This window comes from Clarias gariepinus, chromosome 26 (genome assembly GCF_024256425.1).
Source record: "Clarias gariepinus isolate MV-2021 ecotype Netherlands chromosome 26, CGAR_prim_01v2, whole genome shotgun sequence".
Taxonomy (NCBI): domain Eukaryota; kingdom Metazoa; phylum Chordata; class Actinopteri; order Siluriformes; family Clariidae; genus Clarias; species Clarias gariepinus.
Genome location: NC_071125.1, coordinates 8,255,357 through 8,399,535, shown reverse-complemented (window position 1 = coordinate 8,399,535; position 144,179 = coordinate 8,255,357). Strand labels below are relative to the sequence as shown.

At 37.4% G+C, this 144,179-nt stretch overlaps 2 protein-coding genes across 2 annotated transcripts in view; both read right to left on the bottom strand.

The window, feature by feature from the left end:
- LOC128514453 (G patch domain-containing protein 8-like) overlaps positions 1-695 on the bottom strand; it is a 4,240-nt gene extending 3,545 nt beyond the window's left edge. The window contains exon 1 of the mRNA XM_053488311.1: positions 1-695. This exon is cut by the window's left edge and continues 3,545 nt beyond it. Within this exon, the coding sequence (XP_053344286.1) occupies positions 1-646 (646 nt within the window). The 5' untranslated portion in view covers positions 647-695.
- A 34,407-nt stretch (positions 696-35,102) lies between these two features.
- Positions 35,103-139,620, bottom strand: LOC128514456 (zinc finger protein 804A-like). Its single transcript, XM_053488313.1, has 2 exons — positions 139,418-139,620; positions 35,103-35,338 (listed from the first exon to the last, which is right to left on the bottom strand). The coding sequence occupies exons 1-2, from the start codon at positions 139,529-139,531 to the stop codon at positions 35,129-35,131; spliced, it is 324 nt and encodes a 107-aa protein (XP_053344288.1). The 5' UTR covers positions 139,532-139,620; the 3' UTR covers positions 35,103-35,128.
- Positions 139,621-144,179: the final 4,559 nt, after the last annotated feature.

Genomic DNA, 144,179 nt, shown 5'->3' with positions numbered 1-144,179 from the left:
AGCATTCATAAGACCTTTCATCATTAGCTGCCCTATCTGTTGAACTAGCTGGCTGTATCTCAAATTCTGGAGCACATTTTTCAGGACAACTTTCTCTCTCTGCCTCTATGGTGCAGTACATCACTTGCATCTCCAAACTACCTTCCTGAGTGGTCGGGTCTGTCTCCTTCTGAGAGGAAGTGTTTAGTGGCATTGGATCCAGGTGGACATGATGATCATCTTGTGTGGGTGAGGGAGATTGGGACAAGAGGGCCTGCAGCGCCAACTTCTGCTGCTGTCTCTGGACTTCCTGGTGATCGCTAGTTTCATCCAATGCATCAGTGAACACTGATGCACAAGAGTCCAGCTTTAGGTGAGCCCGTTTGGAGAAACAAAATGAGATTCCTGCCTTGGCATGCCGGTGACCTCTGGGCGTCTGAGCTAGCAGTGAGGAACACTTAACCCGAACAGAGCACTGATTTTTACGCACTGACAAAGGTGGATGGATTTTGGTTGTTACATTTGGGGAGGGAGAGCTTGGATTCTGATCTTGGCATAGGATGTTTTTGGGTGTTGGTTCGTTCCCATCAAGCCTTAGTTTTTCTTCCTTTTGATCTTGGGGTGAAACTGTTAACTTTGTCTTTTTTTCCTTGTCACTGTTAAACATAGAACACACAGATAGCAATTACAGACCCATCCGTATTCGTTTTGCATGTATATATACTTGTTTCCCCTCATACAGCCTCAGAGTAATGCTTGCATTGCTGATAAAAGAGGACAGAGGAAAGTCCCCTATCATTTTATACTACATTTTATAATACTATTATATTTTCCTGCAATTGATACTGCATCTCTATTAAAGTACACTGATATAAGTTTATGGATTCTTGTTTTTAAAAACAGAATCCCTATATACAATAATAATAATATACTGCATATTATTTTTTGGGGGAAATATAATATATTTGTGGTATATCAGTGGTTCTCAAACTTGGTCCCGGAGACCTTGCTAGTACTTTCTCAACTCCCAGCATGACTGATTTAACTGATCAGCTAATTAACAGTCTTTCCAAATTGAAATGGGAATGACAGAGCAGGAAAGAAAAAAAAAAAAACTAAAATGTTCAGGACGACTTTCTCACACACACAAAAACAGAATTACTGCTCTCTGTCTGCTCACTGATTTTTTTTTGTGCAACTTTAAAAAGGAACCTCTCTAATGAAACTTGCTTTTTCCTCCTTTTGAGAATTTTGTGGAAATGTGACACTGCATTGTTGTTAAACAAATTATCCCGCTCTCCTGCACAGCTACAGCCTTTTTAACCTTTAAAAAAAGGCATGCACACACATATGGTCATAATATGCACACACATATGTGGTCACAATACATGGGTGCATGGGAGATGATTATCCACAATCCAGCAATGCAAGAGAGAGAGGGACAGAGAGAGACATTGCTCTGCTTATGTGATTTTTTTTCTGCTTGTCTTGTTAGACCAAGTTACTTGCAATCCAAGGTTTTACTGTATATGAAGTGAACTGAAGTATTATGAGATTTGTTCTTTAAAGGCTTTGAGAAGCACACTATATGGCAAATGTGGTGCGGTCTCACCCATACCTTTGCTGCTTAAGCTGGGCAATTTGATGGAGGCGTTTCAGTGCTTTCTCTTGTTTCTTTTCATCCTTCCAGCTCTTAGATGAGACATTGCGTGCAAATTCTCTTTGCTTAAGCTCCTTCAGTCTCTGCCAAGACAGATACAAAAGGAACAAATTATATAGCAACAGTAAGGTAAAAGATGATTACAAAAAGAGGAAAATAAAAAAAAAAATCATAAAAACTAATACATATTTAAAAAATTACATACATAGATGAATGTCTGTCTGCTTATTGATTTCGTCTTTTGAGAATAAAGCGGGGAAAAAAGATGTCAACAAAGCCCACACCCAATCAAAAAACAATAGAAATGTCAGCAGCACCTGGCAGACATTTAATCAGCAGTGGAAAGAATGCATGACTTTATACAGCAGAGAAATAAAGAATTTGACTGATTGATTAGACTAGAAACAAAAAATAGCTAGGAAATAAAAGAATAACTAGGACTCCTTTCTTATCAGGGCCACATATTTGCTTTTTCTTGTCAATTCACATCTCTTTCATTTTTCCTTCCAATATATCGAACTCCATACTAATGGGCTTTTTTGGCATTTTAAGTAAATACATCTAAAGACTTGCTTTTGATGCACACTCATAATCAGGGTACTAATATATAAAAAATAACTTTTTCAGAATATATTAAGAAAACATAATGAAGTGAAACACACAATCTGTATTGCATTTTTGTCCTCTTTTTGCCAGTTTTAATCCACTAGCCAGCTCTTTTCTAAAGCATAACAGGGAAAGGTAACACATGGTTCCTCCAAAACAACCATCATATCTTTTGGACTGCTAATGCTGTGTCACATGCTGAGCACATCTGGAGGAAAACCTGATATTATTCATATACATGAGCTCAAAAACAATCATGATTGGCTAATGTAGTTGTGATTGACAGAACTAAATCACCCAAAGAGGACAGTTTGCTCTCTTGGACTGGCTGTGAGAAAAAAATACATAAATAAATTAAAAATCACACTGCCCAAATAAAGTGAATAAAATAAAATAAAATAATAATTGTTAATTTGTGTTATAGACAAGCAAATTCTTAATATGGCTTTTACAGAACAGCAGTGACACAGGTTCAGTTTGGATGAACTTATTCAGGCCTGAGCAAATAGATACATGAAAACAAACTGTGTTTATTTAACTTGATCATGTGGAATATATGTATGTATTTATGATGATTAAATGTGATTTGATTAAACAAAACGTTTGTACATTTCTGCTTACTGTATCATAAAGGAAACATACTGTAAAATCATAAGCTATGCAGAGCAATACAGACTCAAGGTGCTTAGACCATTAAAACTCATGAATGCAACTCACTCTAAATATAATAGTTAGTAGGCCATACCTACATACAGTATAATTGATTGCTAAATGCTAAAAGTTTGCATTGTAGGGTATACAAGTCAAACTGGGACTTTTGATTGTGCAGAATAACAGAACACAGTTCTGAGAGTAGAAACTACCTTTATTCTTTATATCACCCCCTTCTACACTAATGCACTTATTTCAGTGTTTTACTATAGCGCTTTGATACATCAAGGTACTGTAGAACGCTTTCTCAATATGCTACAACCACAAGCACACTGCCTGTTTCACGTCTGAAATGTTAGCCTTGCAGGATATCCTTTAATGGCCCAAACATATGGAAATCGCTTAGAGCGAGGTCAAGTCTGTACAGAGAATGTGGCGATAACTCCCAGCTGAGTTACTGTAATTTGCAAGTAGTGCGGTGGACATTATGAGGTCATGCACTGTCCTGCAAAAACAGAATGCCTTAGGTGATCAAGCCAGTGGGTTCTGTCACACCTTGAGCAGGATCGTCATTCACAGATGTACGACCTTCTTTAAAAATATTTGCGCCTTTCAAATGTTTTACTGCAGCTAAGAGTATCATCCGTGTGCTATATTTAAAGTGTTCTGTAAACTGCATTTCACTGGTTCTGTACATGTACTTTGCACAATGAAGATGAATCTAATTTAAGATTCATATGTTTTCATTCACAAGAAATTTCATCACTAATCCCAGTTTGACTTGAACATTAAGCTGTTAATAGATATTGGATATCATCTGTCTCATCCAGCCTGCACCATTCTGTTTTTTTATTATCATTATTATTGTAAACATGTAACAACATTGGTTTATTACAACCTATTCCTTTTTATCATGAAAAATTTAAACAAGAAAAGAATTCCTTCTTTCTTCTCTTTTTGATCCAAAGTCAAATTAATTACACTTTTTTTTCAATGATGCTTGATATAACTTTCCTTTTTGATTTCGATGAGCAAACAAAAACTATATATGTAATTATCTCAGAACACTGTCATATTCATTATTTAGGATTTCGCCCTTGGAAGACAATTTGAAATGTCATTGAAACAGCTGCCTCATGAATAAATGACAGATTTACAGAATGGTTTGAACTGTTCAGCAGAAAATGTAATGTCTCTAAAACTCAAAGGCACTAATTTACCATGCCCTTTATTGTTCTTTTTTTTCTCTAGCAACACAAAAGAAACTGATAACAGGATGGAAACAGGAAAGCAGGAAGTTTTTAATTAAAAAGAAAACAGTTAAACACCACTACATCGGTGAAACTGAACCTGAAAAAAAATCGAAATGGTGTTTATCATGGTAATAATGTCGTGCAATAAACTTACTGTAATCTGTACTTACACCTGTAAAGAATATCTGTTAATTTCATACTTAGTGTGGCTGGAAACACTAGGGATCATATATATGATTTTATGTAGACAATAGGAAATCATGATTATACTGTATATGAGTCACGGCATCCGCCTGTAATGGGCGAGAAGGTCAATCTATTGTCGCTCCTCAGTAGATAGGTAGCCTTCCCTTCTGAAGGGACACAAAGTGGCAGGGCTGCTAGAATCTGGCAGGGCTGAGGCACAATGCGTCTAATGGATTGCCAATTCTAATTCATTGTGTTAAAAAGCTGAAGCAGAGTTGGAAAAACCCGGAAGAGTGACACTCGAGTGGGATGATGTAACACTCCCCAGGGACTTTAGAGAAAATGAAACTGAAAGCAGTCATTTGATCGCCACATGAAGGACAGCCACAAAAACGATGCACAAGCTCCCACGGCATTTGCACTCCCACACAAAGTCAGCCTTAGGCATCCTGCCGCCAAAGAGAAAACCACTGCGTATCCATGTTAAGGCCCCCGTTCCCAGCTGGGAAAGCTGTTCAGCCATCCGACATTGAGAGGGACTCCCACCTGAGGCCACACCCAGTAAAGGGCAAGGAAAGGCAGACTGGCCAGGTCAGCAGGAAGAAGAGTGCCAATGGTGCATGCAGGGGCTGCTGCCCACCCATTCTGCCCACTGCCATCGCTCCCCAACCTGTGCCCGCATGCCAGCTGGGCACTGCCACCAGATCTGCACGTGCACACACCACTTTCACTACTTTCCCCCTTTTTTTATTCCCCCTTCCATAACACTAGAAGCGCTGCGACAGTGTCACCTACTTTTAACGCGATTCACCAGTCAATTGAACGCCTATTGTTTTGAATGGGAGCTCCTCCTTTGTCCATTTAGGGGCTTCGTACTATAACAAAAACGAAAGCTCTACCTAACATTATAACGTTTTGAGAAAATTCATTAGGTTGTTTATTAGCTCTCTTCCGTGAAACTATCGCCAAAACAATGTAATGACCCCTACTGAGGATATAAAGCTTTATTATTGCGTTTTATAAACCTGGAGAATGTTTCACTGTTTATGTGCACATAATAATCATGTAAGAAAAGTGAGGGAAATGTGGAAGTGACGTGGGGCTACGCAAGGAGAACTAAACCAAAGATTTACCAAACACTGCTGATAAACAGCTGAACAACTTCACTTTTTCATTTACCTCTGAGAAAAAAAGCTGTATTTTGTTTGTCTGTTTATATTTAGAATTTTTATAACAGTACAAGAAGATAACAGTTTGGTCTGCGCAGTTAGTGCCCTTGTAGAGAATAAATAAATATTGGATAAAAGATTTCCTTGATGAAATATGAATCAGCAAGGAAGAGCAACAAGTAGCCAACGATTAACACCTCCCAACCCCTTCTCAAAAGAGTGCCATAGTCCATTGTTAGTTTTAATGATTTGACTGAAACTAATTATTACTAAGTACCCTACCATCAGCAGGAAAAATTCTATGCATGGAACAGAAAATGTGTATGCAGATTGCAAATATATAAATGTGCATGCTATTTTTAATAATGTATGTTGCAATCAATTTTGCCAACAAAGGTTTTACAATAAAATCGTTATAACTTGACCTTGAAAAAAATAAAAATGTCCTTTCTGATAAATCAACAACTGCATATGTAGTTTATTTACAGTAATTTGTAAGAAAAAAATAATATACCTTGTACAATGTAAACACGATAAAAATTACAAAATAAAGAAAAAAACAGTGTCTGCTTTATAAAGAGCTTATTATACTGTGCGTCTTTGGTTTCGGCTGTGGTGATGACAGCAGTGGATGGGCCAAAAATCCACTTTTCATACGAATTACATCATTTAATTTTTTCCTATTAGGTTATATACAGTAAAAGCAGATATTTCGCTTTCTATAAGTATTTATTTTTTCATGTCTGTGAGGTGAGTATACACAAAGTTTCGGTTCATTTTACATAGCCTGTCACGGCGTGCACCTGGGCGTGCCCAAATCAATATCGCTCCTCGCTTACTCCGAAGCTCACTAGTTAGGTGGCCTCTCCCTCAGATATGCGAATGACCGCGGAATTAGGCATGGCTGGTGAGCCATCCTTTCTAGTGACCCCAGGCTTCCACCCAGCGCTATAAAATATTCAATTCAATTTCAATTCAATTTTATTATTATAGCCCTTTTAACAATGGTCATTGTCTCAAAGCAGCTTCACAAAAATTAAAGAAATTTTTTAAAAAAGAAAAATTTTGGAAGTGTGTATGTGTGACAAAATGTGTCTAGATAATAATGAGATGAAATATAAATGAAATGTCTCTGATGAGCAAGCCAAGGGTGACGGCGACAGTGGCAAGTAAAAAAACTCCCTGAGATGGCAATAGGAAGAAATCTTGAGAGGAACCAGACTCAATCAGGGAACCCATCCTCATTTGAGTGATAACAGATAGTAATTATATTATAGTATATTATAGTTTGTTTGGCAACCTGAGAGAAGGGGGGCTGAAGGGGGGGCTTGCTCGCCTTTACAGCCCCCCTCTTTCAGGTTGCCAAACAAACACACAAACTCTTTGCCTTACACAGACACAAACACACACGCACACTCAAACACTCTGCAAGCACTAAGACCCAGCAGGGGAGACGATAGGTCTCGGCTTTACAGCTCCCCTTCTCTCAGGTTGCCAAACAAACACACAAACTCTTCTCTGTCGCGACTGTTTTCAATGGTGAGGAGCTGTTTAATTTTTTATTTTTTTTTGGTGTTGTTTTACTTTACAGTAGTGATCCCGTTAGTATGCGCTCACGCGAGAGTAACTAGCAATGTTCCTTGCTAATTTTTAAACGGTTTTAAAAACGGTCTCTCCTTTAATGTGTGTGTGTGTGTATATGTGTGTGTATTCACCCAGCAGGAGAGACGATTACCTACAATTCCGCTGCAAGAGAGAGAAAAACCGTTGGCTTACTTGTGATGACGTGACGCTAGGTGTCAAAACAAGAAGCGCATGCGTGAACTATGATACTTGGTGCTCGTAAACTAAGACAATGCTCGTTTTTCAAGTCAATATATATATATATTGACTTGAAAAACGTGCATTGTCTTAGTTTACGAGCACCAAGTATCATATATATATACTTAATGGTGCGATTTTGAAAATGTAAGCATGCTGGGTGATTAAGCTCACAGATCTAGTAGGAAAAGTCATGAAAGGAGGGTCCTAAAATTTGATCGAGTGTTTGATCGAGGGCTATGATCTGCGGATTCTGTATTATAGACTAGGTGACTAGTTCCTGAGAAGGGGGCCCCTTAAACAAGGCATCGGCCTTCAGGTTCTTAGGGCTGTACGACAATGTATAATCGAACCTGGTGAAAAAGAGGGACCACTTGGCTTCTGTGGTTCGAAGCACTTAGACGACTGGATATACGCCAGGTTCTTATTATCTGTTATCTGTTGAAGAGAACCTTGTGTTAGGCACCCTCCAACCAATGTCTCCACTTCTGCAAAGTAAATTTCATGGCCCCTTTGCGGCCCCTGATGCCATAGTTTTGCTCCACCTGTGTCTGATGGTGTGAGAAGTAAGTGCAGGGATTTTCAGTGGGGCAAAAAGTATTTAGTCAGCCACCAATTGTGCAAGTTCTCCCTCTTAAAAAGATGAGAGAGGCCTGTAATTTTCATCATAGGTATACCTCATTTATGATAGACAAATGAAAAATAAAAATCCAAAACAAATCACATTGTAGGATTTTATTTTAGTTATAACTTTTAGTCTATGTTGTTTGTGTGGTTAAATGCTGATGAACAACAGCAAAGGTCATGTGCACTTTAATTAACAACCATTTAGAGGTTACAAATGACATTCCTAGTTTCAATGTTTATTATGATAAAAAATGCAATTAATATTCAAAATAATAAATACCAGCGTCATAGTGCATTGTACATGCCAAATCTTAAAATTCACTAATATGGGTGACCTCCTGGCTCAACTGAAATGATTAAATCTGGAACTAGATGTGTGGTTCTAAATGGAGTGAATCTACCATATTTCAACTGAGCCGAGATCAATCACCTGCCTTACTTCTATTCCAACCTCATAAGCTCCTGAAAACAATTTTGGCTCAGCTTTTGTCATGTACCACTTTAAAGAAGGAAAGCAAAGAAAAGGAAAAAAGTGCTTTTTCACTAATCCCCATCATTGTGCCCTAGAAATAAAAATGGGGAAATTATTCTCTGACTTCCATTCATCTGGTGACTTCTGGCACATTTTTGTATGTGCCAGAATATACTGTATCCCCGGAAAACAAATCCCAAAAACTGATTTCCATTACTAAGAAAATTATGCCTAAGAAGCAGAACATAAAATATATATAAAATAAAAGTTATTATTATTATTATTATTATTGAATGTATACAGTACAAGACAGGAAGCAGAGCTGAAGGTGGCAGAGCTGAAAATGCTGCGATTTGCTTTGGGAGTGACATGAATGGACAGGATTAGGAATGAGTAATAAGTATATTAAAGGGACAGTGCAGGTAAGACTGTTTGAGGACAAAGATAGAAAGGTCAGATTGAAATGGTTTGGACATGTGCAGAGTAGGAATGAGGAGGTGGAGAAGAGGAAGTGGTGGCCCAAGAGGAAGCTTCTCGATGTGGTGAGAGAGGACATGCAGGAGGTTGGAGTGACAAAGAAAGACAAAGTTAGATTGGGAGAGAAATTGTCCACTCTGGTGACCCCAAACGGGAGCAGGCAAAAGAATAATAATAAGAAGAAGAGGACAATATATTAGAGAAAAGTGCACAACACATAGAAAATACTAAGCTTAGATCGAGTCTTGGTTATAGACAAATGACAAGAATTATGTCCTAAAATGCTTTACAAGTTGAATTGGATAATGTGATGGTAATTATTCCATTCATTTATATTAACCCATTTAATAACAAAAGGTCCAGTCACTGCATTTCTAGATATAGTTCTACCTTATTTCATGTATTTATTTAAATTAATAAAACTCTAACAAATGTAATAATGAATGTAAGTCTAATGCTAAGCCCATGTTATTAGTATTCAGCACAGATGATAAGATTCTACCCAAAGCCACACACTAGGGCAGGTCAGTGTGAAATGTCATCTGACAACAGAAATTAACCATGACCTCTGCTTTTCAGGAGGCATTAGAAGGTTTTTATTAAAAGCATTAGCTCCTGGATGAGAACAGGCAACATTCTAATCAACTATAATGGCTCTGTATATGTGGTGTCACCCACATACCCACATCACAAAATAAAAATATATAAATCTAGGTTCTTAGTCAAGGTCCAAGCATTAGATGTCATCTTCAGTGCCTTATCGCTGTCAGGTTAATTGTGTTGAATGGACATGACAGGTTTATTTTTAAAATGTATTTTTAAAAGGTATTGGAAAATAATATTTCAAGTATACCCTTGAATGGAGTTCTAATGAAGCTTTAAGCTGTTTTCATTGCTGTTAAACCACTTTCATCAATATGTCCCTAAAGATAGAATTGCCATCAGTGATAACACAACATATGAATTCATCCATAATATTTTGTGTTTATACCATTCTGCCTTTTATAACCAATTTAGACGTTTCTATTTGCCAAGATCATAAGTGAAAGTAGGTTGGTACAGTACTCTGTATACTGAAAATGGGAAAGCAACTGCCTGTCGAAACCCACATTCAATACCAGCCATGGACGCACTTTCAGCAAGAAAACCAATCTGATAACATTATATCATCTTAAACAATACTATTTCCTTAGTAACTGCTTGTTGAAAAATCTCCCAAGTAAACATTGCAGAATAAGTTGGCATGGTTTATGACATTCTGTTTTATTTCAACAACACAGAAAGCAGCTCAGACAAGCTGTGTGTGAGGTGACGATTATTTAAACAGTATGCAAATGCGCATGTGCATCCACACAATGCCTGTAAAAGTTTTTTTTTTTTTTGTCAATTTACACATTAGCCTGTTAAATTTTTAAAAATTGTTTGTTATGCACAATGTCAAGTTTTTCTGTTTTTTTTTTTTTTTTTTTTGCTTAAAGCAGGTATTCAAATATAAAAATTTTTTTCAAGATGCAAGTCAGGAAAGTACTGTAATGAAGGTTGTGGTAGTCAGTGTTGAGTGTAACGCGTTACAAAGTAATGCGTTAGAGTACTGGGACTACTTTAAGTAACAGGTAAATTAACGCGTCAGGTCCGTCATTTAAGTAGTCAGTTATTTAGTTATTTTTTCAAAAATGTAATTCGCGAGCCAGACAGTTGTGATTTCCAATCCGTTAGTGTGTGTGTGTGTGTGTAAAAGTCATCCTACAAGCCCATTACCCATAACCCGCCCTCCTCTGTCTTCTTCTTCTTTGTCTTTCGGCTGTTCCCTTTCAGGGGTCGCCACAGCGAATCATCTGCCTCCATCTAACCCTATCCTCTGCAGCCTCTTCTCTCACACCAACTAACTTCATGTCCTCTCTCACTGCATCCATAAATCTCCTCTTTGGTCTTCCTCTAGACCTCCTGTCTGGCAGTTCAAACCTCAGCATCCTTCTACCGATATATTCACCATCTCTCCTCTGAACATGCCCAAACCACCTCAATCTGGCCTCTCTGACTTTATCTCCAAAACATCTAACGTGGGTTGTCCCTCTGATGAACTCATTCTTAATCCTATCCATCCTTGTCACTCCCAAAGAGAACCTCAACATCTTCAGCTCTGCTACCTCCAACTCTGCCTCCTGTCTTTTCTTCAGCGCCACTGTCTCTAAACCGTAGAGCATCGCTGGTCTCACCACTGTCCTGTACCCCTATCTCATCTATGTGGCCACCGCGCGAAGCCGCATACTGTAGGTGAGAAAGGGGTATTAGTAGTTATCAGATTATGAACTTTGCTGAGTGATAATGGTAGAATAATTAGAGAGGTCCTGACTAAAACAACATGCAGAAGAAATCACAAATGAGTTTCCGTTTTCTGCAATAAAAAATTACTTTAACTAGTTACTTTTATCAGAAAGTAACACTGTAATGTAATTGATTACTTTTTAAAGACAGTCATTTGTAATGCAATTAGTTACTTTAAAAAGTAACATCCAACACTGGTGGTAGTAGTATCAGCAATTATGTAAAACTACTTTCACCCATGCACAACACTGATACAACTTAGAAGCTTAATTTAAACCAGCTTAAACAGGCCAGAGCAGGCATTTAATAAGGATGACTGAACACTGTAAATCCTTGCATGTTATTACATTTTTGCCACTCTCTTGCAAAAATCTGCTGCCCAGGCACAGTATATCTTTAGTTTTACCATGAACCTTTCTGGCAAGCTTTCTAAATAAGACAAAACAAAACCAAACAATCAAATACCTAAACAATAACAATACTGCCCTTTCTAATTGTATGTGTATTTATATCTGTATAGAACCCCTTTTTGTTCATTTTGAATAATTTATATATATTTTTTTCGGTTAGGTTTTTAGTGTTTTTTTTATTGTGTGTGTGTGCGTGTGCGCATAATTACACACGCTCTAGTTCTTCTGTTGTATCATACTGGTCTGTGACAACCCGCTTTAAATCTAAGCCACAAAAGCTCAGGTGCAAAAATTCCCCCAGCTGACCTCCAAGACCAAACCTCACTCAATCAACAGATGGGACTTCTAATGCAGTATTCCTGGACCCTGCTCTATATTTGAAGTTATGCCCTATATATCATATAGTGCACTATTTTGGGCAGCAATTTGTAGTCAGTGCACAAAACACGTTCCATAAATTTCTGTTCTGCGAAATATCAAATGTGACAAACCACCAAAATAGGCCAAATAATAGAGTTTATGCTGGTACTAATACAAAACAATGGATAGTGTACTTATTTTTTTCACCACCTAGCTTGTTTGCGCCGACAATCCATTTTAACCCCTTAACAGGGCAGGTTCCTATTAAAATCAATTCAAAAAAAGATTAATTTAAAAAATCATTAAAATAAAATTAATAGTATGAATCTTATTTGAAAAGAAAAGGAAAGGAAAGGAAAAAAGAAAAGCACTGGTGATTCTTTGAGTTTTTCCTGCAATGGACAAAGGAAATTGAATAGTGGGATCTAGTGTGTGAACAGAGAGAGAGAGAGAGATTTAATGTGTGTTTGTGTGTGTAAGGTGTCTTAACATGGTTCTTCCCTTAGGTATGGCTTATCCTTTGAGAGTCTCACAATGAGTCATCTCTTTCTCTCTTTTGCTGTCTGCCTTTCTCTTTCTTTTTTTTAACGCCACACTCTTTTGTCCTTTTGCCAGGCTGTGGCAGGTGCAGATAAATGGAGAGGCTCAGCTGGGCTACTGATGCTCTGGAGAACTTGCAGCGTTTGACAAGTCCAGAAGACAATAAGAAGCTCTTCAGAATTAAAGCTTGGATAGGTACTGTAGTAACCTTTTTCACTCTCTCTCTCTATCTCTCTCTCACACACACATTCCTAAAATGTGAACAATGGGGATCATCAAAGTTTTTTTCAGCCACAAGACACAAAAGAGAACCCATCCTTACGTGGATGGCACCATAGAGTTTAATTATATTTAAAAAAAAATAAAAAAAATAAAAAACTTGAGCAGTGCAATAAACTGCAATAAACTGAAGCAGTGTTGTAAAGATGGATGATTTTATGTCTGGTGTTGCTTCCACATGATTGTCTGATTGTATAATTTCATGACTGAGCAGGCAAACAGGTGTTCCAAATAAACAAATAGCAGCCCTGATTACACTAATGCTTTGTGATAAAATATCTGAATTGATCTATTGTAGCCCCATATGTGTACAATGTTAAATATTCCTATCAGCTGAAGGACAATAGGATATGAGTCACACAGAAGTCAAGAAACACAAGTACTGTAAAAGAAACAGTGTTACAGTATTTCTCAAAATAACAAATAATGGTTAGAGTTAGTATTGTGATTTTTTCAAGTGCTAAATAATAAGTTTATACATTAACATTTTTCCTAACCAGTTTTTAATGTTTAAACAAACAATTTTATTAAAATCATTAAGAATCTGTTAACCAAAACAAAGTACATAACAGAGCTAAAGATCAATTAATAAGCTCAATAACAATGAACTATTACACATGGTGGGTGAAAAGTAACTAGGCATTACAAAAATATCCCATATTTCTAATACATATTTATTGAAACAAATTGTACATGTATTTTATTACTGGAGTTCTGGACTTTTAAGATGCCATTCATGAGGTCTGCATCGTCCACTCCACCATGTACAGTAGGCCTGATTGGTGGATTGCTGCAGAGATGGTTGCCCTTCTGAAAGGTTTTCCTCTCTCCACAGAGGAGCTCTGACAGAGTGAATATCGGGTTCTTGGTCACCTCCCAGACTAAGGCCCTTCTCCCCCGATCGTTCAGTTTAGATGGCCGGCCATCCCTAGCAAGAGTCCTTGTGGTTTCAAACTACTTTCACTTACAGATGATGGAGGCCACTGTGCTCATTGGGACCTTCTAAGCAGCAGAACCTTCCCCAGATTTGTGCCTCGAGACAATCCTGTCTGGAAGGTCTACAGACAATTCCTTTGACTTTATGCTTGGTTTGTGCTTTACATGAACTGTCAACTGTGAAACCTTATATAGACAGGTGTGTGCCTTTCCAAATCATGTCCAATCAACTGAATTTACCACTGGTGGACTCCAATTAAGCTGCAGAAACATCTCAAGGATGATCAGGGGAAACAGGATGCGTCTGAGCTCAATTTGGAGCTTCATGGCAAAGGCTGTGAATACTTAAGTACATGTGCTTTCTAAATTTTTTTTTTTTTTTTGCAAAAATCTCAAGTAAACTTTTTTCATGTTGTCATTATGGGGTGTTGTGTGTAGACTTGTGAGGAAAAAAAATTATTTAATCCATTTAAGAATAAGGCTGGGACATAACAAAATGTGGAAAAAGTGATGTGCTGTTAATACTTTTCGGATGCACTGTAAATGTAGTGTCGTGTTCAAAAGTTAGTACGCCCTCTTTTAATTTAAATGTTTTTTTGTGTAAAAACATGATAAAAATGATCTAATCATAATGTTTTTTTAGTATTAAGTGAATATAACCTAAGACCATCAATAACAATTTATTTATTAAAAATGAAGTCCCCCCCCAAAAAAAATAAATAAAAGAAAAACATGCGCAATATTATATAATTTTGGCAGCTTGTTGGTCTGGAGCATTAAAGTGTCAAGAAGGAAAGACATACTGTACAGTAAGCAATGGTCTTAGAGAAGCAATTGTTGCTGCACATCAATCTGGAAAGGGCTATAAAACCATTTTCAAACAATTTGGAGTTCATCAATCTACAGTACAGTGGGAAAGATTAGTCACAAGTGGAAAGCATTGAACCAGTTGCCAGTCTTTCCAGGAGTAGATGTTACAGGACATTCATCGCAAGGTCAGACCGTGAAATGCTTAAAAAAAAAAATGAGCTAGTTCTTAGACGAAACAGGATATCACTGAGCATGTTAAAAGTCTATGTCAGCGTAATGCGAAGAAGACTGAACGAATATGGATTATTTGGAATTGATGCCAGGAGAAAGCTACATCTGAAAAGAACATGGAAGTATTACTGAGTATTATAAAATGGCATCTAAACAAACCTTAAGGCCTTTGACAACAATGTCCAATGGACAGTTGGGACCAAAGTGGAGTTTGGCCTTAATGCCTAGCACAATGGTGAAAAATGTTTTTTTGTTTTTGTTTTTTGTAGCCACAGAACCTGGTCACCTTGCAGTCTTTGAATATTCTACTGTAGATTCAAATATGAGGCCATCTGTCTGACAGCTAATGCTTGATTGAAATTGGCACACCAGTAAATCTACAGTATATCAGATTGGCTTATAAAATAAAAGAATTAAGGTTTTGGATTGGCCTAGTCTAGGCCTCAATCCAATTGAAATGCTGTGGTGGAACCTTAAGAGATGTGCATAAGTTATTGCTGCTAATAGTGAATCATTGGGGTACTTAGTATTGGCCATACAGTATATTATTTTTGTTAAATAAATATTACCTTGATGAAAAAGTTATATGTTGTTGTTGTTGTTCATCTGAGGTTGTATTTGCCTAATATTGAGACCCACTATGATCACATAATTTTTATTATGTTTATACAGATTTAAAAGAGGAGTACTAACTTTGGAGCATAACTGTATGTCAAAGAAGAACAGCATTATTTGATAATGGTCACTTGGCACTGGGACAAATATCTTTGACAGACTTCTGTTAGAAACTTAGTTGAATTAATTTTTACATCAATAAATTGATATATATTATAAATTATTTAGATAAGAGAATTTGAACCCAAGGGACACTCAACTGCAAAAGCAGACATGGGAAAATAATTGAAAATGGCACCAACATCACAATTTCAAGCAAAATTAAGCAGAGTCTCCACATGTTTGTGATATAACATACCTACCCATAAGAGGAAAAATATCAGATTTTTTAAAAAAAGAAAACTTAAAGTATGCTTATCGTCAACAGACATAGAATGTACACCAAAATACAGAATGAATCATACATCAGCAGAGAATGACTCTTAGATATTATTGAGGACATTTAAATCTCTAAAGAAAGTTTAAAGAAAAGCTAAACTTGTGAAAGTGTAGATCCTTTGTCATGGTTGACAGCAGTAGTGAAGGCAAAAAACCTCCATTAACAGCTAAACACTAACACTGACAATGCTCTTCAACCATCACAGCCAAAATAACAGACCTCTGCAACTGCTTCAGGCTATTTAACTATAAAGAAAATAAATGTGTAATTTCTCTTAGTTGTGATTGTAAGGATTAAAATTGGAAAAGGAGCACTTGATGTATAAGAGGACTAATTGTGTAAAAGATTGTTAATGCCAGTATTTGTATAGAAACAAACCAAACATTTTAAATTTTGGAATTTTTCTTGGAATACAAAAATAAAGAAAGAAAGAAAGAAAGAGAGAAAGAGAGAAAGAAATATAAACACACTGTGCTGACTGCAGCTTTTCTTGACTATTCCTACCGGATCACTTTGACAAATAGTGCTTACTGGCTGCAGTGACATCCCTGTTCTGCTGTACTTAATGACAACACAAGCTGAGTGTCAGCAGGTTCCTTCATCCACCACCACCTCCAGAAAAAACACCATTATGCATCCCAAAGACACTTCTGTCACAGCACTTGTATTCTTGTCCAATCAGGCTTGGAACAAAACTCATCATAGAATAAAATTCTCAGAGGTAGAAGGCTGCAATAAGCCTAAGGCATGTACTTGAAGAACCAAAATTAAAATCTCTAACTTACTCCCTTGACACTATTAACAGTACCTCCAAGGACGTGAGCACATGCCCCACAGTCTAAACCTGTTGATTTGTTGTATTGGGATTAATTACAATCCTGTATGCCTCATAATAGAAATGACAATTGGTAGAATACACATAGATGAAAGAAATATGTTCTTTATTCAGAGATATTATTATTACAGAAAGTGAATCTTATTAATTATTCAATCAGGGACATTAAATACATGACGTGCAGAAAACTGTTCCTTTTTTAGATAAGGATTTCTAAACTCTCTAAACTTAATTTTGTAACTTAATCTACCTCAGATCTATATGCAGTTCTATAAATCTATAAATAAATGTTGATATTTTTGTTGATTTGTGGTTCTATTTGGTAATTTGTGCATTTATTTAACATTATCCCCAAGTTATTCTGATGTCCAAAAGAGAAAAAAAAATCTTAGCAAACATAGACTCATCCACTAGATTATACTAAATGTATCTAATTAAATAGTCCAACTAACTACGTAGTTATTTGGAATTTGCATGTGCAAAAGATTTACCCCAAAAAGGCTATTGTAAATTTAAATAGTCTCACTCATATTATTAGTAATCCAAACATAGGGCTTTTTTTATTATATATATATATATTGTTTAGACCAAATTATATATTAAGTTGATTAGTCAAGCTTGGTCAATAGACAATAGTCTTGCTACACAAGATGGGTAAAAGGGGGGATTGCATGTTTAAACCTACAGTGGTGTGAAAAACTATTTGCCCCCTTCCTGATTTCTTATTCTTTTGCATGTTTGTCACACTTAAATGTTTCTGCTCATCAAAAAACGTTAACTATTAGTCAAAGATAACATAATTGAACACAAAATGCAGTTTTTAAATGAAGATTATGTTATTAAGGGAGAAAAAAAACTCCAAATCTACATGGCCCTGTGTGAAAAAGTAATTGCCCCCCCTTGTTAAAAAATAACTTAACTGTGGTTTATCACAGTTAAAAGTTTAATTTCTGTAGTCACCCCCAGGCCTGATTACTGCCACACCTGTTTCAATCAAAAAATCACTTAAATAGGAGCTACCTGACACAGAGAAGTAGACCAAAAGCACCTCAAAAGCTAGACATTATGCCAAGATCCAAAGAAATTCAGAAAAAAATGAGAACAAAAGTAATTGGGATCTATCAGGCTGGTAAAGGTTATAAAGCCATTTCCAAAGCCTTGGGACTCCAGCGAACCACAGTGAGAGCCATCATCCACAAATGGCAAAAACATGGAACAGTGGTGAACCTTCCCAGGAGTGGCCAGCCGACCAAAATTACCCCAAGAGCGCAGAGACAACTCATCCGAGAGGCCACAAAAGACCCCAGGACAACATCTAAAGAACTGCAGGCCTCACTTGCCTCAATTAAGATCAGTGTTCACGACTCCACCATAAGAAAGAGACTGGGCAAAAACGGCCTGCATGGCAGATTTCCAAGGCGCAAACCACTTAAGCAAAAAGAACATCAAGGCTCGTCTCAATTTTGCTAAAAAACATCTCAATGATTGCCAAGACTTTTGGGAAAATACCGACGAGACAAAAGTTGAACTTTTTGGAAGGTGCGTGTCCCGTTACATCTGGCGTAAAAGTAACACAGCATTTCAGAAAAAGAACACCATACCAACAGTAAAATATGGGGGTGGTAGTGTGATGGTCTGGGGTTGTTTTGCTGCTTCAGGACCTGGAAGGCTTGCTGTGATAGATGGAACCATGAATTCTACTGTCTACCAAAAAATCCTGAAGGAGAATGTCCGGCCATCTGTTCGTCAACTCAAGCTGAAGCGATCTTGGGTGCTGCAGCAGGACAATGACCCAAAACACACCAGCAAATCCACCTCTGAATGGCTGAAGAAAAACAAAATGAAGACTTTGGAGTGGCCTAGTCAAAGTCCTGACCTGAATCCTATTGAGATGTTGTGGCATGACCTTAAAAAGGCGGTTCATGCTAGAAAACTCTCAAATAAAGCTGAATTACAACAATTCTGCAAAGATGAGTGGGCCAAAATTCCTCCAGAGCGCTGTAAAAGACTCGTTGCAAGTTATCGCAAACACTTGATTGCAGTTATTGCTGCTAAGGGTGGCCCAATCAGTTATTAGGTTCAGGGGGCAATTACTTTTTCACACAGGGCCATGTAAGTTTGGATTTTTTTTCTCCCTAAATAATAAAAACCATCATTTAAAAACTGCATTTTGTGTTTACTTGTGTTATCTTTGACTAATAGTTAAATGTGTTTGATGATCAGAAACATTTAAGTGTGACAAACATGCAAAAGAATAAGAAATCAGGAAGGGGGCAAATAGTTTTTCACACCACTGTATACTGTATACTGTATATAAGCTAAAATCTAGAGCCTTTTTATGTTTATTAGTTGGATTAAAGTATATTTCAAGTATAGAAAAGAAGATAAACTTAAGTATACTTGCAGTATAAAACTGCTTAACTAGTTGATTCCTAAATGAATTCTTCAAAGTATATTTTTATTAACGAAAATTTGGACTAGACATATACAACTTGTATCATTCAACAACAGTATACTTTACAGTATAAACATAAATGTGACCTAGGTCTAATATACTCAAAGTTTACTACTTTTATGCCTAAATATTGGTCCAATCCCACAGAAAAGTAAATGCCACACAAATCGCTAAAAAATGTAAATGCTGGCCACAATAGGATGGCAATAAAACACCCAGTACACCACAGATTAGCCAAAGAGCTCAAGACTGCAAACAGGCATCCAAACTCCCAAAATCCCAATCCGATTTAGCACCCATGGAATGTGCCAAACAGACAAGGCCTATCCACGGATGCCAGATCCTGCAACCCAGAACACCCAGGGTCAAGTACCAGACACCACAGCATCCTCCTGAGGTCCTGTGAAGTCATTCTCCCAGGGCCCATTGCCACCCCAGTGACACAATGGAAACCAACACAATACTAGGCATAATGTTTTGTGTCATGATGTTATGGCTGATGGGACTGCACTTGAATTTTATTTAGTTTAATTTTACTTTACTTTATTTAGGAATACTTTTATAAAATTAACTTTAAGTATACTTTTTATGGTAAATGCATTCACCATTTTTGAGTAATGATCATGGATATTAGGCATACATTTCTGATTCCTGAAAGCGCGTTTTAGATTTAAGCCTAGGGCAACAGCTTTAAAACTGCAGCACACCAGCAAAATCCAGTAATTTAAAGCTCACAGTGGGAAAACCCACAGGCCAAAGTTTCATACTTCAATTTTGGCAACAAAAATAAGTGTTCTTTTTAACACACACATAGACGTTCTAATAGAAAAAAATATTTAATTCTTTGATATTGCAGCAGAGATTCAACGATTGAGGCAAATTAAACAAGTAAAACAAAATATAGTAATATATTGTTATATCAAACAATAATATATCAAATGTATAATTGTTGCATGTTAATGCTTTTGATAATTATTTAAAACAGCTTTGGGAAAATATAAATGATTTTTAAAGAAGTCTCCAGTGTCAGCACTTTGTGGCAGTCTTACAAGTTTTTTAAGTCTTTTGGACAGAGGACCTTGTAGTTTTCTCTGGGGTCAATTATATGTAAATGTAATCTTTATCATTGCTATTTAGATGACATGCAAATTTATTTCCTGATTTAGTCGGACCAAAACAAATAGAGGAGTGTCCTGGTTGGAGTGTCTAGATGATGTAAAAACATGGCTGGCTTCCAATTTTTTTACTTAAATGAGGATAAGAACAAAGGAGTGCTTTTGGCTGTCCTGCTTTTACTAGTGTTGCCAATGTTGATTTTAGATGTTTCACTTCTTTTATAAAAAAAAACATCTGTAAGGAATTTAAGTGTAATAATTTACAGCAAAAGTATACATTTAATAAGGAATAGTTTCTACTTAGACTTCTTTCCAGGTTAAAGAATTCCTGTCAATTGCTGACTTTGAAACGTGCATCACGGCCTCCCTCTATCAGTCCTTAAGATTGTACTGTAGATGGTTCCAAAACCTGCTGCTCACCTCCTGACTAACATTTGCAAATGAGAGAACGTTACTCTAATTCCACCTACCTACACTGGCTTCCAATACATTTTTTTTCATTTATTTTAAGGTTTTAAGTAAACAATCTGGCACCACAATACTGTATGTTGTTGATTTACAGAAAAACAGAGATGATTAAAACTTTGCCATGGCTGCTCCAAGATTCTAAAATAGTTTACAACTTTTAGTCTTTTAAAAAGATGCATTCTAATTTGTAAACTTTCTCTCACTGCTACTCTTTGAGGTTTAATTAACAGTTCTTAATGTATCTGGGGTTTTTTTCTGTAATATTATGAACGTTCATGTACTTTTATTTCTAAAAATCAAGTTCAAAAGTTAGTACCCTCTTTAAATTCTATGTGTTTTTTGTGCAAAAATTTAATTTAAAAAATGCATCTGACTGCAGCAAATATTAGTATTAGGCAAATACAACCCTAGTTGAACAACAACGTTTTAAACTTTGCCATTTTTTATTTAAAAAAAAAAAAAAAAAAAAAACAGTTGGGGCCTTACTGCTTCCACAGGATTTAACAGATAATTTGGAGCTACTGTAAATGGTGCTAATTATCAGGCCTTGATTAATTGATCATTAGCATGTGCATGTTAAATATTAAAGTCCATAACAGCACAATTACAAAAAGACTGAACAAGTACAGTTTGTTTGGAAGGTTGACAGGAGAAAGCCTTTTCTGTCTAAAACGAAAAAAAAAAAGAGGTTCACAAAACAGCATTTGAACATAGCACAATGCTTCTGGAACAATGCTTCCTATGGACAGATAAGACCAAAGTGGAGTTGTTAGGCCTTAATGCCTTAATTTTTGGTGTTAACCAAACAGCATTTTTTGCGTAAAGACCTCATACCGACTGTCAAGCACAGTAGTGGGAGGGTGCAATTACTGCAACCTGCCCAGGTCCTATTGCTGAGTTGATCATGAACTCCCCTGTATGCCAGAGTATTTTAAAGGCAAATGTGAAACCATTTGTCTGACAGTTAAATCTTGGGCAAAACTGGGTCATGCAACAGGACAATCATGCAAAGCACACCAGTATATCTACATCAGAATAAGGCAAATGCTCAAAAACCTCAATGACCTGAAGTAATGTTGTAAAAAAGAATGTATGAAAAAATCCTCCACCACGATGTAAGAGACTGATAAAGTCATGAAGGTTATGTTGTTATTGCTGCTCGAGGTGGATCTACAAGTTACTTAATCATAGGAGGTAATTTCTTTTACCTTTTTTTTTTACCCACTATACAGTAATCATATGATTTTTATGTTTTTACAAAAAAAAAAAAAAACAACAAACAACAAACACATGAACTTCTAAGGGAGTACCAACGTTTAAACATGACTGTATTCCAGAGGTGTCAAGTAACAAAGTACAAATACTTCGTTACCTTACTTTTTGGGTATCTATACTTTACTGGAGTAATTATTTTTCAGCCGACTTTACTTCTTCTTCACGCAATTATCTGTACTTTCTACTCCTTACATTTTAAAAATAAATTTTTATGTACATTTACATTCCAATGAAGGTTACCGATGACATGCCTCTGAAGTTTGACTTTTTGCACCATTAAAATACTTATAGGCAACTAGTTATCATATCTTCTTCTCCATAAAACATGTTAATGCTCAGTAGTACACATATGTGGTTCTTTAATGTATTTGCATTGTACTAAAATGCATTCTTTTTCAATTGCCACATACAGTACCCCAAATCACTATGGCCGTTAAAAAATAGAACAAAAAAACAACAACACATTTTTTTTATGAGGTTCTAGTGCAGTATATAGGCCCGTGGCACAGTCTAAGCTTTTATCCTTAATGCTTTTCTCCCCCTTACGTTACTTTTACTTTTATACTTTAAGTAATTTTAAAACCAGTACTTTTACACTTTTACTTGAGTAAAAAGCTTGAGTTGATACTTCAATTTCTAAAGAAGTCTTTTTAAACCCTAGTATCTATACTTTTACTCAAGTAATGAATGTGAATACTTTTGACACCACTGCTGTATTCTATTTCATGTGGTTTGATTTTATTTTTTTTGTACTTTCATGTACATGTATTTCATTTCAGGCACTTGTTTTAGTACTTTTTAAAAGTACTGTTGTACTGTTGTTTTAAATCTTTTTTTATTGCTGTACTTTGTTAAGGCATCATTTCAAAAAGTTAAAACTTTTTTTTTTTTATTTTGATACTAAGCATGTTCGATGGCACAGAGGGTAAAATTTTAATCCCATCTCATTTATAGTTCTTAAAAGACAATGCATTGTCTTTCGAAAGTTGTTTTTCAAAACTGCAGCTTGGATTTACTGAATTTTATTCTTTTTTAAAGCATTTGTGGTTACAGCTTGAGAATTATTTTAATACTGTAGGTTTATTTTGTATAAAAACTACATCTAGTATACGGCAACGAATGAAAAGAAAATTGTAGACACAGCTACCTATCTGTAACTAAGTTTTAAGTGGTATTTTCAAATATGCAATAATTAACTTTCGATCAATGTTCTATAGTGTACTGCAGCGGAGTAAGTCTTATCATTTCTTACATTTATCACACTTATGCTTTAAAGAGTCAAAAGTATATTTTTGACCAAGTATCATATTTTACATTTTATACAAATTTAATATTTTTTTTATCGTGTAAAGCTGCATTGCGACAATTCTCACAACCATTGTTAAAAGCACTATACAAATAAAATTGTTTGTATTGAAATTAAATTTAATTGAATTGAGAATCATGCGGAAGTCTGAGGTGTACCTCCCACAAAATGCATACAAGTCCAATATTACAGACTACAGCATAAAGGAAACATATCAACATATGAAGCTTATTTGGTTTTATACATTACTTCACAACAGGAGCCTCCATTTTGGGATTTACACCCAAGATTACCAAGTTCCATTTAAAACTAAATGTGATTCTCAAAAGCTTTTAGCTAAATGGGTGGTTTAAAATCCATTTCATTCAATTCCCAACCCAGATTTCTTGTCCTTCTTCTGCCTAATGCTGATTGTACATTAAGGCTGCCAGTGTCACTTTTCTTCTTTCTTGAAGCAAAACGCCAACACAAGGATTATCTTAAACCTAATTTGCTGCTGTAATATGTACAGCCATATGAAATACTTCCATTTTCCACCACTGCCTCATGCTAAAGGAGCAAGACTCAAATGCCTATAGAGCACTCGCTTTGGAAAATGACAGCCTGTCAGGTTAAGTGTTTCACTTCTTTTGGCTCCTTGTGGGAGGCCTCGTTGTGCTTTAATGAATTTGAGAGGATAAAGACATGAGAATATTTGAAGCGTGTGTGTGTGTGTGTGTATGAGGAAGAGAGAGAGAGAGAGAGTGTGTTTGTTGAGGAGATTTAAAGATTGCAGCAAGGTGCACTGAGCAGCTTTTCTCCAAGGCTTTGATCCAAGAGGACAGCTAGCACCAGAGAAGCATCAATCGTGTTCAGTGATGTTGACAGGCTGAATAATTTAGGATTGAGGCCCTCTGCGGTATGCACTGTGTCACCCAGGGATGTTTGTTAACCTCTTTGCTATCTCCTGTTCTGCAGATTCAGGATCTGCAAGCTTTAGGCTAGAAGATAGATGGAGTGTGATAGATGGATCGAGGGAGGGAGGGAGGGAGGGGAGGGTGTTGGTGGTTACAACAAATCTGTGTCAACCCACATACATAGTGTGCATAATAAATAGTATCTTAGTGTATCTTTGATATATGTGCATGTTTACGTTGTGGCTCAGTTTCATAAGCACTGGTTCTACAGTGGTGGGTTTACATTTGTCAACTGTAACTGACAACACAATCAAATGTCAGACTGGATTCACAATTAGCTTTTATCATGTTGAGAATGTTACATGCCACTAAGGCAAACATTTAGTAGTAGTCACTACCAGTAACTTTTAAGATGGAATATGTTAATTTCTAGACACATGCCTTCCACCCAATTAATTATAAACCTGCCTGAAATATTTATTTCTTATAATTTTCCTTTAAATTCCATGTAAACTTCTACTCCACAAAAAAATCACAAACTCTATTTCCAAAATAACGTTTCTTAGCCTATCAAAGAACTACAGACGCAGTCACAGGATCCATCGAATGATGTGCTACTTCCTTTAAGTTCCACAGACTTCTAATCACAACCACCTGTTCCCAATTAGCACACTCCCCATAAATAACCCAGATGTTAATTAAATCTTTTCAAAATCTCTCTTCTAACATTTCACTAATAATGTTACTGAGCCTTTTGTTTGTGTACAGGCTTTTCCTGTATTAACCCTGTCTGATTGTTTATTGAGTTCTGCTTAACATGGTTAAATCTGCCTGCTGATTAACTGATACTTTATCTGTCTTCCAACCATTTCTTTCTGGTTTGTCTTTTTGGGGGTGAAGCTGGGATGACAAAAGAAAATGGAAATACCATGTAAAAGTGCAGTGATATTATTTTGTATGTTTATGAAGCTAAAAAATGAGGCTAGGGCTGATTTCTTTCTAGCTCAAACTGTAGATTCATGCAATATATCGGTCACAGTCATGTCAATAATTTGCAAAAATTGCATAATACCTAGAGCAGAGAAAAAAAATTATTATATACTACCACTCAAGTTTGGGATTACTTTCTAACTCCATGGTCATTCTTGATTTTAATTTCTTTCTACATTGTTAAGCAATTCTGAAGGTGCAAAAGTATGCAATAATCTAGTTTGAACAGTAAAGCCTTCATAATGGCTCTAATTTCTAGGCTGGTAACTTTAAATGAACTTCTCTTCTGCAGCAGAAGTAAGTTCTTGGTAGGTCTTGCCTTTATGAGAGGGTCAAGGCTGACCTCTGTGCCTTAAAAATAACAAGTGACCATTATTATCTTATTCTCTACATGTTATTTCCAGTATTGGGGGATGTTACTTTTTAAAGTAACTAATTACATTACCAAAGTACTGTCTTTAAAATGTAATCAGTTACATTACTTTTACATTAATAGTTACATTCTGATAAAAGTAACTAGTTTGAGTATTTTTCCATTGCAGAAAATTAAAACTCCTTTGTGTTTGCTCATGCATGTTGTTTTAGTCAAGACCTTTTATAATTATTCTACCATCATCACTAAGCGAAATTTGGCCCATAATCTGTTTACTACTAACACCCCTATCTCACTTATTGTGTTATTATTATGTTTCTATCTTTCCCTGCGTCGGTCCTCGCATAGTCAAACCGCATAGGTGAGATAGGGGTATAACTTCTTTCACAAACACACACACACACACACACACACTAACAGATTGAGAATGACTGCTGTCTGGCTCATGGATTTCATGAATGGTCTCAATAACGGATTACACTTTCGAAAAAAGAACCAAATAACTGAGTTCTTAAATGGCGGACCTAATGCGTTAGATTACTCGTTACATCAAAAAAGTAATCTAAGTACCCTAACACATTATTTTGTAACACGTTACACCCAACACTGGTTATTTCGTAGTTTTTAAATCTCCAGTATTGTTGTGAAATGTAGCAACTAAAAAAACAAAGAAATTTGCAAGTGATTTGAAACTTTTGAGCGGTAGTGTGTTTTGTATAGTGTTTATGTATTGTGGGTATTTATGAGCAAGCTGATCCAATGCATCTCTAACTAGACCCATTATGATTTTATACCACTCTCACCAACCAAATGTTTTGGAATTTTAAAAGCAAGTTCAGCGAGTCACATTTTAAATTTGGAACTGTTCATATATCCAAGACAGTTTTAACAACAGAGGCCTTAATGTTACAGATGTTCCATAGCATTTTATATAGGGCTATATATATATATATATATATATATATATATATATATATATATATATATAAAAACCCACATTATCACATTTTTAACTACTGTTTCTAGATACAACAACAAGTGAAGAGCCTTAAAAAGGTTTGTGCTGTGTTGATATATATATTTCATAAAATTTTTACTTTTTGCTCCAATTCTATTTCTATAAATAAGAAAACCTGCATACATGATTATTAATTTTATTTTCCGATTAAATTATTGCAGAACAATCCATAAAATGATGTTGATGTAGGTCAAGAGCTTTAGACACTATATACATATACTATATCACATATGATGTCTATACTATGTCACAAATATGACAGCAAGTGTTTGAAATAGATTTTCTGAGCCTATTAAACAACAAGCAAATAGCATTAATAAAAATATGTTCATACCATTGACTTTAAACCAATTTGCTTAATTTATCAGAGTATTTTAAATTGTAGATGCATCTAAAATTCGCAATGGTTCTGTGTACAAAGGTCAGGCTAAATAACTAAAATGACTATATAGCAGAAACCCTTTCTTATAATACTTTCCATTTTTTTTATCCTGGTGGTCCCTACATCACATCATTTGATCCACAAGATCTGGCACAGGTGTTATACGCCATATTCCCTTACTGCCAAATTCTCTCATTTTCGAATTGTGTTTATGCCTGGTCTGCAAGTGTGTGCACTGTATGAGATATAGGGTTAAGGATCTGAGCCCAAGGACCCAACATTGACGACCTGACAGTGGCGAGGCGCTACCAGCTGATCAGCAATGTAGAACCTCAATCGCCTAAGCCACCACAACCCCTTTTATACTAATCTACTTATAGACATTAGGCCATTTTAAAGTGGATATTTTTGTTGCACAGTGAAGCTTTTGGCTTGCACACATACATGTAGAAAACCACATTCCCTGAAATTCAGATACAAGTTCTCAACGTGTTTCACTTAGTCACCTTGCCAAAGGTCTATAGTTTTAATAGATACTTCCTTTGTTTGTTTCCAGTTTGCCATATATTTGCTTTTATCATTTTTACTTCTGTAGTGAGAGCATACAGTATATTTTAAATCCAGTAAATAAGGCTTATTTAAGGTACTTCAAATTCTACTTCCCTATTCCTCTAACAACACTGGGGAACACTGTTTTGTAGAACTTTATTTAGAAACCTTATGGAGTACAAACTAAAGAACTACAACAGTTTTAACATTTTTATCTAAGTGTACCATAAATCAACCAAAGCCAGATATCCTGACTATGACTTGGCTATAAATAGACTGTTCAATACAGTTAAAGTTGAAATACCCTGAAATCAACACAGTACGGGCTGCAGGAAGGGTTGCACAAAATCAATATCTTGAAATCTCAGCCTAAAGATTTGAACCACGTTGAGCCTGTAGTAAACTAAGCGGTCCAAAAATTGAGGAGCTTGATATAAAGGTCTAAAATAACCCAACACCCCTGTTATACATTATACAAGGAGGTGCTGGAGAAATTTATTGTCTTCAGTGATGCCTTCAACAAATGGACAGTTAGACAGCAAAATGAGAATTTCATTTTTTTAGTTTTGAGAAAAGTAACTTTTTTAGTTTAATGGTTTTCAAATAAAGCAAGACAGTGCAAACTGATAAAGACTTTCGTTTTTCTTTTTGTTTGTTTTTGGGTAAATCAGTTTTCCCGGTAATGTGTGTGTTTGAGTGAAATTTAAATAAGAGAGGGGAAACGTTTGTAAGATGAGAAGGGGGAGACAGGATGGGCTGATTCCTCCTCTTGTCTTAGTTTAGATTTACACACAAACACACACACACCCACACACACGCATACACACACACACTGCGCCTGCGTGCATAAACGGAAACACTTATTTATATTTAACTTTTTTAAAGGCAAAGTGCAGGTTAATTTGTTTTATTTTTACTTTATATTTTGTATTAATCATTTTTATGTATTTATTTTTTGGGAATAAAAAGGGAGGGAATAATTTGAGTTTCAATTATATCTTATGAGAAAAATTGCTTTGATTTACTAGTGTTTTGGAATACAAGCCCGCTTCCGAAACTAATTATGCTTGTAATCCAAGGTTCCACTGTACTGTATATGCCTACTACATACTATGAAGTATAAAAGTGCTAAGTGTTTAACGAGTGTAACTTCTGGTAATATATATGTTGGCACTGATGGGAACCAAGACCAATTCTATGATAGAACACAACCTGAGGTAACTGACTACAGTACATGTGCATATTTTATCTTAATATATCCAGAAAAAACATGCTCCTGCTGAGTAGAAAGCACACCTTTTAATTAATGTTGTTATACCACAACAAAATCTTAAATTTTTATTTACCAAAAAAATTTTTAGAGGCTTGGTAGATTCTGTTAAAAGTGGGTTAGGAGCTACAGAAATTAATGAGCCTTGACTCATTACCCAGTATTCAGATTTTTCTACTTTAAAGAAAAAACCTGCATATTAATGTCTGGTCTATATCAGTGCAAGTGTGGAGTTTTTAGTTTTTCATTAATATGACATTATCCATCACATGAAAATAATAAGTAAGAAAATAAATGCTCTTTTGTTTACCACAATGTTTGAGTTTGTTTAGAGATTTAAGATATTAAACTGCATTGTTACTACAGTAGAATATTTAAACTAAAATGCATTTACCCGCATACAAAAATATGTACAATGTGCATATTATATGCTGTACAAATTTTGTTATATATGTTTATCATGTCTGCATAATTATATACAAAATCATTCAGTATTTCCATATATAACTTTAATAAATAATAAATAACATTACAGGAAAATATATGCATGGCTGTAAAGAAAACAAATAGTACAAGACAGACCAGTTTTCAGATGGAAACAAAAAAAACTAATATATGCTCCTGGCATTTGCATAAAAATAGAAAGGAGCGAGTGTGACAAGTGGCACGAGTAAAAGCTGCTTTTGAAAACAGCAATCCATATATTCTTCTGTAATGTTATGATTATGATATGTATGATTGTATTGTGCCGTGAGCCTAAATGTCCTATTGCTCCTGTAGTCACTAGGTAGGCCCGTGCGTCAAACCCATTACACTGGTGGAGAATGCAGGCACGGAGCACCCGGCACGGACCCTGGGAGTCCCTAACGAGGCTAAGAACTTACTACATATCGAAAGGGCCAGCAGCAACCATAAGCTAAGAGGGAGGCAGACTCCTTCTTCTGCTGATGTGTAAGGAGGCAGGGCTGTGGGAATGGGCACTGGCTGGTGGTTAATCCACACTAATGGATTGTGCAGGGAGTGTAGCTCGGATATGTCTGGCTGTCTGTCCAATGGTCTGGACCTGGAAAGCGATGGAGAACAAATGAGCAGTGTCACGCGGTGGCTGCTAAAAGCACAAGGATTGGCATGCATGGCAGCCGCTAAAAACGCAAGGAGTGGCGTCTGGGACTTCAAAAGCACTAATGGAATGGGGCCTTTAATTGTCGTACTGAGGACAGCCATAAACACTGCTGGCACGCCCTCCGGCACTGGAACTATTAAACAGAGCTAGGGCAGTGCCCACAGACCTGCACGTGCATCATTTTCTCCCTTTTTCCTAAAGATAGATCTATCTATCTATCTATCTATCTATCTATCTATCTATCTATCTCTACCTAAATTACTTTGAACTGTGTGTTTTTTGCTACAGATCTGGGCTACAGATTTTCCTGACTTTTGGCAAGTTAATCCCTACTCTTCCATTTCTAAAATATAGAAAGGATTAATAATTACACAAAAGAAAAAGCAACTAAAGACCACCCCATTTTGCCCCAAGATCATGAGTGAAATTCACCACTGATGTCGTGTGGCACACAGTCAGCATTTCAATTCTCACCTCTAAAGTGTTCAAAGGGTTTGAGGTCAGGGCTGGGGCAACTTGAGTTCTTTTACGTCATCAATTACAGTACAGTCATGTTCAAAAGTTAGTATGCCCTCTTTTAATTCTAAGTGTTTCTGTGAACACTTGGATCATGGGTCTCTAAGTGGCTCAGATAATAGGACAAACACAACAGAAGAAGAACAACTTTTTTACAATGCCACTATTTATTTAACAAAAATGACAAAAATAATACTTACCGCATTACTGGTTCTAGAGTATTTAAGCAGACCTCTATAAAAGCAGAGGTTTTGGCAGTTTGCTTGTCTGGAGTGTTCAGGTATAACATAAAGCCAATGTCAAGACATAAGTAATGGTCTTAGAGAAGCAATTGTTTTTGTGCATCAAGTCTGGATGTCAGGTTATAAAACTATTTCCAAACAATTTGAAGTTCAGTGTTCTTAAGTGTGAAAAATTATTCACAAATAGTAAGCATTTAGGACAGTTGCCAATTTTTTCAGAAGTAGATTTCACAGCACATCAACCCCAAAATCAGACCGTGGAATGCTTAGAAACACAGGCGGACTGGGACCAAAATGTGGCCCTGGATTAAGTAACCTACGAGCAGCCCACCACATCCCACATAATAATACATTAGCTCATTAATGTAAAAATTTTAACACCACTTACAAGCATAAAAATATAATGCAATACAGATGTTATTTAAACATATTTATTTGAAGTATCACTAGACATATATTGGGTCATATTTGTAAAATAAAGACAATAACATTTAGACAAATGATATAAAACTATAAAGACAATATTTTAGCTAGGCAGAGTGTATCATATTGATGCAGTGTAAGATATACCACTCAGCATTATAAGCTGCACCATTCAGCTGTATGACTGCTGAATCAGGATTAAAACTATAAATCCTCATATGAACTATTATTATTACTATTAGGCTATCATGTGACATTAAACTTGCTTGATTATGTCCACAGGCTGCAGGGCATTTTCTGGGAGCAGGTCAGCAGAGTTTTATGAGGAAGAGGAGGATGAGACGATTTCTTGTCTGAGAGTGTGTGTATGAGGATGAGAGTGTATATTTGAAAGAGTTTGTGCATGACAGACAGAGTTTGTATATATGATGGATGAAAGGATTCCTGTAAAGGAGACAAAACAGATCAGTAATTATGTACTATTTCTTTTAAATCATTTGTTAGTATTAAGAAATCAAATACGCAAGATAACAGAAGTAGGGTTAAGCAGAGCTTGCATCTGAAAATGACTACCTTTTTTTCCTGTTAATTAGGTGAGCAATTTCCGTAGTTGCTCACTTCTCTCAGCAATGCCATCTATGATCTGAACACTATCCAAGGCCATTAAAGCATCTTTTTCTGAAGCCATGAGCATAAAAGCTCACTGTATAAAAAACACCTTCTGTTGGTACCATCAGAACTCTACTTGAATTTTGTTAAGGGTGGAACTTGAAAAATATTTCTAGATCTTCTGATTTTGGTACTTGAAGAAATCAAAGATGGTGGTGGCTTCCTAGCTTTGGCTCAGTTTATCTTCCTGATGCTGAATAAAATAAATAATAATAATAATAATAATAATTCTGTTTGCAATTTTATTTTACATAGGTGCAGTTAAAAAATAGATAATCAATAGGTTGGAACATGGATAAAGTTCAAAAAAGAAAATAATATTCATAAAATATTAAAATGGACATGGTGGTCCAATCTGCAATGGTCATAGCTACAAAGGTTAATAGAAAATTTTAATTTCTCTCCACTTTAACACACAAATTATCAAATTAATGTATCAATAAAATTGTCATTATTAAATAAAAGTAATTGTAACAATGTAATTCATTAAGGTTTATTATTAAAATTTTATACTTACTGCATTCTTGAGTTAGAAGCTAATTTCTTTGCATTATTTTGAATTAATAAATAAAAATTAGAATGAGTAACTACTTTACTAACTGGTACAGCTTACCTGTTTAGATTGATTGCCATCCTTTTCCCTGGGCTCAGGTAGAGAAGGGGAGAGGTGTTGGGCATCATTAGCAGGCCTCAGTTCATCATAACTGACCCTGCTGCTGGATCCAGCCTTGCTATCCTTGACCGTAATGCTAGAGCCTTTAGAGCCTGCGGTACTGCAACTTCCCTTCATGCCAATGGCATCATAATTTGTTAATTTGAAGCATTTCACAGACTCTACCTCTAAACCTTTTATATTCTTTTACCATAACTTTTCAGCTCAGCCTTTTCTTTTTTTTCCCTCTTTTCATTCATGGAAATTATTATTAATTATTTGCTTAGTGAAATTTGCTGTATCGAGAAATCTCGAATTCATATGCGTAGAAAAGAGATGCAATATTATAGTTTCCATCTTCTCTTTTTTTTGCGTACTGATGGACATACACACATACAAAAGATGAACCAAGAGCTAAATATACTATATATTAGATTGCTATAGATTAGACTTAAAATAGAAATGTAGGTGTTAACAGGATAGCTTAAATTACAGCTCAGTGCAGTTGATCCTCATTTGTGTGGAAAATGAGCAATGTGCAAAGTACCATGAATTGTGTGACATGTGGCAATGTACAAATGAGCAACTTGTTAAGGCCATCCTGAATTGATTTGTTATCAGGAATGTAGGTGAAGTGTTTACTGTGTGAGTGAACATATAAGATTGTTTAACTTCTTTGTAGTGTATATACACAGTGAGGTCAATAAGTTTTTGATCACCCTGTGATTTTGCAAGTTATCCTACTTAGATATCATGGAGGGGTCAACAAAAGAAAAATCTGGAAATCACACTGTATGGTTTTTTCAACAATTTATTTGTGAATTACTGTGTCAAATAAGTATTTGATCACTTGCTTTTCCGCCAGATTTCTGACCCTCAAAGACCTGTTATTTTGCTTTTAAATAGTCCAGCTACACTCTGCTCATGATTCTAAATTAGTAGCACCTGTTTGAGGCCGTTAGCTGTCATAAAGACACCACAATCAGCCAAAGTCTAAATAGATACATGCAGTATCAATGATGCTAAGAATGGTGAATACTCAGCCCAGAACTACACTGGAGGAGCTGGTCAATGCCGTGAAGCGAGCTGGGACCATCGTTTCCAAGGCTACTATCAGTAATACACTAAGACATCACGGTTTAAAATCTTGCATCGCACGGAAGGTTCCCCTGCTTAAGTCAGCCCATGTCCAGGCCCGTTTAAAATTTGCCAGGGACCATCTGGATGATCCAGAGAAGTCAACGGAGAAAGTCCTGTGGTCAGATGAGACCAAAGTAGAACTTTTTGGTCTTAACTCCATTTGCTGTGTTTGGAGGAAGAAGAATGTTAAGTACTGTATTATCCCAATAAAACCATACCTACAGTAAAGCATGGGGCTGGGGTGTTTTTCTGCACAGGTGACAGGACGACTGCACTGTATTAAGGGGAGGATGAACGGGGCCATGTATTGTGACATATTGGGCAAAAACCTCCTTCCCTCAGTCAGAGCATTAAAGATGGGTCATGGCTGGGTCTTTCAACAGGACAATGACCCAAAGCACACAGCCAGGAAAACCAAGGAGTGGCTCCGTAAAAAGCATATGGACTATTTAAAAGCAAAATAACTGGTCTTTGAGGGTCAGAAATCTGGCTGATAAGCAAGTGATCAAATACTTATTTGACACAGTAATTCACAAATAAATTGTTAAAAAAAAAAACATACAATGTGATTCCCGGATTTTTCTTTTTAGATTCTGTCTTTCGCAGTGGAAATGCACCTATGCTGAAAATTGTAGACCCCTCCATGATTTCTAAGTAAGAGAACTTCACAGGGTGATCAAATACTTATTGATCTCACTGTATATTACAGTATTACAGTGGAACCTTAGTTCACAAACATAATTCGTTCCTCAGTCCTGTTCATAACCTGATTTGGTCGTACACCAATTCAGTTTTTTTTTATAGACATATATATTAAAATAATTAATTCATCACTATATATCTATCTATCTATCTATCTATCTATCTATATATATCTATCTATATATATATATATATATATATATATATATATATATATCGATAGATAGATAGATAGATAGATAGATAGATAGATATAGATATATATATATAGATATATATAGATATATACTGTATATATAAGTAACTATATTTAATTTTTACTTACTTTGGAGAAGAATCAAGATTTTAGAATGACCCCAGTCTAACTGATTTACTGTGGCCGGACCTTAAGGAAGCTGTGCATAAGTAAGTGGGCTAAAACATCAATGACCTGAAGCAATGTTGTAAAGAAGAATGGGCAACAATTCCTCCTCAACAATGTAAAAAACTGATGAATTTATACAAAAAAACTATTACTTCAATTTATTGCTGCTAAAGATAAACCTAAAAGCTATTGAATTATCAGGGATTTGGTATTGCGCACATTATTATTTTTTGGCTACATAAAAAGTTATGATGTTGTTCATTTGAGGTTGTATTTGCCTATACTAGGGCCCACTATGACTATGTTGTTTTTATTATGTTTTTACACAAAAACACACAGAATTAAAAGAAAGGGTACTTACTTTTTAATATGACTGAATGTACCTTTCCTTGTAGATAGCAGCAATGTCATAAAATAACAGGTTTGAGCCCTTTGGTTGCAATGAAAGGAAATCCTAATCCTATAGCATACTTACAACTTTTCGCTTGCAACAGTTTTTTGAAAGACTGTGTGTAATGGTCAGGCATCCACATAACTTTGGACATTAAGGATTTTCGATTTGTTAGTCATTTTTGAACTTGCCTGTTTATGTGCATGGTCATATGAGTTGATGTGGTTGTCAAATTCTTGATGCTTGTGGTACTGTTTGTCACAAAGCTCACAATAGAAGTTCGCCTTCAGATCCTCCAGAGCTTTGGCTATGGCTTTCTCCTTTTCAGCATAGTCCTGCTGAGAAAAAATAGACAGAGAGAGAAAGAGAGGTTTGAATATTTTAATAAAAAGGTTTAAACCTTTTGGTATTTTATGGCAGCTGCCATTCTGCCTTTACATGTGTGCGTAATTCTCGTATTTTTATTATGCGTTCAATGAGACCTTGTAAAATAATTCATTTCTCTATCATAATAACTGTTGATTTTTGCTAAATATTAGATTTTATCTCCCATCTATTTTACCTAGATATTACAATAGATTTTCCCTCTCATCTACAGTGATATTACAACCAGCCATCACTGCATGTCTTAAAATTGCAATAAAGTCAACACAAACTTATAACAAGTCACTGTAGTTGCTTAATAATATACGTGAAGATCAGTGAGTAAATAAAACACTGACACTTTTTAAAATGTATGCAGGACACCAGCTCATGAGGTCAGCAGGTCATATTCTGTTATTATCAGATCAACACTTACAGCTTAAACACAGAGAGCTCTATTTTCAGCACAGATGACTTCAAAACAGTTCCTATGACAACAAGGTCAAATTGAGGACTGAAAACTGGAAAGCCAAGATACAACAATTTTCAATCACATAAACAGAACTGATATACAGATGTATCAAAGCTCACTAAAAGTGAGGTTAATTGATTTTTCTTTAAGGTTAATTGAGTCTTTGGATTTACGCCTGATTCAATTTTGCCCATATAAACACAGATCATAATACATTTTATCAACAAGAAAAGAATTTTGAATTAAGCAGATATGGGAACTAACCCCACTGATATAAAACTGACACCGACACACACACACACACACACACACACACACACACTGTTTGTGTGTTACTTTATTTAACAGGTAAAATATATTGTTTTCTCTCCTTGTTTTGGTCCTATGCCCATACCTACACAGTGCCACGACATCAATGAATTGCATATGAATGGTGTACAGCTCTGCTAATCAGCTGCTGAAAAATGTTTTTACTCTGTGGTCAGCGAGTACTCATTTGATAATATAATTTTATTTCACTTTGTTGTAATTATTATAGGTTAGCATTGTCGCCTTGCACCTTCAGGGTGCGGGTTCAATTTCCGGCCAGGCTCGATTCCCGTCTCTGTGTTGATGGAGTTTGCATGTTCTCCCCGTGTTTGGTGGGTTTCCTTCACGTACTCCGGTTTCCCCCACAGTCCAAAGATATGCAGGTTAGGTTAATTGGCGTTCCCAAATTGCCCGTAGTGTGTGAATGTGTGGATGAGTGGGTGAGTGTGTGTGTGTGTGTGTGCCCTGCGATAGTACCCTGCCTCGTGCCCCAAGCCTCCTGGGATAGACTCCAGGTCTCCTGTGACCCTGAATACAGGATAAAGTGGTATAAAAGATGAGTGAGTAAGTGAGTGACTAAGCAATTATTATAACATCATTTGAAGCATTTCAAACTACATTATGAAAGCTAATTGTAGATAAGACCCAGGTGCAACCTTAAGTAGCACTTTGACCTCATCATGGCCCTACATTCACAAAATGCTCATTCATTGTGTTTTTCACCCCCCCCCCCCCCCCCCCCCCCCCCACTTATCGTCTATCCCGCTTTATCCTATATACTGAGTCATAGAGGGCTTGGAGTCTATCCCAGGCAGTGTACACCAATCCGGAAGGTGTGCCAATCCAGCGCAGGTCACACACACTCTTTCACATACTCCAGGCAATAGGATAATGCCAACTAGCCTAATATACATGTATTTGGACTGTGGGAGGGAACCAGAGTATCCGAAGAAGACCCACACAGCACTGGGAGAACATTCACTAAAATGAGCACTAAGCCACTAAGCCACTGTGCTGGCCATTCTACTTCATATTTTTGAATTTTTGAATTAAATTTTTGAAACTAACTATTGTAGCAAAGCTATTAGGGAAAACCAAAAGTGGTTAACATTGTTTCTACATCAATGATTGTATAGAAGTTGTTAGAATCTGGAAACATAGTTTATAAACGGCAAGCCATTTTATCTACTGCAGAAATTTTCCTCCTTTATCCTGGTTGGAGTTTACATCCCACCCCAGGGCAACATGAATGATACACTAGAAAACCTGGCTAACCAAATATCTGACTTGGAACAAAAGAAAAATCCACATTTACTGTTCATAACCCTCAGGGACTTCAACAGAGCAAAACTGAACCACAAACTGTGACAGCATAATAATCATCCCACCAGGGATAATAACACACTGAATCACTGCTATACAGTTCTTAAAGGCATAAATCGCTCTGTACCCCAGGCGGTTTAAGGGCCCTCTGATTACTGTTTGGTTCATTATATTCCAGCCTATAGCCAGAAACTTAAACCTTAAATGTTATGTCCTTTTGTCTTGAAAATCTGTTGGTGGGACAACCAATTTTAATATACACCATTAAATAGATTGTGCTTTTAGACAGGAAAAAATATGCCTGCATGAGAAAATTGTTGATGGAAATTGGAAGATTTATCCATACTTTTACCTTACATGCAACTTATCCTGTGTTAGGTCATGGGGTGCCAACTGATTTAAGGGTTCAAAGCACACACTCACACATGCTACATTGTAAACATGCAAATTCCAAACACACGGACCAGAACAAGATTCAAACCATCAACCTTCATGGTGCAAGGAATCAGTCCCAACCTCTAAGCCACCATGCCACCCCTAGTGCACCTCCTATTTTTAAACACTGTATTGTAATAGTTATATACATGTATAGACGTTTCCTGTGTTTGTGAATTATCTGTACAGTAAATCATGATCTTTTAACATATTTGGCCGATAAATCTCATTCTGATGAGGCTACTACTGTAACTTTCTGATGCTTTAATTTTAATGGGGTTTGCTTTGTTAACAACTAAACAATAATGATGAGCTTTTATGTAACCAAGTGCAGAAAAGATAACCTGACAACTAGTGTATTCAGAGTCATGCAACTTATAGTACAGCAAAAAATCATGCAGCATTACAATAATTTTGTGTGTTCTCTCCCAAAGAAACTAATTTTTTTGGTATTTTAAAGTATATTTAAGCAAGATAAACAATAAAAAAAAATCCTGGTTATGCCCCTCAACCATTAACCTGAGGAATGCCACACTTATACCAACTTATGTCTGCATGGACATGCACACACACACACACACACACACACACACACACACACACACACACACACACTACAGCCCTAAGGGCTTCATCACTTATCCTCTTTTCATGAAGCATGTCAGCTGCTTCCTCCTGCTATCCACTGCTCTCCTCCACTTGATCACAAATCTAAATTTAGCTTTGCAGATGTATGAGAGAGGGAAAATATGGAAGTCTATTTGTCACTTTAACACATCCCCTTGGCTCAAAACAACAGATGTTACCTCTTAGCATCTCCCCATGGTTTCTTATATAAAATATATGACCAAAAGATGCATTTCCAGAGTTATTTAATGATGTTGCATTGCTCTATCACTATGCAGCCTTCATTATGACTGATTTATAATTTAACCAGGCAGCAATGGAGAGAGCAGCAGACATTTAGACAGTTTATCTAATATTGTAGCTTGTAAACTTGCATTTGGTGTATTTTTAATTAGATGAATATATCCCTATTTATAATATTATACATTAAAAAAAAATAATTAAAGAACTATATGCTCCTACCTGTCCAATAATTGTACTTTACTGTACTTGTTATTTTAGTGATCTTATGAAACATAATTTTAATTCAAAATAAGGTGGTTTTAATAAGTGTGACACCCCAGTATACACACAAAATGTGAACAGAGATAAAGGGTGAGTGAGAGATGAGCTGATGCAATGCCGTTTTGCAATAAAGAATAAATCGATCTTTGAGTCTTTGTTCACCTGACTACTGAGTAGAGGACTGGTAACAGGCCACTATACAGTAGGTGCATATACTTGAATTATTTTGATATTATTATTATTATATATTTTTTAAGATTAAATACTGTGTAAAAATCACAATGTGTGCATTGGATGATGTGCTGTGGTGATACCTAATGGGAGCAGGCAAACAACTACAACGGTATAATAAACTGCAATGGTTATTTATTAATATATTATTACTATGGTGATGTACACTGTCTATATTATGTCATTAAAATAAATTAATTACTCATACTTTAATGTAAGGATATAAATGTACATTAGTACATTAATGTTTTAGTAATTAAGAAAATGTATCTTTAAGTGTTACCATAATGTCAACAAACCAGTTCTCATAAACATAGTAAGACAAATGGCTTCTTTTTTTTTTTTTTTTTCCCTGGAGTAGGTATAGAGATGGGGCAGCATTCCAGGGGAACTGAAAGAGAGAGCGAGAGAGAGCGAGAGAGAGAGAGAGAGAGAGAGATCCATGTTGCTTGTAAATTAAATTCCTATCATGTCTGTGTGGAAACAGGATTCAGTGCTGCTTATTGGCATTCCCCAACCAGGGGGAAATTACATTTTCCTGGCCTGTTTCATTTCTTGTTCTATTTTCTTTTACTTTTCCCCTTGTACTCCATTTTGAGTTTCCTTTTTCATTGGTGTGTTAAGTACCCTACATTATATCTAATTTGCTTTATGATGTGTAATTTGAGACAAAACACAATTGTGAGGTTTTGCATGCAGCTAGAAGCAAGCTTTCTGATCTCACTGTAACTTTAAACAGCTTTTCTGTTCCATCAAGTGCAACAGTGAAAAACATAAGCGTGATTATAGATTTCAGTCTTTCATTTTAAGCACATGTAGATAATATTACCCGGATAGCATTCTTTTACCTCAGAAATATTTCCAAGATAAGGAATATATTGTCACCAAACGATGCAGAAAAATCAGTTCATGCTTTTATCCCCTCTAGGTTGGACTATTGTAATGCCTTACTGTCTGGTTGTTCAATCTATCTTATCTTCACTGCATTTGCTCCCTGTGAAATTTTGCATCAATTTAAAAATACTACTTTTGACGTATAAAACATTAAATGGTCTCGCGCCGCAGTATCTGAGTGAACTGCAAGTGTCTTACGATCCACCACGCCTACTTTGATCAAAAGATGCAGGCTGCTTGTCAGTACCGCATATTATGAAAACTACAGCAGGGGGAAGAGCTTTTTTTTTACAAAGCCCCAAAGTTATGGAATAGTCTTCCAATTAATGGACTCCCAGTCTCAGTGTTTAAGTCTAGGCTAAAAAACTTTTTTTTTTAAACAAGCATTTTTGTAAGTATATTTGCCTTAGGTAAAGGAGCCGATCTGGGGGACTCATGGGCGTAGAGTTTTATAATGAACTGGTATTGTAGATACTGTCTTCCCCACTCTCATTGATCACTTAGGTTTGTTGACGGTGAACATCTCACTATGTTGCTTTACATCTCAGGGAGCCCTCACATCTGTGCTCTCCATTTTAGTTATGCTGTCATAGTTAGTCCCTGTTTGCACTCTGCACTAAATATACATTCACCTTATACACTGTGTGACAGTGACTATATCTAACTAATATCTCTTCTTCTCTCCTCTCTCTTTCCCTCTCCCTGTCTCTCTGTCAAGCTACAAATGTTGACCCTGAGCTGCCAGTGATCCAGGCCCCCTCTGCCCTCTGGACTTGTCTGACTCGTCCTGGTGCTCCCAACATGAATGGCCCATGTGGTCTGTCTGGGATCCGTGTGGTGACTGGGGACGGTTCCACTTTACCACGAAGACGGTTCTGTCCTCGGCTGATGCAGACAGCTGTTCTCTGAGGACTTGTGGCTGCAGTCGCTCGATAGTTCAGGACTGGGATTTCCTACAAGTCTACCTGAACCTTCAATAACAAACTGGACTAACTTAAACACATCAACTGTTATATTGAACTGCCAGCCGCCTAACACACAGTATGACTGCAGATCAATTCCTGCTATCCGTTTCACCCAAATGAGGATGGGTTCCCAGTTGAGTCTGGTTCCTCTCAAGGTTTCTTCCTATTGCCATCTAAGGGAATGTTTCCTTGCCACCGTTACCCTTGCAGATCAGGGACTATCCAATCCTTTCGATTAATGCACATTTACATTTTATACAATACAAACTTCCATAATTTCTTTTGATTGTGTAAAGCTGCTTTGCAACAATTACAATTATTATTATTATTATTTTATTATTCACTTGGCAAAGTTTTTTTTTTTTTTATGCATTTCTAAGCAGACAGCCCGGCAGTATAGGGGTTAGCACTGTCACCTTTGACTTCCAGAAAAAGGAAATGATTAAGTGGTCAGTGCTAGCAGAAATTAAGTGATCTCACATGCAATCATTCCTCAGTATGCTCATTTTACTACTTCATAGCTTTCTCTAGGCCAGACCCAGACCGAGTGACAGTTCTATCTGGACCCTGATGCTTTTCTAAAACATGAAAATAATTAATACACCATTAATCTAGAGCTATTCTTTTTTCCCTCAAGTTCGTTGCATCTATATGCATCACTCAACAAAGGCAATCAGTGCAATAGTTTAGCTTGTATACAGTTGTATTGTGTACAGTGTACCGTGAAAATGTGACACAGCATGGCTTACTCCAAGATTATAAAATATGAACCTTCAAAGATGAACAGACAGATAAATATTTTTTATTCTTCCTGCAGGAGGTTTAAAACCAGTAAGTCTCTCATGTTCTGAAACTATAGTGATAAAAAAGCAGTTGTGTGAAGCGGCACCATGAGACAAAACATTGGTCAGTCTGAGGCGAGGGCATGTAAATCAACCGAAGTAATTGATTAAAATTGTTGTTTGTGTTTCATACAAATATTAAAGATAAAGAAAGTATGCAAGGCCATCAAAGTATTAAAGTATAAAGTGTTTACCAAATTACTGTAAATTGACAAATATTGTTGAAATGCTATAGAATTTTTAAATTGCTTAAAATTAAGGCAGTTCTGAAGAATAAAATGGAGCCTAATAAAGTGGGCAGTGTTTTTTTCCTTGCATTAATTGTTTTCCTTGATCGTCACATCATTTTCGTTGCTTTTTATCTGTTTTTTAATGTGATACTCTATACTAGGGTTATTCCACATATTATCACATGCCCTTGGATGTTGATACTAAAGCTTTTTTATTGATTAAAGCATAAATAATCAATTTAAATAAATTGTTTGGTACCTCCCTAACAAGTTATTTTCTTGCATTATTAATGCGGGTCTTACTTGGATGCAACTGGATTTGCATTTCCCCTTATCTGTCCAGGCTTTCCAATGCCTCTGTGTTTGCACTATTTCACAGCAACTAGTAATTTTTCTTGGCTCATATTTTTCCTTACACAACTAGATTGACATTTATGCACTGGTAAACTGTATTTATGCCTTTTGAATAAATTAGCACAGTGCTAATTGCCGTATAAGCATGAATGCAGCCAACGTTTTAGAAAGAATAAATGCATACTTATAAATCACTTTATACACCTAGCACATAGCTGATGCAGTTTGCCTAACTTCTGATAAAGACTTTATTTCAGACAGAGTTAGAGTGAGTAAGTTCACTACAGAAAGAGAGAGAGAGAGAGTGAGTGAGAGAGAGAGAGAGAGAGAGAGGGAGAGAGAGCAATATAAGTATGGCATGGCAGTGTGTTTGGCCCATATGTGTCCTCTATGATGTTGTTTATCTTTCTCGCTGGGTTGAAGAGCCAAGCCATCTGGTCTCAGCTATGGACAAGCTGATGACTACAGCATTAACACACACCCAGATGGGGCAACACCTGTTAAACACAAACACGCACTTAGTCGTTTGAACACAGCGACACACTGAGTGAAAGTTGATATTAAGTGTTATACATAATGTATTAACCAGAGAGACACCTCACATGGTCCACACTGTAGAATAAGAGCAAACCTAATAATCTGCACTCTCAGAAAACCTGACAGACTTCTCCTGATGTCTCACCTCGCACCCTGATTTATCCTGCTGCTTAGAGTTTATGTACTTCTGACTCACTTTCTGCTCCTCTTGATGTTCCCACATCTGCACTTTCCAAGAACTGTTAGCAATGAGGCAACACCCATAATTATGTTTGCCACTGTTGGCAAATGTTGCTCCTTCTGCATCCAAATCTATACCTGGACTTCTGTGAAAAGGCTTTGTGACATTGTGCATTGTTAAAAGAGCTCTACAACTGAAATTGGATTGCACCTACAGCCGGATGTGCTCATTGTCTCAGGTTTTGAGGGCCAATCGATCACGGAAAGAAGTGCGATATCCAGGAAATGAGCCAATTATCCTCCAGCTTAAGTTGTCTCCCAGGAGTGCATAGTGGTGACCTTTACCTTTACAGATTATTCCACCACAAACAAAAACCCTGGGCCTTACTCACAAAGAATCCCAAGGCTATAATTAACTCATAAACTTGAGATTTAGTGAACTTTTTTTCTTTTGTCCTGGAGTAATTCACGAACAATTACAGCAGCTTCTAAATCTGCAAAAATTCTGACTTGAAACCATAGTCATAAATTTTGGCCAACTGGTCAATGGCAATACGCTTAATATACAGTATCTAATTTAGTTATGTCCAATTCCTTCCCGTCACTAGGGGGCTCCCACAGTGGCCCGAAGACGATCACGTGTTTCCTCCGAACCACGTGACGCTAGCCGATCGCATCTTTTCTAACTACTCACTCACGCACCCACTCCTTCCGCTTGCGTGAGCTCACAGACGCCCCTGAATGGCTGTAGAACCGTAATTAATGTGGGCACACTAAGTAACTGAACAGAGAGTTCAATCAATCAGCTCTCTCTCAACCTCCAGCTGCAAAAGGTTACAGCATCACCCGGGAATCAAACTCGCGTTCTCCGGATGATAGAGCAAGCACTTTACCACTGCGCCACTCGGAGGCCATGGAAATTAACTTTAAAAGAATGTCCTGTCTGAGGTATGTCAATCATCTGCTTAATATTGTTGTAATGCTGAGATTTAATTTTTTTTAAATTGTTACCTGTTGACGGTTAAAGAGTTTGTAGAAATAGTTAAAAGGTTAAAGCTAAAGGTAAGCTGATCAGCTTCATTGTAATCAGTAATATTATTATTTCAGATTAAAGCCCACATACATTTCCTGAATGACAGAACTCTTTGTCTAACTTATTTATACAAATAAATACAATTTTGTAAGGTTTGTTATCTTCCACCTAGTTTAAGATAAGTTGTACTTCTTTCATCAGTTTCCTGTTAAAAGTAGATTATTACATCTGACACATGACTGTTCACAACATCCCTTTTACTCAACATTTTGATTTTGTCGCTTAACACTCTCTGTTTGGATATTTTACAAGCCCTCACCTCAGACTGCTGTGGATATGTTTGCTCTAACGACCCGTGTTTTATCTTATAGTGGCGCTACACATTACTGTTTAATTAGCACCACAGTTTCGAAACATATATAACAAATTAGTTTCAAACTTAACACATTAAGAATAAACATACTTTTTTTAATGTTTAGCTTTTAAAAGTTTACATACCTTTTTTTGGACTAAGCCATGCTGTATATATATATAGAGATGAAGTTAGTCTTAAAAAATTTTCTTCTTTAAAACTTTGACATTTTGAATTAATGTATTAGTGTATTAAGTTAGCAACACCTTAATTAATCATATTTCAGCTAACTGTGCAAGCTACGACAGCTTCAGCCACACATTAGAGTGTGAAAATTAAAATAAAACTCAATCAAAGCTCCTTGATAGTGTAATAGTATGGGAAAAATTATAATAATTGATAGAATGTACAAACGAGCAACACGAGCATGCATGTATAAGCAGTCAAAAGTAAGCTGATTAAATTGGGCATGTTTATGTCAAGTAACACAGTTGCACATGGTGTGAAGTGTGGAAGTGTGTGTGTGTGTGTGTGTGTTTATTTAATGTTATTTTCTTAATGCCTTTAGGGAGAAGACCACACGCACACACACACACACACACACACACACACACACACACTTGTAGGTGACCATTCTGGCAAAATGTTTCCTCGATATAAATATTTTCTAGTGTATAAGTAATCTCTTCGTTGATCCAGCATCTGTACTTCTTAAAATTTCTATATGTATTTTTATATTTGAATCTGATTTCTTATTACCTCTCCTACTGCAGCTGATCTTTTTAATCTTTCTCTCTCTCTAACACTGTAAGTGTGTGTATGTGGGTGGATGGGTGTACGTGTAGGAAAACTACAGCTGGATTTGCTCATTGTCTCGGGTTTTGAGGGCCAATCGATCACCAAAAGAAGCACAAGACTCAGGAAATGAGCCAGTTATCCACCAGCTTAAGTTGTCTCCCAGGAATGCATTGTGTGTTTGTGTGTAGTATAATGCTAGACTGTGACCTTTACCTTCACAGAGCATGCTACAACAAAAGTTACAGCAAGCAAATACCACAAACATAGAGCTTGGGCAGCTTCTATATTAGCAAATAAGCTTTCTAGTGAATGCATGTTTCTTACAGACCCATAATGAAATGTTTTTTAAATTACTTTTAAATTATTATTAATGTGCAGTATTTTAGTATTGGATTCATGGTTGTTATAAGAGTTTTTTTTTAGGAAGCATCAACAGTGCTCATACTGTACTGTAGGTCACCAAGCTGATGCACTACATTGGGGAATACTGTATGTGTACAGTAGACTGCACAGAGTGTCATGCATTTACAACACTTTCAGCAACAGGTGACAAATAAAAGAAATAATTGTTTTGGGAGATTTTTTTTTAAAGGTGACTTAAGCGTGTAAAAAACGCCATCATCTATATCTGTTAAATGCTCTAAATACAGTAGTTGTATCTTTATTTAAACCTAGTGAAAAAAAAAAAAACACTTTAGTGTATTACAAATATATTGAAATCCTCGATAGTACATTGCAAGTATACTAACAAAAAGTTGTACCATCAGTTAATATATAAAAAGTATACTAACATCATACTTTTACCAAATTTTGGAATTAAGCTTTTAATACACCTTAAAATATTTGTATTATAGAATATTATTATATTATAATTATATTATTAGAAAATATACTTTAAGTGTAAGGTTGGTCTAATTTTCAAAGTATATTTATTTAAACTTGTTTTTCAATCTATTTTTGGTATATTTAAAAATATATATATGCTCGAAATAATCACTGTACAAATGTACAGAAAGTATACATTAAAATACAGTTTTTAATATACGGGAGTCTCAGTATATTATCAGTTCAATTTAAATGTACTTATTCATATGTATTTATATTTAGTGCACTACTCTTTCGTGCGCCCGCGCTTTTAGACTCATTTTTGCACGCTGAATCTCTCTCTCCCACCCGCGCCTCAAACTTGTTTTTGTATGCTGAAAATCGTTTTTGCTAGGTAATTTGTAATTAATTACATACTTTAAGCCATAGAATGTATTGTCTAATGTGTTGTTGCTAAATCTCATGTACTTTGCTTGTGGTTTAGTGGCTCTGTAGCTCTCGGCCTGTTTTCAGTCTCTGTGTAACAGAATCAACACACCAGGTTTAAACTAATACTGTACCTGTATACTCTAATACTAATGTCTGTCTGTGTCCACACACCAGGTTTAAACTAATACTGTACCTGTATACTCTAATACTAATGTCTGTCTGTGTCCACACACCAGGTTTAAACTAATACTGTACCTGTATACTCTAATACTAATGTCTGTCTGTGTTCAGACAACAGTTTAAATTTTTATTTGTGTGTTTGTGAACTTTTTGTTTTGTTGAACACAAATAAACTATAGGACTGTTTTTTGTAACTCTGCTGAACTCATGAATAAAATCTCCCTCATAATTACTGATGTAATGCTTTTCAAAAACATGTTATAGAGTAGAAAATGCATTTAGCATTTGTATATTATTCTAAACACGTTTAGTGTACTGGTAATACATTTGCAATACTGTGGTATAGAAGGATTTTATGCACTGGATGATACAATAAAGTATATTTGTATTAACCACCAAGTGTACTTTTTTTAGTATTGGTAATTGACCAGAAGTATAACAGTATGCTACTGCTACAATAAGAATATACTCATAGTATATTAATCATGTATTTGTAACACAGTAAAAATAGCTGTTATGTACTTATAATACATTAAATATATACGTACATATAATTAATGTTGTAATGCAGGTATGTATGTTAGTACACACACAGCCATATACTTTAAGTCTACTAAGTATACTTAAAGTTGTTCCACTTTAGCACACAAAAGTCTACTTAATACAGTACATTTAAAATTGTGCTTTCGTATAATTTAATTACAACTTAAATACACTTAGTTTTTTGTTCCAAAATAGCAAACTTCAAGTATACTAAACATTAGTCTGCTGCAAGTATACCTAAATATGCTTGGATTTAATATACTGTACTTAGCATACTTTTTTTTTCACTTAGGTTGGTGTGGCCTAAACTGGATTTCTATTCACTAGCCAGCTTCTCATTGTTATACAACAGCTACCATCAAGGGAGGGTAAAGACTAACATGTGCTTCTACGAGACACATGAAGCCAGCCAACAACAACAGGTTGTGCTGGGTGACAATACTGTAGATGTCTTGACAATCTTCCAATGTTACAATGAATGCATTGCTGTTGTTGCTGTTCTACCCAGGATCATATATCTAGGAACCTTTGTAGTCCAACTAGGAACCGTTGAGGCCAATGGTGTCCACTGTAGTTTTACAACCAGTCAACACTCACACGGGCATTCACACACTACAAGTAATTTGGGAACTCCAATTAACCTAATCTGCATGTCTTTGGAGTGTTACTTAATTTTCTCTTCTGATATTTATAGTAGACCTTCATAATTCATTTTACATAGATCTACATACAGTATGTGGGAAGAACATATCACATTCAATTGGGCTTGTAGCTAACCACATCACCTAGAACATTTCACTTAGGCAGGACTTTTACCTTATAATTCAAGAGAAAGATATTCATCTGTTAGAATACAGTTTTCAAGGAAAAAGAAATATATATAAATCATGTACGTGTTGAGCTGTAGCATTTATGAGATTAATTCCATGTACAATTTGTTGCAAAATCATACAAAACTACACAACATAATGTCTATGACTAAACGTTTGTATGATGATAATAGATCTACAGCCCTTTGCTGAACCTGAAGTGTGTGTGTGTGTGCGTGTGTGTGTGTGTGTGTGTGTGTGTGTGTGTGTGTGGGCACATACAAAATGGCTGTAAAATTTTCTAGTCACCATTAACACCTACATTTATCTGCACTGGGGTGGAATGTTATGAAAGATTCATTGCATAATCAGTGCAAAAAGTTTTTGGTATATTGTGGAATCTGCTTACACCTTAAATCATTAAAAATCTCATATGATGTGTGTCATCCATTTTTTTCAATTATTTATAAGTATCGTAAGTCTGGTATAAAAATCTGTACTGCATCTATTACATTTGGAAATGATGTTGCAGGTTGGAAAAGATTGTACAGTAGGTAAAAATAAATAAATAAAACACTTTTAAAATTCAACATTTGAAGTTCAGTTTTTCTGCTTGTATCACTATGGCACTGAATCTACACTGCCCTGTCCTGCAAAAAAAAAAAAAAAGTTGCACACTTATTTCTGTCCAGAGTCACATTAATTGATCTTGTATTGATGTAGGGAGAAGACAACTACATAAAGATTCTCACTTGGGTTAAGGTTTGTACCTGTACCTGACCAGTCTTAAAGGAATTTTTATTTATTTATTCATTCATTATTATTTTATTTTAAGCCACACAGTGGTTAAAACATAAAATAAAAACATCTAACTTAAGGCACAAACCAGTGAGAAACAGATGCAGATTATGACAGATGATCAGGCTGGTTGGTATACTGGTGATGCTGAACATTGATGGCTGCAACAGATGAGTGGGGAAACAAGGTTGCTGTTGAGGTTGTATCATGAAAACACCTTTAAGCATTTTGCAGGCTGTCGCAGTAAAACATTTGTTCCCATTTCTTTAATTTTAACTACATAAATTTAACAATCAATCAATTACATGCCAGTAAACTGGTGACAGGAGGTTAGCCCATCTGGTCCAATCCCACAGAAAAGCCAATGTAGCACAAATTGCAAATCAATGCTGACCACTATATTAAAGATATTTAAACACCCAATGAAACACAACCTGATGCATATGGGGCTTAGCAGGTTAGCAGTTCAAGGTTGTTGATCCGGTCATCGAATTCTACAAACTCGCATGACCATCCATGCAATGCAATGAGCAAAAAGTACCATCCATGAAGGAGACTAAAGGATCTGCCACTAATATTCCCACAGCACACCCACCACCCCGGTGGCACAAGAGAAAACCACACAGTATTGGGCTCAATAATATGGCTGAGTGGTGTGTAATATACAGAGGGGCCCCACAAATTGTATGCCCACTTTAACATTTGTTATTTATCCCCCTTTATAAAACTACAACTGAGTTATGGCAGAAATATATAGTATTATGTTTCCCATGAAGTACAGTAAGTAATTGCACCATCATTGTTGCTATTATTTGACTGATTTGTTCAATTGCTTTTGAGCTTATAAAAATGGATGGACTGATGGTCCCTACAATAAAATATGTTTGTTCAATCCCATGATTAAAGCCAAATGTCTGCACTTTAATAAAATCTTGCCTGCTTCAGTTAAATGATACTTTCACAGTGTACAGAAAAAATATATATTTACTTACTTACTTACTTAGTGACTAATTTATTCACTTATTTATTTGTTAATATGTAAATTTTTCTCTGAAAGGTTATTATTTATTTTATATATTAGGAGCTGAGCCAGTATTTCTCGCTTTAGTCCTTCCGTTATTGGAAAATGGCTTTTTCTGGCATCTGTTGGAAAATGATTAATTAAGTGGAAAGACTCCATAATAATCTTAACTTTTTTTTCATTTAATGAAAAGGATTATATGGGATCAGAGGAAAATTACAATTCAGAGGTAGAAGTCTTTTATTTGGCCTGACAGTAATAAGCGCCAGGGTATACTGGCTGTGTAATTGACAGGAGAAACTTTAGTTTGAAATTTGTGAAATACTCCATGGCTCTAGAAACCATTTAGATAAATATTGGGTCATTTGGTGTGTGATATACACCAGATGGTATGCATTAGGCATTATAGAAGTCAGATCTCAGGCAGAATCTGCAGACACAGAGTCAATATTCTAAGTCAAATACACTTTTATAAATAGGTCACAACACTGAGAACATTGATAAAAAAAATCCATTATGTCAATTAACCTTTATAAATAACTTAACTATTCATTGGTGTAAGGTTTTATAATATAGGTAGAAGGTTCTGATGCATCTTTGCCCATAAAACAACCACTTATTTGAGATCCCGACTCCTTATGTGGTATCACTTTCTATAGCCCGCATCCAGATAAAAACAGACAGCTTGTGTCTGCTAGAACCCATTTTGTTTTTACCTGGAAAATGCAAATGTCCAATCTTCTTCATGTCTCTCAATGACTTATATGACGACTTACAACCAGAGATCTTCAGATTCAGGCAGGTGTGCACGTGTTTTTGTCTGTCTCTCCCAGTTGTCTCAGCTGGTAAGTGTTTAGAAGTGCGGCAAACACTACAAGTAATAATTCTTCTAAACAGTTGGCATCCAATATGTCTGTCCATGTTTGCCTATCAGCATCATCATGCTCGTTATTGCACCTCCAGGGTCTGTGTTCGATTCCCGGCCAGGTTCGATTCCTGATTGTGTACATGAAGTTTGCTTGTTCTTGGTGGGTTTCCTCCGGGTACTTTGGCTTTCTCCGACAGTAGGCTAATCGGCGTTCCCAAATTGCCCGCTATGTGTGTTCCCTGTGATGGATTAGCACCCTGTCCAGGGTGTACCCTGCCTTGTGCCCTACTGTAAGTCTTATGGCATAGGCTCCAAGCCCCCTGCGACCCTGAATACAGGATAAAGTGGTATAGATGATGAGTGAGTGTTTTTTATATGTATATATGTATGTGTGTGTGTGTGTGTGTGTGTGTGTGTATATACAAATGTCCTATTTTCCTGAACTCTATCTTTTATATTTGAGATCACTGATTGTTTCTTCTGTTAAACAGCATTGTAAATATCTTACTAAAGTCCTTTGGTCTAGCCAGCCAACAAATCATGAGCCCAATCAAGGCCAGCAATGATCTATTCACACTTCTATCATCTGGCAGGTGTTACAGAGTCATTCACACCTGCACTTGTAGATCTAAAAACAGCTTCTTCCTGGTTGCTGAATTTAGAACCATAATAAGGACACAGTCCAACAACACAATGATCAGGCTAAATAATAATTTTTGCAATAAACATCTCAAATGCACATTATCTTTCAATATATGCAAAATATGCAACATATTATATACAGGTTGCTCAGTAGTAAATATTTAGCTTGAGATTGCGGGAAGCCCAGGCACTAGCCGGAAGCAGCCAAAAGACCAACAACAACATATGCAAAATGTAACTATAAATACAGTATTTGATTTGCATTTGTTTTTTTATGTCCAATATATTAATTGAACTTTTATTTATCTTTTTTATCGCTTACCATATACAGGGTCACAGGGCCTGGAGCCTATTCCAGGAGATTTTGAGCATGAGGCACAGGATACACCTGATGGATTGGTACATGGTACACACACAATACGGTCACTTTGGGAACGCCAATTAACCTAATCTGCAGGTCTTTGGACTGTATGGGAGGAAACCAACTAGCACGGGGGGAATGCATTTCCATGCCCCCATGACAGGATTCAAACCCTCGACCATGAAGGTGTTAAACATTATGCCACTGTGCCACTTATATCCAATATTTGGCACTCTATTGTGTTGTACTACACTTATTGTCAAGAATTTTTATTTGTAATGTTGTAATTTTATAACCTGAAAATGGCTTGTAATACCAACACATGCTTTCTTTAACATGAGAAGAATAAAACTTGTATGTAGAGAAAGAATGTATCTTGAATATTACACGATCATTAGACACATAATCTATACCGCTTTATCCTGTAGTCAGGGTTACAGGGGTGCTGAAGCCTACAGTATATAAGGTGCCAATCCATCGCAGGGCACACACACTACGGACAATTTGGGAACACCAGTTAGCCTAATCTGTAGGTCTTTAGACTGTGAGAGGAAACCCAACAAGCATGGGGAGAACATGCAAACTTCACACTAAGGGTGCATGGTAACAGTCCTAACCACTACACAACTGTGCTGTAAAGTTTTTATATAAGGAGAATACATAGCCTTCTATCTATAATACTATTTATAATATTTATTATAAATAGGAAACTATGAAAAGTAGCAACATGGCTTAGTAGCCTTTTCCAGAAGACTTTCCAAACATGTTGACAAAATAGAGGGGTAAATATACAGTACACAGGTTAGGACATATTGGAACTAATTGCAAACGACAAAGTATAAACAGTAATCTGGGCCATGATCAGAATGCAACTGCTATAGAGTAGAGGAAAAAAAAACCAGATTAATTTTAATGAAAAATGATCTTGCAAAGTTTTAAAGTCTTTAAAATGTAGATCAGCTCCAATGAGAATACTTTTTGGCATCATGAGGAGAGGTGAATGACTCGGCATACATGCTGTCCAGGGGACTTAAGTCAAATCTGAATTTGTTTTTCCTTTAAGAGTTCATACATAACAAAACAAGTACAAGGAAATTTTATCCTTGAAGGGAGAAAAAAACCTTAGAAAATGTAGAATTTGTACATAAATACAAGTACATAAATTTTACATGAATGCTCTACAAATAGGTTTGGAGTTATGGACAGCGTCAAGTTACGTTAAGCCTTTATTTGTCACATACAGTATACCATACTCCACAGTGAAATTCTTTCTTCGAATATCCCAGTATAACTGGGTTCAGAGCGCAGGGTCAGCCTTGATACAGTATGGCGCCCCTGGAGCAGATATGGTTGGGGGCCTTGTTTAGGAGCACAATAGTGGCAACCTGTTTGAGCTGGGGCTCAAACCACCAACATTTTGATCAGTAACTCAGAGCCTTAACACACTGTGCCACGCATATTGCATGCACCATGATATACTAAATCAGGGTCAAGAATTATGCTGTAATAAATAAATCAATAAATAAACTTTTTTTTTGTTTACAGACTGGTTATACTTAATGTCATAATGACAATGTTCTTGCTCATTCAATGCTCTTAAATTAAACATGCTATGGGTTGAGACTGACCAAGCACTCATATGGTATCCTTAAATTTCACTTTAACTCTTTATCCATTAAAAGAAAAAAGAAAAAAATAATTAAAAAAATTATCCTTGTGATAAGAAATGTCTCTGATGAAAATCAGTCTCCTCCCATGCGCTCAAATAATGCTTTAATCCAGTTATGGCTGAGGTCTGAATACAGATGTACTGTATGCCATTTTAGTATTAAACCCTCATTGCTCATGCACATCTCAACTCAGAATACAAATCATGATCAAACAAAATTATTGATCAGCTGCATTATCTATAACTATATTTTTTCCCCTAAGATTTTAATCAGGATTATGGCAAATACAGTATATCTTATTTACAGTAATTTATTTGATAAATATTTATATTTTAGAGCAGTGAACATGCTAATTTTGGAGTACTGTCACACACTTATGTGTCAGCTTACATGACTTTTGATTAAGTACTTATTGATGATTTGGTATATTCCAGATTCATACTGTTTTAAATTTTAATAATTGCATTTTTGATATATTGATTATTGAATTCTTGATTCATGATATACCCCTTCTTTCCCACCAAATTTCAATATCCCCAATCAAATGTTATAGAATGGTAAAGCTTAAATATAAATACAAATGCATAATTCACTTCTTAAACAGACGCAAAGGTAGTTTGAACTAGGCGATAATCCAGAGAAACTGTTAAAACTGCAACTTAAAAGCTCTAAAACTACTAGGCCAATTTATAGAATTAAATCAAATGTAGGTACTCTGCTAACTAACCCTAAAGATATCAAAAACAGGTTTAGAGCGTTCCATATATAATGTATAAATGAATACAATGTCAACTTTCTGGATAATCCAAAGCTCAGCAGTCAGGGAAGAACTAGACTCCAATATTAACAAGGAAAAACAATTCTCTGCCATTAAATCATTTCCTCCCGGAAAAGCCAGAAGGATTTTCCAGCAAATATTATAAAACATTTTCAGATTTATTAGATTCACCATTACTCAGAATGCTCTCTTATTCTGCAGAAGAAAATACCTTTCCCAAAACTCTGTATGAGTTTAACCTCTGTTTCTTACTGAAAAAAGGTAAAGAAAATAATGACCATGTCAGTACAGGCCAATTGCTCTTTAAAATGCTTATTTGTAATGAAAAGTTATTATAAAGGTGCTGGCAAACAGACTAAGCAAAACTCTGACATCTATAATTCACCCCGATCAGACTGGGTTTATTCCAGGAATGTCTTCTTTTTTAATGTAAAACAAGTTCTCAATACAAAATATGCAGATCATGACAAGACTAAGCAGACAGCAGTTATATCCTTGGATGCAAAGAGGGCTTTTGATCAAATAGAATGGCCTTATACAGTATGTTTTGGTCGCTGTGGCATTTTGCCGTTAATGAGTAATTCATCTCTCGGGGAAATATTACCTATAACAGTCCAGTATCTTCTATTTTAAGTAACTGTAATAAGTCAGCTTAAAAAAAAATGTTCAAACAAAGCTGCCCTCTTTCATCTGCCCTTCTTGCTGGAGTCACTTGCATTAAAAATCACTGCACATTCTGATTTCGAAGCCCTAACAGTGAGAGTAATTAAAAAACGCATTAGCTTATATGCTGACAACATATTGCTATAGATAAAGAATATAGAAATGTCTGTTCATAATATTGTGGCGTGGGTGGGGTTTGAGTAACAACCATCATGCTTTGCGGGAGGGATTGTTATGTGTTCACCGTGTTGGGGAAAGGTGTCTGGGGTAGTGGCTTCGGCCAGTGTGTGTGTGTGTGTGGGTCAGAAGTGTGTCTTGTTGATTGTTGGGTGATACGTGAATGTGCTGTTTGTGTGACTTTTGGTGCTGTGCTAAATAAAATACTCCCAGCCATTTGCATTGGGCAGCAAGGAAGCTCACTCGTCTCTCCACGCTCATTGGTAGCTGTGAAAAACGCTACAATTGGTGTCAGAAGTGGGATGGAGAGTAGCGGGTTAGAGCAGCGACCGGAGCGTAGCTGCGCGTTCCAGGTTCCGGCACTGGACCTTGGAGGGGATTCCTCCAGTGACGCAGCACCGGAGCAAGTTACAGCTCCGTGCCCCGCCCGCCAGCGAAGCGACCTGCAGCTGCGCCTGCCGGCCTACAACGGCGCCGTCGATCCGCACGCGTTCCTCGCCCAGGTAGAGCTAGCCGCCGACTTCGCGGGCTGGTCCTCGGCGGAAACAGCCGTCCGGGTGGCCCTCTCGTTGGAGGGTGACGCGCTGCGGGCGTTGGAAGACCTCCGGGCTGATGAGCGGAAGGACTGGGCGAAGCTGCGGGAGTCGCTCCGCTTCCGGTTCAGCGCAGGTGACCGTAAGGAGGCCGCGTGCGAGGAGCTGGCAACCCGCGTGCGGAGCGCCTCCGAGCCACTGGGGGCGTTCGCCATGGACATGAGGTCTCTTGCGCGCAGAGGCTACCCGGAATTCGGGTCCGTCCAGCAGGAGGAGCTAGCGCGCCGTGCGTTCCTGCGGGGAATCTGTCCGTGGCGGCTGCGCGAGCACATCCGGTTAGCGGCACCGGCTTCCTTGGCTGAGGCGCTGCGCGAGGCTGAGCGCGCCGAACCCATCATGGCAGAACGCCACGGCGAAAGAGCCGAGCGACCTCCCGTGACTCAGGGCCGCTCGGTAGGTGAACCTAGCCGAGGCCAGGGACCGCCGGATTACCGCTGCAGTGTTCTCAGGCCTGAGGACAACGTACCCCAGCAGCCGTTAAAACTAGCTTCGGGGGGCGTCGAGGGGAAGCCGCCTCCCACAGCCTTCCTTGTTTCCCCAACTACCGGGTTTAACCTCCGGTCAGGACGTGCAGGAAATCGCGCGGGGGTCTACGTTGACTGTGGCCTGGACAACGTTGCGCTGCGGGCGCTCGTGGACACTGGCTCCACAGTTTCGCTGCTGCGCTGGGGAGTACTAGGACAAGGCGATCGCGGTTGTATGCTGCCGGCCCCAGCCGTGAGCATTTGCACCGTGTCGGGGAGCTATCTAGAGGTACGGGCCTGTCGCACAGTGCGAATACAAGTAGGTGCAATCATTCTTTTTCATCCATTCTTGGTGGCCGACATTGAGGATGATTGTATCTTGGGGTTGGATATTTTGGAAAGTTGGGGTGCAGTACTTAATCTCGTTGCCGGACGTTGCGTGATAGCTTCGGGTTAGCCAGGTTGCTAGTGCCCAAAGCGCAGCCGGACATGTTAGTGGAGCACACCAGGGGGGCGGAACTTCCGGCGGGCGCGCCATGTAAACATCCGGTAGCAGACCGAACGAGAATAATGGCCGAGCTTATGCAGCGTAGTAGCGTAGGGCTCAGTCAGACACAGGCCGACACCGTAAAATCCCTGCTACACGAGTTCGCAGACATTTTCGCGGTTGATGAGCGCGAGTGCACACATACCAATTTGGTGCAGCACACGATTAATACAGGTAACGCGGCTCCTGTTCGGTTACATCCGAGACGTCTTCCCTTAGCTAAACGAGCTATCGCCGAACAAAAGCTACGTGAGATGGCCGACTCGGGCGTCATAGAGCCAGCGTCCGGACCGTGGTCTTCACCGGTTGTGTTGGTGCGCAAAAAGGACGAATCGTGGCGGTTTTGTGTCGATTACCGGCGGTTAAACGAGGTGACGCGCAAAGATTCCTATCCGTTGCCGCGTATAGATGACGCGCTGGAACACGTTGCGGGCTCGGCGTGGTTTAGCTCGTTAGATCTGCGAAGCGGGTACTGGCAAGTAGAGCTCGCCCCGGAAGCGCGACCTAAAACTGCGTTCTCGATCGGGCAAGGGCTATGGCAATTCCGGCGCATGCCGTTCGGCCAGTGTAACGCTCCAGCTACCTTCGAACGGCTGATGGAGAAGGTATTAGCCGATATTCCTCGCAACCGTTGTGTCGTTTACCTGGACGATTTACTGGTGCACGGCAGGGAGTTTGAGGTCGCTCTAGCTAACCTACGGGAAGTATTTCTAGCTATCCGGCGGGCGAATTTGCGACTCAACCCTAAAAAGTGTCAGCTGCTGCGGCGAGAGACCGGCTTCCTAGGACATGTAATTAGTGCTAGAGGGATTGCCACCGATCCAACAAAAATAGCGGCGGTACAGAATTGGCCTGAACCGCTAAATGTGTCCCAGCTACGCACCTTCCTCGGGTTAGCTTCTTACTATCGCCGGTTCGTCAAGGATTTTGCCACGATCGCCAGTCCGCTGCACGGCCTCACGAAAAAGAATCAGCCGTTCCGCTGGGACAGGGCGCATGCGCGTGCTTTCACTCGGTTACGGGAAGCTCTGGTCACGTCGCCCGTTCTCGGATACCCTGACGCGTCTCGTAGGTTTATCCTTGACACTGACGCGAGCGATGTAGGGCTGGGGGCCGTCCTGTCTCAGGTGTCCGAGGGTAAAGAGCGTGTTATTGCCTACTTCAGCCGCGCATTGTCTGGACCTGAGAAAAATTACTGCGTCACGCCGCGCGAGCTGTTAGCGGTCGTCGCGGCCCTAAAACATTTTAGGCCGTATTTATACGGGCAATCCTTCTCGCTGCGGACCGATCACGCTTCGCTGGTGTGGCTACTTAGTTTTAAAGAGCCCGAGGGGCAGTTGGCGCGCTGGTTAGAGCAGTTGCAGGTCTACGACTTTACCGTCCAGCACCGAGCTGGAAAACTGCATGGTAACGCGGACGCTTTATCCCGCCGGCCGTGTATCAAAGAGCGTTGTCGGCACTGCAAGCGGGTTAAAGAGCGCGTGCATGGTCGTGACATCGAACACTCCCCGACCCCCGTGAATCGGGAACATTCTCCCTGCGCAATCCTCCGGAGTCTCCGTCGGTAATCCACCGTCTGAGCCAGTGTGCAGCCGAGTTACCGCGTCGCCTACAGCATCGCCTGTAGTCGTTCCGCCTGTGCCACAGATGGACCGTGATCAGCTCATTGCCGAGCAGGAGAAGGATCCGGCGCTGCAACGGGTACTGGGTTGGGTTAACGCGGGCCAGAGACCGGATTATGCCGCGGTTGCTCACTTGGGACAGGAGGAAAAAGCTCTCCACTCGCAGTTTAATCGACTAGCGTTGCGGGGGGGTTTACTATACCGCCACTGGGAACGGCCGTGTGGCGCTGGCAAATCTTTTCAGCTGCTGGTGCCACGGACTCTGCGGGCACGAGTGTTGGAAATGATTCACGGGCATGCGGGTGCGGGACACTTCGGAGTCACCAAAACGCTGCAGCGGTCGCGCGCCCGCTTCTACTGGCCGGGCTGTCACACTGATAGTGAACTCTTTGTTCACAGATGCGACGTCTGCACGGCAATGAAGGGCCCTACCCAGCGCTCGCGAGCACCTTTGCAAGACTTTCGGGTGGGGGCACCCATGGAGCGTATGGGCGTGGACATTCTTGGGCCTTTTTCCATCTCCGATCGCGGGAACCGGTATGTGCTGGTAGCCATGGATTATTTCACCAAGTGGCCGGAGGCGTTTGCTGTTCCTGACCAGAGCGCTTCCACCACGGCCTGAGTGTTGGTGGATGAGGTGTTCAGCTGATTCGGCGCCCCGGAGCAGTTGCACAGCGACCAGGGGCGTAACTTCGAGGTGGAGGTATTCGCAGCGGTGTGCGAGCGCCTCGGGGTGAAAAAGACCCGCACCACGCCCCTTCATCCGCAAAGTGACGGCCTTGTGGAACGCTTTAATCGAACGCTCACCACCCAACTCGCCGTGCTTACCAGCGACCGGCAAAAGGACTGGGACGAACATTTGCCTCTCGTGCTTTGGGCTTATCGCACAGCGGTGCAGGAGTCCTCACAGCTCACGCCAGCTGCGTTAATGTTCGGTCGCGAGTTGCGCACGCCCGTGGACCTTGTGTTCGGGCCTCCTCCACAAGTGTATTTACCCGCGAAGCCGGGGATGGATTACTTTTGTTCCTTAAAAGACAAATTGTTTCGTGTCCACGAGCTGGCGCGTAGACACTTGGCGAACGCCGGGGTGAAGCAGCGCCGCTTGTATGATACTCACAGCCGGGGGCGAGACTTTGCTGCTGGGGAGCAGGTTTGGGTCTATTCCCCCGGAAGAAAAAGGGGGCTCTCGCCTAAGCTTATGTCGCACTGGGTGGGCCCCTGCACGGTCGTTGCCCAGCTCTCCGACGTAGTCTACCGGGTGCGGTTGACGGGGCGGTCGCGATTGGTGGTGCTCCACCGGGACCGGCTCGCTCCCTACCAGCCCCACGTCAGCAAAATATCGAGCTCTGTGGAGGCCGGTCCGCCTCAGGAAGAGGGCTGCGCCCCGCCTTCCCCCGCAAAAAGACTCCGGCGTTCACAACGCCAGCGCCGACCACCGTCACGCCTGCTAGACTGAGTTCGCCATGGTGACCGGGGACGGTCACAGCTCGGGTGGGGGCAGTGTGGCGTGGGTGGGGTTTGAGTAACAACCATCATGCTTTGCGGGAGGGATTGTTATGTGTTCACCGTGTTGGGGAAAGGTGTCTGGGGTAGTGGCTTCGGCCAGTGTGTGTGTGTGTGGGTCAGAAGTGTGTCTTGTTGATTGTTGGGTGATACGTGAATGTGCTGTTTGTGTGACTTTTGGTGCTGTGCTAAATAAAATACTCCCAGCCATTTGCATTGGGCAGCAAGGAAGCTCACTCGTCTCTCCATGCTCATTGGTAGCTGTGAAAAACGCTACAATATTTTGGCATTTATTATTTCAGTTGGTACAGTTGGTTGTTAGGTTATACCATTAACTGGCCAAGAAAGTTCATGCCTCTTCCATAGGCCATTTAGGATAGTCAGTGATCAAATTATTTATCTAGACTTAAAAATGCCCCAAAACCCTGAATTAATATTTCAACAAATTGTTCATTTTAAGATTAAAGCAAAAAAGCTGCTGGAATAGTCTCCCTATATCTATAATTATCCATATTAATTATCAAAATCGTTTCCCTTTTCAGATTTCTTTTCCTGTGTCAAAATCTTTCTTACATCTGCATGTTTCAACATTTTCTGGACTCATTCGATTTTACTTAGAGACCCTGAGGGTTTTATAGTTCTATAAGGCCATGTCCACACGTAGCCGCGCATTTTTACAAACGGTTTTAGTATCCTAGTCTCCTTGATTTGATGTCAGCTTTGTTACGGAGGATTTTTTGTGCAATAGTGGATTTACGTACAATAACCTAGTGACTGTGTTAAAGTTGCTTGCTGGACTTTTTACATACATGTACATACATACGCAGCTAATGAACAGAGGTGCCTAAATGTACTATGAAGCTCACTGCTGCTACATACAAAACTCCGAAGACACAGACTCCGCAGACAGCGATGGTGGTTTTGGACAGACTTCTCCAAAGCGCAACCAGTAATGACTTTTTGTCCAGGCTTCTGATTGGCCCCCTGATGATTAGGGATGCTCCTAACAGCACTTAACACGGCATTTTGTGTTTTCATGTGGACAAAGATATTTTTAAAACGTACTGTATTGTGGACAGAATTATTTTGAAAAACTAAGTAGATAAATCTGTTTTTAAAAATACGTGTGGACCTGGAAAAAGTCTTTGGGTGGGCTCGATCTTCCATTTTTTAGACAGTTTTATTGGGCACCTAATGCAAGAGCATTCCTGCAGTTGAACTCCTGAGTCCCCTTGTAATATCTGAAACTGATTCAGTTGCTAACACGGTCTTGCAGGACTTGCTGTCCTCAAAGCTTGTTAAAACTAGCACCATTGTAAACCTAAGCTTTATAACAAGAAACTTAGAATTTTTAACCAGAGCAGGAAGGTGCCAACCTACCCAAGACCTCTGTAAGAGCTAATATTGCTGTTGTATTTTTTAATCACTCTTTCCTGTCACCATGGTCAGACAAATGCTACCAGGCCTGGAGCAGGGCAGGGATTAACTACCATCCAAGATTTTTTATGAAAGTGGTAAATTTGCTTCTTTTGCTTAGGAACAAATTCCAGCTTTTTTTTTTTTTTTTTTTTAACATTTATTTATTCACAGGCCAGGCTTAATGTCATAAAATAAAAAAAAATTGAAAACACACCACTACAACATCCTTCTGTTCATTGTTTTGGTGCATTCCCATGACTCCAGATGATTAGTCTTAATTTTTGTATCTATTTTCACAATTAAATTTAAAGTCATTCACTGTCTTGACTACTTCAAATTCGAACCAAACACAATTTATTAATCAGTTTGAGATCAGTGTGACAGGTAAACATTTTTTAGAAGGTACCTTGTCACATATCTTTTGGTGAGGGTAAACACTGGCAAAATATTTGTTAACCATCCTTTCTTAGTTTTTCAATTCATATGATAAAAAAAAAAATTTACATGCTGAATTAGCATTTGTTGGCCATTTAGAATTCACGCTGCATCTACCAGCTGGCTCAGCTTGAGAGGGAGGTCATCAGGGAGACCTTTATTGACAGGTCTCGACTTAAGTGATATTTTTTCAGAATTTTGTCCTCATGACAATGTTTGGCTTCTTGTTATCATTGGTATGCTTCTAATCTCTGTTAATCATGAGATGTTTACTGGAAACTCTGTTATACATCCTGAAAGCTCTGAGAATCCTGGTATTTTGGCTAATCGTCACACATTTGTTTTGTTCCTTTGGTTTTCATGGTCCTGGTCTTGTCCTGTTTCTGATCCTATTCTTTTTTTATGTCATCTATTTGTAAATAAAAGTCATAATCTGTGCTAATGCCATGCCTCCATAAACCCTTTTGTACCATTGATGTTATTACTTTTTCTCTTGGACCTACAGGTTGTATGGTGCAACAGCATCTTGCTCATGGAATATTTTCTCTAAGTATAACAGTGTACTTGCCTCTCCTATTGAAAACAGACAGATTTTTCGAAACCAACAGTATAAATATTTTAGGTAACCTCCTTGAGCACCAAATTAAATATCTCATTAAATGTGTATTCTTTAAAACAAGTTAGAGTTGTCTAAAAAACAGTGAGATGGCTGATCATAATCTGTTCCCATCTATGTAGAACTATGAAACACGGTGATTGACACTGGGTTTCAATTATAAAAGCATGCATAGAAGTTTACAGTTTACAATTTATAGTTACAACTTGTATGTACTAGAAAATATTGCCCACATTTATTTAACTAATTAAATCCCTTAAAACTGCCATATATGATTAAATGCTGGCTATTTTTAAACAATCATTTTAACCTTGGTTACTTTTGGAAAACCTGAGATGGTGTGAAAATATCTCATTATTGTCTTTCCCACCACTGTGCTTGGAAATCTAATGTACTGCTGTCTGAGTGATATGAATGGATGTAAGACATGTCATTATTCGGCCCATAGTTGGTTAGGAAATGCCAGACTTGTCTCCAGTGCCTCATTGAAATGTGCCTGTGGCTAAAAACCATAGTGTAAAAAGGACTTGAGTGTGTACAGAAATGCTATTGCTGCTTTTTGTTGGGCTTTTCAAAAGTTGGCTGAGTTTCTGGCAGGGTTCAACAAAAATTTAACTAAGAAAGTAATACAAAATTGAATCTGGTTTGAAAATTTACACACATGCATTAACATTTAGAAACTTCCCTGTACAACTGCATACAAATTCTTTTGTACACACTGGCTTTCAAAATTACGCACTTGGTTCATTAATTTGCCGTTAGTTAAATTATTTTCTTTTGATGCCACCATACAATTTTAGGAGAATGTTTTTTTTTTTGAGCCAAGGGCAGTCACATTGTGTTCCAAACTGCATTCTATTCACTATATACTGCATAACTTGGCATTCTAAAAAAAAAAAAAGTGGTAAATATCCAGTGTACTATTTTAATCATATAGCACCCTGGCGGGTACAAACGGTATACCCTAGTGGTCATGAAATACAAGAAATGTACTGACATGTTTGGTTTGATTCGCACTCTCCTTCACCTCTCTCAAAGGAATATAGAGTTACTATGGCAACATCCCTTCAGACTTCTCCTCAGACTACTTACAAATGAAAGGAGTGGATTAAATGCTTTTGGAGTAATTTCTATTAGTAATTTTGTTTTCAGTTTAAAGAGGCTCTGTTACTTCATAGTGAATCAGCTCCTATGGTCTTATATAATAGATGGATGCTTATGTCACATAAGTAAGTAATGCTCAGACCTGTGTAAGGTGTATAATTTTTTTTATGTCCCATCATCAATAAAAAAAATAAAATAAAAAAACTAGTCCTACCCCAGATTTCCAATGGGCGTAAAAGTGGTGCTTTCCAGAAATTATGTGGTCAATGGAGTTGCCTGCTCCCACTCTAATCAATGGTTATGATTCCACCAGGTGCATTCTCGAAGCATCCTAGATTCTGTTCTATATGCCGATTCGCTAGTCTATTTTTGCTGAAAGCAAACCCACTAATGAGATCAATGAGTTACTATATACATTTTTTACACAAATATTCAAACAAGACTAACTTACTTATTTTATGTTTTGATTTTCATGATATAATCAAACAAACATACATACAAACAAATAAATAATGCATAAAAAAAATGACAGGGAAATATTTGTATTACAAAACTATACTAATTTGCACAAACCCTCTCATTTAGATAATAGTATTTGGCCGTTCAAAGAAGGGTTTCTGAACAACCATGACTTAAGCCTATTTAGATATCTCATAAATATTCATACCAGGCCAATTGTCAAATCAAACCACTCTGCGCCTGAAATGCTACCAGTGGGCCATAAAGTAGCACAGAGGACAAAAGACACCCTAGAAAATCCTTAGCCAGAGGGAGCAGAAGTGGATTTGGTTCATTTTGTTCATATAACCAGTCAACTGGCTTTCCTGGCGGCACAGATTCTCATGGCCCAGCAGCACTCCAGACTGAAAAGCCTTGTCAGCGTTGATTGGACTAGAGAAGAGAGTGTTCCCAATGATCTGGGACTAGCTCCCCCTTAATATTTTTGGTGGAGGGTATTAGCTAGTGAGTTGGCAGTAGAGACAGAGGCTGACCTAATAGCTCACCAGACTACATTCCAAAAATAGGCTGACCACACAGAGACAAGGTGTCCTGCTGAACTGCTGTATGCCCAAGGTTCTGCTCGAGCAGGGCAGGGGCAGTTTTACAAAAAAAATTAATTATATATATATATATATATATATATATATATATATATATATATGCATGGGGAGGACTTGCAGACTCCATGTTACCTGCGGTTACAGCCTTAATTTTTCAAATCCCCAAATTAATTTTCTATTCTATAACTGTTTGTTGAGTTTCCAATATTAACAATTATTTATATTATTTTTATATATTGCTGTGCACAAACAATAATGAATTTTGTTAAAGGACCACCTTATACAATTAAATATTTGTTAAATGTTGAAATTATGCCAGTACTGCACTTGAACTGTTTCCTGGGCCCTATTCTGGACGATCAGTGATGGGCTCAGGCAGTATGATTGACTCAGGTTGGAGCCAGGCAATAATTCATAAAGGTCTTGGGCCAATTCTGTCAACTGGCTGATTAATTGGGTCCTGCAGGTAGCAACCAGCCTAGACACAACAGAGTATTTTTTCTATCTGGATTATATTGTTTGTGCCTTACTACTTTACTAAGTTTTGGACAATGATTTACTGACTTCCTTACTTTCTTCCATGATCTTCCTTACTGACTGACAGATTTACCGACTTACTACTAACAGACTAAATGCACTGAACCTTTAAAAGGTAGCAATTTAATTTAGCTCAGTTGGACTGCCTTGATGACAAACTTTGCGGCTGGTGTGCAGAACAGAAAAATGTATAACAAATACAATGTATGAAAATGTACTTACAAACAGGTCCATAAATTTTGGAACAAAATTAGTTTTGTTTTTTTTTTGCATTGAATTCAAAATGAAAAAGTCAAGACTTCCAGCTTTTATTCAAGGTCTTTGACAAGTGTGGCATTGTGTTATAATTGTTCCAAAATGTATAGACAATGATTTATGATTTAAGACAGACTTAAAATATTTTTTTATAATACAAAATATTTCTTATTACTTTAAATGTGTTACCTGGCAGCATCAACATTGTACTTCACTATGGCAAATACAGTGAACACAAAAGACTTTACTAATACAGCCACACACAGAGCTATACTGTATATGCATCATGCATTCCTTTTATTATCTCTCTGACTGACTCTTATAAGAGAAGGTGCCTTTAGCCTCTCTGAAAACTTTTTTTTTGTTTTTGACAAATGAGCATAGTGTGTTTTGAATGTCTAAGGTCAGATTAAATTTGTTCCATTAAGATGAGGGAAACACACACATAGATGAGTGCAGGCAGAATTAGGTCTATTTGGATTCAGCACCTGTCAGTACTTTAAAGACAGTGATTATCACAGCAGGTGTGATGATGATGGCCTCTGTGGGAGCCAGACTATGAGCCAGACAAAATCCCCCCTCCATGCTTTAGTCGAGTACTACTGTCAGCAAAAATAATCAGTGCTTATTGTTATTAGATATATATTATCCCCCCAGGAAATCCAGGTGCCCAATTAACTAGGCTTTACACTGCCTGGGCTGCATGGTTTTATAGTTTGTGTGCGTGTGTCTGTCTATGTGTTAGAGTGTTTTTGTTTTGTTTTTTTGGCAGTTCAATTTTTTTAATGCAAACTTGATTTTTATTCCCAGTGTAAGATCTGTGCTCTCCAATCTGTTTTAAATGTTTGCATAAATAAGACATAGAATTCATTGACAGTAACAACTATATCATATGAAAAAGCTTCAGCTTTCTTATCACCCACAAAGGACCGTTCTATAAACTACTAGCTCCATGGCTCCACCTACTTATCTAACCTCCTTCTCCCATTCACACCTGCATACATGCTTAGATCCTCCGACACTCACATGTCCTTTCTTCTTGCCTCTGCACCACAGGAAACGGCGATGTCACTGTCCTTAAAGTGTGAAAAATTTCTCTTCCCTTTCCCAAGGCCTCTATCTCTCTTCAATATTGTAAAACCTATCTAAAAACTTATCTTTTCCACCTTCCAACTGCTCACACTCAATGACTCTTGCACTAAATTTTAATGTGCCTGTTATTATTTAGTCTGCTTTATTTTGTGCCATTATTTTGTACAAACGTTTTTGACAAAATATGTTGTATTTACAACTAAGACTTCATGATTTTATGTATTTTTCTTGTAACTGTACAGTGTTCATGGGTACCATGGTAAAATTATTATTATTATTATTATTAATATTATTATTATGTATAATAAGTATTATATTATCATTATTAGATAGAATTATTATATAAAAAGCATAATTATAATTTATACATTATTAATGTATGTTTTGATACATAATTTATTACAGTGGCAAGTGTAAAGGTACAGTCAAGGTAGACAAGGTTATTTGCATCTGTTATGGATATTTCAGAATCATAAACAGATTAAACATGCACCAGGAGACACAACAGGAAATAAATGATGTGAAAAACAAAACAAGGCTAAGAATATACAAGACACACAGCTCAAACTTGTCATACAGTAGAGTGCACAGAGACCTGAAAACCCAAAACGACAAGAATAATGAGGCAGAGACGAGTACAGATGAGCGCTTAAGGGCAATCTGTTGCATCACATGCTTTTGCTTACTATCCAGACAGTAGAAAGCAACAATTAAATCTTCCTGGGCCTTTGCATCAAAGACCTGCTAAGGTAACAACAGCAGCTGCACATGTTTTTACCAGGTTCCGATAAAGTCTTAGAGAAATCTAAACTCATCTCCTCCTCTTCAGATTAACAACACTGCCCTTACTCCCACAGTTCAGGCTGTATTATAAAGTATTAGTGTTGATGGCTAGTAGGCCAGATTGAGGTGGTTTGGGCATGTTCAGAGGAGAGATGGTGAATATATCAGTAGAAGGATGCTGAGGTTTAAACTGCCAGGCAGGAGGTCTAGAGGAAGACCAAAGAGGAGATTTATGGATGCAGTGGGAGAGGACATGAAGTTAGTTGGTGCAAGAGAAGAGGATGCAGAGGATAGGGTTAGATGGAGGCAGATGATTCGCTGTGGCGACCCCTGAAAGGGAACAGTCGAAAGACAAAGAAGAAGAAGAGGAGTGTCGTTGGCTATTGCCAAGGTGATGAAGTGTTCCACCATTTAGCAATCCAATAAAGTTCTGTATGCTTTATAATTAACTGGATGGAGTTCTGTTGTGCTGAATATCATAATCTGTGCACCCTACACAGCTTACTATCTTTCCATTTAGCGGTATTGGGGTTCAACCCCAAAACCTGGAAGTTAGCTGATATTCTGAACTGGAATAAGTAGAAAATAAATAAATTCTTCAGGATTGTCCATGATTTACTGGTTACAAAGTAAGATTTTAAAACCACCAATGCTAATTACACTAACTGTCAGTCACTAACTTTCGGTCGCCAGCTCTGCTAGTCGCGGTTAGTTAGATCTACCAGTTGTGGAAGGACTGTTGAGTATTAGTGGTTTTAAATGGTTTTAAATTCTTACCAGTACTATGTAACCAAAAGATGAGAAGAATAAACCATACTGTAGATATGATGGACAGTTATGAGAAACTTATTTCTGCTGTTATGCTCTATATCATCACTCGTGAAATGCCTCTCAGCCAATCCAATTACTTGCTTGGAACTGTTGTATAAACTGGAAAATTAGTTGTTTTATGTTCAGTATGCTTTGCCAAAGAGAAATGAAATGCAGCTGATTCAGTATTTCGGCGAGCTGTTTCATTCCTGGTAACTGCTCTTGCATTTGTTCCATTTCCTATGCCTTTGTCCTCCACACAAAGTCTACAGTGAATTTCCTTTCCTGCCACTGCAATACAGTAATAGAGCTTATGTTTTTTTTTTCTCTTTCTGTCGCTCTGCTGTGCTATGTACTGTTTGCTTCACTTCTCACCAATGTAATATTGTGCAGGAATAAGCTAATGAAGACGTAGCAGTATTTTCATGTGCGTCTGTGAAATATTTTGCTGCAGTCATGACAGGGCTCTTTAGGTACACGTCACAGATGGTAAGTTCCTAAACATGGCACTTAGACACTGATCATGTTCACTATCAGACTCCACTGCTGAAAATATGATGTCATGGTCACAAATTGATGATTTTCGTATTGGCATTAAAAAAAACTATTAAACAGAAAAGTTCTGTAGTAAACCAACCTGGTGCGTCACAGCAGAACAAAGAAAACTAAAAAACAAATTTTAACCATGTTTTTATACAGTATATGTATGTGTGTATACATGCAAAACTCATGCCACATGGGATGCTATAAGAAAAATATGAAATTATTCACCAAGGTATATTTTACATGCTATAATTTCATACAGATTAATAAAAATTTCTTTGTACATTCCATTCCAAATCCATTATATATAAGTAAATAAACCATAGCCATAAAAGGTGCAGTCTGTCGGGTGCAAGTAAACATCGGAAGTTGCCAGTTATTTCCAAGTTACATTAAACACTAATAACACCATAGATGAACATTGTTTTGTTATGATATCTTCATCTTTACCATGCCAAAGGTTAAGGCTAAAAGAAAATGGCTTATGTCAGTCCGGTTATTTAGGCAATCACATTATTATCAGAAATCAATTTCCAAACTAGAACCAAGATAAAGCGTTGCAAATTTCATCCTATGATCTAAGTTTGTGTTTTGTTTTTTTTTTGTTTGTTTTTGTTTTTTTTGAGGATGGATTAATTTTGCATAATCCTAAAACTAGTTAATTCGGTTTTGTGGATTATGGAAATTAGTACAAAAATAAAGTGGATGGAGCGACAAAACTAAACAAAAATAAATAAATAAAAAGCATATAATTTAAACTACTGCGTAAAAGTCTGGGGCAAGCCTTCATTACTTCATATTTCGCTTCCAAAGTGGACTTGCCGACTTTGTTGTATTTTTAATGTTGTCTTGAAGAATACTTCTCCAGTCTTCTAAAGTACTTTTTTCTGCTTTAGTTTTTGACAAGTTTTTGGCTCTCATTTAAAGTCAACTCCCTGTACCTGAACAGATTCAGATGAATGTTTTTGTTTGTTAAGCCACACAGTGACCTATGAACCATTTCAAAGATGGAAAACAACAGCAAAAATGCCTAATTTAAGGCATAAACCAGTACCAAACAGTTGCATATGATAACAGATAATAAGATACTGGTGATACTGAATGATTTGATAAAGACAAGAGGGGAAATGAGGTCGTTGCTGCGGTTGTTACTGTACAGTACATCAACAACCAATTTTTGAATTTGTACCCTGTCTTGGTATAACATTTGTTTTTGTTTCCCTAATTTATGTAACATAATTAAATTAAATTGCGCATGAATGGCTCAAGACTTTTGCATAATACTGTATATCAAGACCATTAAATTTTAATGTTTTTGCACATTGCACTTATTAAACAGTTTCGGCATGATTCACAAAGCTTATAATTAAATGAAAAAAAAGAGTGCATTTTATATGCCAATATCTTTCACAATTTAAGTGCTTTAGAAAGTATTTGTGCATTTGAAAGGAGCAGTCTTAGACTTTCTGTTGTGAACACAGGCTACAGAAAACGTCTTTGAATGCAACACTGGATTTGATTTGTGTTGTTGCATAACAGCTTTTTATCATTTGTGTTTTGTCTCTATTTTTAAATTCTTTATATTCACAAGTGGCCTAGGATGTGAATGACTATTGTATGCAGTCTCAATAAAGTGTATCATTATTATAACAAGCTGCTTTTTCAATACCTGAATGGTGATGTGTGGGGTTTTGCTGCTTTTGCCAGCATACTGCTCTAAAGTATATAAACTATATTATAACAACTGTCATTTTATTTCCTAAGCAAAAAAGGTGACAAACAAAAATTTTCTCCTTGTACCTGGAGGAAACCTACCAAGCACAGGGAGAACATGTAAAAGCCAACTCACATACACATGCATACACATACAGACCCTCATGACTCAAACCCTCAACCCTGGAGGTGCAAGGCTCCAGAGATAACCACTGGGCCACCATGGTTGGGGTTGCGTATTAAAGCTACATTTATTTTTATTTAATTCATATAAAAACATTTTTTAAATCATTATATGTTTTTTAAAGATACACTGTAGTTCTTTTTACACAAACCTTCTGCCCTCTTGAAGTGAAACATAATATGGACCAACAGAAATGGGATTTTTTTTTTTTTTGTCCACATTGTGAGTTCATTTGAAAAATGGCTTAGTTTTCTTTCTGGTTTTCTAGTTTATTTCAGCTCTTATGTGGCCTCAGTCTGTTAACACCATAGTTCCTTTGGAGCTCTCAGACCTTTACAGCTTTGAATTATGAGACAGTGGCCATCATTCACCTCACCACCAACATTAACACAAAATTGGTGCAGATAAAGCAGGCCTGCTAATAAATATGCATAAATAGGGGATTTTTTTTCTGGATAGAAAGCATTCCAGAGTTTAAATTTCAAAACTGATTTCAATGAAATGGTTTTAATATTCAAGGGTTTATGATCTACATGTAATAGAAAGTAATGTTGATTTATTTATTTCAGAGTTTATATGAATGCAGCGAGACATAAACAAACATTGTAATGTGTTAATTCAACACTTTTAATGTTGCTGTGTGTAAAATAGCTTTGTCTAATGAGCAATGGTGGCTCATTAGTATATCACTTCCGCCACACATAAGCTCTGGGTTCGATTCCCAGCCAATGCCCAATTCCCAACCACGCAACCCATGATAAAATGGGAGGGTGTATAAACTGTGCCAACTTGCTGTGCAGATTGGATGGTCCGATGTAGCGATCCTTGTAGGATCCTTTAAAAGAAGAAGCTAAAAGACCACCACCAACAACCAAATAACTTTGTCAGTAGTTGATAATATATTAATGCTATACACTATTCTATTTATAAAATATTAATAATAAGGTATATTGCTGTACTAAAACATTTATTTTTTTTAATACCACAAACAGCGTCTTACAAATTTTAATTATTTACATTTATACAATTTATAAATGCACTTTTAATTCGGTTTCAGTATTTCAAAGAAAATTACAAAAATAAATGAATTAATTAAATAAAAAATTTAAAAAATGTGAAAAAACTTGCTGCACATTTTATATACATTAAGTTATATAGGGCTATCCCTGTAAGTATTAATAAAGAGCACTAAGCCAAATCCATACTTGACAAACAGTTTTTACAGTTCCCAGAGGCAGTAAGTGATTTTCCACCACAGGACTAATTCAGTCCGCGTAAGCCTAAAGCTGATTTCGTGTCTTGGCCATCTAGCAGTGATTATAGCCTTAGTTTAAAGTTTCTAAAAAGCAGTACACAAACAGTTGAAAAATATACAATTTTTCCAGCTTTTTATCCAGAAAAAATAGCAGCTACCAACACCTATTTGTTACAAACACTAATAAGATTTATGAATTCAGCAGCACTGCTTTTAGTTTTTTTGTAAGTCCCAGGTGAAAACTATATTAATGGAAGCAACAAGATCAAAGTCCTAAGTCTGCAGCATGTGTGTGTGTGTGTAAAAAGCAGCACCAATGCGGTACTTACTGTAACTTTAGTCATGCCAAAATTAATGCAATATATGAATGTAGTAATATACAGAAATATAATATACATCAGGAAAGCATTTCATATATGAGTGCAAATTAAAACTGGCTATATAATAATGGCTAAATAATTCCATACACGTATAGAATACTTTTCCTGCTGTATATTCTCTGTAAACAATCATCATAGCTCTAGCAGCCTGGGTGGAATTTTTTTCGACAAGCTGTGATAATTACACATTAAGTCAAAAGGAAGGGGGCTATTGCTCAAAGCATCATGCTTATCCATTTAAAAATACCAATCTCATTCGCCATGTGATGCTTTTAAAAATGCCAGTCCATTTGGGACCAGTAATTGAAATGATTGCATTGTGGGAAAAGAGAAAGGATGACTAGAATATAGAATATTCATTTAAAAAGCACAGTTATCTAATAAAACAAATGTTCTCTGTATATTAATTATATTGTAAAACATAAAATAAGGTCAAAGAACCCAGGGAATTATTTGTATAATATTGACTGTATTGCTGAAATGTGGTGGCAAACGAAGCAGGACACATGTGCATAACATTAGCATAGGGTTTATTTAAGCAAATCCATAAATAAGTAAAAATGCAAGCAGCAATGATTGTCTTAAGAAAATTGGGAAACACAAGAATATGAAAACCATTGCTCTGAAATGCATGAGATTAGAGACTTTTTAAAGTTGTAATGACACAACAGGGTGAACAAAAATAATGCAATAAGAACTAGTGAAGGAATGTAGTAGAAACCGGTAAGGACGTAGGATTTTCTCATTGACGTGAAGAGACGTGGTTAAAGCAAGGCACAGGAATTTAAATAGGATGTAGTAATGTTGGCATCCCTTTTTGAAATCTTAAGGGCTAATCATAATAAACACATTTTTTTATAATTACAGCTGTATTTTTTTTGCGTGTATACCCAGAAATTCCCCCCTTAAGCAATAAACCGGGGTTTTACACTTGTGCAAATTTTCTTTTACAAGCATTGTTATATATGCTGTAATAAAGTGTCACCATGTGCTTCATACGGTGCTTAGAAGAAGCATTTTATGTTTATGGCCAGTTTAGAGCTCCATCTGAGTATAAAACCACTAACAAACTCCATCTTCTGATATCTGTTAAATACCTCAGGGCATCATTTAAGAAGCTTATAATAAAATGCTTGTACTGAAACACGTAAATGTATTCATGATGTTTATGTTTGTTTGGGACTTAAACTCTGCTTCACCCATCTAAACCTCCCGGAACTTATACTGTACATGCTTTGGGTCAAAAAAAAAAGCTTCAATGTGAGAATCAATGTGGCCAATCCATGTGTGATTCTTCATGCTCCCAGAACCACTTTTTCACAATTTGAGTCATGGATTATACCAGTGCCATCAGGGGAGAAAAGAAATCCATAGATGTGATAACCTGGTATATACACTACTGCTCAAAAGTTTGGGGTCACTTTCTACCTATATGATCGTTCCTGATTTTTATTTCTTTCTACATTGTAAAGGAATGCTGAAGGCGTCCAAAAAAATGCAAAAATGCATTAATCTCCTTTAAACAGGTAATGGTGAGATGCTATTTATGCTCTGTAAAGACTTCATAACGTCTCTAATCTGAGGTGCTGTTACTGTAATTGGTCACTTTTCAGGCTAATAACTCTAAAGTTATAGTGTGTATATATATATATATATATATATATATATATATATATATATATATATAAGTACAGTAAAACCTTGGAGTACAAGCATAATTCATTCCGGAAGCGGGCTCGTATTTCAAAACACTCGTAAATCACAGCAGATTTTCCCATAAGTTTATGCACGCAGGGCTCTCTGTGTGTGTGTGTGTGGGTGTGTGTGTGTGTGTGTTTGTGTGTGTGTTTGTGTATGTGTGTGAAGCTAAAGTAACAGGAAACTCTTACTTTCAGCCCCTCCTGTCCACCCTTCTCATTTTACACCGAAAAATCGTTTGCTCAGTTGTGATTACGTGACACTCTGCGTCAAAACAAAAAGCACATGCGTGGTACATGATACTTGGTACTCGCAAACCAAGACTTGCTTGTTTTCAAGTCAAAATGCATAAAAACCTTTGCTCGTCTTGCAAACCGCGTTACTTAGCAATCCGAGGTTTCACTGTATATATAACAAAATATATAACAAAATTTTAACTGTCAAGAAAATGCACCTAATGTGCAAAAGTCTTAGGCACCAAATTTTTTTTACAGGAGTAAAAATTTTGTTATACATTTCTACCTTGGCATACGGATGTTCCGCATTATGAATCGCTTTACTTGGTCACCTTAAGAATTTAAAGTTTGCTAGAAATTTACCTTGGCATGGGAAGCATTTTCGGCATACAAGCGACCAAGCCAGTTGTGCATACTTCCAGTTGCGCGAACATCCTGTGGCATGTGTGTGGATGAGCCATTGTTTGTGTCAGGAGAAAGCCAAGCGAAGTAAGTTTACAGGTTTTTTGTCTGCATTTTTTCAATTTACTTTTTGCTCAAGATTTGGAAGACATACAGTAGCACCATATGTCACAAGAACTTAATATTTAAAAGGTAGCCGTTTTCAGTTTCATTTTTAGAGCAGACAGTGCCAAGAGAAATCATAAATTAGGTTTAAGTGAGGTTTAATGTCTATTTATTACATATTTAACTTCATTTTACATGTATTTTCTAAATTTTTGGCTTTTACATGCAAAAATATGATTATAGTGTTGGACATTTAAATTTCCTATCTGTATCTACATTCTTTTTTTTATAAGAAAAACACACAGCAAAGCCCAGAAGCCAATTCATTATTTTTTCTTTTAAATTTTCATAACATGTAATAAAGTACTGATTTTTTTTTTTTACAGTCATGCAAATTTTTTTTGTAATATATATATATATATATATATATTTGTTATGTTTATAAACAGTAAAAATTTATGCAATAATGCAGATATGATAAACATATATAAAATTTTGTACTAAAGATAATATGGTGCTTGGGACCTTTGCACAGTACTGTACATGGACATAAATCCTGTTCAGGATGATAGTATTGCTCTAATGTTCACAAAGATTCAGCACTGGTACAACTAGGTTTGCTGAAAAAATGTCATCTACCTATGACTAGTTCCCAGAGGCCACAACCAGACATGTTATGTCTTAGTAAGAGGTGTGCATGTTAACTTGTTGAAGAAGAATGTATTTTGCAAAAGAAGTCATATGTCAAAATAAATGAAATCTGATTTTTTTTCAGTTTTATGAGACAAAATCTTAATACCTATAACCTAAAAGTAACCAAAGTATAAGAAGAAAACCAAGACCAGAGGAAAACAAACACTGTTGGCATTGCTTCTTTTTCTTTGTAAATGTTCTTAAGACTCTGTAGCTTTAAATGTGTACATTTCTGCTATTGTACATTCCTTGCTACAGCCTAATCTATTACTGTCCCCTTTCTGTAGCATTTCCCAGTTGGTACAAATCATAATCTATCATTTCTTTGACTTTTCTTTGAAAGGCAGGGTTGGGACTTTATTTGTAATTGATGTTACTCAAGAGGGTAGGGTCAAGCTGGGTGTCTATCATTTCATGACCAAGGAGGGAGGAGGGTGAGTGTTAAGGAAACAGATGGATGGCTATTGATAAAAAGCAAGCAACGAAAAACATGTTTTTGAAAGGAAGTGAGCGAAGAAGAAATCCATGTCTGTTAGTATACTGCTGTGATGCAGGAAAAAAGGCAATCTATTCATCTAATCTTGTGTATCGCTTGTGTGTAAATGCAAGCCATTTTCAGCATTTTAGAGAATAAATCATGTGAGTGATAATTTCAACATTTAGCTCCCTTCTACACCCACAGGATCTAAACCATGGAGCACTAATCAGACACTAATAGAAACAAAATGAGATCATAATTTTAGTTTAAATATTAATAACACATGAAAAAGATGGGAAAAAGCATAAAACTAGCAAATGGATTAGATCAGTAGAGGCAGTGCTAAAGTAGTGGACCATAGTGGTTTGTGAATTGTTTGTGTGATTGTGGATAAAGTCTCTTTTTACCAATCAGTCTATGCTCTTCCAATGTGGTGACCGGAGGATCATAGATAATAAAGTTTTAAGGCAACTTGTGGAGTGGCAAAAACAAGGTCCTTATTTAGTTCGTGTTGGGGTCTCCATGTTGGGGTAAAGAGCTCCAGATCTAAAAAAAAATAAAAAATGTTCTCACAAATTCATTTATTTGCTCATTTAGACTAATTACAAGGATATTTTTAGTCAGCTTCCACAAAGCTGTATCGAGAATTTTATACTACAGTAGTTGGAGACCCTGGGGCAGTTCATGAACCTGGAGAAAATATACCAATCAAACATAATTTTATTACCACTGCCAGGGAACTAAATAACACTGATCATAGATCAGCAAATGGGACGAATTGGAAGTGGGACAAGTTTGCAAGGCCACTGACTTAGCTTTTAACTTCCCAGATCCCAATCTGAACAACCACCCATGGGATGCACTGGTTAAACAAGTCTGATTCACGGAGGACTTGGGTCCCAGGACCACATTAATATATAGATTAACACGGAACTGCATGAGACTACAAATAAAAACCCTAACACAAGACAGCATAAAGTAAAAGTGTGGGCGAACAGTGTAATACAGTAGAATTCTACTAAAAGCATAAGAAACAATGGGCACAGTAAAGAGCAGTGCTTACTAGTACACAGTTATATGGTGAATAAAATACAGAGAAATATATTCTGTGATATAATATTAAATGCAGTAGGTATCAACATATTACGACTTGGCAGTCATATTACAGGTCTGTACATTACAATATTTCATATTTAGCAGCCGGCGCAAGAGGAAAAAAAGAAAAAATTGCAGAGGACAGAATAGACTGGTGTTCAGTTGGTCTGTGTGTGTGTGTGTGTATGTGTGCTCGCATGTGTTGGGGTTAATCCAGTCCCTTGATATTTCCCCCTTGATAAGTCTGATGGCTTATAGCAAGAAACTGTTACACATTCTGACCATGTGGGTCTGAATGCTTCAGTAACCTTTGCCAGATAGAAGGGTTTGTGTAATGAATGTGTGTGATCATTTGCAATGTGAATGCAGCGTGTGGTCTAAATCTCAGTGATGGAGGGACAAAAGACCACACTGATCTTCTCAGCTGTCCTCACTATCTGCTACATGGTCTTGCAATCTAAGACTGCGCAGTTTCCAAACCAGGCTGTGATACATACAGCTCCCCAGAATGCTCTCAATTGTCTCTTTATAAAAATACTGTGGTGGAAGCTGGAAAATGAACTTCTCTCAGCTTTCACAGAAAGTGGAGATGCTGCTGGAGTTTCCTGGCTGTGGAGCTGGTGTTAGGAAAAAACTTGAGTTTCCTCCTCTCTGCTGTCCTTTCTTAACAGATTCAGACATCTAAATAAAGTAAAATATGATATAAAAAAGTACTATGCAGCAGTTCGTTGCAACTCCACTGCCACACACTACAGGCAATTTGGGAACGCCAGCTAGCCGAAATTGCATATCTTTGGACTGTGGGAAGAAACCGGAGTGCCTGGAGGAAACCCACCAAGCACGAGAGAACATGCAAACTTTATCCACACATAGGTGGGACTCAAACATGGTCGGGAATCGAACCTGGAGCTGGAGGTGCGGGGCGACAGTGTCAACTACTACACCACTGTGCCCCCCACCCCCCGCTCCTTTTTAAACAATCAAAACATTAAGAAAACACATGTAAATAAAGTAAAATATGAAATAAAAAGACATTAAACGTCACTTTAACTTTATTCATTATTCCTCGCTAGGCACAAAAGAAAATACCAAGGAATAGTGCACACATGGATTTCTTAGAGATTGTTACATTTGCAGGCGGCACGGTGGCACAGAGGACATGGTTAGCACTGTCGCCTTGCACCTCCATGGTCTGGGTTTGATTCCTGCATGGAGTTTGCATGTTCTCCCAGTGCTTGTAGGGTTTCCTCCGAGTACTCCAGATTCCTCCCACAGGCCAAAGACATGCAGGTTAGGTTAATTAGTGTTTCCAAATTGCACATTGCCTGCGATGGATTGGCACCCTGTCCAATCGTCCCATGTGAGGTCGACAACTCTCAGGTCGTTCGCAAAGGTTCGCCGCCAGTTAGTCCTTGGCCGCCCTTGTTTGCGTTTACCCCGGGTTGGCCGCCAGTGCATCGCCATTTTGGGTAGCCGGTGGTTAGGTAGACGTAGGACATGGCCGGCAAAGCGAAATCTGCGTTCATTCACAGTTGCCGAGAGGGGTCGACGATAAACCTCTTCATTTGTAATATGGACCAGATAACTGATCCTCAGTATGCGTCGCAGGCACCGCTGATGGAAAACGTCTAGCTTCCGGGCGACAGACGCCGTCATCTTCCATGTCTCACTCGCGTACGTATGTTCATAAAAATTGACACATGTTTATGTTGTAAAATAATTTTTGGCCCAGTTGGTTATATACAAAGCTATACATTTACTTGAGACGGCATGGACACCACAGCATTGCGGATACAAGTTTGTTTGATATTCCTGCCACCCGCACCAAATAATTTGACAAACACTAACATTATGCTCCATCTTAGTCTTTAAATGTAAATGCGATTTGTAAGACGTCATTCCTCTTAAGTGGCAGCAGATGGTACACTTCAGGATTCTGAGAGGATTGGCCATGTTTCAGTGAGCACTCAGAAATGTAGAAAGAACACATCGATTTACCTCGCATAACCTTCACTGCAGACATCTCTCTCTCTCTCTCTCTCTCCTTCCCCACCCTTTTTTTCGTAATGGAGTGGAAAGTGGTTGACAGGAAATATGGCCGTGCTACTCCAATCCCTTGGTTCCATTTAATTTGGCAGACTGAAAGAGGAGGACGGCTGACAGATCATTCGTCTCGAGCATTCTTCCTCTGTGGAAATCATTACAAGCCAGTTTACTCCTCGGACTTACGCTCTACCTCCCAACCATATGCTGTTTATATGCGTTCGCACAGTCAAGAAATACCACACACACACACACACACACACACACACACACACAGATCATTCTGTCAGTGCATCATTCCCTCTCATTATGAATTCTGTTACAGCCTGTGCCTGTGTGGGACAGCCGTGGTTTGCTACCAGCCAACATAAGGATACATCTGAATTTCAAAGTGAGATGAATGAGGACATTGTTGATTGTGTGTTGGATCCTGGTACGTTGTGCTTAATCATTTTTTTTTTTTTGACATAACTGCTTTTTTGTGGGGTTTTTTTCCCCATGAATTGGTTTTAAAAATAAAAAGAATCATCGAATCAGATCATCATGAATCCAAATATGAAAAAAATAAAATTTTAATACTATACTATATATGTACATACAGTATATGTGTATATGTACTATATACTTTCAGTACTATATACTGTATGAATAGTCTACTTGAACAGACCTAACCTGGGAGTTTAAGTAGACCATTCAAAATGGAAATATAAAAATGTAAAAAAAAAAAAAAAAACATATTTCTAGTCCCAGGCCTATTTTTGCTTTTTATTTTTCTCTGGAACTGTTAGGATACCACAGTTCAAAGGCACAACACCTATTAATCACAATTAGAATCATCATAAACATATTGATCTAAACCACGTCTCTCTTTCTCTCTCCCTCCTCCCAAGGGGAGACAAGCTTTCACGTCATATTGCTATCAAATTATTTTTAATTCCCCACACTGCTTTTAATTTATTACCTCATATTTCATTATTGTCCATGGGCCGTCAGGTTGTGTTGTTGTGTCTGGAGTGATGAGTTAATGCTGAAATTGGACACAGTGGTATTCAGACCTCAGACATTACTTCTGATTTTGACACTGTTGGGAGTTGCACATGGGTGGAGTTTGCCGAAAACTCTGCGTGAGGGGCGGGTCTCAATTATGTATGATTCTATCCTTGAATTTATAGCATTGTATTGTGAGCTGCTGGCTTAAGTGAGGAGCAGTCTAAAGTCCAGTGTCACTGTCCAAAAGTTTGATGTAACAACATGACAAGCATAATAATAATAATAAAAAAACATTTAGCATACCTTTCTTGACCAATGTATAACATTTAACTACCAGACTGTTGATTAATTAATTTATTCATTCATTAATTAAAGTTCATGCAAAGTGTCTATTTGAACTGTATTTGGTTTGCCAAGTGCCTGTCTTTAGAGCTCAGGTCTAGACACTGAAACACCTCAATTCTCTACTCAAAAAAGTTGAAAACAAAGGCAAGAACCATACAATACAAGGTCATTTTAATAATATAAATAAACCACCTAAAAAATCAATTTGCACCTGCAAATAGCGCAGACTGTAACTATTGATATTTTCAATAAATAGATTTTCTTTGGCTAAAACTTTTATAAGTTTCTGGTCTACAGTATATCTCAGTGACTCAGAAAGCACATTTTCAAAGACGCAGCTGTCTTCGCATTCTACTGAATGAATAATGAAGCTTAAACTATATGAACTCATGGCTTAAAATTTTCTTTTAAAACATTAATTAAAATGCATACAACTTTTTGTTTTATATACAGTATGCATATAAAATGCATATACTATTGTTTTATATACAGTATATGGGACTTGCTTCTAAGTTGTTATGAACTGACAACAACTTATAAGACTTACAATATCACAAAGGACAGAACACTCTGATGTGCTTTCTCACAAACAATCCGACTACCCATCACAACGCTTATCTCACATTACATATGGCACATTTGTACATTTTGCACACCACAGAACTGTGAACTTTGAACTGTGATTTTGCACATTATTCTGTACGTTGTCTTTCCCATGACTGGATATTATTTCTATATTCCAACATAGAATCTGTTTTATTTTATTACATTTCTATTTTTTTTATTTTTACATACAGTAATATAAATGTAAAATTATTTTTACAGCTAAAGTTTTTGTTTCTATATTTTTCCATATTTTTTATTTTATACTATACACTCACCTAAATGATTATTAGGAACACCATACAATAACGCATTTGGCAGACGCTCTTATCCAGAGCGACTTACATTTTTATCTCATTACACATCTGAGCAGTTGAGGGTTAAGGGCCTTGCTCAAGGGCCCAACAGTGGCAACTTGGTGGTTGTGGGGTTTGAACCTGTGCTCTTCCGAACCATAGTCCAATGCCTTGACCACTAAGCTACCCCTGGCCCCTAGAAACAATGCTCAGGTAGCCCGTGGCACTTAAACGATGCCCAATTGGCACTAAGGGGCCTAAAGTGTGCCAAGAAAACATCCCCCACACCATTACACCACCACCACCAGCCTGCACAGTGGTAACAAGGCACGATGGATCCATGTTCTCATTCTGTTTACACCAAATTCTGACTACCATTTGAATGTCTCAACAGAGATCGAGAATCATCAGACCAAGCAACATTTTTTCTTCAGTCTTCAACTGTCCAATTTTGGTGAGCTCGTGCAAATTGTAGCCTCTTTTTCCTATTTGTAGTGGTATGAGATGAGTGGTACCTGGTGGGGTCTTCAGCTGTTGTAGCCCATCCGCCTCAAGGTTGTGCATATTGTGGCTTCACAAATGCTTCGCTGCATACCTAGGTTGTAACGAGTGGTTATTTTAGTCAAAGTTGCTCTTCTATCAGCTTGAATCAGTCGGCCCATTCTCCTCTGACCTCTAGCATCAACAAGGCATTTTCACCCACAGGACTGCCGCATACTGGGTGTTTTTCCCTTTTCACACCATTCTTTGTAAACCCTAGAAATGGCTGTGCGTGAAAATCCCAGTAACTGAGCAGATTGTAAAATACACGGGTCTTGCACCAACAACCATGCCACGCTCAAAATTGCTTAAATCACCTTTCTTTTCCATTCTGACATTCAGTTTGGAGTTCAGGAGATTGTCTTAACTAGGACCACACCCCTAAATGCATTGAAGCAACTGCCATGTATTTGGTTGATTAGATAATTGCATCAATGTGAAATTGAACAGGTGTTCCTAATAATCCTTTAGGTGAGTGTATATTCCTATAGAAACCTATAAAGAAGCTCTACTTTTTCTATTTTTAAATGTTTAGGTCATCAGCGGCTGTGTATTGCAGGGATCGGCAATTAAGTTTGGCCTCGGGCCAGATTTTTTCCAAGTCATTACATGGCGGGCCGCAACCAAAACAATGGCTAATTTATTGAATTAATAGGGGAGGATGAAAATGGTAGGCACTCGTGAAATGACAGAACAGACGTACTGAGACATTCAAGCTGGCTGATGTAGGTTAAATTTGCTGACTGGGCATTGGGGGCACTATTAATTATCTGCACGTTTCCACGTGTTGCTGTTAGCTGCAAAAAAAAATGCACTATCAAAAAATCTAAAGAGAAAAGTTAGCAGTGAAAACGTCCCGGGTTACTTTGCTGTAACCCTGTTCCCTGAAAAAGCGGGAACGAGATGCTGCGCGAAAGCGCTATGGGAAACGCAGTACCCCCAAGGAGTCCTAGACCCCACGAGCCTGGCATCCAAACATGACGCCTGACCGATGTCTTGCGGAAAGGCAGCCTGCTGCATGCCATGTTTGGAAGCCCCTCTTGCCGGAACAATAGATGAGGCAAGCTTCCTGGTCGAACGGCCCTAATCACTAGAGGCGAACGCCACACGCCTCATAGGCTAGAGCACTAGCATCTTTAACCTGACTCGTCTAATGGCAGCCACGGCCCCACGACATATGAAACCCTGCTCTAATTTATGGCCCTGACTTAATGCAGAGGTGCGCTGTAAATTGAAGAGCATGAGCTGGACACAGCGAATGAAGACTTACTGCTCCGGGGCTAACGGCGGAGGACAGGAGGCTTCGACTGTGAAAGATAGTTGGGCTGGAATGTAAAAGATCTCGAGGGACAGAATTTCTCCTGTCCTTCTAGGCTAGGGCACTAGCATCTCTAACCCGACTCGTCTAATGGCGGCTGCCCTTCGGCTACAGCCCCAAGACATATGAAATCTGTTTGATTTACGCCACTGGCTAGTGCGGTGGTATACTGTAAATCCTAAGGCGCGTGAACTAGACACAGTTAATGAAGTCTTACTGCCCCGTAGCTGTAATGGCGGAGAACAGAAGACAACTGCGAAAGATAGTTGGGTGAGGATGCAGAATAGCTCTAGCTAGCCAATGGCAAAGCCTACAGTAAGCACAAAATAAAGGCTGATGAGGCCCGGGAATAAGCCTGCAACTAAGGGGTGCTTTCCACCAGCCCCATCAGTCAGGACGTAGGCAGCTACGTATGTTCTAAATGTACTAGGGCAAAAGTACAGTTGACAGGTCAACTTTCTTGCAGAAGCTCCAGCACTGAAGCGGTTCGGCAGTGGACTGGGTCTGCATGTTTCGCCATGTCCTAGAATGTAAATGATCCTGAGGGACAGAATTTGTCCTGTCCTCAAAGCAGAGCCTAGTGCGCCAGTCTTCTTAGCGGCGCAAGCTTAGTCTGCCCAGGCAATATTTACAAGACTGCTGTAGTTTTCCACGCTAGGACATGTTAACCTCCTGACTGCTGGAGGGAGTATTTCAGGGCCAGAAATAGAGTCATCGTTTCGGGGCAATTGATGTGTCACACGAGAAGATGATCTCTCCAGCTCCTTTGGGCTGGGCGGCCATCTAAGGTCGCGCTCCGGCCCCTAGGGAAAAAACGTCTGCCGTTAGCAACTCACGACGACAGCACGGACCTAGAGTAGGACCCAGAATCATGAAAGAGTTAACTCATGGAGGTCACCAGGAAGGGAAGGGCCATTATTGAGGCCCCTCCTTCTCCGGCCACCCGACAGGCACCTAGGTAGTTTCCATCTCCGCGGAATCGAGAGAGAAAGTTCTTCCCCCCCTTCACAAGAAGCGCCAAAGCACGCTGGAAAAGTGGAAGGTAAAAGACTCATGATCTGGCGAAAGAGCGAGAGAAAAGGAAAATCCTGTCTCGTATGCCTCGGCCAGATTTGCACGCCAGAAAGGCGCTGCGGGTCGCGGTTTCACTTTAAGACGGCAAACACGAGCGCGCGGCACTTTAATAGGGAGAAAATCGCAATACTAACCTGCTCCCTGAAGCCCGAGGATAGCGTGCTCTTCCCCCAAACACTCAAACAGAAAACGCGAAGATCGCCCTTAGCAAGATATTCTTCTACACGGAGGGACGGACTCGTGTCTAACTCTGCCATCTTTCTGGTGAGTAGTAAGACACTTTCTATTTTCACTTTCTGTTAAAAAATGCTTGCACACACACAACATGAATCCTGAAGAGAAAATGATCTGAGGGTGTTTCCGGTTCATGCCTATTCATACCCTCCAGATGCACCTCATCGGTTGACGTCACCTGCCTGAGGTTATACATGCCAAAATATTTGGCGTGTTTGACACACATGTGCTTCACAACTGGTCACGAGGAATCGTTTCCCATAGCGCTTTCGCGCAGCATTGAGTGTCGCTTTTGAAAGGAACCAGGATCTTTCATGATGAATGGACAGAGAACTATGCATTCATCCTGCCCAGTTTTATTAATGCAAAGCCCACCTGCCTGATCTGTACCGAAGTTGTCTCGGTATGCAAAGAATACAATATTAGATGGCACCACGAAACGAAGCATGCTAACTTTAAGGTTGCGTTCCCTCAGAAGACAAAGGCACGAAAGCACAAGATCAAAGCCCTGAAAGGTGCTTATGCACACAGCAAGGTCTCACATCCCAACAGAAGGTAACTAGCGCATCTCTAAAAGCATCCTGGGTGCTCGCAAAGCACAACAAGACGTCATTTGTTTTTGCATGTTGAGCGTTCGCTCTGCACCTCGCTGATGCGCTTATTCACCCTCGTATCCAGATATAATAAATAAGAATTTAGATCGATTTAAATATTTCTGTTCTGAAAAATGAGGTTTCCAAATAAAGAGCTTTATTGAGACTGTCAGTCCGATATTTAAAAAATATCATTTATTTATTTTCTTTCTCTAGTTCAAACAATCTCACGGGCCAGATGTTTTTGCTTGTGGGCCACATGTGGCCCGGGGGCCGCTAATTGCCAACCTATGGTGTATTGTGTATGACTGTATGTGACAAATACAATTTGGATTTGAATTTGACTGTGTTGTTTTTCACACATTTTACACATAACTTCCCCTTTAGTGGATTCAGTGTTAAACAACCCAGAACACCAAAATATGTTTTATGTTTTAGATTGTCCAAAATAGCTACATTTAGCTTTAATGATAGCCCGGCACACTCATGGCATTCTTTCATCAGATTCACAAAGCATAGAACTAAAATAGGGCTATACAATAGGGCTTTTAGTGCTACTACAACTACTGTAAAAATCCTAATTATGGCAAGAAACAGTTAAGTAAAAAGAAAAGACAGTCCCTCATTACTTTGAGAAATAACGATTAGTCAATGTGAAAAATCTCAATCTCTTTGAATGTATTCCAAGTGCAGTAAACAAAATCCCTTAAATGCTATGATCAAACTAGCTCAACCCTAAGTTTAATAGAAGGACCAGCCTTATAAACCGTAGGTTTACAGCACCTCAGATTCTTTTTCTTCTTCTTTGTTTTTCGACTGTTTACTTTCAGGAGTTGCACAGCGAATCGTCTGCCTCCATCTAACCCTATCCTCTGCAACCTCAGATTGTAGCTCACACAATCATGCAGCAGACATATTTCAACATCCGGTGTTCAGAGGAGACTGCGTGAGTCGATTTAGCCTTCATGGTCAAATTGCAGCAAAGAAACCATTTCTTGAAGAGACGTGAAGAAATGTGTTGGTTCCAAGAAACAGGAAAAATTGACATTTTTCATTCTAACCGCCATGTCTCTGTTATGCGTAGAGTGGGTGAATGTGTGGTTCCTGAATATGTGGTTCTCACAGGAGGATGAGGTGTGATGGTGTGGGGGTGCTTTGCTGATGATGTTGGTGACTTGGACACTTAAAGAGCATGGCTACCACAGCATTTTGCATCAGCATGTCATCTCATTTGGTTTGCACTAAATGAGACATAATTTATTTTCTAACAGGACAATGCCACAAACACACCTCTAGGTTATGTGAGAGCAGTGAGCTATTTGTACAGGAAAGAGAGTGGTGATGAACTGCTGCATCAGATGAACCACAATTACTCAGGCTTTCCAATTTAGATGTTTTGAGATGAGTTGGAAAGACTGACGATTGAAGTGAAGGCAGCCAACAAGCAACTCTGGAGCTTCTTCAAGATTGTTGTAAAACCATTCCAGGTGTCTCATGAGGATGAGTGGGAAAATACAAAGAGTGTGCAAAGCTGTGATCAAAACACAAGGGGTCTATTTTGAAGAACTAAAAAATATTTGAAAAATTGTGTTAACACATTTTTATTGACTACATAATTTCAAATGTCTTGGAGGTATGTCCAAATTTTAATGTACTATACAGTACTACTTATTGGAAAACAATGAGCAGTGAAAATACTTTTAAAAAGAGAGAGCCTTTGAGGTGATCTGCATAATACATAATAATGTATTTTAATTGCATTACACATGCAAACTTGATCATTATTATTCATAGTTTAAAGATGACTACTAAAGTTCAAAAGATATTTCAATATTTAAATAGTAAGTTTTGTATACAGTATCTTGGATTGACTCAGATGCTTAAGATGGGCGGTCTCTACCTTTTTTCCACCACACAAAAAGTTAAAAACAGATAATTGTCTAATGGCGGCCTCATGTGCTCATAACAATACATAATAAAAGGCATAATAAAAACAAAATACCATAACGCAAAATCAGTGTGAACCCTGAGGTTGTTTCCATGCATTGATGCTGTCCCATACAGAAGTCTGTGAAGTCTGTGTATGCCCTATGCTCCATAATTTAGTTCTGCAGACAACCCCAAGTAGGGTTGATCTAGGATTCTTGGTATTTTCTTTTAAATGCACCTTTCTTTTTGTTACCATTTTTGTTACACTTTTTGTTAGCAGTCTCAGAGTCTTCCGCTGTCTCATCTTTGTTTTTTGTTTTTTTTGTTTTTTTCGCTCCAGACACTTTATTTTATTATTATTATTATTTTTTTTTACTAATTTTACTAGAGTTAGCTTAAATGTTAGCTAAATTTTATTAGGCACCAAACTAAGACACAGAGATGGATGGAATATGATCTGATATATATATATATATATATATATATATATATATATATATATATATATATTTTTTTTTTTTTTTTTTTTTTTTATAAAATGCTTACAGACTTTGATGGAAAAAATATATAAATATTTTCAATTTCTGTGGCCTGGAGGTTGGGGACCACTGCTTACTATGCTTCAGAATTTAAATCACTTGTAACTGAGACCCATTTTCAGCAGTTGCTGCTGATTCTACATTTGTCTTGACATTATATAGGAAACAATGTAGGGCATGCTGACACCTGTGCAAAATTAAAGCACTAAAATGAGCTCATGACAGTTCAGGGTGTAATAACGCTTCAGGGAGCAAGTCCCTGAAAGTGCCATGGAAACATGTCACTACATCAGAAAATATGCCTACATCACCAACCGCCACCAAATAAATGAACAAAATACTAACATACAGTCCCCACAAGTGTTAACCAAAGCACCCGATTATGTTACAGAAATATTCTAACTTGAAAGCATTAGATTAGTGCTTATGCAGCATTATGCATATTATTGTGCTGCTGCTTGAATAAGGAATGAGGTAGGCATAGTAACTCCTAATTATGGGAAAAATGGGAAAAATACATGCAATACATTTTAAATTGTGTATTTTCTCCCAGTTAAGAAATGAAAGAGAAGAGAAGCAGCAGAAGCTGCACCTATTTTAGGCTGTGGCAGTGCAGATGGAGTGATTTAGAAAAAAAGAGACTGACGGGTAGTCTGGTGTTAAAGATAATTATGAAGGACATGTGTGAGTGTGAAGAGGCGAATCCCACCACACAACAGGCAGCTTTACCAAATGCATCACTTGTATAAACAAACAAGGAGGGGGGAAATTGAGCAGAAGTGTTTAACAGCTGTCCACTGTGTGTTTATGAGGATTGCTGCAAAATAGGCCAGCTTGTAAAGTGTGGTTATTACAATGCATAAGCTAGAAACAAGTCTAAGAAATAGGTCTCAAGGGAAAGTATAAGACACATGCATGAGGAATGAGGAACAGTGAGAGGACCGTGCTGTTATTTATAGAGAAAGTCTAAGTTAGCATTCTACTTTCTAAATTTAAATGAAAAACCAAAAACAATATTAAATTCATTTAGTATAAGAAGCAGTCATGAAAGTTATGCAAAGCACATACAGTGTAACCTCGAATTGCGAGTAACGCGGTTTGCAAGACAAGCAAAGATTTTTTATTAATTTTGACTTGAAAAACAATCAAGTCTTGGTTTACGAGTACTGAGTATCATGTATCACGCATGCGCTTCTTGATTTGATGTCAGGTGTCACGTGTTTACAACTGAGGCAATGTTTTTTTTTATTGTAAATATTAGGCATAAAATTGAGGTTTTGAAACCGAACAATGTAATTGATGCAGATGTTAATCTAGCCATGTCAGATCAGAACCTAGAATACTTTACTCCCCTTGAAGAGAATGAACTAATCATCTCTTCTTCAAATTCATCAACCTGTATATTAGATCCTGTACCGACACATTTTCTTAAACAGATAGTACCAGCAATAACAGAACCCCTGTTGAGAATAATTAATTCTTCACTCAGCATTGGTTATGTTCCAAAATCTTTTAAATTAGCAGTTATCAAACCAATAATTTAAAAAACCTGACCTCGACCCCTGTCAGCTGTCCAGTTACAGGCCAATATCAAACCTCCCCTTTATCTCTAAGATTCTGGAAAAGATAGAAGCGGAGCAGCTATGCTCATATCTACATAGAAATGGCATACATGAACTGTATCAGTCAGGATTTAGGCCTCATCACAGTACAGAGACAGCACTCGTTAAAGTAGTAAATGACATCCTATTGGCCTCTGATCAGGGTTGTGTAACTATGCTTGTATTACTTGACCTCAGTGCAGCTTTTGACACCGTTGATCACGCTATTCTTTTTCACAGATTAGAAAATGTAGTAGGAATTAAGGGTACAGCCCTCTCCTGGCTCAGATCCTATCTGACCCATCGTTATCAGTATGTAGACTTAAATGGTGATTATTCTGCATGTTCTCTAGTGGAGTTTGGCGTTCCGCAGGGTTCAGTTTTAGGTCCACTGCTTTTTTCCCTTTACATGCTTCCTCTGGGCAACATAATCCGTAAGCATGGTATTAGTTTTCATTGTTATGCTGACGATACACAGTTATATGTCTCAGCAAAACCTGATGAGAAAAAACAGCTTACTAAAATTGAGCAATGTGTGCAGGACATAAGAAATTGGATGCTCATTAACTTCCTTCTGCTAAATCCGGATAAGACAGAAGTTCTAGTCATAGGACCGCATACAGCTAGGAGTAAAATTTTAGATCACATCGTAACTTTAGATGGCCTTTCTGTTCCATCAAATGCAACAGTGAAAGACCTTGGCGTGATTATTGATTCCAGCCTTTCATTTGAAGCTCATGTAGATAATATTACCAGGATAGCATTCTTTCACCTCAGAAATATTGCCAGGATAGGAAATTTATTGTCGCTAAACGATGCAGAAAAACTAGTTCATGCTTTTATCACCTCTAGGTTGGACTATTGTAATGCCTTACTGTCTGGTTGTTCAGCTAGATGCATAAATAAGCTTCAGCTAGTCCAGAATGCAGCAGCGAGAGTCCTCACTAGAACCAGAAGATATGAGCACATCACCCCTATCTTATCTTCACTGCATTGGCTCCCTGTAAAATTTCGCATTGATTTTAGAATACTACTCTTGACATATAAAGCATTAAATGGTCTCGCGCCCCAGTACCTGAGCGAACTGCTAGTGTCTTACGATCGGCCACGCCTACTTCGATCAAAGGATGCAGGCTGCTTGTCAGTACCGCGTATTATGAAAAATACAGCTGGGGGCAGAGCTTTTTCTTACAAAGCCCCAAAATTATGGAATAGTCTTCCAAATAGTGTTCGGGACTCAAACACAGTCTCAGTGTTTAAGTCTAGGCTAAAAACCTATTTATTTAGCCAAGCATTTTTATAAATAGATTAGCCTTAGGTAAAGGAGCAGATCTGGGGGACTCATGACCGTAAAGTATTATGGTGAACTGTTATGTTTGGATGCTGTCTTCCTCACTCTCATTGATCACTCAGGTTTGCTGACGGTGAGGTGATTGTTTGCTTTACATCTCAGAAAGACCTCATGTTTGTGATTCCTTCTGGTTCTCCCTTTTAGTTATGCTGTCATAGTTAGTCCTGCTGGAGTCTCTGCTTGCACTCTACAGTTAATATACATTCACATTATACATTGTGACTGTGACCATACCTAACTGCCATCTCTCCTCTTCTTCTCTCCCCCCCCCCTCTTTCTCTTTCCTTCCTCCTCCTGTCTCCCCCTTTCACTCTTTCTCTCTTTCTGTCGAGCTACACATGTCGTTCCTGAGCTGCCAGTGATCCAGACTCCCTCTGCCCTCCGGACCTGTCTGACCCATCCTGGTGCCCCGGTTCTGGCTGAAGATCTCGTCACATGGATGCCCCGTGTGTCTCTCTGGGATGCGTCTGGTGTCTGGGAATGATTCTCTTTACCTATAAAAAGGTTCTGGCCTTGACTGGTGTTGGCAACTGTTTCTCTGGGGACTTGAAAGTTAGATAGTTCAGGACTGGAACTTCTTACAAGTCTACCAGAGTCTTCAATATCTACCTGGACTCCATATTAACATCAATTAACATCAGCTATTATAGCTGAACTGCCTCCCACCCTACACACTGTATAAATGCAGATCATTTACTGCTTTCTGTTTCACCCAAATGAGGATGGGTTCCCTGTTGAGTCTGGTTTCTCTCAAGGTTTCTTCCTATTGCCATCTCGGGGAGTTTTTCCTTGCCACTGTCGCCCTCGGCTTGCTCACCAGGGACAAACTGACCATTTTGATTCATACAAATTCACATTTCATACTAACTTAAATAATTCTTTTGACTGTGTAAAGCTGCTTTGCGGCAATGAAAATTGCTAAAAGCGCTATACAAATAAAATTGAATTGAATTGAATTGAATTTTTTCTCTCTTGCGCTGTGGAATTGTGGGTAATCTGGGTGTCAGTGCGCGTCTCTTACTGGTATAATCAACATCCGTGCGTAAAACATATTTTATTTTGTGTTTGTAAGTGCGTGTGTACAGAGCGTGTGTACTGTTTCTTATAACAGACGTGTATGCACGCGTGTAAAGCAAAAGATCCATTTTCTCCCTGTCTGTATCAGCCTGTCGTTATGTGTGTGCGCACACGTAATTTGACATCATGCCCCATCTTACACACACACACCGCTTCTTTTGCCTTTACACACACACTCTCCCCTTCCCCCACTCCCTTCGCCTCTCAGCTTCACACACACACATTCTCTGCTCTACACAGAAACACTGCTCTGATGCAATTATTTTCAAAGGTGAGGTGCAGGTCCATTTTTTTGTTTGTTTTACTTTACAGCAGTGATTCCGTTAGTATACACTCACACAAATGTCATTAGCGGTGTTCCTTGCTAATTATATTATTATGTTTTATAATCTTTCTATTAATGTGTGTGTGTGTGTGTGTGTGTGTGTGTGTGTGCGTGTGCGTGAAACTCAACTTAAATAAGAGAGCTTTACAGCACATACACAAACACACAAACATATTTACAGCATTTATACAGAATGCTGTAAATACAGCACATACATACAAACACACACAGCGTCTGCGTGCATAAATGGAAACACTTATCCGGGGCCGGGATTTATTTTTACTTAAAAAAATGCAGGTTCATTTGTTTTATTTTTTATTTATATTTTGTATTAACTATTTTATGTAATTATTTTTTTGGGGCTGTGGAACAAATAATTTGGGCTTTCATTATTTCTCATGGGAAAATTTGCTTTGGTTTGGTTTGGTGCCCATTTCCGGAGGGAATTATGCTCATCCAAAGTTCCAAGGTTCCACTGTAAGTGTTTAGTTATTGTATGTTATTGTATTAATGAGATTGTCAGAGAGTTCTGCCATGCAGAAAGACAGGCAGAAATGTTTGTATAAAATAATAATATCACTGATTACATTAAAGCTTTAACCTATTTTTAGTTTTTAACTTTTAACTATTTTTACAAAATCTTTTCCCATCAATGACTGTTACTTATGCTAGTTGAATAATAAATGCTCAATATAAACAGTGGAACTTAATGTATGCTTATATATAAATGAAATAAAGCATATACAGTTTTGATCCTGCCTCTATTATGCATGTGCCTGAGTTTCGGTTAAAATGGACGGCAAGTGCTGAGAATTCTATTATTTATAGAAGTCATATCACTGATGTCTGTCATGTCACAAAACCGCCATTTTAAAAAGATTTAAAACACACACACACGAGCATTTAATATTGGAGTATATAACAGTGATTGAGCTACATTTTAAAAGAAAAGGGCCCCTGTCAGACACTGCACAGTTCATCCTGAATTCAAGAGAGAGAGAGAGAGAGAGAGAGAGAGAGAGAGAGAGAAAGGAAGAGAGATGGTATGATCTTGGTAACATGGCGTATTGCAATTGTTATTCACTATGGGCCCCATTTGGACTTGACTGTATAAGTAAGAGGCTTGCATTTATAAGATGTCAGTTTAATGTAGGGAAAATTATGTGTAGTCAGAATTCACTTGGAATTAAATGTAACTGAGATTTACATCATTTTCTTTTTTTAATATTCTGCACTTCATCGGCTCATTCTGGGAAGCAGACTATAAAGAGTAACAAATACATGTTATTTGGTACTCTGTAGGAACCTACAGCATTGACATCCAGTGTGTCATAAACAGTTAGTTTTTCTCTTTTTTTTATTCTTATTTGAACAAAAGTAATAATGTACAGCATTCTGTAGACTTATGTCACCATGTATCATATGTTATTAGTCATTAGTTGTGGAGCATTCTGTATAAATACAAGTATACAGTATATGCCTGAAATTAGATACCAGCTTCAGTATCGATACATCCTTTATTATTATTATTATTATTATTATTATTATTATTATTCCCCTGGAAAAAATTAGGTACACAATGTATGTATGTACATTATATAAATATTGTAGTTTTATTTGTGGATACTTTCACTTTTATCCCACTACATCCTACAGATAATATCCATACTTTCTACATTTCTGCAATTTGCATTACATCACCATGGAAGTATGTAATATTTGAAGCCACCTGCTGACAATTGTGTATAATTGCATGATTTGCCTTCCCCCACATTACAGTATGTAGCATGTGAAATCAGTGACGGGTGCAGACAGTGTGCAGTTGGGAAGTGCAGAGAGAGAGAAAGAGAGAGAGAAAGAGAGAGAGAGAGAGAGAGAGAGAGAGAGGGCTACAATGAGCTGACAAACATAAACAATTAATAATTTTAAAGGTAAGTCCTTTTGTAATTTTACTTAAGTAGAAATGGAGCTCTTCTACTTGAGTAATATTTTGCCTAGGGTATCTAAGTTATTCAGGTACAGGATTTGTGTATTTTGCCAGCCACTGTTTATTCATTTAAACTAATTTTAAAATAAAATTCTCAGTCCTATGCCAGTACATTGCAATCTTGTGTTCCTATCTCTAACTTGTGACTGCATGTAGTTCAGACTTGTGCCATGTCAAATGTAAATTGTAAAAGTTACTAGGCCTGACTAAGATTGCCGTTCTGACTTTAGTGGAAAAGTCACCAAGGTACTTAAAGACATGAAGCCGACACATTAAGATGCTGTCAGATTAGTGAAAAGGAGTGCATGTCTGAAAGGAGCTTTAAAGTATTATGAGAGGATGTAGTTAAATAAAAACATATAAATTAAACAGTTTATCCCTTAAATGCTAGCTGGATAAAGCATAGGATATACGATTGAGTCCTGGAGAACTAGAGCCATGCAGCGATTTGTGTTTTGTCTTATTTAACAGCAAGACATCATTACCAGATTAGATGATTAAATTGATTTGTACCAGGTGTGTTGAATGACACACTGCAGTGCGGTGATTTTCTAGCATTTGAATCAAACTCCTTCTCCAACTTGTAAAGTAAGCAAAAAAAAACATGGAATAAGGAAGCTAAGAATTTTGAGTCATAGAGAATTAGTGTTTCATTCTTAGCATTGTAAATCATTGACCATAAAGGATATCAATAGTGCAATGAATTTAGATTGAGAAATATTGCATGATAAAATTAATTATAAAACATAAGGGTGCAAAAAAAAAGAAAGAAAAACAGTGTCGGAAGGTAAAATATAGAAGAGGGACATCAGAGGCCCACCTGATCTGTATTCAGGACCAGTTCCTCTGACGCAACATAAAAAGTTCAAAGAACACTTTGGTAAACAGGGAAAGGAAGAGGAAAGTACTGTATATGTGAAAAAAGATGATGGTTATTATCTTGATTTTGTATATGCACAGCATGTCTGAAACTATTACAGTGTTATTGCATGAAAAACCTACATTTGATGCAAATTCCCTAAATGTGCAGTGAATGACTTCAGTTAGATTATGTATTGAGGACAGATGCCACCGTAGTGCAATAACTAGCACTGCTGCGTCACAAGTCCCCGGTTATTGTCCTGAAATTCTCCATCACAGAATAGTATGGAAGTACTGTCTCACACATCAAAAGGAAACTTGAACAGCTTGTGTGCAAGGTCTCAGAAATAATTAGACATGATCTGCCATCAGTGAAATTTCAGTACATCAAATATATCCAGAAAATAGCTTTAAAAATGTCCCCTGACACCACTGAATATAAACGTAACTCATATTGCAGCATCTTCCCTCTAGCAAAAGATACAGATGAAAAACCAGCTGCTTTACAAACTTGCCTCTAGTCACCAGGAAACTCGACTTGCAACTGTTCTTCCCGAAGCTGCTACACAAACCCTAATCCTTTTACTCTCAACTGTCATAATGTTAGTACAGACTATATTTATCACTATAAATCTGCACTAATGTACAGTCATTACTGTTACACATTTACTTCAATCATTGCTTCTGCAACTAGTTGCAGTTGGAAATTGAAATATCTTCTGCTACATTTGCACACAATCACTCTGTCTGTTGTCAAAGTTTTGTCTTCTTTGTCTTCTGTTGTCCTATCCTGGACTTTATGATACAGTATACCATCAGAAGTAACTACGTCTACTCCAGTTACAGTTCTCAAGAAAATTGTTCACTGCAACATACTTTTTGCAGTATAAATCAGTCTTAGTACTTGTACTTGGATTTTTTTTTTTTTGTGCTTTAATACATTTAATTATTGCCCAGGGACTCAAAGACAATTAAAATATAGTTTAATTAATGTAATTTCGAGACCATGGTAAAACAAAACAGATTTTTTTCCCCCATATTTCAAGCAACAAATTCTTAGTCAGCAGCAATGTTTAAGACATTGGATAAAGATGTGCATCACCGGCACAATTTATAACCAAGTAATTTTCGTTTTAAATGCTTCAAAGCAAACAGCATGATAATCATGTTTCCCTGGGAGATATCAGCATTGCTCAGCTGAACAGCCAACCTGCAGAAACATGTACACTTAAGCCATTGGTTAGTCAGAGCTTTTGATCTGTAACATAATGAACTCTCTGTATTAACTTTCAAACATCAGTTCAATGTTTGGTAGCAATTGTGTAAAATATATCCGATTTCCCACAACCTTAGGTAACACAAAATAACTTGTGTAAGGGGCAGTGAAGGTGCCTTACTGACCAGAATAAAGCATAAAGCTAAAATTAAGAAATAACTAAAGGTAAATTATTGAAAACAGTAAATGTACCATGCATGCCTTGCAAACAAAATATACAGTATTGTGCAAAAGTCTTAAACCACTACTAACGTTTTTCATAATAAACTAAAAAAAAAATTGTTCAGATAAAATAAAAAGAAAAATCTTGTGACAGGCTGCAAAGTGCCTAAGGATACTATTTAAGCATTGCTTGTTTATGGAACAACCTCAGCAGCAACCACATTTCCCCTCTCATCTGTTCCAACCTCTCTTATTTTTATGAAGAAATAAGAGGGAGCGCAAGACTTTTGCAGAGTACTGAACTCACAGATCCTCCAGTGACGGGTGCACACACCCAAATTTTTTCTCTTCTCGTTCACTACACTATCGAGCTCATTTGCCATGCGGCCTCCCCATCAGTAGGTATGTGAGGAAACGGGGCCGCTAAACATGACATGGCTGGTGCTATATAATGGCTAAAGCCCCTGGGGTTTCTCAATGAACTGTGAGTATCCTTCTGGCCTTTACCATGAATATGCTGCTGAGGAGCTTGCGAGAGCCGCCTCCGTTTTATGTCCATCTCTCACCAGCTTCTTGCCCTTATGCCCGCTGGGCACTGCCTCTTACCCATACTTGCACACACTCACTTCATACACATAGTCTTTTATTTTGTCTTGCCCTAACACCACAGTCTTTGCTCAGAATCTTCCCTAACCCTTTAACATACAATAAAAACCCCATTTTCATGGAAGACCTCTCCTCAGGTCATTGTGTCTGTGCTGTTTAGCTCTTACGTGTACATTCTTACTATATTACTATATATTCTGTGAGCCTACTGGATCACACTGCTGGGTGACGCATCTAGTTTTATCCTTAGCTGGCTTTTTGCCGTTTTACATATTCACACTTTTTAGGATCTTTTCCAGTTTCTCTGGTTGCCTCCAAACTCTGAAACACATCCTGGTACTGTAGGCAGATTGGCTACTGTAAATTGCCCAAAGGTCTTATTGTTTGTCTGTACAGTCTCATGACCAAGGTACAGTATATTCCTGTGATGAGCTCTGGATCCATGCTAATCCTGGCCAAGATGCAGCTAAATAAATACTGTATATTAAAGACAGAAAGTGACAAATCTATTTGTTAAAATTGTTTAACATGTATAGAGAATTGCATGTGAAGACCATCGTTTCTAGGTCAGGACTAGAGACTACATTGTTTTTCATGATACATATACTTCAAGTTGTAAGCTTGATGATATATGGAGGGAAGGGTATGACAAATTGCCTGATGCCAGTGGTATTCGTTCCACTGAGAGAGTGTTGGGCATCTTTTCTCCATAAAACACATACTGTAAGCAGTGGCGTATTTATCATCAGTTCTGAACCTAAGTCGCATATAATAAACAGCTTATAAATTACTGTACCATCTCCATCATCAATTTAAGAAAAGCCTTGTGCTTTGTTTTGTATCCATAGGTGACCTGTTCAAACTTTTCAACTTTTCATTAAAAACAGAATAGATCAACAAATCATATGCCTCCCCTAATTTTCTACCCAATTTAGTCATGTCCAATTCCCACCTGTCTTGTTAAGGCAGCCCCCCCCCATCAGTATCGCTACCAACTATAGAGGGCATAGAGAGCGATATAACACACTTGGAGGAAAACACTTTCTGCCCTTTCTGCTTGCATGAGCTCACAGACACCCATGGTTGCCTAGTGTCACTATGATTGATGTGGGAGTACACATCCCCAGAACTTCCTCCCATCCCACACCACACCACCCCATCCCTCCTCCTTAGAAGGCTAGACTGAAGTCTACAGACTACTGTAGCATCAACCCTGGAATTGCACTTGTGATGATAGGGCTAACGGGCTTCCACTGCACTAAGCAACTAAATCATGTCTTAAAAATACAAAACCTGATTAATATGTGCATGCAAAAGTGTTTTTTTGTTGTTCTGTCATGAGTAAAAAAAAATTGTATATATATATATATATATATATATATATATATATATATATATAGACCTGATGCAAATCAATATTAATAATGAATCACAAGTTCCTGATTAGACTGATAAGCTTTATAAACCTTTTATCAAATTAAATAGGGTAAAATTCTTTGATTTGAAAATATGACAGTGTATGAATTTAAAATAACACCACAGCACAGTTTCTTCTTGTGTTAATGTGATTTTCCAAACATTAGATTAATTAAATTAAGAAAAAAATTAAGAAATCTGAAGTCTAAAAGTATTGTCATAGCTGCGTTATATACCAATCAGAAAGGAATATTCAACAATACACCATTCTCCAGGATTGCTTGTCATTGTCCATTTGAGCATAACCATATAAACTTTGTCATTAAAATGTTTGTAAATTTAATCAATCTGGATTTAAACCCCAATAATCAGTCAGTACAATTTAGTCACAAAAAAAACCTTAAACCTACTCTAATCATGTTTCTTTTGTAGTCTTTTCCAACCGTTAAAAATTTCCATTGTAAATAAGCATTTTTTTCTCTACAAATGCCGCATTAATAAATCCTGTTAGAAAAAGTTTTGTATTTGCTCTCCAGCTAGTCGAAAGCAGGTGTGTCATAATTAAAACGTACCTCTGCAGAAAAAAATAAAGATTTTAATACAACCTAGACAGGATGTCCCTAGAAGCCTTTTTTATACTGTACTGTAGCTGAGGATGCATCTTTTTTCTGTGGATACTGACAACTTGGAATAGTGCCTTGGTTCAAATAAGCTATCATATCACAGAACTCAGGAGACTGTGATATCTTCTTTATGAAAATATAAAGGCATGCGTGTTATTGAACACCTGCTTTGTGCAGTTTCTAAAGTTGTTCATTTTCTACATTTTCTAAAGATTCAAACAGCTTTGAGATTTTTTTTTTTTTTTACTTTTCTTTAACTCTTTATGATTTTGTACTTTTTGTCCATAAAAATGTCATTTATTGTTACCCACCCTACTAAGTTCAAATGTTAAATAAATAAATATTGGGTAGTGCGGTCCATTTTATCTCTGTACGAATGTTACCCTAGAAATGCATAAATAGTTTGCCCAGCAGGTGGCGCATTCCCCTCCACTCTCCTTTTGCCCCGTCCACCAGTAGTTAACCCCAGAGTCACAATACGTAAAAAACAGAAACCAAACAGTGTCTTGAGTTATCTTATAATAGATTTGCAGTGCAAATCAAATGTGTTTGATTATACTGCTTAAAAATGTCAGATTCCATCACTTAAACGAAATGCCAGAGTAATTTGACAAAATTTTTCATTTTGTGTAGAAAATCAACATGCATTTAAATGATCAACTATGACATACAGAAAATAAACTAATAAACAAATAAGTAAATGTTTCTCTTATTTATAAACAACTACAATTAGTACCCGTCAAGAGTTTGTAAAAATAGTTAAAAGGTTAAAGCTAAAAATAGGGTTTGATCAGATCATTATTTCAGGGTGAAGCCCATGTACATGTCTGCCTGTCTTCATGTATGGCAGAACTCTCTGCCTAACTTGTTAATACAAACAAATCAAATTTGATAAAAATAAAAGTTTGAGTATAATAAGCCTTGTTTATGCTATGTTACTTTTTGACTGTTGTTTCAGTCGTTAAAATATTCAGTTATATATTCCAATATCTACTGGTTCAGGTGTTTGTTTACATTGAGCAAGTAGCTTATTATTACCTTATTTTAAAGTATATTATTAAATCCAGCACATACCTGTTCATCATGTTGTTTTTACTCAATATTTCACTTATGGTGCAGGTTAAACTTTTTATAAGCTTAAATTCTGTTCAGTCAGTTTAGCTTGATAACATTATGTTTAAAAGATATTTTTATATACAGTATAGTAGACACTAGTAGGAGGGGCCATTCATGTCAGGGAGATATTTTTGTATTTGCATGTTCAGTAGTCTGCAAAAGTTTCATTAAATTCTGTCCAGGGGTCGATTAAAGACACTTCAAAGCATGAGGAGGTGAATGTTCCCACAGTTTGAGGCACATGCGGTACATAATTCTACTCAACATTTTGAAACATTTTCTGAGATTGGTTTCTGGTCCTCCAACGTACTGTATGAAATGTAATGATATTGAAAGAGCGAGTTCTGACCAATGTACAGACAAAACCTTTCTTTCATTTATATAGATTTAATTCAAATAGTTATTAGATGAAAAAAAAGAAAAAAAATAAACAGAAAAGCAAAAGAGACCCTTCTTTTGTCTATATCGTATGCAGTACTGCGAGTTTAAACTATGGCTTTTTTCCTACAGTACATCAGCCTCCTCTGGCTAAAAGCTTGTGTGTGACTTTGTACTGTATGTGTGTTAGTATTAAGCAGACGAGTTCAAATTTGTTATTAGCCATAAACCTGAATCCATTACAGGCATTGTGCCTACTCCTCTCTGCACACCTGCTTTTAAGCTCATCTCTATGTCAGTGCTCATGCACTGCACTGTGGTTCCTCACATGCTCACTCATAAAGTGCTTAATCTTGTAAAGATTTATCCCATTTCAACATCTCTTTAACATCATGTTCACCTTTACCTTGACCCATTTACAGATACCTCGTCTCTTCATCATCTTTCATACTGGTCTCTCATAGCTCTTTGTATTAGATGGAGCAATATGTAAAGTTAAAGGATTGCAGGGATATGCTGTAATAGGAACTAATCTAATGACAGTGTGATGGTACTTAAAATCTGATTATTTTCCAGTGACAGCACAGCCTGTTATATTTCTCATCTTCTTATCCCACAGCCATGTAAATGATTAACATGTGTAATTTATTAATGAAATACAATCTTTTATATATGACTATATTATAGTAGCCACAGACAGTTGTTCTGCCACAGAATACCTTTGAAAGCAAATACATTTATATTACATAAATACATTGTCTAATCTTTAAACCAATCAGATATGTGTATTTATTTTGTTAAAAAATTAAGGTATAATGATTTTGTCATTTTCTCCATTAACAGCACATACAGATTCAACTAAACCCTTTAAATATATTATTACTTAATAAATAAACCCCCCCCCCCCCCCCCCATTATACAGTTCTCATATTTTGATCTTATGAGATCTTCTTTTGAGGAACACTGGTCCACAAGACTATACAAAAGCATGGGCCCACACACTGCTTCTCAGCCTGACAACACCGCCCTATGTCTTTATACAATCAGAGTAGATTGGATCACTTAACAAAACCTGACAATACTTATTTGCACAGCTGTGTGTGTGCGTGTCATATGCATTTTAAAAGCTCTCCTGTTGCGCTCATATCTGGCTGTGTGAGGTTGGCAGAGTGTGTAATTTAACACTCTTATCACTTGTAAGCAACAAGAACAAAACGGAAATGAAAAAGTCAGGAGGGGTTCACACATTCATGAGAGATAAAGATTCAACAGTCAACTTTTGTAAACCTTTCATTAATCACTTAGACTGGTGGAGGGTTTAAGATTTTCTCACACATATACATGTGACCTTTGTAATTTAAGAGATTCAACATTATTTCCATATATTCAGGCATATTAAACGAAGAAAGTCTTTCCTTATTTATCTTTATCTATCTATTTAAACCATCACTGCAAATTATGGTTGGCTGCAGTGACCTACTGTACAGTATGGCTTCATGCCGGCGATCACTGCTGTAAGAGGCCATTACATCACTGAGGAACCCAACCTCTGACAACCTACTCACACACATATATTTACACACCCACTCACAATGTCACACAATACGAGCAATTTGAAAACACCTACTATACAAAGCATATCTTTGGGTTATGGGGGGAAAACAAAGCACCCAAAACGAGACCAAACACACCAGGAGAACCAGGAGAACGTGCACAACTCTATGCACACAACAGATTAACAGATTCAAAATCATATAGAAATGGTTTTACTAAGGTGATGCACAATATCAGAATTCCTATTCCGAATAGTTGTGCCATTAAACTTTGTTTTTGAGAGCCCTTAAGGGCTTTTTGGCAAACTCTCAGCATCTGCTGTCATATGCCTTTAAGTGTAGAATGGCTTCTATCTGGCCATTCTACCACAGAGGCCTGACTGGTGGAGGGCTGCAGTAGAGGTCGTCCTTCTGTAAGGCTCTCACATCCCCACAAAAGAACTCAGGACCTCATTTATAATGACCCTTGGGTTCTTGGGTACAAGTCTGACCAATGCCCTCCATCCCCAATTGCTTAGTTTTTCTGGGCACCCAGATCTGGTAAGACTGTTGTTGATTGTTGCAAATCTTTTTCATTTGAGAATGATGGAGGCTGCTGTGCTCTTCTGCATTTTAAATGCTGAAAAAAATCTTTTATCATTCCTCGGATCTGTTTCTTGACACAATCCTATCTCTCTGGTCTATAGATAATTCTCTTGACTTCATGGCTTTGTTTTCACTCTGACATACATGACAGGTGTGTGCCTTTCCAAATTATGACCAATGAGTTCAATAAGGCAAGGGGTAAATTGTAGAAGCATGTCAAGATGATTGATAGGAGTAGTATGCACCAGAGCTGAAAAGGTGTCATAACAAAAGATCTGAATACTATTCAGTTGGGAAAATAATTATTTATCCCCTGTAGATCTTGTAAGTTTGCCAAAAAATGGAGTGCCTATAATATTATCATAGGTTTATTGTAAAAGATAAAGACAGAATATCAATCAAAAATCTAGGAAAAAAAAAACATAATATATAAATGTTATAAATTAAGTTGCATTTCAGTGAGTAAAATAATTATTTTATCCCCTAACGACCAACAATAATTCTAGCTGCCACAGACTAGGTATGTGCTCAGTACACAGATTCATTTAAGAATTTGCTCCTAACAACAACTTGTTATGTCTAAAAAAAACACCTGTCCAAAGAATCTCTACCCTCCACTCAAACCACACCACCATGGGCAAAACCAAAGAGCTGCCAAATAACATCAGGAACAAGATTGTAGACCTGCACACGGCTGCAATGGCCTACAAGACCATCAGCAAGAAGCTTGGTGAGAGAAAGACAACGATTATTCATAAATGGAATTATACAAAACGAATCATCAATCACTCTCGGTTAAAAAATATTTGAACCATTTTTAGATGAGTGTGCAACATTACAAAATGCAGAAGCTTAGAAAGGCCTGACAACTTTCCATCAGCACTTTCTATGAAATATTACATATTTATAGGAAATATTGCCTAAGCTGTGTTGCTTGAGTGCCTTAGTCTAATCTAATCTAATGCAATTACATGCAATTTCTCACCTTTTATGTAACAAGACATGTAGTTAAGCTAGAAAAATTCTTCTAGTTAATATGCATGCAAGAGAGAAACACAGTTCACTTAGGGAAAGTCAGAATGTTTTTAAACTATCAATAGTTGAAAACTATAAACTCATCCAGTTTATATACAGTACACTGCCTGGCCAAAGCAAACGTTGACATTTCAGAATGGACAGATTATTGGGCTGCATAAATAAAAGAAAACGAAAAAAAAAAAAAAGGAAATTACTGGAACTGATTTTAAGAACCCTTCAACACTTTTTATAAACTTGGGAAAATAGTGCAGAACTGTCAACTTTTGTGGAAGAAATGTGGTCTGAAATAAATATGAATTGAGATAAAAACTTTCATGGTAAAAAAAAAAATCGACAGTAAAAAACAGTTATGTTTAATAGTGAAAGTAGAGGTAAGAGTATTTCCATATGCACATAATGTGATGAGAACTCACAGTATTGAGACTAAACAGTTGCATGTCCATAAGAAAACCTGTTATTGGGGCTTATCAGACAAAAAGGCTTGAATTTGCTAGGGAGCATAAAGATTGGACTTTAGAGCAATGGAAAACGGTTATGTGGTCTGATGGGTTTAGATTGACCCTATTTCAGAGTGATGGTGCATCAAGGATACAAGAGATACTGTACATCCATTTAGCATAGTGTACAGTCCTCTGGAGGCAGTGTTATGATCTGGCCTTGCTTCAGGTCAGGTCTAGGCTCAGCAACATTATGTGGCAGTAAAATGAAGTCAGCTTTCGACCTGAATGTATGAGTGGCCAGGTTATCACATCAATGGAGCTTTTCTTCCCTGAAGGCACGGGCATATTCTAGGACTCAACTTGTGATGGTTCTGGGAGCATAAAGAATTATGAGGAATGAATGAATTCTAGGGTGGCACAGTAGTGTAGTGGTTAGCACTGTCACCTTGCACCTCCAGGGTCTGGGTTCGATTCCCGGCCAGTCTCAATTCCTGTCTCTGTGTGCAAGGAGTTTGCATGTTCTCCCCGTGCTTGGTGGGTCTCCTCCAGGTACTCCGGTTTCCTCCCACAGTCTAAAAACCTGCAGATTAGGTTAACTGGTGTTCCCAAATTGACCATAGTGTGTTTGATGAGTATGTGTGTATGTGCCCTGCGATGGACTGGCACCCTGCCTTGTGCCCTAAGCCTCCTGGGATATGCTCCAGGTGCCCGTGACCCTGAATACAGGATAAAGTGGTATGAAGGGTTAGTGAGTGAAATCTTGCTACTGAACACTAGAGGCTGAGGGTTTTCGGGAGGATCTGCTGAAATTGGACAGAGGGCTCAGGTCATGTAACCGAATGAAGGCATACATTTAGATTAATTAAGTTTTTTAATTAATAAGTTGGGTTTTGGTATACCTTTAGTGGATGTATATACTGTATTCAGTATATCAGTTTACCTAAGCATGCTTTTTTTTTTTTTTTTTAATAAGGGAAGATGTTCCTTCCTACTGTGTTCAGGGAATTGTGATCAGTTTGCTACTGTTTACATGTGTGTACCAGATTATATGTTTATAATTTGAATTCTTTTTCGAAATGTCATGCCTTTTTTAACCTCACTGTTCCAGAAACATAGCAACCTTCAAAACCAAAGTTACTACTACTCCTGAGCCATGACTTTTGCTTATCGTTACACAGAATCACTGAAGGCTAAAGTCGGAAAGCCACAGTTCACTACTGGAAAGACCAATATACTTATATACATAATTACACTAATCTCTTTCAATTCTGTCAGTACAACACCTCAAATTAGAGTTCTATTAACTCCAATGCAATGAATGACAGATAAAGTTTAACCTTCAGCATTGCACTCAAACATTATTTCCATTCGCAGGAAAACTATACTAAATGGTTGCTGCAATTTAGTCTAGTGACTAGGTAGCCATTAGATATGGCAGAGTCATTATATGGGCTCTAAGGCAGGTTTTTTTATGATGCAAATGAAACAAAATCAATTTTATCAATATGATAATTAAAAATAAGATTAAATAGTATACATCAGGACTATATGGATCATAGATCAGGCTTTTGGGATGGCGTAGTGTTTAGCACTTTCGCCTTGTACTGTACCTCCAGGGTTCGGGTTTGATTCCCATCTCTGTGTGCATGGAGTTTACATGTTCTCTCCATGCTTGGTTTGTACTCCAGTTTTCCTCTCATAGTCCAAAAACCTGCAGATAAGGCTAATTGGTGCTCCCAAATTGCCTGCAGTGTGTGAATGAGTGTGTGACTGTGTGTATGTGTCCAGGGTGTACCCCGCCTCGTGCCCTACTGTAAGTCTGCTGGGATAGGCTCTATGCACCCCGCGACCCTGAACACAGAATAAAGCGGTATAGACGATAAGTGAGGGAGAGAGCTCAGGCCATAATAATAGGGTATGACAAAATAAGTAAAAGGACAGGGTTAAATAGGGGCCAGGATGATAGTGGTTGTTTGGTCACATATCCAGCATTCATAAAAATACAGCAATATTTTAAAACGTTATGTCACACATACTGTATATTTCATTGGAGGAATTAATGGAAAACTATTTTTATTATAATCTATGTTGAAAAGATTGTGAGAGGAAAAGGGGGATTACTGTATGTAGTGCGGATGAACAGTGCGGAGTCAACTTGTTTCCCACACAAAGTCTAAGAAAACGAATGAAAACATATTTCCCCTTTCCAAGATACAATTATAGTTTTAGATCTTTTGTGTGGTTTGGCTGGAAATTTTGCTAAAATCTGGCAAATACAAATGACATTAGCTCTTATGTTGGTGCTATATCACACACAGTTATGTCTAAAACTAGTGGAAAAAGCTTGGAGAATATACACGTAAGTTGGATGACTACTGTATGTTGTCAACTTTTACCTGCCTATTGCATGCCTATTCCATATACTATACCTCCCTTATAGCCTTATATGTTATACTATCCCAAGGTATTGTCAAGAACTATTACTAACTCTGACAGAAAGCCTAACACACTCAGAGCAACTTACTGTATCTCTTTTTATACTGTACATAAGCTCACAAACAGCCATGGATAGCTAGTGTCACTCTTATTGACAGAGAACATAGAAATGCCATCCTTCCCACCCAGCAAGAACAGATAGTTTTGCTCCCTTTGACTCCTGGCCACAGATGGCTGTGGCATCATTGGGATTTGATTTAACATTCTCTCGACGATATGCCTGTCGTACTCAGGAGCCAGTCAGGATATATGTTGGTAAATCTGTTTTAGGCAGAACTTTCCGCTCATAAAGTGAAATGGTTCACAATCTTCAGCTTTTCTCGCTGACACATTTCCATATGCATCAATCAAAACAAAAAATTGCAAAAAAAAAAAAAAAAAGGGAAACATTTTCTCATTAGAGGACATGCCTGGCTTCATCTGAAAGCTGTTGCATTCTTGATGAGGAATGGATTCTAAATGAAAAGAGTTTGTTTTCCCTAAGAGTGATGCCAGGAAATTTCCTGTTTTCTTCTCTATCTAACTGACATGACAGGAAAATATCCTTTGTTGTCTGGATATGCTGTAGTTATGAGTGCGGACTATCTCTAAGAAGGTTTTTTTTTTAGGTGCTTTATTATTTTTTTTTCCTGGAAAGTATGCCCAGCTGTTATCAGATCACAGATTGTGTGTGCCTTTGACTGTAGCTTGACATTGAATTTAGCAAGATGTGATGTCAGGCAACATAAAACAGCTAACCGTTTCCATTTTTCATTCTCATACTGCAAGAAGAGTTGTTTGTTGTGCTGGATAAATGGCTTCATAAACAACCTAAAAGTTTTTGAGAGCCTTTGCAGAACCAAAAACAATGTTAGACAATCTCAAGCCAATTGGATCAGCATTGACCTTTAATAGAGTAGATGTTACTTGTAGAGAAAGTACAAGGGACAAGCTGGGTGTTGTTAAGTTAATACCTTGCAATAACAAACAGTATGGGGAGTAATACATTAGTAATATGTGACAATGTGCAGGTGAAAAGTTTCATGATATTCACATTGATGGTCATGGTCATGAGGTTTGAGGTTGGGGTAGGACAGGGAATGTATTTAAAATCTAATAGGATATACAGTACATCTTACACAATAAAATTCCTCCCAATTACTCTGGGGCAACAGTGGTTTGATTTACAAATTCCCAACTCATGTTACTCCTGGATAGTTGTTGTGAAATCCTGGGGCTTCACTTTTATACGTGCCCATATTACTTGTCTCTTCCTATAACAGCTGGTATACCATTTGGTATAACTTTCATAATGTTAACCTTGAAATAGTATTTACTAGGGATGCACCGAAATTTCGGCCGCCGAAAATTTTCGGCCGAAATAGCTTTATCGGTTTCGGCCGAAACGTAAGAAAGCGCCGAAAATAAAAGCCGAAATTGTCGCCACGCCTCTCCCATCCTCCCGTCTCGTTCGCGCTGTCATTACGCATCAAACACGGAGTATGTCGGCGGTTTGGAAGCACTTCAAAGTTTCAGATGAGGACAGCAAAGTTGCAATATGCAACATTTTTTTAATACAAACAAAAAAAATATATTTTAAACATGTTTTTTAATGAAGACATTTTCGGTTTCGGTATCGGTTTTCGGCCAAGTGCATCCAAAAATTTCGGTTTCGTTTTCGGCCCAGAATTTTCATTTCGGTGCATCCCTAGTATTTACAGATCCACCTCGCTGGTTTGGTCTTGTGCTTATTTGCTCTTCTTTGTATGATTATTAAAATTGAATATCTGTGACTCTTATCAAACATATTATATAAATAATTCATAACTTCCAGGGCACTGGTGGCTCAGTGGTAGGTGTTTCGCCTGCCATGTGAAAAGCCCGGACTCGATTCCCAGCCAGTGCCCAAACCCCAGCCACTGGATGCAGTGCTGGTCCCAAGCCCGGATAAAATGAAAGGGTTGCATCGGGAAGGGCATCCGGCGTAAAACGTGTGCCAAGCTTGTATGTGCAGACCAGATGGTCTGCTGTGGCGACCCCTTGCTGGGAACAGCTGAAAGAACAACAACTATTTATACTACTACTTTCAGATACAGTATGTCTTAGGTCGTTATGTCTTGTGAATGAGAAATTTGAAGCAATAAAAGAAAACATTAAATATGTGTTGTGTATTGCCAAACTACACATTAAGTACATTAAGTATTTTGGTGCAGTTTGGCAAATTTGGTTTTATGAACCAATATCCTTTCCACCCTCATTCATGGGCAGCCAATCAAACACCTTTTGATGTTTTAGCTGAACTGTTCACTGCATTCTTAAAACTTGTGTCACATCTCAAGTATAATTTGTGATGAATACAGAGATGTATTACTATCTATTATAGCTGTATGCTATAAAAAAAATTATTAATACAACCACAGGTTATTATATTTACCTAAAAAATGACAAAGTAAACACAGATGATCGGATTAGGCCAATAGGCACTGAACTTACTTCGACATATTGTAAGCCAGGGGGCAATATTTTTACAACATGGCGTTAATGATGCATTAGAGATGCCTGTTATGACTGTAATGTTTCCTGATTGAGGCACAAATTCTGACCAAAAGCAATCAAGTAAAGGAAACATTAAAATTACTCAAACTGTGTTAAGAAACATCCAATGCATTATTAAAACATGGAAGGATAGTTTCTTCCCTGAAAGAATGTGGTTGGAAAAAAAAACATTATGAATGAGTGTGAAGAGAGATACAGCAACCTTAAGCTAAGAATGAAAATAATGAAATACACAAAAACATACACTTGCTTAAGGGCATCAATTTAATTAATCAATCTTTAAAGGAATGTTGTGAATAAAACAATGTTAATTAAAAGAGACGTACTCCAGTGTGCATCAATGATGAAAGATGCACTGTGAATGCAACATATAATTGTGTATACTGTGTGTGTATATATATATATATATATACATATATATATATATATATATATATATATATATATATATATAAGGTTATAATCCTATTTTTCACTTGACAGACAGATGCACTAGATTTATGGCCATGTTTGTCTTCCTTGGCACATTGGAAGAAGTCATTTGACCAATCAAGTGACAGTCAACAACAGATCTCTCATCAGTGACAAACTGCCTTCTTGACATTGGCAAATATATCCATCATATGGCTTTGAGTAATGATTGGCAGAATGTCAGCACAGTGTTGCAGTCTGTTTTTTCAAACACAAAATATAGATTTTTTTTTTTTTTTTTTATCAGTTGTTATCATTTACTTTATGGTTCTTTTCATTATGCATTCTGCATTTTTGCCAATGTTTATCATTATGCCAAGCGGCTGTCTCAGGGATAGGTCAGCCAGCATGCTTTCACAATCAATTTGCAAGAATCTACACAAAATATAGTTTATTGAAAGGAAGCCAGATGTGACAAAGTCAATGAAACAATTTTACTGTTAGCTGTCAAGAGTCATAATGTTCATGGCCATGAAGTATTAGGTCAGGGTAAAACACCAACTAATTTGGTGTACAGTGATGTCTAGCATATTTACTTTAATTTTAATTTTTAAATGCTATTTCTCCTTATAAGTTTTCTTAATTACACTGGATCCACATTGGGTTAGCTTCCAGATTTCCAACTCAAGGTCTAGAACAAAGTAGTGGTTCTGGATCATTTACCAGGCTAGGGCCAATTGTTTAAGAGCCAGTTACTTTAGACCAGCCATTTTAAAATTAACACGACTGCAGGGCACCCAAACTTTTAATCATAACTCAGATCAACATACAGTACAAGACTGTTAAATTAAGCACATCACATTGTTAAAATCCATTGGCTTTATTGTATTCATTCTAGTTGCTTATTGGACGTAAATGTTGGTATAAAATATTTTATGGGAATTTTGAACCTCATTACAAAATAAAAAATCAAAAACAATTTATTTATTTGTTCTAAATGATATTTCACAGTTTAGAAAATTTTGTTCTTCAAATGATATAATGTTTTGAATACTGTTACAATGCAACTAAAAAACATATGCTTGAATAGGCAAAGACAAGTAGCAAAGCACCAGAATACCAGACGTTGTTTTTGCCACTATCCCTGTTTTTGCTTGATATGGTTTAAGTGCCAATAGATCTTTGCTCAACTTTCCTTAATTTAGCTAAAAAAAAAAACATCCTCTTATCCATATGGGAGAATTGGTTCACCATCTAAAGGAGTCCCACTAGAAAACATGTTTTTCTATTTCTTTTAAGTGCTGCTTTTCAAATGAATATATCCTTCTGTTCCTTTGTCTCACAACAAAGCCTCATCATCATTATCAGCCTCTTGTACCCTTCTAGTTTCCTATTTTCCGTCCCTTACTTGTGTTATTCTGATTATGGACTCTCATTTTGTTAGTGCCTGCATGTTTGTTGAGTCCTGCATTGAACTAGGACTACTTTCCTTGGATTGCCCACAATAAAGCCCATGCTGAGTACACGCACTCGTGTCATGCCTCATTACACAGCACATTGCATAAAGTCGCAATGTGAACATCTCATACCAAACACATCTTTCTCTTTATATCTTTTTTTTCTCTTGCAATATGTGTATTTTCTCTGATCTCTCTTAATATGTACCAAAGCCAGCACAGCTTTTTATTGATTAAAATAAAAAATGATTTGCACAATGCTGAATTTCTGGCCGGTTTAACAGTATAAGTGATTATGTTAATCTTATTCTATGAAATGTATCTTTTACTTTTAGAATCCACTTTCGGGTCAGTTTAGATTAATTTCAGGTTACTCATATTAGAAAGAAAGTAATAGAAATACACATTTTCATGAGTTAAATTTAAATGCCTATTAGGTGGATAATTTTTGGGTGTATTTTGTTAACATTTATATTATATTCGCCTATCAATATGGTTAAAACCACTTTTAACTGAAAAAACCCTTATATGCAACTGAGCTACAGTATCTCGTACATGTATTCATCGCCTAAAACTTAACCGTTGCACATTCTCCTGAAATTTAAATAATTAATAATAGCCTGTATTAAGTGTGTTTTTGTATCTGGGCCCAACTACAGTCGGCAACTTGTCCTGAAAACACCTTCCCTACAATAAAGCATTGTGGCAGAAGAATTATTTTTCTCATATTTTCTTATTTTATTTTATCTTAAATTAATTAGAGATGTTGTGAATTCGAGGCAAGATGCATGGAGCCAAATACCGGTTAAAGTTACAGTTGAGAAGGATATATCATCTTATAACGAAAAAAAATAATAATAACAATGGTTCTAAGCAAAAAGTACAAATGCTAAGCTGAAGAGGTTTAAATCCAAGAACCTGAATGTGTTAGAATGGCCAAATCAAATCCAGGACCTCAGTCTGGTTGCAACTGAGGCAAGACTCGACAAGAAAATTGCTGCTCAGCAATGGTCTCAATGCAATCTAACAGAGCCTGAGTAGGTTCGACAGAAAGAATGGGCACAAATTTTAGCATCTAAAGGTGACACTGTCCCAGATAACTCTAAGCTATAAATTTAGCCAAAGGTTTGCACCTGACAAATGCCTACTTTTTAGTATTACATAAACATGTATTTGAAATACATTGTTACTGTAAATGCTAGAAATTACTGTGTAGGTCAAATGAAACAAATACATTCGTATTGTAACAAAAGGTGGAGGGGTGTATTATTATATATATATATATATATATATATATATATATATATATATATATATATATATATATATATATATATATATATATATATATATATAGTAGCCATACTGCATTTAGTAACAACTTGTTTTAACGTTTATTTAATTACATTTGTTTTGTTAAATTGTACTGTACATTAATTTCTTAAAAATCATTAATCAAAGAACTTAAATTTGATTTGCTATTGTATGTCCCGTTAATGTCTTTGCTCCTTTTATTGTAGACATAACATGCTACAGTATTTTCTGATCATTTCTGATCAAGGTCTGTGTGAATAAAAACATTTATTTCATTAGACATAATTTCATCACTGACATAATATACTGACTAATCAGCACCCTTATTTATCCATTAGGGTTAATAAATTGTATTTCTTTAATATGTCTGAAGTTATTGTACATTGAGAGATAATAAATACTGTAGTTTATATCCGGAGTCTGGCACTAATAAACATAAATTTGTAATTAATAATCAGATGGCTGGTATTGATGCCACAAACTATGTAAGTCTTGATTTGCTTGAGTTGCCCAACACAGTACAGAAATGCTGTATAGTACAGTGCTCATTTTAGACAAGATTTTGTATCATAAATCATGCCCAGTCCGTCATAGTCTGCGCCAGTCAGCACAAATCGTGGCTGTCGCTGTACGTCTGTCACCAACTCAACTGGGAACGAGCACCATCAGTAACCAATAAACAGAGGAGACGGGATCAATAATGCCCCCATGCCTGGGTCTCCTTAAATTAATTAATTAATTTATTTATTTATGCATTTATCTATATAATGCATGACAATGAGCTGTTAAAAAAGAGAAGAAACTAATATGAGAAAAAAACTAAAGTACATCATGAAAGTAAAGTAAAGCCAAGTCAGGTTTCTTTCTCAGCACAGACGCACGTATTAAAACTGCTGCAGCCTGTTTTGCCTGTCTTGTCCTGCATTTGTTTCTTCGTCGTCTTCCTCATCTTGCAAATTTACTCTTTTTTGAGGTCAGTTGGCCTCAGTCTGAGTGACATATCACATAGCCTATGATCCCTTATCGGGTGCAGTTGTTAAATGTATGATCCTTTTTTTCTGGCATAATGAAATCTGCTTAAGGCAGTCAGTTAGTGTATACTCCTAATCTTTTCCAAATCTTTGGAACCGTGTGACCCCGGCCTTAGTGTTTTAAACATCACTCAAATACACAGGTTTTTGAAGCAAGTTATACATTAAAACTGTTTGTTTGAAACAGCCAGTGCTGACTAATTTACCTGTCTAAAAAGCTCTGGGGAAAGAAAAAAAAAAGGTTTATGCTTTTCTTTGAAAAGGTCATTTTTGGTTACATTTATCGATTAAAAATAAAATAAATGTTAAGAGTGTGGCTTGTGAGAATAAGTCTGGTGATATTCTCAAAACTGATTTAGTTCATGTTAATGTCATACCACTGAATGATGAACAAGGCAATTACAATGAACACAAGAAAAATGGTATTCAAGTTCATTCCTAGCTTATAAATGACTAGAAAATGTCAATTGTCATGTGAACGGTTTTCCCAGGCAGACATATATACTGTATGTTACTTCTATGTAAGATTGACTCCCTAAAGAAATATTGTAACTGTTAAAAAATGTTGCCCGTGATTTTATACCGTACTGTATATACAGTATGAGCTGCATTCACCTAATTTATTAGTTGCTGATGTAGTTTGTCTTACTATTCTTGCGAGGAACATTCAGTGACATAACTATTAATGCCGCTAATTAATGCCATGCTGCACCAAAATCTACTTATAACATTTACATTAGCAACCAGAAGACAAGCTTTTGCACCTTTCATTCAAGGAAATGTCCTTGCGGGGACATTTGATCCCCACCATATAACCATAAAGCTTGTAAGTGGCTAAAACATTGATTATGTATGGATTGTTTCCCTATATACATAAACATGCGGCTAGAAACTAAGTGTTGACTCAGGCTGTTGAGGCTCTGAGTGGTTGATTAGAGGCGGGGTTCAAGCCCCGCCAAAGCCGGTTCACCACTATTGGGTCCATGGACAAGACCCTTAACCCTTAGAAAACTTAGAAAACCCTAAGTTAGAAAATGGGAGGGTTGTACGACAAGGGCACAAAATATGCATTACTCCAATCACCAGTGCAGTGCTTAACTTTCACCCGGACAGTGTGTGATTAGCGATTCGCTCCAATCATCAATTCTTTTATGGCTGTCTGCATCGTAAAAAGCAGCACCACACCTCAAAATGTTCCTCAGCTTCATAAATCCAACTGATTGACAATAATTAGGTGAAACCATGTGAGGTGTGAGATAAGTTTATAATCCAGACCTTGATTAAAAAAAGAACTACTCAAGAAGTGACGCATTGCCTAAAACTTGCAGAAGGGCAGCAAAGCTGTGTCACTCTCCCAATTAGACTCCTTCATTTTAACTGGAAAATCCACATAAACTTAATTTGCCTCAGGTTTCAGCAGCCACTGCTTCTTCTGGACTAAATTACTACATTAATGGAAATTTAGATACCAATTTCTAAGCCCATATTACTAAATCGCTATAATTTTGTTTTATAATAGTTAATGCTTTCAAACTTTTCTTTGGTCAGATGTAGTACCTTATTAGAGCTTTAGGAGGTATTATCTTAAACATAGAATCTATTGAAATGTTTACATTACATTTAGAGGACATATTGCCATCTTACAAATAATCATAATTGTTCATGAAAAAAAGGCTTGGTTAGATATGGCACCCTTTTTATGGATTATTATATAAATTAGTGTAATATGGAATTCAGTTCTGCTTCATGCAGTTTTACTTAAAAATAATATTAAATGTATGCAAATGAATCAAAGCAGCGGGTGTCTGTTGGTATGTGGTCTTGTTTATACTATCTGATCGAGTTTCATTTCTTAACATAATTATCTTCACTTAGGAAATCAATGTGACACAAAAAAATGTGAAACCAAGTGAAGTAAAAATCAACCTTCAGTGGACTGCCAACTGCTGTAGGAACATGAACATGGCAGGAAAAGAGAGGATGACAGATTAGCCAAGCATGTGTTGGCTCAGCCATGCAAGCAGTAGTGCTTGCTTTGACAGGGATAACCAATAAATAGGATTAAAATGTCTCATCACAGCACACCATGACATCATTATCACCACAGCTTGTCACAGATCCTTCCTCTTTTCTTCAGACCCACATGCCCACCAAATGCTCTTGTGCTTACTAATTTGTAACATTCTGTCTGACTTAAGTATGAAAAGATTAAGACTATGATTTAGGTTGTGTGTATTCCTTCTGACGTAACCCTGAGTGTCTGGGGTTATATTTTGACCAACACACACAATTTGGAGACCACAACAACAACATTAAACTCTTTGCCTGGTAAGCCACATACACAGCACTGGGTGTTCAGATACAATACTACCGAGACGAGCATCAACCTTTTTCAGCAAGTTGAGCCACATCGGCTTTTCTCTGGGGTTGGAGCAGACAGGCTAGCTTTTGCTCTCCACGTGCATATATGAGCCTATGATGCTGTCACCAGTTTAGTGATATATAATTGATAATCAAGGTTATTCAGTTAAGCTGACAGTTATGTTGGTGTTGTGACCGGTCAGTGTCATCTTTCACCTTTTAACCGTAAATCACATTGTAAAGTCATGGCCTGAGCAAAATCAGGGCTATATTTTTGTTATACTATCTGGTATCATCCAAATGAGAATGGGTTCCCTTTTACGTCTGGCCCCTCACAAGGTTTCTTACTCTTGCAATATCAGGGGCTTTTTCCTTGCCTTGCCATTATTGCCTCTGGCTTACTCATCAGAGATAAATATTGAAATTTATACTTTCTGAATACTTTTACAGAATTGTTATTTCTGCTAAGCTGCTTTGTGACAATGTCCATTGTAAAAAGTAAGTGAATTGAAATGACTACTCTTAGTTTCATTCAATTAAATTATTTAGGTTGAGTAACTAAATTATCCATGCTACTTTGAATTTTTTTTTTTCATTTTCATATTGTCACATTCATAAGCCAAGTGCTAATTTGCATACGCATGTACTATGTTCCTCAGTTTCATAAATTCACCTGATTGACAAGAATTAGATGAAACCATGTGAGGTTTATAATACAGACCTTGATTAAAAGAATAACTGCTGAAGAAGTGACGCATTGCCTAAAACTTGCAGAAGGGCAGCAAAACTGTGTCACTCTCCCAATTAGACTCCTTCATCCTACTACACAAAATTGGATATGATCTCTGCCATAATAATAGATGATATGTGGTTTAACAACACAACATTTAAAACATCAGTTAACAAATCAGTAATTTTTTGTTATTTTTAAATGTATTCTATTGATCTATTCCAAACTACAGTAGCATTAGTATCCATTGCTGACGGTTAAAGAGTTTTTACTTTCACTTACTCATTGTCATACCTGCTTAATCCTGTATTTAGGGTCACCGGGGCCTGGAGCCTATCCAAGGAGACTTAAGGCACGAGGCAGGGTACACCCTGGACAGGGCGCCAGTCAATCGCAGGGCAGCACAGACATATGCACTTACACTCTCATTCACACACTTTGGCAATGTGAGAATACCAATTAACCTAACCTTCATTTCTTTGGACTGTGGGAGGAAACCCGAGTACCCGGAGGGAACCCACCAAGCATGGGGAGAACATGCAAACTCTATGCACACAGAGACGGGAATCAAGCCTGGCCGGGAATCGGACCCGGACCCTGGAGGTGCAAGGCGGCAGTGCTAACCACTACACCAACGTGCCGCCTAAAGAGTTTTTAGCAATAATTAAAAGGTTAAAGATAAAAATAAGCAAATCAACTTTAATGTAATCAGTGATATTATTATTTTAGGTTGTACATGTCTGCCTGCCTCTCTGCCTAACTTATTAATACAAAAAAAAATTGTAAGGTATATTAGTATATTACGCCTTGTTTATGCTAAGTTATACATCTTTCATTGTCAGACAAATGCAGAAAGTAATCAAAGATGCGAACTCGAAACAGTAGATGGAATAAAAATAAAGATAAAGACAATAAAATGTCTGTCGTTTGTTGCTGTTATTTTAGCGGTTTTGCGCGATTATATTAAGTAACCCCAGTTAAAATATTCAATTTTGCTTTTTCAAATGAATTTCTACTGGTGCAGGTCTTTGTTTACATTGAATCTGGCACATAAGTGTTTATACCATCACTTTTACCCCATGCATAACAGTGTTCTCTAAGTTCAGATATTTTACCTGCCCTCACTTCCACCTGTGATTTTCTCATAGTGGTGTTTCACATTACTGCTTGTTATTAGTACATATGAGACAAACTGGTTTTAAACTTCCCACAGGAAGACAATAGATACAGTACAATGATCTCTCCAGTCATCTTTGAAGTTTAAGTTTTTATAGTATACTTGTGTCGTGTTTAACCTAAGGCAAATACCAAAGGACTGGCAAAGTTTAATCTTGTTTTGTGTGATGCTGTGGCAAAATCGGCTGCACAGATTGACAAAAAATTTCCAAGACTAGTTTCTGGTCCTTAAATGTATGAAATATAAAGATATAATTAAAGTCTTGCTTCCCTGGAATGATCTTCATGAGAGTTAGTTTCGTCATGGTCTTTGATGAGTTTTGCAAATACACTTGACAATAATGTTCTTGCGAGAACTATTCCAGAACAGCTGACCTTTGTGTCATATACATAATAGCAACTGACTGTTGTTGTTGTTGTTACTTAATGACCTAATGCCATGTGTGTTACTTTATAGTTTTGAAAATATTTAGTATTGTTTTAGAACATAAAAAAAAAATCCAAACTTCCAAACTTTTTTGGTACTGTAAATTAAGTTAAATGCATATTTTTGGGAAATACAATTTAATTCAAAGTACGAGGTACAAAAAAAGTAATATACAGCATTCAATAGTTTCAGCTGCAGTAATGACAGCTGCTCACCCTGCTCGGCAGGGGGATCTCAGACCTGTCAAGTTCAACTGCTTGGTGATTTATCAGGCCAGATGCTAAGCCATTGCTAATGGATGGGGTAGCAAAATGGTACAGATGAAAAAAATGAGTGGCAGAACGAGTCTGGGGAGCGTGGAAAAGCAATAATCAACAGCTAAAACCTCGGGCACAAATATTCTTACGAATGGCAGGTTCAAACGAATCTCCCTTTTTCTACGAATTCAGACATTCATGGTGGGGATCATAGTTTTCTACAGCCTCCTTAGGAAGTTGGCATGAGTGCAGTTTCATTTTTAGGAACAATTTTAGACATTCTTGATGATAAATATCGTACAGTGGCCGTAAAGTTCTAACATTCACCTTAAGGTTACCTTAAGACTTTCCTGATCTTACAAAAAAAATGTTCCTTTAAATTGGTCGTACTGTACAGCACCCATAGTAGTATTAGAGCTGATAGTGTTGGTAGAATGTCTCCTGTCTGTTGGCACATTTTTTCATGGTGTTTGAAAGTGGCAGCTCTGTTGCTAGAACTCTGTTGCTAGAAAATTTGTGAAAATAATTAATTTTTGAGATGGCGATAATGCCAAGAAAGAAGAGGATCTAGTAGTTGTAGCTGCTGCTTTGGTTCTGCTGCAGCAGGGAGAGCACGAGAGATCACATGATGATGTATTCAAATATTGCAAATTTAAAAAACATATTGTAGAACCCTACCTGCAAGATATGCACAAATATCCGGATGTAACAATGCATAGAAAAAATGTGTATGTAAAAAATGAGCTGATGATATGATGTAGAAATGATCTCTCTAAAACTCTGTTCTATTGATAAAATCTGTGCTTCCTAGTAGTTTTATTGTTAAACTCTCCTTTGTTTTTACATGAGGTCACAGAAATGTACTTTGCTGTCTGTCATTTTGATTCTCCTCACAAATGCTAACACACTGTGCAGTACCGTAAATATGCCAATTTGTGACATATGGATGTACCACTCAACTAAATAAGCAAACTAAGGATTCTCCAAGGTTCTGAACATTAAACAAAAAAGTACCCCTAGACTCAGACACTATATAAAGAAAGATATACGTTATGGAAGGCTGCTGTTATTCAGAAATATAATCTCCATAAAAAGGGGAAAAATGCTAATTTTTCTCTTCCAAACATTTTGATCTTTTAATATTATTATCAGGACTCCAGGCAAACATAAAACTTTAGGAGCCAAAGGCCAAAATATTTACGAGCCAAACCAAACATATAGAAGCTCTAATTTGACCCTTTCCATAATGTCACAAGGTGAATTAAAGTGGAGCTTTGGGTACAAGTGTCATGGAAGTATTGGGGTTGCAGACGAGGCAAAAGCACAGAGGTTAAGATTTAGATGTTTTAATAAAGGAAACATAAATAAACACCAGCACAAAAAAAACAGGAACTATGGCAAAAAACTGAGGAAAGCCCAAAGAACAGATAATCATAAACTACAACAGAGGCAAGACAACGAATAAACTCAAACTTTGGCTATTTATGAAGCACCTAAGGAGCTATCTCGGTTCAGGAGTGCTTCCATCACCTGACCGAGGCACAGAAACAGACACAAGGCGAGGTCTTAAAGAAAAAAGGTGGTCTTATTTGGAAAATGGGAAATAGAAGGACTTTAGGGAGTGAGAGAGGGAAAAAAGGGAGAATAAGAGTGAAGATGTGCACGTGTAGGTCCAGAAGCAGTGCCCAGTTGGCATGTAGGCACTCGGCTGGCGAGCAATGGCAGAATGGGCTCTCATAAACAGCAGCTCTGCCAGGCTCCTCATCAGCATGTTTTGCTGTCACAGCCAGCCGACCCCGCCCAGTCCTCCTTTGGTGCAGTCTCAGACAACGTGGCTGTTGTTTTTCCAGGAGCTGCAGCTGCAATCTCGACTGGGGGCAGTTGAGTTAAGGGAAGTTAAGGCAGCGGCCCTTTTATTTCAACAGCTGTGTCTTGATAGCTGACCCCGAATGAATGTTCCAGGGCAGCTAATGCAGACATTTAGCGCTTGTCCCTCGTCTGGTTAAACAGGGTTATTACAGTTCACACACCTTTAGAGCCCCTGGGGCACATGGCATAGCCCCCTTCATGTGCCACTTTCCCCGTTGCTGGTGAGCGATAATTGCGGCAGAGTGGCAAAGTGGACTCTTCAGTCGACCTTGCCCAGCCCTCTTTCAGCATGGCCACAGGCATGAGTCAAGCGCGACAATCCAATGACTTAGTGGCTATCTTGACTGGAAATGGGGACTGTTACTTCAAGGCAGTGACCTGTTCCCTTTTGGTGGCTGTGTCGTGGTGGTTGGCTCTTGGGCCGGGGTGTCTCGTGCAACTCTTTCCCAGCTGTCTCTTGGCGGGCAATCAAACGGTACAGTGTGCAGTCTGCCTGCCCTTAAAGTCCCCAGGGCACATGGCATTGCACCGCTCCCACACCGCTCTCTATGTTAGGTTAAGAGCGGAGCAAGCCCAAGGTCCATTGAAGATAATTTGCCACCAGCAGTGCCAGATTTAGGAGCCCCGTCCCATCACACAACTGCTGAAGGGAAGGCCATCTATCACGTGAGCTTTTTGGAGTAAGCAAGGAGTAAAAAAGATCTGGGCGCACAGCAATCACTGGTGCATCTGTGATACTAGCCTGCTAATCAAGCCCGTTAGTTAAAAGCTAACAAAATTTAACACCAATCAGAAAATACAACCAAATTAAGCATTAAATTAATCACTGCTTTTTTTTTTTCTGTGCATGCGCACATGATAGTATATAAAGGGCTGCGTTCAATAACACAAGCACTTGCTAAACATTTGCAAGCATATGACAGTTGGTCTGATGAACTATCTTATGTTCGTAAGCACTCTACCTATTATACGCAGCCTTGCTGTATTATCATGCATGCACGCTCAGGTCAGCAAGACAGGCACAGCAGAGGTGGTTCGGGACGGTTACTAGTGTCAACCGTCTGGATAAAACTGGTCACAAAATAAAAACATTGAGCACACTGGTGACCATTTCAGTCTCCATCTGGAGTCCTTGATTATTATTATTATTTCATAAAACAAATTCTAAGCGTGCATTTTATGATAAACTTACCCGACTCTTGTTAAAGGTCTTTATGGCACTGTGTTATTCATTGATATGGTGGATTAACTACTAAAAGGATATTTTATCAGCAGTTTCGGTTGTTTTACAAACTAAGAATTATCTTGTTTTTTTTTTTTAAAGGACTTGAATGCAATATTTAAAATGTCAGGTAAAATAGCCTATCTGTGTGATAGCACCAATCCTATAGGTATTAAGCCTATCAATCAAAATAGTTGTGTGAATAAAAATGCATTTCATTGTAGATAATTGTATAGAGTTAAAGTAGGTGACATGAGTGAAAACAAAAGATCCACTGCCTAGTCAAGAAAAAAGTCACACACTCTAAGATTTTGTTCACCACTCTTTTGCTTTGATTACAGTGCTCAATTGTGTCCAGGACCACACTTCCACAAATTGACTCAATCTACACTTTTACAAATTGACACAAATGAACTGGAATAGCTCCATGTCAGGGAAGAAAGACCTCACTGAGGAGATAAACTGATCATTCAGTATATCCAGGTAGTTGGCTGACTTAACTCTTAAAACTGTATTTAGCATCCAGCAAGGCGATGAATGTATTATAATAAGAAATGTAAGTTAATAAAAACTGTATATCTAGGGAACATTGATTATGTATTATTGAGTATGTAAAGGGGTTAAGGGCCTCGCTCAAGGGCCCAACAGTGATAGTTTGGTGTTGCTGGTGTTTGAACCCATGACCTTCTGAGCCATGGTCCAATACCTTAACACCCGAGTTACCAAACACCCATAATTTACTGTTCAGGTCAAACCTGGACTTGGGATGAAATTTCTTGTGAATGAGGGCATAAAACTGATTGAGATTTACAGAAGACTTCAAGCAGAGTAGAGTGATGAGAGCCTTTAATGGTGCAAACATTTTAAAGAAGATAATTTTGAAGAAGGCTATAAATGCTGATCTCGTAGGGGGGGTGGGGGGGTGGCGGAGGCGGGTGCGGTTCTGCAGTTGTTCTTGTGAACATTCAGTGAGGGGAATGCCTGACCCTTGAAAATCTACAGATAACTTGGTAACTTATTTTTATACTGCAAATATTTACTATTATTATATTATTATAAAAAAAGATGCAGTTTTAATCACATTACTGTGTTCTGTTATTCTGTACAATGAAAGGTCCCGGTTTGACTTGAACACCTCCTTGTAAACCTGCATAAGCAATACAAAAAAATTTGTCTTACTGAAAAAAAAAACATATTTTGTCATACTAAATGCTGAGTGTAGCACATAAGTATTTGTGTATTAACGTGAACACAGTACAGTATGTGGCCTGATGTATACAGCATTTGGTCATCTGTTTCTGATTAGCTCATCGTCTCACACACACACACACACACACACACACATACACAGACATGTCCTTAGCATTAATTATACTGCTGGAGTTGACATACAGCATTGTTACTGGAAGTACAGATCACCATAAGTTATGCAGAGACAATTTTACATCCAATTTTCCTCATTCAGACTGAAGCGAGCCAAACAGTGCACTAATTAGCGCGCACACACACACACACACACACACACACACACACACACACACACCAAGATCTAAACATTTCAAGAGTCTCCATTGTTACACTTAGCTATCTAGACAATTAAATTATTATTCTACTATCGCACAAATGTGTGTGTGTGTGTGTGTGTGTGTGTGTGTGTGTGTGTGTGTAAAGTATTTAGCTACTGATAATTGATCATAACAATAGATGAGATTGGGGATGTGACACATACATACACAGCCACACACACACACACACACACACACAAATGGTAAAGCTCTTGCACTCAGAGGATGTCATCAGAAGCAGCTCAAGGCTGTAAACAGGAGAAAATCAATTTGTCTGGGTGTCCAATCTGAATGCTAAATCTGACTACACATCCCGAGCCACAAACTGAATCGCAAACACTGACCCTCTGATTGTTTGCACTCGTCTAGCCATTAGTGTGTTTGTGTGTGTATGTGTGTGTGTGTGTGTGTGTGTGTGTGTGTGTGTGTGTGTTATCCCTGTGGTAAAAATATGCTTTGTATAGTTTCGATTCGACAGCTTGCCTGGGGCAAAATAGAGCTGAACAGCAGAAAGAACAAGAGTGAAGATTTTCAGACTTTGGTCACATAATATGCAAACACACACACACACACACACAGACACACACACACACACCACTCACTGGGGACTTGAGGATTTAGCTTAGTGTAATCCTTTTGGCTTTTGCTACAAAGATCTAAAATCTGACACCTGTGCCAGCCCATATTTGCTTAGTGATTCAATTTAAACACACACACACACACACACACACACATATATATATATATATAGGTTTATTGCTTATTCTTTTGCTCACCCTTAGTCCATAAATATAAATGGATGTAATAAATAATCTAATTTGGTTTCAAATAAGGCCAAGACTGAATATATTTCCACAACCTCTCTTCTCAAGATATATCTCTGAGTAAATAACCTCATCAGTTTGGTTATACCCAGAATATTGTATTTTACATTATGCATGCATCCTGCACCATTGTATATCTCTGTGCAATTACAGTATTATGTCAAGGTTATCTTATTAGGTACTGTACACCTTTCATATGGCTATCTATTTACTGATATTAGTCCATCTGTCCCTACACTGATGAAGGGTTAAAGGTTACTTACCGCAAATTGTTCATGGCAAAAAATGAGCTATATCCTCCAGAAGATTCCTAGGTCTAATAACCCATTACAAATATAAATATATGTGATGCAAGTGTCTGGTATAACTGAATTTATGTCTCCCATACACACACACACACACACACATGTCAGTGTCATTGCTGAAAATTGATCAGATGTTAGAATAAATGGCCAAAAAAAAGTAGTCACGCACCTTAGTATTTTCCATCGACTGCTTTTAGTTTTGATTCGAGTCAGTGCAATATGGTGGCTAATTCATGTGTGAAAATGATTCCTCATGCTCCCAGAACTACTCTTTCACAATCTGTCCTGGAATACGCCCATGCCATTAGAGCAGGAAAAAAAATCAATAGGATTGATGGGATAACCCAGTCATTCAGTACATTTAGGTAGTAGGGTGATTTCTTTTTATTGCCACATAACGTTGCTGAGCCCAGACCTGACCAACTGAAGCAACCCCAGATCATAACACTGACTCCAGAGGCTTGTACAATGAGCACCATGCATGATGGCTGCATCGCTTCACGCGCTTTCCTTTTTATTCCTGCCGCTCTGGAATAGGGTCAGGTCTTGACTCATCAGCCCACACAACCTTTCAATGCCCACATTTCCTTAAAGTTCCTAGTTTAAAACGATCCTTTTAGGTTCTAATAATATGTTGGATAGTTCTTAACCCATAATTCATCTTAGTTGTTTTCTTTGCTTGACACAGCAAAGAATGTGTCCAACCATGACTTCATTAACTTGGTAGGTGGTAGGTTTCTCATATGCGTCCCATGCAGAGGGCCCGGGTTCGCTGACCAACCAGTGCCCAAACCCCAGCCACTGCTGCTCCCAAGATTGGATAAAATGAAAGGGTTGCATCAGGAAGGACATCTGGCATAAAACCTGTGCCAAATAGTATGTGGATTGGATGGTCAGCTTTGGCCAGCATTTGATCGGAGCAGCTGATAGACCAAAATAATACAACTCAGGGCAAATGTGTGTATCAAATAAACATGTGCTAGCTCTTAAAATGCACTCACATGGCGTATCAGGTGAGGCTTTGCTTCCTGAACTGAGAGCGCGCAAAATTAAAGCTCACGTCCATCAACACCTTCCTCCTTACAGCGCAATGACTGGAATAACTTGAATTAAGGACACTATCTACAGCATCGTCTGGGATGTTTCAACATTACAGCAGGTATGGAAATGTATTCTAGGCAACTCTTAGAATATAGTAAAACAATTTTTATAATGAAATACTTTTGAAAGTATGGTCTAAAAAATAGATAAGGGGAAAATAATAAATTTTTTTTCTTTTTTTGGAAAATGTGAAAATGCCACAGTGACAAAGTGGCACAGCGGTCCAGTGGTTAGCACTGTTGCCTTACACCCCCAGAGTCTAAGTTAGATTTCCAGCCAAGGTCGATTCCCGTCTGTGTGCATCGAGTTTGCATGTTCTCCCCCTGCTTGGAAGTGGGTTTCCTCTGGGTACTCCTATTTCCTCCCACAGACCAAGGTCATGCAGATTAGGTTAACTGGTGTTCCCATAGTGTGAGTATGTACAGTATGTGTACCCTGCAATAAATTGGCACTTTTTCCAGGGTGTACCCGGCCCCGTGCCCTAAGGTTCCTGGGATAGGCTCCAGGCCCCCCCGAAACCCTGTATACAAGATAGAGCAATATAGATGATAAGTGAGTAAAAATACCATATACCATAAGCATAGTGTGTAGAACTTACGGAGCATAGATTTTTCACATTGTTTCATCTGTAAAACACCTTCCATATTAGCAACTGACACATATATAAACAAACAAGAAATGTCATTTAAGCATCGTTCTTCTAATGACTTCTGATAATCTGCTGTCTTCTATGTAATTATAGGTAATTAACGCAGTTTAATCAATCAATTCATTACCTTAATGAGTGTTGTAATAATATGTGACAATGCTGTCAATGCACATTTCACAAACTCTCTCACACGCATGTTTGTAATTCTCATCCACAGCATTCTCTTCGGTCTCACACACACCTACGCACTCTATAATTACAGTACACATCAGCTGTGTTTCAGCAATACAGTTTAATGGTGGGTGAGTGTATGTGCTCAGGGTCCAATCTTATCAACATAATGAGAGAAGTATGTATTTAAAAAAGAAAAAAAAAAACAGGTAATTATTTTCCCATCTTCTCATCACATCTCTTCCTTTCTGCTTGTCAGCCCTAGAAAGAATAGACTTTAATATTCTAAATGGCAGGTTTCGCTTGTGGAATGTATGCACAAATGTCAAACTCCAGCAACGTAGTGGGTACAAATAAACTGTAATTTGCTTCTGCAGGTTTCTGGTGTTTATTAATGTTGAAATATGCATGAATAATATTTTTTTTTACATTTCTTATTCAGATAATCAAAAGCCAACAACTCAATACATTTAGGCCTGGTGAAGATGCTAAAGTTCAAACTAGAAGGTTTTTTTTTTTAAATAGAAAAAAAAAAGTTTTTTTTATAGAGAATTAAAAGAGAAAGAGAAAATATCCATCGAATCTTAAAGCAGACAGGCTACAGCGGCAGAAGACCACAATAGATGCTGCTTCCGTCGGTTAAGACCAGTAAACTGAGGCAATAATTCGCTTAGGCTCACCAAAATTGGACATTCAGATGGTAGGGTCGGAATTTGGTGTAAACCGTATGAAAGCATAGACCCATCCTGCATTTATCAACAGTTCAGGCTGGTGGAGGGGGTGTGATGTGGGAGATTATTTCATGGTACACTTTGGGTCTCTTAGTACCAACTGAACGTCATTTAAATGCCACAGGCTACTTAAGTGTTGTTGCTGCCCATCTTCATCTCTTTATGATCACAGGATACCATGCATGTCACAAAGCTAAAATCATCTTAAAAAGGTTTGTCCACTGTTCTCAAACTATAAAAATATAAAACTTGGACTTAAATATTATTGTTTAAACTGACCTGGAATCTGCACATGTTTAGAAATCATAATTTTGGCCTTCGCTGAGCTTCAAACAGTAAGCTCTCCCCATATTAAAAAAATAAAAACTGTTCAACTGATCCATTATTGTACTATCACTGTACAACTTCTGGCTTTTTTTGAAAGCTTTTCAGCATATGTAAGCTCTTAAAAATACATTATTCACAGTCAAGTATTATATCCATAGGTGTAGGGCTACCGCAGTGCACCAAAATGACACACCACCACTTTTTTTGTCTAAGTGAGGAAGAAAGAATATTCGCATAATCCGGTTTAAATTCATATACATTTCTGTAAGTGCTTGAAAATCTAATCATAGACACGCTCCAGTACCTAAACAAATCCGAAAGCCCTACAGATCTGGTTATATTCCCAAGAACATACAATAAAAAAGAATATATATCAAAAAAGGGGAAACATCATATATTCAGATGGCACCAAAACATGACCTACTAAACCACCGAGTAATTCCAAGGATAAAATAATAACACACTAGTTTCATTAAACAACCTACAGGAATAATAATAATTATAATTAAAATGAGCTCACTGTTGCAGTTTTCTTGAAAACAGAATCCATAATAGCAATTGCTCTGTCATACAGGTAAATAAATCCAAAAGAATGGCTTTTATTTCAGAAAGTGTTAAGAATCTGATATTTTATGTAATATAACAATTTCACTAATGGCCCTGAAGACCTTAGGGTGTCGACACTTTCATGATCGATGGTTTTATTCCACAATCTAATTCAACTTGTAGTGTGCTAAATAGCCCGGCTCATTGTATTCTGAGCTAACTGCACTAGCGACAAACCAAAGTCGCTATACACAAATATTTGGATATAAACATGTGCTATGTATCCCAACCATATAGCATCTTTAACAGAATGACGACAGTAAAGCCGTCACGAGACGACACTTAGTGATCCCCACAGTATGTGTCACCTATACCACACAGACAGGGAGGCTAAAAGTCAATATGCACCAGTTTACAAGCTTTATGTTCTAAAATCTCTTCACACTCTTCACAACTTTTCCATGCAGAAAGAGAGATAGCAGGCTACCTAATTTACCTCCGGAAATCAGAAACAGAATGGTAGTTGATTAATGGGACCAATGATCCATGTGCTTGTTACGGGGCGAATTAGAAATGTTCCGTGCTCATTAAAGACTGTTGAAGATTTCTCACAAAAGAAAGGTGGCCAGTTTAAAGAGAAAAGAAACATGAAAGTATCTTACATAAAAGGTAAGTGGACAGCCACAACCCCAATGGAACTGTAATGGCAATAGCAATTGTTAAAAGATATTCCATAAGCTGGTGTATCATCTGCTGTCTTTGGTTGCATTGGCACTAAATGAGTCGTCAATCAATTTCAACTCACAAACAAAGAATTCTTTAAAGAGGATAAAAGGATCAAGAGGTACATCATGTGATTTTTGCCTTGTGACTGTAGCTTTAGTGAACAGAGTCAAATCATGTCCAGAAAAAAAAATGCCTCCTACAGCATAGAAAATTCACTGGAGCTGCTCACTGTAGGGGTCAAGCATTGAGCCCTGTACTGTTTTCTTGATGTGCACCATACTTGCACTCGCCCACTTATTGAAAATATGATGAAAGGTGAGTCATCATGACTCAGGATGACCATATTACATTTTTCCACATCTCGGCACACCAGAACCCATGGCTTTTTGCATCAATGAACTCTTAAATGTGCATTTGGCTGTGTAATCCGGGGTTTATGCACTCCTACCTCTTAATATCCTTCTCTGTTTACTTGTGGACGCTCTGTTCTTTTCTCATCACATCCTGCATTCATATTTTTCAGGCACTCTAAGTATTTCTCGAGTAGCTCTTGTTGTTTTTCCTTAAATATTACAAACGCAACGTTCAGATGGCTTCTAGACAGATCTAACTTCGGATGTAATTTTAGTCACTCTTTTGTTCAAACACCCTGTTGAGTTAGTTGTCTTTGTGACTGAAGTCCCTGCCATCTGTACCCTGATAACGAGCCCATAATCACTTAGATATTTTTCCTCTTATATCAGCTTGATCCAAAAATCGAGCCTGCGTCAGATAATTGCTTTAAGCCTAGTTCACACTTTATAATTTTAGCCTTGAATTCCCAGTTGCCAACTATTGGGGCACGGACAATTCCTCCTTCAGCTTGGCAACTGCTTACTTCACTCACTCTTGTATGCAAGATCAGAGACTCTGGATTTTCAAGCATGTTTTTATATTTTCAGCAATGAATTATGTAGTGTGAACCCTTCTGTCAGCAGTAGTAAGAACAGCCAGTGATGTCAGAGTCTTTCACTGATATGCACAGTAGTTCCCTGAAGCCAGTTTAGCAATCTATTTATGCGGCAAGGCAAGATTAAAATATAGGCATAACAGTATAATGATGCTTCTATGAGAATTTGTCACACCTAAATATTGTTTTATTAACAGGAAAAAAAACATGATTCCTGGCAGTGCATATTATAAAACACAACACTTTTTTTTATTTTATGGTACTGTGCAAACGTCTTGAGCCACCCCTCATTTCTTTATATTTTGCTTACAAAGACCCAGACCTCCTTGTATTTATTTTTTTTTAACGTCGTCTTGAGGAATAGTTCTTCAGGGTTCCTGAAGGCCTTTTTTTAACTCTCATTTTTGGCAAGTTTTTGGCCTATTCAGTCCCTGTACTTGTTCAATTTGAGAGAAATGTTTTATTAAGCCATGCAGTGACCTATGAATCATTCAAGCATTAAAACATCTAACATAAGGCATGATTAATATACTGGTGATGATGAACAATGAGCAAAAACATAATAATAATAATAATTGTATTAATAGGCACTTTGAACCATTAAAAGTAATGGTAAAACATGTGTTACCATTTCTTAAATTTAATTTACATTGTTGAATTTACATTAAATTAAAGAAATTATGGAGGTATCAAGACTTTTGCAAACTACTGTATATCTGGTTATTATTCCTACACACATTTCCATTGCATTATTATTTTCAAAATAGTTACAAGTCATGGGACAAAGTCCACTAAAAGACATGCTTTGCTTTATATATATTTGCTTAATATACAGTACCTGTCTAATGTTTGGATACCCTTTCTTATTTAAAAATTTTTTGTTTTTATGTTTATTATTTTATACATTGTAAAACAATACTGAAGACATATCTATGAAAAAAAACATATGGAAGGTTGTAGTAAAAATAAATAAATAAATAAAATAATAAAAATAAATATTTTATCTATATTTAACTTGATGACAGCTTTTCACACTATTGGCAGCCATCACCTGTTTAATCCATATGGGAACTTTTTCAGGACTGTTAATCATTCCAAGGGACTATCTCATGAAGCTGGTTAAGAAAATGAAGAGTGCCATGTACGAAGCTGTCTTCAAAGCAAAAGGTGGCTACTTTGAACAATATGAAACATCTGGCTTTGTTTACACTTCAGCTTACTGCATAATTTCATGATTTATTTTACAAATCTAAAGCCTTCAGCACTAATACAGTGGAAAAAATAAAAATAAAACATAAAGTAATTCCCAAAACATTGTATGCAACTTTTGACTGGTACTGTAATTATAAGTACATTTTGTACCATCATTATGGAATTAAGTCAAGAAACATTTTGTTTAGAAATATATTTTTAAGGGGAAAGATTATATAGGCAACAGTTGTCTAATTTCCCACAACGGATCAACGGATACTTACATACAATTTGCATAAATATTCCCCAGTCCCTACAAAGTAATCCTTTTATCCTAATCTGTTTTATTTATGGACATTCATAGCACTGAACTTTCAATTCATAGTCCCTGCCTTTAAAGTTTACTTTCCATCTCATATGATATGACCTGGCACTTATGCCGCCACTACACATCTTGTGTTTTATCTTGGCTTTATCTGTCTGTCTGAAATGAATTCGACATGACAGCAGAACCTTTTTGAATCAGTCTGGTAAAAGGGGGAACCCCTAACTGTATGAATATCATGTATGCATCAGGTCATGTCCAACCCGGATAGCAGAAAACTCAGATCCCGATCCGCACTGGAGGCTGAGTCAGATCCGGGCCGGAGACGTGTGCTATCGGGAGAGCAAATATGAACAAGAAATGAATGCTTGGTTTTATGTTCATTTTATTATAATCTATCTTAGTGGCTCTGTTGTGACTCTAATGAGAAAATGAAATCATGTTTCACCCTATGCCCACACTAGCGGGCGATACAGTGATGGATTACCATCCATTTTCTAGGTACATGCACAATTCAGAGCCATGATTTTAGCAAAATTCAGTGGCCAAGACTTACTGGAATTAAGCAGATAAAAAAATATAAAGAGACTGGATACGGATTTGCCAATATTTGACCGTTCTGTTTCTGTGAACCTGTCATACACTACTTGGAGCCTGATGTGGTCTTCTTCTTTTTTGCAGTCCCATCTGCATAGATTTTTTCCAGATGTTTTTCTGCTTATCATGGATGTAATTAATCACAGGTCATTAACTTTGCTCTGCCCATTTGTTGTAGTTTATTTGGCTTGTCAAATGTTGTTTCTTTGATATCCTTCATCTCAACTTAAATATTTGTCTAAGTAATTAATATATGCATTTAAGTAATGAGCAAATAAAGAAAACATCTGGAGGAAATTATTTAGCATTCTGAGTTTAATCAGTTCAAAGGGTTATGTTGCACATAGACAGCACCATGATCCATCTTAATTGAGTTGGATTTGGAGCTCATCTATCAAATAGACTACTGCATTTCACAATCATATACACACATTCATTTACCTGCTCAAAGGTCATAGTGTGGATTGAAACATCATTTGAGTAATTGTACATTTGGGTACACACACTTGGACCATTCTAAATTGAATTGGCCTATAAGGAGTGAGTGACCTAAACTCTATTTAACCCCCTTCTTCTTCTTCAGTGCCATTTGCCAGCACTTTAATGCCATTAGCAATCATTTCCTGTAATAATAATGGCTCCGGAAAGTTCAGACAAACTGCTTTTAAACATCTGAAAAAGCAAACCTTCTCATGTTCACTACCACAAACAGATCGACTAAGCTTCCTCTTCACTTTCTCTTTTGCTGAGTGCCATTCCCTCTTTCCTATTCTTTCTCTCTCTGAGTGCATAATTAGCATAAGTGGGGGCAATTACTGGTGTCCAGTCTCTCTCTAAAAAGCTTCGAAAACCACATTCATTTTTGTAGGACTTTCCTTTTCTTTTCCTTCCCTTTCCTTTCCTGTCTTTTTTACTTTCCCCCTTCTTCATTTTCTTTCCTCTCTGATACCATTTAAGCTTTCTTTGTAAAATGAATAGTAAGATGTAGAGTAAAAAATAAAATGCTAAGTGTTTTTTTATTAATGCATCCAAAAAGAGAGATTGATTTATGAACCTACTTGTGCGATTAGCGTTCAGACACCATGTTACCGTGAGGACCTCTGCACAAAGACTTTCAGACAGGCGACCTCAGAGGACAGCTGTGGCCTGGAGCAGAATATTAAACGCTGCCTGCTCAGTTCTAATGCAGATACGAAACAGCTGATCTCAGCATGGCTGTTACTGCTAAAACACTTACTGGAAACAGGGAGACGAACCTTATCAATTAGCGTCAATTCTGGGCAACGTGAACATAGTGAACCAGTCAGGCTCTCACTCTGTAACTCATTAGAAAAGGGAAATAAACTCGATGCAAATGCTAGTCCAAGGCCAGAGGCGACACTGTGCCGGCTTTTAATGAAGCTCTGAAAAGCAAGTTGTGAAAAAAGTTAAGGCGCTTTGGCTTTTTTTTTTTTTTTTTTACTTATTATTTACAATTTGTAACTTTTAATATCTAATAATAACTCTTAATAATACTTGATTTTACATTTCATGTTTTGACTGACTTTTTATGTCATTATGTTTGCTTAGCATAATCTGTAATTATGTTGACTTGTCTTTTTAAGATATTATGGCATAATATACTTAACCGTTCATTAATTCATGATGTGTCATATTTATAATATAATAACTCAGATATGTCTTTATTTTAGCCAAAATAATTTTAAGAGATTGACTCATTATTTTTTATAACCATAGCATTATATTGCTATTAATAATAATTAATGATAATTAATGCTCAGTTGATTTCCTGTGCATTTCAAGTGATCGATATGAAAAATCTATTTTAAAACAGTGAACCCCCAATTTATGAACAAGTTCCGTTCCGGGAGCACGTTTGTAAATTGGATTTGTTCTTAAGTATAACAAAGTGAGACTAATACACCTTTGACACAAAGATACAATTGAAACCAAACCAATCCACAAGGCTAAATCTAAGCAGTGCATGTGTCCCTTTTCCCCACATCATGTGACCAAAAACCGTAACCACATGTAAGCTTTTTTAAACATGCCTAACGTGTACTTAATCTGGCACAGATTAAGTAATCTGAAATGTAATCTGAAATGTAATAGTGTTGTCTGCACACTTGAATGAATGCCTGCTTTCTCTATATTGGACTGTAAACTCAGTTTTTTTTTAGCATTTTCTGAAATTAGGATTATTAACCATCGGAACAGCTGGAACAGCCATTTTCTATCATCATGTTCCCGGACTGATTTCTTGAAAGGCCGATGATGCTGATTCATTTCTCCCGCACCCCCACATGCTCACACATACGATATACTGGACTTTGAACATTTTATAAATTCATTTACACAATGACAATATTGTATATAATGGTAAATATTGGTATCTGGGGCACTGCAATGTCTATTTTTTTATATAATACACTAGATACAGTACTTCCCATGTGTTTGCATCTATGAATGTTAGTAGATCCGCAGTCCACTCGTATCTGCAGAAAATCATAACTCGGGGACTTACTATAGTTAAAAAACTCCTAAAACATACCATGTTGCATGTTTTTTTTCTTCACACAACTGCTGTGTAGCAGAAACACACACAAAGTCAGAGGAAGGCGCATGCATAATGTAGATAACTGCACATGCTCACAAGATGGTTGTCTAAATTGGTTGATGGTGTGCGATCTTACAGTGATCAGTTATAGAATTTTTCTGGAAAACCATCTGCCCCAGATGTGGCCGTACTTTTTTGTTTGTTAGGAAAAATGATAAAGGTAAACCAGAAATGAAGCAAAATTTTAACATGAAGAGTGTGATATGCTAAATTTGTCACAAGGAATATGTGTGCAATATTAAATATTATTGGGCCCACAATACTAACCATAGTACTTCTGCTTTGACAGCTGGGTCATGTTTAACATTAAAATATTCAGTAATACATGGTTATGGGAATAATCCTAGTTGATGTATGTATGTGTAATGCATTCTGGGTGTAGTGATAGTGAATGGTGGGGGAAGTGATTTTTTTCCGGATACACTGCAAGTGAAAGAAGCAACTGTACTGTTTAGTTAAACTGATTATAAATCGACAATTGACTGATTTACTTAAACATATGCTTGAGTATGGAATGGTTACCAACTCCATTACGAATATGTAGTAACTTTGACATATCAAGTCAATGTTTGAACTTAATACTTAGTAATGTGTAGCAGAAATATATATATATAGTTAGTTAGATTTTACTATTTTCTTTTATTTTTAAAATTATCTTAATTTATGTTTACCTTAAGGATATGACATTATATGTTAGGACAGTGAATTTAATCTTTATTACAATATTAAATTCAATTTAACAATTTAGTGCATGGTATTACTTTACTATAAATACAGTATAATTTTGGTATAAATTTACTATATATATATATATATATATATATATAAAGGGACCATGTATTATTCACATATTATTCACATAAATATCAGGGCATTTCCTGAGAAAATTTAACTCGACATTTTTTTAACCTGTTCCTGGACTCCTTACTCCACCTTCTAAAAATAAATCCCCAAACCTAATTAAATATACTGTAAAGATGTGGATATTAAAAAAAGAGTTTAAAAGTGCACCATCTGTTGCTCATATAAGGAAATACAGCACCTGACTTTGCATATGTATGGTTGATAAATTCAATTTTCAATTTCAATTCAATTTTATTTGTATAGCGTTTTAACAATTGTCATTGTCGCAAAGCAGCTTTACACAATCAAAAGAATTACTTTAGTTTGTATGGAATGTGTATAAATCAAAATGGTCAGATAGTCCCTGATGAACGAGCCGAGGGCGACAGTGGCAAGGAAAAACTCCCTGAGATGGTAGTAGGATGAAACCTTGAGGGGAACCGGACTCAACAGGGAACCCATCCTCATCTGGGTGAAACAGAGAGCAGGAAATGATCTGCATTCATACTGTGTGTTAGGTGGTAGGCAGAGGGACAAAACAACGAAGAGCAATATAAGTGTCATACAGTACCAAGAGCACTGTTTCTATTTTACAGTCAGGTCCTCAGTGTACTGTGTGTCTTACACCTACAGTTTGATATGATCTGATTTTCACCAGTAAAGCAATAACCTTATGTGCTTTTAATATACAGTAAGATAAAACTTTCACTAATAACTTAAAATTAATTCCCAAAAAGCGTTAATGTCATGACTAGACAAATGCTGTCTTGAAAGACTTAGCTTGACTTGAGTGATTTAGTTTGTAAAATCCATTACTTCAGTGTACCGTGCAAAAATATTAATGAAGAAAGGCGATTGAGCGCGTGTAAACTGTCACTGAGAACTCTGCTTAAGAAGCAGTGAGTGTGTCTGTGTGTGTGTGTATGTGTGTGTGTGTGTGTGTGCGTGTGTGTGTGCTGCACACTTGCAGTTATTCATGTTGGTTTGAGTCAAAGAGAACATGACACCCCGATTTAGGATGCAGCAAAACCCACATTTCTCAACAGCTGCTCTCAAATTACCCATCAAACTCGTCAGAAGATGGGCCAGCTCCGCCTCAGTCAGCCTGCTAGGGCTGTCAATCCAGTGGAAGTAACGCGCACATGCACACACACACACAAATGCCAACAGTGCACATACTCACACACATGCTGAGAGGTATAAACGCAATTTGCACGGTCTGAGCACATGCTACAGTATAATTTTGGAGAGATGAAGACATCCACTGAAGTGAGAACAGACGCTTGTGTAAGGACCAAATAGCATGCACAGTAATAGCCATACACACGTGAGCACATACAGTACACACACCACACATATCACACACACCCGGGATATAAATATGAAACAAGAATGTATTTTTCAAGATAATGAAAATAAAACTGTCTTGAGATACTGCTATTTTTTAAGTTGTTCTTTGAATCCATGTTGTTATTGTACTGTGTGGGAGAACTTCATTTATTTTAATACCATCAATTTCGAAGATAAATTGATATTTTAGTTATGACAGCTTTAAGAATGAGTGGGAGATAAAACCTTAGGCTACTGTGGTCACTGGTGTCTTGTCCATAGAGGAAACCATCTATATATATATATATATATATATATATATATATATATATATATATATATATATATATATCAGAGCAAAATAGACCCTCCTCAGCTTTTACACTTCTTTTCTTCCTACATTATGCTTTTCTCCTCTGAGACAATGACATGGCAAGTGACTGTGGTTATGGCCTACTTTATAATATGGGACAAAAGCAGGCAGTCAATCAAAGACACACAGTGAGACCTGGACCATTCAGGACCTGGTGCAAAGTCTCCATGGTTCTGACTGTGTGTACACCCACACGCACGCACACACGCACACAACTACCAGTTTCTGATTTGAAGAAGCAGTAATGAGTGACACTGACTAACAAGTTAAATAATTTATTGTTCCCCTTAACTGTTACTAACAGAGAACAAGTTAAATTAAAATTGGAACAATTACAGTATAATATCTGATCTGACACATGAGAGATGGTTTAGTTTTAGTAACTTGTGGTTATATAAAGCTGTTCGGTCATCCCTCTCCTGTTTGCTTGTTGTCCTGTTTACTGGATTAATAAGGTCATATCTTCAGGTTGTTCTGTAACTGTTGTGTGTTGATCATTTGGACGGCATGTTTATTATTAAACATGTTTAGTATTATATATATATATATATATATATATATATATATATATATATATAATTTATTACTTTTTATTACTACATACTATTTATATTTATACAGTTTTGTATATATATTATAAAACTATATTAATATAACTATTATTTACAGTAGTAATAAAAAAGTAATAAAATATGCACATTTAAATAATATATATATATATTTTTTAATGATGTACTATTCTAAGGTGTAATCATAATGATGTGGCTTATTTTACTGTTAGTTGCTTTAGTTTGACAAGTTAGAATTTGGAACATCTTGGTATGTGGGCAGCTTTTTATATTCAAGCACCTAACCCTTTACAGGTCTCGGCACAGCCCTGATTCATTTTAATTACGTTACTTTCTGTTGCTTGATGCTTGCAAAATCATGGAATACACATTTAAAAAGAGCTGTGCTGTTTCTGATGTTTTCAGGAAATTGAACTATCTCTCTCTCTCTCTCTCTCTCTCTCTCTCTCTATTTATGTATCAATGAAAATATATATACAATTATTTTAAACATATATTCTGATATATGTACATACAGAGATTAAACTCCATCAAGACCATCAGTGCTGAAACAAAAAACTAACAGTAAAACAGGGTTTAAAGCATAAGTTCAACTTCTCAGGATAAAGACCGCGACACAGAATTCCTACAGTATATCCCTATATTCCTCTATCCTAATTCAATCCCTGCAGTTAGTACTATAACTTATTATGGACCTTATGTACTACATAGAGAGATGTTTTATTCATTCATTCATTCAATTCTTTTTTTGTTTGTTGGATGTTGTTGGAATAGTAAACTCTCAGTCAGAAAGGCTCGTAAATGTTGTTTCTGAAATGCATTTTTCCCATTTTAGACCACAGACTTAGCTTTTTCATTAATTCCAAACAGCAAATTGTGTTTTGATCGATATAGAACAAGGACATTTTAAGCTTAGTGTTCATGTAACTCTATTCGATTTTTCTAGCGTTTATTTCATTTTGACCGTCCACAACAACATTTAGTGCTACAATCCTCACTAACAATTACATTTTAAAGCCAAGCATTCTGACGATAAGAGCCCCTGATGCTGGCTGAAGTTATATTTTGTTACTTTTCAATACAGTGCCAAAGCAAATTTTCTTTGTGTGCTGATAATAATCTTCTAGGGACCAGTACAAAACAAACATGAAAAAAAAAAAAAAGATTACTAGTATAAAATGACTACTAGTATGTATTTATTTATGTTCCTCAGCATCACTACTGTGCGCACCATTCATATTATGTGTAATTTCAAACAATATATTTTCTCACATACATGCATCAATATATTTTGTCTGCGTGAGCTAAAAAAGCTGAACTGGCATGATATTTTATTTCTGTGACGACACTCGTTCACGTTCATGCTGTTCTTCAAATGTTCTTCCATTTGCACTCTTGTCACTTTGTCATAAATACAACTGCAAATCAAGGGTGCACTGCATTTGACTTAATTTTATTTATTAGTATTATTTATTTATCCCTTAATTATTATTATTATTATTATTATTATTATTGCTTGGGAATTATTTGCTTCATCTATATTCTTTATATATAGTGTAGCTTTCAGTTCTTAGCATTTTACTAGTAACTCTTCATCAGCTCTTACCTTACCCTGTGTCTGCTGACAACATGTAGGATATACTGTGTGTAATCACAAATAAATACCTGTCCTTGTGTTACTGTTTCTATTGTTGCTGTATATCTGTAATTTCCCTTAGAAGCAATAAAGTTTATATCTATCTATCTATCTATCTATCTATCTATCTATCTATCTATCTATCTATCTATCTAAAACACTGCAATACTACAAGGTATTGCTGAGTGACAAAAACTAAGTTTGGTATACTCTACAATGGTTAAGATTTCATCCGAAAACCTATTAACGGAGGTTTAGGTCCCATATGTTTCAAAAATCCATGTAACAAAGTTCCAGGAGACACCTAAGGTTTTGAAAACTCCCAATATGGTAATAAATAATCCCAAATGCTAGAATAAATTAATTTGATAGTTAATTATGCTTTTTTTTTTTTTTTTTTTTTTTACAGTGTTTACTGTTTGTATTATTGCAATGCACAATAGAAAACTCTTTATTCCTTCTCACTTCTAAAAAGTCCTCAACATTTGTAGTACACTTTCTTGGTCCTTGTGGATTAAAAATAAATAAATAAATCAAAAGTTCTAGTATTTTTTTATGCTTTATTTGACTGCTTATTTAAAAAAGCCATCCTCTTTCCTAGGGTGTTGTGCTCATAAAGCATTTAAAAATGTGAAAGCTAATTTGTGTGTGTGTGTGTGTGTGTGTGTGTGTGATGTTTAAGAACCTTTGGCTTTTGTTGTTTACTCTTAATAAAAAAAAGAGCGTTTCTCACTACACAGCACTAAACCCGAACACTAACAGAGGACAAAGCAGCTGAGAAAGTGAAGTGAGAGAAGGTGGCATGCGCCACTTGCCGATCATTAAAGGTACCGTTATGCTAATAAACGCATTTGGAGCGTTGGGGTTTGCGCGTTTAGGGCAAATCCGCTGAAACAATTGCTCAAGTGGTGCAACAGTCTGACAGATCGCGACGTTACCACGTGCCTGCACGTATACAGTTCTTTCAGAAAGTCATGTGCAAGTGTGTGTAAGAGTGTAAGTACAGTAAGAGCAGTTTTTACCGGAGAGTCTGCGCCGCCGCTGGCGCACAGCGGACCGCGGAAAACTCCCTTGATACTCCGGAGGTGTCCGTTGCTGAGGTGCGTGGAGCTAATCACCAGGTAGTAGCACGCCATCCGCGCTCTCGCCCATGAGCTTCAGAGCAACAGTGTTAGACAGTACTGGGGTACTTAGAGGACCGGATCCTCCTCCTCTTCCTCCTCCTCCTCCTCGTTCACGAGACCAGGCTCAGTTCGGTGATGCTGGAACGTAAAAACGCGCGCGCAGGACGAAAGCAGCGAGTTTTATTTCAAATGCGAGCTCCAACTCTTCTGTTTCCTCCTCCTCCTTCTCTTCCTCCTCCCTTTCTGACTCTGCCTCCTCTTCCTCCCTGATGTGCACACAATCTCTCTCTCTCTCTCTCTCTCTCTCTCTCCAGATGTACCAGTCAGTCAGTGTTCTGCAGGCTGCAAAATTTGGGATTAAATTTATTCGGAAAAACTGATGACGCAGGGAACTCAGGTCTTGCTTAGGACCAGATCCAAGCTGTAACTGATGGAGCCTGGATGCCTGGAGCCTATTTATGATTGTAAAAAAAAAAAAAGAAGAATTGCAGATTCCTGTGCGATCACTCGCAGTGGTCATGGGATGATGTGTCGTTAACACCGCAGGAAGTTCCGTCGGGCACAAAATGAAATGTTTTGCTCATTTTTGCCCCAACCAACCCTCCATACCAAACATCCCCCCCCCCCCACACACACACACACACACACACACACACTACCATCACCAGCCAAAAGGATTTGCAGAAGCACCCGTCTCTCTCCCTCTCTCTCTCTCTCTCTCTCTGTATGTGTAGTTAAATTGGGATCAAAAGCCAATGCATGCCTACACTGCAGTTTAAGTACAAGGAAATGACAGGCTGTTGAAGTTCATCGAAATGACCACCCTGATGAAAAGACTGTGTTTTTATATCTAATCTTTTTTTCCCCTAGATTTTGATTAAATATAATGTCCAGATGCAAAGGACAGATTTTATCCCCCATCTCGCGCATGATTGATTTTCAGCGCCGGTCGCTGTCCACAGCTTGTGGTGCTGTAACTCCAGAGCGCGACACCGACACGCTTGAGGAAAACGAGACTGCAGAAGACTTGTAGAAGCGAGAGAAGGCACTTAACCCTCGTGTTCGGTTCATTACTTAGCAGTGGCTCTTCAAATGCCCTAGGACATCAAATGAGATTTTATAGCCGTACTGCTGTAAAATTCCCCCCAAAACCTTTTTTTATCTGAAATATTAGTGAGACGAACAATTAATGAGATTATGATAAGTAAACATAGATTAGACTAAACTAATAACTGATACACATGAACTAATACAATGCCTTTTCAAAAAGTCACTTTTTGCATCACTTTAACAGTTAAGAGTTTTATTTGGATAAATAATGCAGTGATTAATTTGTTTCTTTCTTCTTTTAATCCTAACTTATGCAATGAGTACCTTTAACTATGTTAGGAAAAGTAGCAATAGAAAAGATGCTACTGTGTTTCATAATACTGTCTACTGTCTATAACTAAGAATATTGCTATAATTGCTAGAATGGAATTAAGAACTATCCAATGCATTATTAAAACCGGGAAGGATGGCGGTGAATGGTAAAGTTTGCAAAGAAAATGATGTCAAAAATATATATAAATGAATTAAGTGATCACCTTAATGCTTGGTGAAGTTGCACTGTAAAAAAATGACAGTAGAAATCACAGCTATTAAGCTAGTTTAATAGCTAATGTGAAAGCATTTCACCACACAGAAAAGCAACAATAATTCTTAAGATTGTGTGGCCATAAGAAAACCACTTGTTATTGAAACTAGCCAGAACAAAAGCTTCTGTTTCCCAGGGAGCATAAAGATTTGACTATAGGGCAATGGATAAACATCAAGCCTTGAGGTTACCCCCCCTTATACAGTAGCTTTCTTTTAGAAACACTTAATATTATTTTTCATCCTTTATTGACAGTTCAGCTAAGAAAAAGCGAATAAGCAGTTGCTTGGGCAAGTTTATTCATGCCCTGTGCACATTAAAAAATGCATAAAATTAGGTTAGGTTAATTAAGTAATGGTATTTCTTCTTTAATAATCTGAACTGCACAATATTTTTTTACGTATTTACCAAAATGCTAGTGTAATAATATATATGAATTTATTTAAAATAATAAGTGATTTAAGGCCTGTTTACAAATCATTGAAAGTGATCTTAAATTATACATGTACTGTACTCTTGATCTGAGACATAATGATGTTCTTTATTGCCCACAACATTTAAATAAGCATTGTGCGGCTAAATTGTTCCTAAGACAATACCAGATTGCATGGTTTCTGTTTATCCGAATATGTTGTTATAAAATTGTTACAATAGAATTGTTTTGAAGAAATGGTCAAACATTTAAAGGAGCATTTCAAATCCTAGAAAACATTAAATCCAATTTGAAGAAATCAATTCATTTGAAATCCCTTCATACGAGTACCTTTTATTGCTCTATTCTTCAGAATTGTTTGTAATCCTACAATGCACTGCAAAATTATCTTTTAAAGCAAGAATAAGCAAAATGTCTTTAATCGTATGCTCCCCGAGTCCTTGTGGAAGCAGCATTTTTAAACTGAAGGGTTAGCAATTAGTTTTTCTTCATGCTTTTTTTAAACTGGATGCTTTGATTGCTTCTTTGATTAGACATCCTCCCAAGGGTGCTTTACTTATGAAGCATTTAAAAACGGGGAAGCATATTTCCCAATGGGTGTGCATGTGTGTGCGTGTATGTGTCTCTGTGTGTGTGTGTTTTGAGCTGCTATGGTGAGAAATGAAAGTTTGGATCATGGGTTTTCCCCCATGTCTGATTAAAATGTATTAGCCATTTTTTTTATAAAAAGGTGCGGACAGATAGAACCAAATTCAAACGGTCAGAAACCAAACGAAGCTTTGTATCAAACAACAAGCACATATTTAGGCTAAAGGTAATCAAAGAGCCTGACATGGATCACAAAATGATCCTTAAGTGGGTAAAACCAGCGGGTCAAGAATATCATGAACCAGGATCCAGTACCATTGGGACCATAGTCCTCCCAGTCGATCAGGTATTGACAATTTTCTTTTTCCTGATGTGGGAATCAAGGCTCTCCTTCAGTCTTCATGGGTTCCTGTTGTGAGGTTGGAGAAACCCCATTCAGCTTAATTTGGAAAGATCAAGGAGGTTTTTAGTTTCTAGGTTGCTTAAACCAATATGTGGTATTGCTCATACTGAACATTGCAGAATTTTGTAAGGTCCAAAATACAGGTGGAAGAATTTTCTTATCTAATTCAGGATTGATCTTTTGTTAATTTGGTCTGGTCATAAAAGTCATTATTGCTTTGGGCTGGCTGTTCTAGACACTGGTGAGTAGCTTCCCATCAGTTGAACCAATTATCTACCGCAGGTGATTCAGTTTTATTGTCTTTCCATTGGAAGAAGGGAGGTTGGTAATTGAGGACACACTAGGAAATAGTGAATTGGTTGGACAAATCCCTTAATAAGTTTTGTGCACACCCAATAAAAGGAAGTGATCCTGAGTCTCCTGATTGTTGACACAAAAGAATTGCAGAAATATGCCTATTTGGCTTTATCCAATAATCCATTGGCCTGGGATGACTGCCAGAGGTGAGGCTGATGTGAAGTTTCTCCATTACACCATGAAGATGAATTGCACCTTCAGTAAACAATACAGAGAAAATAAACAGATAAAATAAACAGAAAGTGGATATCAAGAAACATGTTGGCCATCATTATTTGTTATGGATTTCATGGATGCCTGTTTGTTCAATGGCAGCAAACCCTAATTGTTTGCTCTATTGGTTAGGGGATACATCATTTTTACTTCAGGAGCATGTGCTTAGAAATTGGGAGTGATTTGCACAGGTGATTTTTTTCATCCAGATCGCGTTGTTGGGACGATTAAGAATGACTCAGCTTCTTTACTTAGTTCTTGTGGTATGTGGGTGAATGTTTAAGAGAGCTTATGAATTACCATTTTTGGGCCCTGGTTAAAATGAGACTGAAAACTGAAACTGGATGAAAAGCAGGGCTTATTTAGTTAAATCAATTAGCAAATGTCTGAGATTTAGGGTTCTCATAATTAGAGAGATAAATAGGTGCACAGACCACTTGAGCCAGTGTCTCCATCTTTCTAGTGCCAATTTTGCTGCAATCAGGTCTCTGTTTCCCATGTCATTGTTATGATCAGCTGGTTTGGAGAAAAAGAAAACTGGGTGTATGTAATTTGGGTTATTTTCCATGTCACTGCAAAAGGACAACCCTGACACCTAATTTTTTTAGACTGGTGACCATGTTTGGGGTCTAAAATACAGTAGGTAATGTATTTGGTTGTTTCATAGTCTAATCCGCCTTGGAATTCCACTATATATGAAAATACAAAAAATCTTTTCAAGACCATTTTAACTTTTATTATTTCCAAAATGGTAATTGTTGTCTTTTTTTTTGTTGGAATAAAGGTCAGTGAAGTTACTATATATTGTTTCTCCTCCATCTAAGGTAATAATTTGTATTTGTAACAAAATAAGTGTATGCTTAGTCTCTCAATGTCTACACCACTTCATCCTGAATCCAGGGTCGTGGAGGGCCTGGAGCCTATTCCAAGAGACTTAGGGCACGAGGCATGGTACACCCTGAATGAGGTGCCAATCTCGCAAGGCACACATACACATCCTCATTTACACACCATGACCAATTTGGGAATG

What these genes read in the sequence shown, in the direction of transcription:
- LOC128514456 (XM_053488313.1), bottom strand. Translation starts at nt 139,531, where the DNA reads ATGGCGTGCTACTACCTGGTGATTAGCTCCACGCACCTCAGCAACGGA. An exon ending in GCGGCGGCGCAGACTCTCCG is followed by an intron (nt 35,339 to 139,417) that starts GTAAAAACTGCT and finishes ATTTTTTCTCAG; the next exon opens with CAGGACTATGCTGAAAAGGA.